The 101269-nt window shown below is 33.6% G+C and overlaps 8 protein-coding genes, 1 non-coding gene and 2 pseudogenes across 12 annotated transcripts; 5 read left to right on the forward strand and 6 right to left on the reverse strand.

The window, feature by feature from the left end:
- Window positions 1–6240: 6240 nt before the first annotated feature.
- Window positions 6241–7701, reverse strand: LOC145568114 (3'-5' exonuclease-like). The gene has a single exon (XM_081627542.1). It carries the CDS (start codon window positions 7645–7647, stop codon window positions 6979–6981), a length of 669 nt encoding a protein of 222 aa, XP_081483668.1. The 5' UTR covers window positions 7648–7701; the 3' UTR covers window positions 6241–6978.
- A 3957-nt stretch (window positions 7702–11658) lies between these two features.
- Window positions 11659–18879, reverse strand: LOC145567070 (KH domain-containing protein At4g18375-like). The gene is made up of 8 exons (XM_081626301.1): window positions 18739–18879; window positions 17546–18144; window positions 16475–16954; window positions 14492–14728; window positions 14143–14418; window positions 13170–13219; window positions 12973–13069; window positions 11659–12150 (listed from the first exon to the last, which is right to left on the reverse strand). The coding sequence occupies exons 2-8, from the start codon at window positions 18128–18130 to the stop codon at window positions 12019–12021; spliced, it is 1857 nt and encodes a 618-aa protein (XP_081482427.1). The 5' UTR covers window positions 18131–18144; window positions 18739–18879; the 3' UTR covers window positions 11659–12018.
- Window positions 18880–21180: 2301 nt separating this feature from the next.
- LOC145568115 (uncharacterized) lies at window positions 21181–24655 on the forward strand. Its single transcript, XM_081627543.1, has 3 exons — window positions 21181–21830; window positions 23261–23623; window positions 24274–24655. The coding sequence occupies exons 1-3, from the start codon at window positions 21279–21281 to the stop codon at window positions 24343–24345; spliced, it is 987 nt and encodes a 328-aa protein (XP_081483669.1). The 5' UTR covers window positions 21181–21278; the 3' UTR covers window positions 24346–24655.
- Window positions 24656–25542: 887 nt separating this feature from the next.
- On the forward strand, window positions 25543–34410 carry LOC145567073 (flowering time control protein FCA-like). Its single transcript, XM_081626303.1, has 15 exons — window positions 25543–25677; window positions 26044–26114; window positions 27017–27095; window positions 28089–28171; window positions 28272–28323; window positions 29769–29813; window positions 29911–29946; window positions 30077–30395; window positions 30998–31077; window positions 31162–31226; window positions 32148–32205; window positions 32713–32993; window positions 33113–33284; window positions 33372–33566; window positions 34186–34410. The coding sequence occupies exons 3-8, from the start codon at window positions 27050–27052 to the stop codon at window positions 30160–30162; spliced, it is 348 nt and encodes a 115-aa protein (XP_081482429.1). The 5' UTR covers window positions 25543–25677; window positions 26044–26114; window positions 27017–27049; the 3' UTR covers window positions 30163–30395; window positions 30998–31077; window positions 31162–31226; window positions 32148–32205; window positions 32713–32993; window positions 33113–33284; window positions 33372–33566; window positions 34186–34410.
- LOC145568023 (uncharacterized) lies at window positions 31030–34251 on the forward strand. The gene is made up of 7 exons (XM_081627468.1): window positions 31030–31077; window positions 31162–31226; window positions 32148–32205; window positions 32713–32846; window positions 33113–33284; window positions 33372–33566; window positions 34186–34251. The coding sequence occupies exons 1-7, from the start codon at window positions 31030–31032 to the stop codon at window positions 34249–34251; spliced, it is 738 nt and encodes a 245-aa protein (XP_081483594.1).
- A 2213-nt stretch (window positions 34411–36623) lies between the features above and the next one.
- LOC145567072 (uncharacterized) lies at window positions 36624–39216 on the reverse strand. Its single transcript, XM_081626302.1, has 3 exons — window positions 38473–39216; window positions 37917–38066; window positions 36624–37410 (listed from the first exon to the last, which is right to left on the reverse strand). The coding sequence occupies exons 1-3, from the start codon at window positions 39045–39047 to the stop codon at window positions 36900–36902; spliced, it is 1236 nt and encodes a 411-aa protein (XP_081482428.1). The 5' UTR covers window positions 39048–39216; the 3' UTR covers window positions 36624–36899.
- A 23388-nt stretch (window positions 39217–62604) lies between these two features.
- On the forward strand, window positions 62605–65972 carry LOC145568024 (stachyose synthase-like; annotated as a pseudogene). Its single transcript, XR_014095764.1, has 4 exons — window positions 62605–64102; window positions 64486–64670; window positions 64860–65227; window positions 65371–65972. The product of XR_014095764.1 is annotated as a stachyose synthase-like (transcript).
- A 2066-nt stretch (window positions 65973–68038) lies between these two features.
- On the reverse strand, window positions 68039–79155 carry LOC145568116 (dihydroorotase, mitochondrial-like). 3 transcript variants are annotated; one of them, XM_081627545.1, is made up of 9 exons: window positions 79034–79155; window positions 78415–78477; window positions 77570–77715; window positions 77294–77475; window positions 70431–70567; window positions 69435–69600; window positions 69183–69299; window positions 68816–68976; window positions 68039–68619 (listed from the first exon to the last, which is right to left on the reverse strand). In XM_081627545.1, exons 2-9 carry the CDS (start codon window positions 78442–78444, stop codon window positions 68428–68430), a joined length of 1131 nt encoding a protein of 376 aa, XP_081483671.1. In that variant the 5' UTR covers window positions 78445–78477; window positions 79034–79155; the 3' UTR covers window positions 68039–68427. The 3 variants fall into 3 exon arrangements, with proteins under 3 accessions (XP_081483671.1, XP_081483670.1, XP_081483672.1); XM_081627544.1 differs by having other exon boundaries at window positions 78415–78488; window positions 79034–79153; XM_081627546.1 differs by lacking the exons at window positions 78415–78477; window positions 79034–79155 and having other exon boundaries at window positions 77294–77413; window positions 77570–77703.
- A 69-nt stretch (window positions 79156–79224) lies between these two features.
- On the reverse strand, window positions 79225–79298 carry TRNAN-GUU (transfer RNA asparagine (anticodon GUU)). Its single transcript has one exon. It is a non-coding gene; the product is annotated as a tRNA-Asn (tRNA).
- A 2365-nt stretch (window positions 79299–81663) lies between these two features.
- LOC145568117 (stachyose synthase-like) lies at window positions 81664–85265 on the reverse strand. The gene is made up of 4 exons (XM_081627547.1): window positions 83448–85265; window positions 83129–83306; window positions 82559–82926; window positions 81664–82370 (listed from the first exon to the last, which is right to left on the reverse strand). Exons 1-4 carry the CDS (start codon window positions 84942–84944, stop codon window positions 81804–81806), a joined length of 2610 nt encoding a protein of 869 aa, XP_081483673.1. The 5' UTR covers window positions 84945–85265; the 3' UTR covers window positions 81664–81803.
- Window positions 85266–97819: 12554 nt separating this feature from the next.
- On the forward strand, window positions 97820–100128 carry LOC145568025 (exportin-2 pseudogene; annotated as a pseudogene).
- Window positions 100129–101269: the final 1141 nt, after the last annotated feature.

Below are 101269 nucleotides of genomic sequence, written 5' to 3' on the forward strand. Positions count from 1 at the left end.
TTAACATAATAAAAATATTTCAAATTAATTATTATATTCATAATTCTAACAATAATTATTATTATTTCAAGTATTATTACTAATAATTTTTACTATTAAACAATAAACACTATTGAATTATTTTTTTTTAAAATAACATAATCCTAAATATTTACAAACTCAAAACCAATGCCAAAACCAAATTTACTACTCCCTAATTAGTAACAACAATTATATATGCATAGAACATAACAATAATTACATTTAGTAATTATTTTTTTTTGTTTTTTACATTTAGTAATTATTATTAACTACTTATTGCTATTACTAAATAAAAATTTTATGACTTATCATATTAAACAAAATTAAATTCGAATTTAAAAAAAAATACGACATTTCAAATTATATTACTAATTTAATCACGAATTCGAAAAATTTGAAATTAAAAATACACAAATTACAACCATAATTCAAAATTTAAATTCAAATTCAAAATTCAATTTCAAATTATATTACTTATTTAATCACGAATTCGAAATTAAAAATACATAAATTACAACCATAATTCAAAATTTAAATTCAAAAAAAAAATTAAAAAAAAAAAACCACAGTCGCGTGCTATATGCGACTCCACCACGGCATAGTCGCGTATAGCATGCGACTACACCGTGGTGGAGTCGCGTATAGCATGCGACTGAGCCGTGGTAGAGTCGCGTGCTATATGCGACTATACCGTGGCTCAGTCGCACGCTATATGCGACTCTACCACGGTGTAGTCGCATGCTATATGCGTTTATGCCGTGGTGGAGTCGCATATAGCACGCGACTATGCATTTTATGCGAAAATAAAAAAAAAAAGCTTACCGACGAATTGGCCGGCGTTTTCCCCACGTTTCCCGGCAAACGAACCCCCTTGCCCCGCCGCGAATCCATTATCGTCAACCCCTTCCTTTTTTCGGTTGATTTGGTATGATAAGTGGTTGATATGGTGTGATAGATAGTGAGAAAATTGGTTGATTCCGGCGACCTTAGGGTGGTAGTGGTGATGGTGTTTAGGGTAATGGTGATTCCGACGACCTTAGGGTGGTGGTGGTGATGGTGTTTAGAGTGATGGTGGTGGAATGAGTATGGTTAGTGAGAAAAATTAAAAGATGTCAAACATGGAATTTATAAGGGTAGATGAGTCATTTAATACCGCGCCCTAAGTAATTCTATTGTGGCATTTAGTAACCCCCTAGGGTAATGGTGATTCCGGCGACCTTAGGGTGGTGGTGGTGATGGTGTTTAGAGTGATGGTGGTGGAATGAGTATGGTTAGTGAGAAAAATTAAAAGATGTCAAACATAGAATTTATAAGGGTAGATGAGTCATTTAATACCGCGCCCTAAGTAATTCTATTGTGGCATTTAGTAACCCCCTAGGGTAATGGTGATTCCGGCGACCTTAGGGTGGTGGTGGTGATGGTGTTTAGAGTGATGGTGGTGGAATGAGTATGGTTAGTGAGAAAAATTAAAAGATGTCAAACATAGAATTTATAAGGGTAGATGAGTCATTTAATACCGCGCCCTAAGTAATTCTATTGTGGCATTTAGTAACCCCCTACAAGTGAATTGATAAGACTTTGGAAATCATAACTTTTCTCTAAGGAAATCTAGTTTCAAAAAAGCACATGAGAAAATGGGTTATCCTAAAGAGGGAACCTGTAATTGCTAATGAACACAATAAAAGGTATGATGACAGATATATCACTGCGAAAAGGCTTGATTTAAACCCAAGAAAAGCGAGCCACTATTAATCTTAGAATATGGTGACAACCCTCACAATTGATAAAACTATTAATTTATTACAGCAAACATAATTTTATCTTTAAAAAGGGAGATAATTGTAACACCCCCAAATTACTCTTCAATAATAATTCTTATAAAACATGATTTAGAGAGTAACTTAGGGATATTACCGCCACGTGATTACGTAAGGCTTTTCAAAACAGAGACTTGCAGCGGAAGAAATATATACTTAACTTTTATATATTAATAATAATAGTAATAATAGCTTTCAAAATTGAACCATATGAGAACTCTTCATACAAAACGTCAACCATGAAACCTAGACTACATGATTATCCCCGTTCATCCCCAATGCCACATTTAGATCACGTCAAGTCATCATCACCTATCTACTTATCATAATGATAAGTAGGGTCAAGCCAAAACAAAAGAGAAATACGTATTAGCAAAAACGCTAAGTATATATCAATGCTAGATACGTAAAACCAAGTTATTTAATTAAACATGCTTTCATAAGATTTAGCATTTGTAAATAATAATTATTCAAACCTTTCATAAATAGAAATTTCACATTTAGAAATGTTTAGAAGCATTCCAAAAATTATCAACATTTCAAAATCAACGACTTACCCAAAATAGATTCCAATAGAAATGGAAGATTAATGCTTTCGTAAACCATTTTTCCACCCAAGTGTGCACACCCCCCAAACTAGTAACTCCTTACATAGTGCTATCAAGGGGAAAGACTAGGTCATACATAGTCCATAGTCTTCAATTTTATCTCCACATAGTGAGAGTCATAAAAATCCAATATATAACTTTGATCAATCAACCTTCCAATTCCCATGTATGGGATCTCAACAATATTTGTTCTTTAAAATGAAATTTGAATTCAAGTATGTGTATAAACAACCTTTTAGAACATTGAAATTATTTCCAAAGATCAAACAATAAAACATTTCACAATATTAATTTCATAAACATCCATAAATCCTTGTTCAACATTCAAACATAATTCAAGCATTCAAAACACAAAACGCATTTATATAAAATCACATATTTAAAGATCTAGCCACGAGTACGTACCTTGATCTTTACAACTATTGCACCTAGATTTACAACCACAAACTATCTCCTAAATAAACATTATATGGATTATTTTAAATAAGCATCAAATATGAAACCTTATCAAAATCATAAATTGAAAATAGATATTAGTTTTGAAAGACTAACCGCAAAACAATATAAAGTAGCAAAGCTCATGGGAAGGTTCACGTTGAAAAGAAGAAGTCAGATCTTGCAGAAGCCATATCTCATAGTATATAACTCCAAATTAGGTGATTCTTGAGCCTAACCTCAAAGATTTTTCGAGAGGAATAATTTTGTCTGAAACAACAAAAGGTTAAAAATGATCAAAAGTGGTTGAAAAATGGCTTGGAACATATACGGGTTGAAGTAGTACGAAAATGGGAGGAAGAAAGAAGAAAAGAAGGATGAAGCTTTAAGAGCAAGAGACTTTTGGATTAAAATGACTGAACTTTGGTTCTATTTATAGAGTTAGAACTTGGGGGTCAAGTATTCAAGCTTATAGAGAAAGTTTATGATGTCATGGTATTGACATCGTGTATGATGTCAACAATTTGGAGGTCAAGTATTCAAGCTTATAAAGGAAGTTTGTGACTTTGGTCATGCTTTAGGAGTAAGAAATGGACTTAGGTCCTTTGGCTTGGAGCAAAGAAATACTCAAAGTAGAAAAATCATATATTCGGCTACTAAATTCCCGGCTTGCATATCATAATCTTTTATAAAAAAAACATAATTTTAACCAAATGATTTTCGTAAATAAAACTAAATAAAATTCTTTTGAGTCACTTTAAAACATAATAATATGCATTATTAATAAACTATGACGTATTCAAGTCAAAACAAAATTAATAGTTCATAAAACGGGTTTAAAAATACGGGGTATTACAATAATAGCATTGGAATTGAGTTTGCTGCCAAAGACCATAGCAAAATATGCTTCTTGTAATGGATTTGAATCCATAAAAGCTGGTATTAGAAGGTTACTGAATTAAATTTAAATCCAAGTAGACATAAAAATTCTGTAAGATTTTTGAATAAAAATCTTCAATGGGAGGTAGATACAAAACATTGAAGGTAGAGATCTAGCTAATGTGTCTAATGGACACTTCTGGAACAAAACACTTTCAAAGTTTCAAGACTACACGATCTCAAATCAAGATTATGACATGGATTAGGCTTACATGAGTAGAGAGGGAACATAAACCTTCCTCACGGAGTCACGGCTATTGAGGACCTATACCTCTTTTTTTTTCTCTTATGTGTTGGCGGATGGTGTTATGTCGACGTTGTAATTTTTCAATTTCATCATAGGGTGCCAAAACACTTGGTGGAAAGGTGACGGAGTAATACAATTCAATTACCACCCTTTGGTGCATTATATTAAAGCCATCGCCAAGGAAACTAGGTTTTTCTGGATTCATAGTAGAAGGTTTCTTGGGGAGTGAATTTGAGTAAATTTAGTAAGTATCTGATTTAAGTTCATATGGATTGTCAGCTTCTGCTTTATAAATCTCAACCAACACTACAACATGAGTGACACGACCCGGACCCCTTCTTAAAGACAACATTTGTTTTGAATTACCGTATTCATCCAACTCTGTATATGGCTTTTCAGCATATTCAAGATAATCACTTTGGACATCAATTACAGCAATGATTGGAATTCGATAAGAAAGTATCTTCCTCACTTCATCCCTATTCACATTTTCACTCTTAAATGTGTTTCATGGATAAGACCACGCAAATAGGGGCATCCTACCTTATCTTCTCTATCTGAATTTTCAAAATTCTCATGCAAAATTTGCTTCAGAAGCTCTATTGGTTGAGGTTTCACAAACTAACATGGTTTGGAAATCTCTCTTTGAGTCTCATTTCCCACTTATCATGATCAAGAAGAGGAACCGGATCAATGACGAATCTAGTATTTTTTATAAGTGGGTTTCAATAATATAAACAAGTTATATAGAAATTATTTATAAATTAACAAATTACATGAAACTATATATATGATTGACACATATATAATAAATAAGTATATTGATATGGAGTAGATAATAAATTACTCATAATTTTCATATTATCTCTCATATTAAACTAATCATCTTTTAAATATTTTACAAAAATTAGGTGGGATCAATTAACCCCATAACTTTGACCTTAGATCTGCCCCTGATCCGGATCAAGTTTAGAAGAAGTTTTGCTTTAGTAATGATATCCTAATTTCTAGTTATGAAATTGTTCGTAGGTCGTATCCTATTGTCTGCTTGTCTTGATTTATAACACAATATTTTGTTTCTATCTGACCGATGTAGGACTTTTTGTCAATTCAGTTAATAACATGATTTTACATTGTTTCATGCCGCCTTTTCTACTTTCTCTATTTCGTTTTAGATGCATAATTTCTAAATGACGAAGTTTCAAATTAGATGCATCACTTTCCATTTTAGTAAATATATTCTCTTTATCTCTCTCCAAAACTTGTCTTAAAGTCCGTGTATTACAAAATACAAGTAATACATCTAATATGAAACGAAGGAAGTATTTAAAATTTGGTCTCTCTTTTAAGTGACACTTTTGTAATGCAAAAGTTTATGCATCATTCGCGCTGAATAGAATGTTTCGTTCAGATTTTGTATTTCATCGTGTTTATGTTCTATGCTTCATACAATAGATAATCTAATATATATAAATAAAGTAGTCATTTTTCGAGAGCATTTTAGCGCGCCACATAAGTAAAGTTATTATTTCGACCAATTAAAAATTAGAATTTTATTTTATTTTAATTAAAAAATTCACTCGAAAACATAAGTAAAAATGATGAATGAGATTTAAGAATTTTATCAAATTGATAAAAACAACGAATAGTGATGATTTTTAGGATTTAAATTTTTTAAAAATCTAAAAATTATCTTTATAAAAAAACTAAAATCATCTTAAATATTATAACTTAAATAATTAAAAAAAACTACTGAATAAATTATATTTTGATTTTACGGTTTAAATTATTAAAAAAATATATATCAATAACAAAAAATTCACATTATTTAAATTTTGGAAAAAAAAAGTATTTTTTGTTGCATGTGTTTATGTGTATCTTTATTAGGGGAAACAAAGTACAAATTAAGCTTCATAGTGAAACAATTTTTTTTGTTAATTACAAATTTTATTAATATAATATTTATGATTTATTTATTAATTATAAATACAAATTTTACATAAGTAACACCAATCTATCTATAAATATTACTAAAGTAACAACCGCTGACGTCATTACTGCTTACGTGTCATTCTCTTATTTATTTTTTTCCCGCCAAAATACAAGGATGATGTCATATTGTTTTTTTTCCCTTTTTGAGCTACCCTATTTAACATTGTTTTGAAAATTAAAAATTGAATTTTAAATTTTAGTTTTCTACGCATATTACGCTATTTTATTATTTACAAGTAGTTGTTAAAAAATAGTTAATAATATAGTTTAATTGATTCTTCTTAATTAAATATGAAAATAATGGATTTTTGGAAATTGTATTTTCATATTTAATTAGAAAGTACTATAGAGAAAGTAGTTGTTTTTTTCTCAACATGTACTAAAGAGTCTATAATTAATTTCTTATTTTAAAACCGTGCATCGCACGGGGCTAACCTAGTAAATAATAAAAACTTTCCTTTTCTAACAACAAATTAATCAAAATATTATACGATTTATTTAAGAATATTATCTTTTCGTGATATGAATAATAAAAACTATCAAAAAAAAAAAAAAAATCCTTTTCTAACAAGCAAATTAATCAAAATATTATATGGCTTAATTAAGAATATTATCTTTTCATGAAATTTAAGTACTCGTAAAAAATAAATGAATAAATAAAAAAAAAAAAAATTAGTGTATCGTACGGGCTTTCATCTAGTATTAGAAATAAAAGTACAAAGAAGCCGTATAACCTCCACACAACTCATAGCCTATATAAAAGAACATAATCGAAGTCATCTGAACTTTGAAGCCTTAGTATAATCAAATGATATCAAATTCAGTTACAATCTTAATAATTCATAATACTTGTAGACAACAATTGACAACTATCTATCATAATAATTACTAGAACTCCGAATAGCTCACCTAATCAGTTTTAAAATGGAGTAGAACCTATGTACCCTCCGAACAAGTCATTGCCTAAATAAAAGCATATGAAAGCATCTGAAGTGGCAGCTTCAATCTGTTTTTGGGATAATGTGGTAACACCCCAGTTACTCAGAGCTGCAGCTGTAAAACTATCCATCAAATGCTTCTTCACATCAGAAAAACACAGCTCTTTCACTAAATCCAGGAGACCATACCCTTTATACACTTCTTTCTCCTTGATAGTCGAGGCCAACTGGCCTAAATCAACAGCGTTCCTACACTTGATCCCGTAATCCCTCTCCAACGCCTCGAGACAGTGCCTGATCCCGACACCCACGAAGGATAATCCTCGGAGTTGGAGAAAGTTGGACAGTGAGCAAGGCGCTGTTTTCAGCTGCAGCAGCTGGATGATCAGACAACTGGTGCCATAACAAAGCTTCAGTATTGCAACTCTTTCTGAAACTTGGTGGCTACCTCCAACGCCATCAGCACTAGAAAACGGCCTAAACTCTTTCTCAACACCCAACCCTACAACACATTTACAACTATTACCGCGTACATTTTGGCTGATGCTAACAAGCAATTCCCTTAGACTTTGATCAAGCTGAGCTATGGTTTTTACTACTGTGGTTTTTACAACTCTGCTTTCTAGTCCAACCTTGCAAGTTATTGACATATTTGTTCCGTGATATTTGTTCCTAGAACCAGTATTTGAGATGGTATCAAAGGAAAAAAGAGATGTAGAAAAAATAGGAGGAGAATGAGAGTAGAAAGTATCAAGTTAACTATAAAGTAACCAACTTTTTCACTCCACTAAGTAAAATACTTTCAATAATTGTACTTTCATGGCCGAAAGATTTGAACATAAAACAAAGTTCTCATAGCCTTACCCCACCACCACCTACAAATTTGATGGCGCTAAGTTTTCTATCACAAGGGTTACTTTGTATTTGTGGGAGGTGTGATAAAATGATAAATTCAACTTGTGTAATAATAAGATCAAGAAATACCATCAGGTAAAACTACTAGTTAGCGAAAATCACATCCAAATCGTAACACATACATTGTAGTATTCGTATATCAAGAGTTCACAACTACTAATCTTAAATTACCTATTACTCCGTAATACATAGATTTTAAGCAAACCATCGGTCTAACCCATATACACCATACAAACAAAGCATAGACGAAAATCACCCTTCCAATCACAGGAAGTATTAGTGCAGCAGAACAGATAAGCTTAGAAGGCACCGAAATTAGCAGCCTTAATATGTTGTTTAGTGCAGCAGCACCCCAGCTACCCCAAGCGTATGTGCTCTATTACACAATACACAAATGATACAGTATCACACATTACTAGCCAAGTCCAGCAGACAAAATGATCTATGTTTATCCTACACTTGATCGTATTCAACGCTTCAAGTCAGTGCTTTACTCTAACATCAACAAAGGACAGCTCTAGGAGTTTGAGAAACTAGGAGACAGAACAAGTAGGTTTTTACACGCAGAGCCGCTTGTGCATTAAAAGAAAATCATGACACAGTTATATGACTGTATCACCACAATTTTTTCACTCTAACCTTGTGTATTAAGATTTTTTCCAGACTTCCAGAAGAGTTTATGCAGGTATCAAGTCACTAAACGCAACCGGTATTTCTAATCTATTAACCTAATTAACTGTCCATTCGAAAGATTTGCTTCAACTCAACGCCCAAAACAAAAAAGATCGCGTAACAACTGTACTGTTATGGTGTTGGGAATCTGGGTTATTGAATTGTAGAAATAATTAGAATCTCGCATTATAGTATGATTCGATATTTCCGTATTTCCTGAAGATTTAATTAAGCTTCTGGAATCCAATGCATCTACTGTAATCAAGACTTGAGTAGCTTAGTTAAACCGTATTTTAAATTTCATTTGTTTCTACCTATGTTCCTTTTTAATCAATTCCGTACCACAACAACTGACAATTTCTGATACCAATTCAATCTAACTCGTCACCTTACTCATTTGTGTACAATTGTACCTTAACATTTGAGGGCCAGATTGAGCACTTGGCAAAGCATCAATAACAGAAATGTGTTAAGAGTAGCAAAGAGTACGCTAGTATGAAGTAAAGAGCTGGGCTATCGCACAAAATTGTTCGCTTTTGTGGAATTCAAAGAGCATTTCATACATAATACAGAGCAACATCAAAAGAATATTCGTCCCACAGAAATGGGGAAAAAAAATCAACAAATATTTGTCTGTAGGTATAACTTTAATGTATCAATATAACAATATTAATAAGCGAAGATCAAAGCTCAGATGCATATTCATTAAGATCATGTCATAAGGCGGTCATGTACACAATAGAATATTCTCCAATAGTCGATATGAAAATTCAACAATACTATCTACTAAGTATTATTACAAGACCTGCAACAATTACTAATCCAAATAAAGCCAACAAAATTAAAGGAGCAAAACAGGCAACCAACAAAATACCTACACAGCTTAAACCACGCCAAAAATGTAAGCCTGTAATAACTGCACAAGCTATGTTAAGTCACAGCAACACTGTAAAACTACCTGGACAGACATCAAGCACCCAGCACAAGCTAGCACATTACAACAAAGTCACCAAGATCAACCGAGGAAACGTTTCAATCAACTCCCCGGAGTTATAATACCTTTAAAAGCAGCCAAACTCACAGGTATGATCAAAATGTAAGCACCCTTTTTATGGTCAGTTTGGGACACAACTATGTCTACCTGGATACCACTAGTTCATCTTCTCTGAATTGCCTTGAAAATGAGAAGTTGAAAAGCTTGTGCTGCATATACATTATAGAAGCACTAGATTCAACCAAGCTAACTATGCCTAGTCTAGAGCACTCAAAGATAGTGTGATAAACTAGAATGAAAGTACAAGTTACCTAAATAAAAGGTCCAGACTCTATGACTGCCTTCAGACTCTAACATCTTCTTAACCAGAAAGCATCAGGTGAGATGTGCTTGCTTTATATAGCCTACAAAATGATATCCTATTTCAGTTTTCAGGCTCATCAACAAAAACTACCTCCCAATGTGAACCCAGCTCACGAAAAAACCACAAGCAAAATATAAGATATAACTAAATCGACACACAGCAGGGGCAAGGATGTAAAGAATGCTAATCAAGAAATCTGAAAAACCCACAATGACAAAAGGGAAGGGAAAAAAAAACATTTTGGGTCTAAATATCTTTTCTTTCATGCTTCTTGTGTTGTCCACTCTTCAAGTAGCTTAAGAGACCTAGTACCAAAAACCAAACCAAGAATAAAAGGAAAAAGATTTCTAAGTTCATCGGGGTTTAACAAGAAGCAACAGATGTTCCACTAATTGGAGGTTAAGCAATCTAACACCATAATTTCTAGAAAACATATATGCTAATAGAAATGGAGCCAGAGATAAACATATTAAGATTAAGAATTCATGACTAGAAAAGGCTCCTCACAAGTTCTTAATACTTTCTTTTACTACCTTTGAATCCAAGCTTATACAAAAAACTTTACAGGAAAGGGCCTACTAGCATAGAATGATAATTTTGGTTTTTAGAGTCCTAAACATCTTCCTCCATTCCTCTGATGAGCTGTTTGGAAAGGAAAAGAAAAGGCAACATCTCTAAGCAGTAAAATTGCTAGCCCGTTGACATAGTTCCACATAAAAACATTATCAATTTCATCCCAATAGCACAGTGAATGTGCATAATTTACTCTCTTTTCTTCGAGAACACACACCAAGTTATGATTCAGGATGGAAAAAAGAAAGGAAACAGAAGGCAGAGAGGAGCTAAAGATAGCAGGAAACCACGAGTAATATACATAGAGGAAAAAAAAAAAAAATCTTTGGACATCATAACATTTCTCTAAGGAAATCCAGCTTCAAAAAAGCACAGAAGAAAATGAGTTACTCCAAAGAGGGGACCTGCAATTGCTAATAAACAAAACAAAAGATATGAAGAGATTAATATTAAAAAAAAAAAAAAAAAAAAAGAGGTTGAGTCAAGATTAGAATCTTAGACTGTGGAGACAACCCTCACAGAATGGGAAATCACTATGAAATGACCAAAGTAACTTCACTACAGCAAACAGAATTTTTTTTTTTTTTTTAAAGGGAACTAGGAGCCTAGGATTTGAGTTTGCTGCCAAAGACTGCAGCAGAATATGCTTCTTGTAATGGATTTTTACCATAAAAGCTGGTATTAGAAGTTAGCCGAGTTGATAAACTCAAATCCAGGTAGATAAAATTCTTTCAGATTTCTGAGTAAAAAACTTCAATGACAGGCAGATACAAAACACTGAATTTCAGAAGCCAAAGAAGGGCAGAGATCAAGCTATTGTGTCTAATGGACAATTCAGGAACATGACACTTTCAAGGCAACATGATCTCAAATCAAGCATTATGACACGGATCAGGCCTACATGAGTAGAAAAGGGAATATAAACATTCCCCACAGCATTTACAAGCTTTAAATTCCAAGAGCTATATCTCAGAATCTCAGATTCTCAGATCTTAAGCTGACAATCTGACATTGACTGACATGGAAGAGCATAAGAGGACATGAAAAGCAGATGCAGTTTCTGAACGAATATTATAGCAAAAAATAAACCTGAGAAGCTATATAGTAGGAGGAATGGAGGAAAAGCATATGAACGCCAGAACATGCAACACTGGTTTGATTATTATGTTCAGTAGAAGAAAAACCTTTCAGTCAGAAACAATATGTTATTTATGGAAACTGCAAGAGTATAGATGGATAGCACAAAGTCAAGAAAGGAATGAAGGATCCTAACTAAAGCAAGGCAGCTCGCAAAAGATGAGTAGACTAAGTAGCCATGAGATCTAAGCTCCATCTAGACAGATCTGTGTGCGAATCCTCTAGCACAACATCTTGATTGCCATTTTTGATGGAGACAAACTGGTGGAATATTCTAAAAAGGAGAACTGATGGAATAGCCTAGGGAAAGTGTATAGAGAATAACACCCTTATAGTCCAGTTTCAACTTTTCTACAAAGAAAACACTTAAGTAGCCATAATGAATGCCTGAATTAAATTTTCAGCTGAACGCTTCTGCTCAGGTGTGCCAGATATATGTGCCACACGGTCTCCACGAGAAGACTTTGGATCAGAAATCTCTATTACTGCTCCAGATATCTAGAAGACCAAAAACAAGTGAAATTCCAAAGAATGTTAGATACTTAAAGCCTCATCATTCGAACCAACACAAAGAGGAAAAGGACTCACAGAAAAGAAAAGGAGCTTAAGAGCAGCAAACACAAATCACAAAAAAAAAACCTTCACTCCATACATTCAGTCCACAAATTCAAAGTTCAGTTTCATGTTGGAAAGTAAATATGTCTAGAGCTGATTAAATCCCTTTAAAAAAGTCTCACTCAAGCTTCAATTTGATGAGTTAGTGGACATAACAAAACCATAGCTCTTCTATAGAAATAAGATAAGCTGAGTTTAATTGATGAGTGGATGAGGTACTCAGGTCCTTAAGCTTATATCTGGCCCTATCAGAAAATAAAGGTACAGCACTACTCAATTACTCATAATTTCAAAAGCTCGTCTTGTAATAAACTAATAACATAATCAAGCCAAGAAAAGAAAAATAAGAGAATATGAAATGGTTGAGTGAGCATGGGCTCAGCAGTGCCAAATCAGTTAAAGCTTCAACTGTCTGAAGTTACGATCATAGACATAAGTTGAGTAGTCAATCTAGTGAATATTAAGCAGAGATCAGTAGTACATAGCTTGACTCAGTCATTAACAGCCATAAAAAAACACATTTTGAGCGCATAGACTAGTAATAAGCAGCTACGTAAAGATAAGGTTATCAATAGGAATGAAACCTCTCAAAGCTCAGCTATCCACCCAAATATGTCAGCATGTGTTTCAACAATGTATACACCAATGACACATGAACAAAACCAAAATGGAAAATCTCACATCAAATCGGAAAACAGAATGTACCTGACGAATATTGGAAAGATTAGCCCCGCTTTTTCCAATAACTTTACTTACTGCACTAGCGGGAATCATTATCTCCAGAGTAGAGGATTGCAGCAATCTGTTCCATGCCATAACCAGAATAGAAAACAATCAACTCAGGCAAAAGGTTTAGCTAGAAATAAAAAATGGTTTTTTAAGCTGATTAATAATAATCATACCCTCCATAAAGCTTGGATGAATACGAGGATCCATATCCATCATCTCCCATCTGGAATGTACAAAATCAAGAATTTTTATTAATATACACAAAGGGAGAACAAAATTACTCGACATAGAAGAATAAAAACAAAAACCTAAATCCAGCCTCCAGCCAACATATATTTTGACTGTTAAGTAAAACTGTAAACTATTGTGTCTATATATATATATATATATATATATTCAACTAAACAACCCAGAATCAAAGGGAAAAAGAAAAAAAAAACCATGGAAAAATTTGTAAGAGCTAAGTGAGGGGAGGAGGTAGTCTTGAGAAAATAACTTAGAAATTAATTCATAAAAGCTAAATCTTCGATTAGATGATTAGATCTGCAAGAGGAACATAATAAACAATATTAAATAAACCTTTAAAATCCTTTGTTTCTGCAACCAAACCCCGGATATCTACAAGAGAATAAAGGGAAGGAGACAAAACAACTCATACAACATCAATATCAAATGATCGGCAAAATGAGGAAGTAGCCAGTGGCGAATTTAGAAATATAATCAAGTGGGGTCAAAATACTTTTGTTTAAAATCTATTAGGATCAAATGATCAAATTTTGATAGAAAATATGACAAATTTCAAAATTTTACACTTGAAAATTTTTATTTAGCAAATTTAAGTGGGGTCAAATTTAGGACAATGTGGCTCCGCCACTGGAAGTAGCTATTGAGCAGCGTGAACACCATACCCCATACTGAGAATTCAAACCAGAATGCCAGAGGGAAGCACGTAATCCAACATAAAGATGGGATTTGTGCTACACCACAGCCATAACAATCATAAATCAACACATTAAAACCCATAAGCTTCAAGCCAACATTATAAGGAGGTTCTCTTTTATACATAGATCAGAATATCAGATCAGTAACAAACCCAGATCATTGCAGCTAAGTGGAAGGTACAGTTAAGGAGTGAATTTAACATACCGACAATGATCCATATTTGTAATGGCTACTAGATGAATACATGCCAAGATTGCCAACCCCACCTCCAGACTCAGTTCTTGGTTCATAACCCAAAGGGTTGACTGGAGGAACAGTTTGTAAAACAGGAGGCAGTGAAAATCCACTGCTACCAGGGTATAAAGAATCAGGAGCAACAGAAGGATTGCTAGCACCAGCCTTATCTTTCAGAGCATCATCACGGAGCCTAAGAATAATTTGTATAAGTGCATCTCTGACATTTTTAACTTCTCCAGACACCTAACATGATATACAAAAATTAACTCAGCTACAAGGAATAGTTTTAAAAACTTAAGAATTAGAGGATTCGTACCTCAACATATTCATCACCTTCATCAGCACACTTGGGATTGTCTACTTTTGAAATCCGGATATCAGCCCTGGTCCTTTTCCTAATCTCATTGATTATTGAGCCGCTCTTCCCTATAATGCACCCAATATTTCTAGATGGAATGAGAAGGCTCATGGTAACATTTTCAGCATCTTCATTGATCTTTTCTTGAAGTAATAGGACAGCTTCAATTGCCTTTGATTGTAGATCATCCAATGACTACCATGAAACAGCAATTTTATCACAAGAGTTCCATAATACAAATTTTAAAAATATATTATAAAAATTTAACCAATACTTAGCAAGAAGTCTTACGGTAATAATTGACAATTCCCGTACATACAAAGAGAATATACAGTCATGTCAGCCAATACAGGATAAATGTAATCTTTAAGAAGGACAACAGCAATGACCAAGCAAGGCTTGGCCTGGTGGAAAGGTTTGAATCTCGCAACCATGAGTTTTGAAATCACACTCACAAGGGGGAACGTTATGTTATAATATTTTTTTACCTTATCTATAGTAATATATAAAGTAAAAGGGGGTTTTGGGTGATAAATTTTTCTTTTCCCAAAATACCCCTCTCATCTTTTATTTTCTTTATAAAATAAAAAATAAAAAATAAAAAAAACTACCTTTATTTTTTAAAAAAAAAAACCTACCATCAATTAAAAAATAAATAAATAAAAATAAAAACTACCATCTTCTATTAAAAAAATTAAAAGCTACCTTAATTAAAAAACAAAAAAAAAAAAAAAAAAAAAAAAAACTATCTCTTTTTTTTTTATTTTTAGAGAAGTCATATCCTTCTATTGCCTCCATAATTTCATCCATTTTTAAACTCACTAATACTTTTTAATTAGAATTTTTTTTCTTTTTGAAAGATTTTTTTAATTAGAATAAGGTAGATAATATTTCATGAAAAAAGAAGGGAGAACTGAGACACATAAATTTCTTATAATGCACACGCAATATGGGTGTGTCTCATACCTTGTACAGATAATTAAAAAGCATATCTACTTTCCAAATTTTAAGTTCGTCTTTCAAGACTAGAATAACAGTTGCAGAGTGGAAAGAGGGAGGGAGGGAGGGAGGGGGGGGACCGTTAAATTATGACAATTTTGTATCAATTCAATGGAGGCCACTGAACTTATATGCACCCAAAAAGAGGGGGGGGGGGGGGGAGAAATCAGCCATTCAACTCTACATTTATATCCTCATACACACTAACGAACTAAAAAAATGATTTGATAAGAAGGAACCTAACAAAGAATCAATGGTAAATATCCACACAATACCAAAGAGCTTTTAGCTTTGCAGGGGAAAAAAACCCACATTCCAAAAATGCAATGATGATGATTCAAAAAGCTTACGAAAAGATATATACCAAATATTATCCATTTCATTCACTCATTACTACTAATCAAACTAATTGATTATTAATTTATTCAAAAAAAAACAAAAACTAATTCATAGGTAATGCAAGGCAAAATAAAAAACACAGTGGGAATCAGCCATTCGACTCTACATTTATATCCTCTTACACACTAACGAACTAAAAAAGTGATTTGATAAGAAGGAACCTAACAAAGCATCAATGGTAAATATCCACACAATACCAAAGAGATTTTAGCTTTGTGGGGGAAAAAACCCCACATTCCAGAAATGCAATGATGAATTGATGATGATTCAAAAAGCTTAAGAAAAGCTATATACCAAATATTATCCCTTTCATTCATTCATTACTACTAATCAAACTAATTGATTGTTAATTTCTTCAAAAAAAAAAAAAAAACTAATTCATAGGTAATAGTTCCTAGATGGCATGTGCTGTCAAGAGTACAACAGAAGGAAGAAACCAAAATGCAGGGAAAAATAAAAATCACAGTGGAAACAAGGTAGTAACAGAGAAGATTAGAGAGAAGACATATGTCAGTTGTAGTAGTAATAAAACAGAAGTCATACCTCAGTTGAAGTTACAGTAATCAAACATTCACTGCACTTATCTCGGGTAGCTTTAGTATCATCAACCTCAATGTGTGTACCACTGGCCTGTCTTACACTTTTGATAGTACACCCTCCTCTCCCAATGACACGCCCAATCTTATCAGAAGGACATAAAACCCGTATTGTCAGCTCCTCAGACCGAGAGGCCCCATTATAACCAGGGACAACAACAGACCACATGCCTCCTGAATCAGCATAGCCTGGAACAGAAAGTTCTGGTGCATGAGCATCCATTACAGAAGCAGACCTAGAAGGAGCTATGGGATCAGTATAAAATCCGCTGGCAGGATAAACAGGCATGTCAGCAGGAATAATGATGCTTGGTGCAACCTCGGGCACACTAGTTTCAAGGGAAATTTCTTCTTTAGGAGCAAACTTATACATGATTGCAGAAACAGCAAACAGCGCACTTTTAACAGCCTCAGAATCTCCTGAAATCTGATTAAAGACAGAGATTTAACAAAAGCAAAAGATTGACATCAAGTTACAGAAGTGTTTTCCAATGTGAAGAAAAAAGTTGAAAACACCTTAGATATCAAAAAGCCAGTAGAAAGAGCAATAAGGATAGTGAGCACTCTGCCCGAGCTATTCAAACTTTAGAGCTGTTAAAAAACAATTCTTGGCATGAAATTTACAACTACAAGTATTAAATCTACATGCCATATTGGCTACTCAAATTACCATTGCTATAGCCAGTTCAACAAACTTTGGACAACCCGCTTATAGCAACACAAGCAACAAGATTACAACATCAATTGATGATAATCACCAATTCAACACTGTAGAGAGGCAAGGTTATCCTTACTGTTCATAAAGATTACAAATACTAAATTCCTTTAATTTACCTTTAAAAAAAACAACTTGCAATAGACGGCAAACTAAGAAGCTGCATAAGAAAATTTGAAAATAATTCACAAGTATACATGCTGCTGCACAATGATAAGATTAATGCAAAGGGATAAAACTCATGCAAGAACTTGTAAGCTAAGAACTACACATAACATAGCCTTATTCCAAAGAGCGACTGACCTGAACAAAATTGTCAAAATCCATAGCACATGAATGACTCGGGTCCGTATCATCCTTACGCGTGACCCTAATATTAGCCCTTGTATTGCTTCTCAATTTCTTTATAGTGGTCCCCGACTTGCCAATTACATTAGCAGATTGACTAGCTGGGACGAGAATGTTGCACTCTTCTATATCTTTTTGCCTCCTCTCAGAATCACCCAAGCTGGACAATGCATTAGCAATGGCAGCATGCATTCTAAGAAGACCATCTTGAGCAGGGCAAAGGGGTGCATTATTGTTATACTCCTCATCAAATTCAATATCTAACTTCTCCTTTACATAACAATAGATAGTAATCACCCTTTCCTTGGCACCAGGAAATGGATCCACCACCTTCACCTTCGCTCTCGTCTCCTGTCTTATCGAATTTATCACCTTTCCAGCTTTACCGATCACACTACCGATAACCGTGTCAGGACACAGAATCCTGTATGCAATCAATTCATCACCGCCCTTCTCCTCCTTATCAGTCCGTCTTCTCTGATTCTTACTATCCCCATAGTTTTCTCTCTGACCTCGATATCGCTTGCCCGTTTCACCCATTTATTGACAATTATCTACAAAGGGAAATTTTGGTTCAAATTTTAATACATCCTTTAACAGAACTATCAACCCTAGAATTTTTGCAGATTTAGTAGCCAATTTACTTCACTACATGCACATTTTACAAGTCAATTTTATTCACAGAAACGATAATTCCATGCAGATAATTTACATTATATCAGGCTCTTTCACAGCATAAAACTTTAATCCATAATTTTAATCTTTTGCCTCGAAACCAACGATTCTTTCAATCAAATCTTATTTCTATCGATAATTCAATCGAAGCCCACATTGTGAAAATTAAGGCCAATGAATAAGTACCCATTTCATGATAATCAACCATTGTTATAGGGATTTTAAAGAATAACAATCAGCAAAAAAAATTGATTAAGAAAAACCGGATTCCACAACATCATTCCCCAAACTTGTAAAATTGAAACATACCTCAAGAAATCCAAAATGAATTTTAAATAAAAAAAAAAAAAAAAAAACTTTTGTTTCTACCCCAGAAATCGAAAAAAATAATTATAAGTAGAATTCTAGAAACCTAACATAGAAGAAAAGCATAAAGAAACAGGAATTCTGGAAAAGGGATAGGAGATACTAACCAGAAAGAGAGGAACTTTGGAGAAGAGAGAACACGAGGGCTTCAACTTGAAGGATATGCAAGGATCCTATGAAATCAAAAATTAAAATCCAAGACCATTAACATTACATACCAACAATACAAGTAGTCTTCACTTCGTCGGACTATGAAATTCTTTTGGTTAAGGCTCTACTTGGCTAGGCCCATATTGACCATATACGGTTTTGTTCGGTTCATAAGAGTTTGGTCTTTTGGTCATGTTCGGCAGAGCGTTTTACTTAGCAGTTAATGTTTTTGATTCGATTAAAATGCTAGTTGGAAAAAATTTATTATAAATGGCTAAATCTTGCTCTAACATAAGAGTATGTGTTGCCTTGTTTTAATTGTTGACAAGCACCTATGTTTACAACTCTTTAATTTTTATGAGAGGGAGAAATTAAATCAGGACTTTTAGTTATTCATTTATAGTTAAACATGTAAAGGTCTAGCACATGATCGAACCAACAATATTAAAGTCCAATTAACCCATAAACAAAACCTAATTTCCCTTCGTTGAGTCCTGAGTTTGATAGATGAGTTTTTGTCTTCCACATATGAACCATAACTAGATTCAATAGTTTCATTTCCTACTAATGTTAGAAACTGGTTGTAACTAGTTTCAATTTTCAATTTTTTTAAACCGAAACTTTTTGACTACCCAGTTATATTCAATCTTTTTAAAAACATTATTTTAAATAAGTTAGGGCCAGTTCTAATTGACTGAATTGAGCTGAACTAAATTGAAGTGAACTTATTAGAGCTGAACTGAAAATAATCTGAAGAGAACATGCCCTTAATGAACCCTAATGACTAGGTTGAATAATTAGTCACTAAAGCCAGATGAAAATCTCATGGCCTAAATCTAAGTGGTCATTTATTTAATAAGGGAAGTAGAAACGCCTATAAAGTTACAATTTATGAGAATTACTGTACAAGATTATACCGGTGCCGATATGGTATTGGAAACTTCGGGCTGGAATTTCCCCCTTAGATCCTATTCTATATCGGTATTCTTACCATATCGGTCTACTCTCGTTAGCCATTTGGAGAGATGCTTCCAATCACATGGATATTCACCGCCCACTTGCTGTGCTAGCTACGTGGACCGACACGTGACACCAGCTTGGTTATCTTCCTATAAACACTCAAGCATAATTCAATTTTAACCTATGTACGATTTTATCTCTCTAAACCCCTCTCTCTCTCTCTCATTTCCTTTCTTACTCATATCTACCAGACTTTAGCATCAAAGCGCTCATTCTCGGATAAACCACTCGGCTTAGTTAATTCACGTTGACTATGCGGATACCCAATTCGATAATAAACTTTTACCGACTCCATACATTAATTAAAGGAGCTCACCTGAAACAATTACATTCCATCATAAAATTCATGAAAACTACTTAAAGTATTTGGTTAGCAATGGTGAAAGTAACTTTTCGTAGAAATTTCTATATGGCTTTTCTGGTAGTACTTGAGATTACAAAGACTCGTACTTCACCTTATGCAAAGATATGTACTTGCATGCTAAGGCACTTGTACTAGCAACATATGCATTAAAAAATTCCCACCTCCTCCAAACATATAGTACTCTCCACATATTACTATAACTCAATCATGTCTAAATATTCTTCATTGGACTCATGAAAGCCATAAACTCTTTCAACTTTCTCTCTCCTCTTCCTCCCTCTCTAACCTCCAATTTTAATCATTTTAACTCCTTAATTCCAGCTTAATCTTATCTTTTGCCCATTTTTATAAAGCTTCTCACTTTATTTTATTCTTTGTTTTATATTCACTTTGTATGTTGTACACTTGTACTACTCATATTATCTCGTAGTACTCCCCTTTTCTTCCTATCAAATGAACGTACATCCACAATATTTACCTCATTCTTAGTTTTTGGCTCTCTAATCAACTGCTCAATGAAGGTGATTTTGATGATTTATTAGCTCTTAAACCAAGATTAATTGGTTAGTTCATCTTCCTCTCTTGCCTTAAATTTGATTTATTCTCTTAGATTATGTGACTTAGGTATAATATATGTTATTTTAATCTATTGTATTTGCTATACAATTCATTTGTCATACTACCATACTTGTATTTTTCCCAATCATATAAACTTTGGAACTAGTTTTAAAACATTGTTTTCATGCTTGGTACTAAGTAGTTCATGTAATTATTTAATAATTATTGTACTTTTTTTTATTAATCATGTCAATTAACCATTTGATATCTTTTCGATTTTAAAATTACAGATAAGAATAATTATTAAATTATAAAAGAAACAGACTTTTTAAAAGTCAAAACAATGATTGTACCTAAAGTATTCAAAACAATCCGTCTCTTTTTTAAGAATCCAAGATTCATGAAAGAATCATGTTTTATGTTAATTGTGGTAGAGTTTTCTTCCAAACTATTTATTATAACACGGTTTAGATGGTTCTGATCCATTTTATTCATTGGTCATCCCTGACCGCAATCATATAAAAGCATCCGATTATTTATGTATTATTTACTTTTATGTCTAACCCTCCTTTTGGAAATCCCCTCTACAATGAGGAAGATGACTTCTCTTTCCCATATCAACCACCAAGTGATGATCCCATTAATTTTCCACCTCTTATTGAAGATCAAACTACTTTGCCTAATACATCACCAATACCCATGTCAGAGTACCAAGATTTAAGCATATTTCTTGGTGAAGATCATTTAGAAGATTATACACTAATAGAACAATATGGTCCCAACATACAGGACCCAATTAATTGGGTTAGTCCAATTGAACAGGTTGGTCTTGAACAACATGTACATCAGGGTGCAACAGCAGAGGGCTCATCTCAGGGGGACCATGAGATGCAATACTACTATCCCACCATGACGACAACGATGATGACAACGACAACGACAATGATGATTGATGATCAAACTGCTGCCGCTGCAGATGAGGGTGTTAGAGAAGGATCATCTAGAAAGAAACTTGATCATAATGCTAAGGAAAAAGTAAGGAGGATGAAGCTTAATGAAACATTTTTGGCACTTCGTTCTTTGCTCCCAGATTCTAGAAGAGCTAAGGTACTTTAAACATTTTTTACATGCTTTATTATTGTTTTTGTTGCTTGTATAAATAACTAAGCAGTTATTATTTGATTGATATATTCAATTAATACAAAGTTAAAGACAAGAATATCTCTGCCTCATGCACTCTTCAAATTTCAAACAGCAAACCATATTTCAGCTAATTTGAAGTGGTCTTGTTTATAATTAAGTGTATTTTGTACATTAATCATCAAAACTTAGGTTTATTAATTCTGCTTGAAGATGGAAAGGATTTTAACCTAAGACACCAAATTAAATCACACCAATAGGACACATATATGATATTATACACCTATATATGGCTGACTTCATTAGGAGATTTTTTATGTTAGATCACTTGATGATTTTGAATTGTCCCTAATTATTGGTCTTCCAGAGATTATTTCTTTGTTATAAGTGTATGCAATGCTCAGTAATTAGGCTATGTTCTCCTTAGCTTATTACAAGTAAGTTTCAGCCAAAAAAAAAAAGCAAGTTATAAGCACCAATAAGTTCAGTTCAGCAGAGATAAGCCGAGGAAAGTAGAGCCCGGAGAAAAGGCACCTAATAAGTACACCCAATTCGATACTACAATACTCTTCTTGATTCACTTGATCTTCTTGCGAATGCCAACGTTGCCAAGTGCCAACACCATCCTCTACCAAAAAGCCTACTTATGTATGTATTCTGATTACATAGATTTGATTGCAACCTAATACATAACCTGCTCCCTTGAAGCTCATTACAGCTAACAAACCGAAATAACTAACCCTATAACAAACCTTAATTGAGGTGAAATATGAAGTATTCCATTTCAACTTGAAAGACAAGGCAAACTTACAAAGACTTGAACAATGCTTTGCTTTCTTTACCAAAAAAAAAAAAAAAAAAAAGGAACAAAGTCCTCATAATTTAAAAGGCAAAAGGTCTGCTTAGGGCTGCCTAAACGTTTTCGATGTGCCCCCTTTCTACACAACAATTTCTTAAACATTGAGCTTGATCCCGGTAACTCATATTCATTAGCAAAGATGGCACAAAGCCACAAAGTGAACTGAACCTTTCAAACATGACTCGCATTAGAGGAGGTGAGCTTAATTTACCACTTTACCTTCTACAATTCTACTATTTAAAGATTAAAATTGAGATTGTTTAGGAATAATTGTAAATTTAAGCCTCTCTAAACCCTGCCAGTACCAAAGGGGTCATACACATATCTCTGAGAATGCGACTTTCTGAAGCACTTACAAGTGTAGATTATAGATTATTGCATCTCATAGGATACTCTGAGAATGATTATATAATTGCATCCTTCTTCCTGATTCTTATATGATGGGCATACTTGCTACTGCAACACACTTGTGTGCAGTGTACAACTCTTGATTAATTAACTGGCATGCACTTACTCTAATAAATGAACAAATTTGCAGAAGAGGTGGAGTGGACCATATATAATTGATAGAGCCCTCGATTATGTCCCTCAGCTTCAAGCTGAGATAGAGAAGCTAACACTCGAAAAGAGCAACATGTTAACAGTGCTTGGGAAGAAGCAGCAACTTGTTGTAGGTAGCAGTGATGTTCGTGATCATGCAAACAAAGATAAAAGGACACTAACAGTCTCAATGAATGAAGTTAAAAGCGGTGAAGTGATAGTCCAAATATGTGAACAGAACAACAAAGTTGGTATCTTGTCCACTTTGATTGAGAAATTAGAAGGTCAAGGCATCCATGTCCTGGGTGCCTCTTCGCAACGTGCTTGTGAAGACAGATCCTGCTTCCATCTTCATGTTCAAGTATGTTTTCTTTGCCAATCACAGACATACATTAAATCTAGTATGTTTACTGAACTTAATAAGTAGAGAAACTGCATGTCTTGGGCTGCAAACTGCATGAAAAACCCAAGAGGTTCCAGTGATTAGAAGTGTGATTCCTTAACTGAGGTTGAGATTAGGGTGCCTTTGTGCCTTCTCGCAGTCCCAGAAGGCCAGAAGCGAGAACAATTTCGTTCTTTTCACCTGAAAATCTCTAATATAAATTTATTTGTCTAACTTGTTAGCCCTTATATTGAACATTTGACCTTAGCTTGGATAGCCCTTATTTAAACTTATTGTTGAGCTTTGGAATTTATGAATTTTAAGGTTGTAACTAACTGATTAAGTATCCATGAAATGCGACTTACTGTGCATTGCACCGGTCACATCTGTACTCAGTTTAGCACACTTCAATGCTAAAGCTAAGGGTGCTGAACTACTCATAATAGTTACAAATTAAAGGGTGAAAGATTAAGGTTTTTGGGAGCCAGTACATACTTTTATTTCTTCATATCTTCTCAACATATATTTTATGCGTGCATTATGTATGATCATGCACAATATGTATGAACTATATGAAGCTACTCTATGTGAAACTATGCATATAATTACTGTGTTCAACTTTTGTGCAGATGGGAGAAAGCCCAGTTGAAGCTGATTATGTTGCAGTCTTACACAAGAAGATAATTTCCTGGTTGTCCTAGTATAGAGAAAGATATGCTTTATATGATGACTGATTAAGATTCACTAATTATGAAATTGAAGCCTGCCTCCTATTTTTCATAAAGGAGAAGAACGATGCAATTTTTTGGAAGACAAACTACAGGACATTTGAAAATCGCATGAAGAATCACATCCTCGTATATATGTGCATGCAATTTTTATGCTTCATTATCATACTTTGTAGTTAATTATGATTTCATTATATGTATACTTTGAAGGATTGTTTCTTATAGGCAACAATTTATCATTATAAATTAGAGTAGGATGATTTTTCCTACAATCTACAGTTCTATGGACTAGTATTGTCTGTTTATGAATTATGGTTATTGTTGAGTATCAATTTCAACTTTCAAACCCTTGAAACGTGGGACTCACAAGAGTCAAACACGACACTTTATAAAGTTATTGCACAAAATGTAGCACCATCCCAACAAAATTATATCCAAAGGCCGTATCATTATTGAGCTTTTAAAACAAAAAATAAAAATTAACTCAGCAACAATACACACTATTACTTTAGATTTTTAGAACATAGCACCATCCCAACAATTAAACAAAATTAAAATTTAATTAAGCAGACAATACACACCATTATTATAAAACGTGACTATAGTAAAAAGATACATTATTTGTTTATTATGTCAGAGGAATTCAATCATTATCTCTTACATATATATCCATCACCTGTCATTGCTTCCCAAATAGTAATTGTGTATAAGAATTTCAATATCATCATCTTTAAGTATCCGTAATTTTTCTAAACGTGATCCGCAACACAAGATTCATACAAGTCTTAAAACACGCGACACTTAGCCCACACCCAACAAATGCACCCTTATGAGTGTCATGAGCTCAAATTCTCAATCAATATCATCTATGACTTCCTTTAGCAAAATCAAGTCACCAAACCCAAAAATTCAATCAAAACAAGTCTTCTACTCACTAAACTTGCTAAAGTAGCACAAACTTTGGTCAACCTCATACTCTCATAGACTCATAGCACCCCACAAGAATACAAACCAACATTCATACTGAATTGATCATCATCAACTGGAGCAGCTTTTCGAAAATGGAGTCACACCCTCCACCTTTCAACCCCAACCCATAGGACCCACTTCCACCACCACCACCACCACCACAACCTCCCAACTTCCAATGGGGGAATCCCGGATTTCCCGGCGACGGTTTTCCTCAAATTCAACCCTTTCACCCTCCTCCCGATCACTCCTTCGCCGCCGCCGGAGGTGGTTTCTGTCAGCCGCCGCCGCCGCAGCCTCAGCCGAAACCCCATTTCCTAAAGAAGCGGAAATTCGGTAATTTCTTCAAATAATTTTTGATGGGTACTAGTAGAACTACTTCAGTTTTTGTTAATTGTTTGATAAGTTCTTGATTTTGTATGTTAATTGAACTGATTACTACTGGTTAGAACTATTTGCTGAGAAAATATCTCAACTTTACTGGGATTAGGATTTTGATGATTTTGTTGTGATAGAAAGCTTGATACTGTCCACTGTGTCCACTGATTGGGATGTAACTTGCTATAATTAGATACACTTGTGAATGATTAGATTTTGGTTGGAAAAGCTCGTTTCTTGATCAGGTAAGGCGGTTCGAGTTTGAAGCTCTTTCTTTGATGGTGCGATATCTGTTAGGTGATGTTATTGCTTTCTTTTTGATAGATAGAGTTGATGATGGCAGTTTTGTGAAGCTTTATGTCGGTGGGATTCCTCGAACTGTGACCCAAGATGAGGTATGCTACTGTGGTTTTATGAGCCTTTTTGTTCATCTGATGCGCTGTGTCAAGTTCCACAATGTGTTTCATTATAAGGAGAATTATTTGATGCTTGTCAAAGTATGAATTCTTGCACATATTAACAAAATTTTTGTTATACAGAAAATTATAGGTCTAGAAGTCCCGATTATTCCTCGCTGTGATAGTTTTCCCTCGTGTTTTTGGTGTCGTTACTGGAAGCATCAACCAAAACCACTACAACAACAAAAATAAATGAATAACAATAGTTAGAAGAAGAAAAAGTAAATCTTAGAGGCTTTTGTCATTTGTGTTTACAGATTTTTGCAGCCGTTTATACAGAGTATGTGTTTTTCTTTCCAATCTTAATCAATCTATAAGTGTTCCTATACCCTGCAATTGCTCCTGAAGTGAGCATGCCTCTATCATATTTAGTGTAAAATTACAACTCCATGCATCTCATGTAAAGGTCACCCTTGTCCTCTTGAGAAAGCCAAAAATGTCACTCCTTGACACCCTCCATCTCTTGGTAACAAAAATATATGTATGGAGGAACAATGCAAACTTTGTAAACAAAACTACAGGTCACAAGGCTGGGTACAAGCATGTTGCTCCCTTTAATTAGCTGAGAAAGTCATTTCTTCCTATGCGAATATGAAATTCATACTTCATAGTGTGCTACTTGAATAGAAATGTTTTGGACTTTTTTGGCTTGCATTACCTGCTTATTTAGATTATTTTGGAAATATATTCACTCACTATGTTCATCCCTTTTTTCTTGCTTACATGTGAGTTTTATGATCTTTTTCTGATGAAGATTACTCTGAGAGTCTTCCCTTTTACAATATACTTGTTCTATCTGAGGTTTCACATAGTGTTCTGGCCTTTGTTCTTATATGTAGATTTTTTGCTTGTTTCAAGAGCATGGAAATGTCATGGAGGTTATTCTTCTTCCTGATAAATGGACTGGTCAACAGCAAGGTATACACTTATGCAAAGAAATTGCTTTATGCTTTAGCATATTTGATGACTATGTAATCCTGTTAACCTATAGAGTTTGTCCCCCTTTCAACTTTTCTACATCACAAAATATGTCCCCTGCTAATTGTAAATGTTATATTCATATAAGCTCTGCAGATTTCCTTAGAATAAATGAATTTGCAATGAATATAATACCTTTTACTCGCACCATTTTATGGAAGCACGTGTCTTAATTGAGTTTAATATTGAGCATTATAAATACGTATTCAACAGCATATTGGCATTTGGGCAGCTCGTCTAATGATGTCTCATTTGTAAAGTTAAGGGACAAAAATTGTTACTTTAGACAGGGTAATTTATAGTGTTTCATCTAACTTCCCAGGAGTGGGAATCATATTATTTTAGTGTACAAGTTTATCTTGTTGTTGGTTGCTATCATTTGTATTGTTTATAGTTAAGGATGTGAATATTTGCTTCTCCCAAACCCGTCTCAAAAGTATTTAGGCTGGGTTGTCTCTATGGTCACTCTTTATTTGTTTATCCTTTCTTGATGATCTAGTAATTGGTCTAATTTCCTTACGATTTTGCTACTACACACTATGGATGTTCAATTAAATGAATTATCCTCATAAAGATTTGTCTTAGCTTCAAGTCTTCTGTTGAATGATTCTCCCTCCATCCCAGAGTAGTAACCCTATTTTATATGTTTGGGGTCAGCTTATAAATAAATGCAAGAGGAATCAGTGGTCAAAGTTGTGCCTTGAAAATCATTTGAAGTCAATTCGGACTGTTAAAATGGGAATACAGGGAATAGTTCTTTCTCTGATTGCTTTCCTCAATAAACCTCCTAAGTTCACTTTATCTTTGGATCTTTTAGAACAGTAAGGGTGTAGGGGTGGGAAGGGGAAGAGAAAAGTGGGAAACGCTAAGGCAGAGTACTGTATCAATTTCCAAATTGCCATGACTGTGATGCTAATGACTCAATGTCTGCAGATTATTGTTTTGTGAAGTATGCATTCACTGAGGAGGCTGACAGAGCAATAATAGCTTTAAACAATCAATTCACTTTTCCTGAAGTAAGTCAATAGAAGTCAGAGAACTTGTTATTGAGTTTTCCTTTATTCCCTTGCTGTATGAACCATGGATGACTCCCATCATAAAACCTCTTATTTACAGGCTATGGCTCCCATTAGAGTAAGATATGCTGATGGAGCCAGACAACGACAAGGTATTTCCTTAATTGTACGAAGTATTGTGTTCTGTTCTCTCTGTAACCTTCTTTTTGTATGAGCATCATATATGAAGCCTGTGTCCTTGGTCTGTCAAACATCGTTTGCTTTTACTTCTTTATTTATATATGTACTTTATTTATTCTTTTTTTTTTTTTTTTTTTTTTTTTTTTTTTTTTTTGTTGCTCCTTTTCATTTTCTATTTTATCTCTTCGATTTGGTCCATTGACCATCTGAAAGCAATTGCTTATTGAAGAATGAGGAACATAAGGTTTCAACCCTGTAAAATTTCTTCAGATTAAAGGTGAAAGTTGTAACTAGTGTGTGGCTTGGTTGATGACCCAATTATTTATTTATTTATAATTTTTTTTAGCATCATATTGTTGTATGTGCTCTGGCTGTCTGGCAGGATAGGCAAGTTTGGGTTTTCTTTCAAATATTATCTTGAAAACCTTTGATATTATCTTGAAAACCTTTGATATTATTTTAACTTAGATTGTGTGTTGCACCTTGCACATTTTTAATTGAAGCTGTTCTTTATCCTTTTTGGGTCGTTTGAATTGGGAGAACCATTCTTAATGTCTTGTATGCTACAATCCAAATATGTTCATCATTTATTGACTATTGAACTGGAAAAATGTTAGTTTTCTGATATATGGGAATAAAAAATGTAATTAATTAAAATCATAAAGTTGTTTCCTGAAAGGAAATTAAAATTGTCATGGAATCATTACCTTGTGGAAATCAACTTTTACTTTCCTCGTTTTCTTTACTTGACCCATAGTTCTTGGCACAATATTTAAGGAGAGGAGAGAGAAAGTGTAATTGGTGCACAGTTACTTTATCTCCCGTTGAGAGTACAAGAATTGTTGTCCCCGCATGCATTTTATAAGGGTAATTTGGTGAATATGACTACTAACTGCTGACCAAATTTAGTATGGATCAAGTAATTTGACATTTTCATTTTAGGAATGTTAGTCAAGTAAATATAAACAGAAGAAGTAATAGAAGAACAATTGAAAAAAGTGCAAAATAAAGTCACCTGATTCAACTTGGATATTATTGAATTAAATAAGGATTTGTTGCTAGATAACTAAGATTAGGACTTCTTATCCAATTTTTGTTGGTCCCAAGTTCGTAAAAGCAATCTTTATTGACACGCTCTTGGATGTATGAATGACATGGCATGTTTTTAGTGTGGGAGGTGGGGTGCCCACATTGCACTTATTTGTGTAGGAAACTAGGAACGCTTTTAATATAATCAATAGTTTTATGTGAGAAAACTTTGTAATAAAACTGCTACATTATTATCTGGGCTTTTGCCTTGTTCTCTAGAGCTGTTTGTCATATTATTTTAATGTGTAATGGAATTGATATGGGTCATCTTTCTATGTGCTTACTTTGTTTTCTTCCCCGACTTGTTTTTGTGGGGCACTTTCTCTAGGTTTGGAGCATCCAGTGCAACATGATTCCTGCCTTGCTAGACCAGGTACTATCTTTAAGAGAAGGTAATGTATTTTGCTAACTACTGATTGGGTGCTCACTTTTTTCTTTCTTTGTTACCTTTTTGTTGAATTGCTCTTTAGGCTTGGTGCAAAATGATTTGGCCTTTTCTGGACCAGGTAACTTCTTCAGAATAGATGAATTTATGTTTGTCTATGACTAATGTTACTTGTTTCTCTCTAAAATTTGAAGGTATTGTCATATATATATTTTTTTGAGAAATTTATCCTTCTGGTTTACATGTCGCAGCAATTGTCGGACAGACTCTGCACAAACTGTATGTAAATGGCTTTAATAGAGAAGCTTCAAAACGGGAGATTGAGGAAAAATGTTAACTCTTTGTAGCCTTGGCCAATCACTTCAGAAATAATCGTTTTCTTTAATGTCATGAATTAAACCTAATTGGAAGACACGTCGTTTGTGGTATCCAAATTAATTTCGATGTTGGCATCTTTGGATAGAATCATAGAATAGCTTTTTAATAACTTTTCCCTTTGTCAGATATTTTCTACATATGGTGTTGTTGCTGATGTTTACCTACTGCGTGATGAATCTAAGCAAAGCCGTGGTTTGTTTTTGTATCCTTAATTTTCCACTCACTCTTTTCATTTCTTTTATACAAGTGTGTGTTGATTATGTAATGGCTTATGTTTGCTATTGCTCTGCTGCCTAATTTGGTAATCCTCAAATCTTACCCTTAAATATTTACCTTGGCCTTGATTATGTTTCGTATGATGTGATTGTGATACATTTTATTTTGGCATGATATCTTTTCTTTATGGTGTGAGCCTTCATAATGTGCAACACCATTGACTCATTTTTCCAAATCCTGTTGTTGCTTCTTGTCACCATCTTAGCTGTAAGTAGTAAGTGCTGAGTGCGGTACTGTTGTTGCTTTTTATCTTTTTTAGTATTATTGATTAACTTTATGTGAACTTGATCAGTATTCATCCACCATGTTTGCTTTCACTTTTTAAAAAAAATTTGTGACATCAATTAGTCTTGTCACTCCTGTGTCTCAGGCTCATCTTCAGGTGATACCTCTTTGGGTGGTGGTGAATTTTTAGTTTTGTTTTTAATGTTCTGTTTCTTTTGCTTCCTTTGGTCACTGTGTAGATTACTTTTTTTTTCCTCTCTTAATACTCAAGTGGTCTTGTTCAAACCATGTAGGATGTGGCTTTGTGGGCTTTACTCAAAGACATATGGCTGAGGCAGCAATCAGCGCGCTAAATGGAACCTATGTGATGAAAGTAAACCTGCTTAACTTTTATTTTCATCTTTCCAAGTCCTCTATGTTGATGATTGAATTTACTTGGTACTCAAATTTTCCTCAGGGGTGTGACTGTCCATTAGCTGTTCGTTTTGCTGAACCTAAGAAGCCAAAGAATGGAGAAGTCAGGTAATTATTCTTCCATCACTTGGTTTGTCTACAAATTCAGAATTCCTATAGGCCCTTTACAATCTGTTAACTTGATGCAATCTTACTGCATAATCTGGGGATGCTTTTAATTTTACTGGCAATGAAGCTAGTATTGAGTAAATCTTCACACTTCAGTTGTGGAGCACACCCAAACAGCAATATAGATGTCAAATATTGGAACCATTTTCATTGATGATGATAACAATTATAATTAACTCCTGATGGTCATATTTTATTCTTTTGAGAAATCATTTCCTGTGTAAACAATTTGCTGTCCTTTAGACTATATTGATGTGTCCTTTTAAAATTCAAATCGGAGTTGCTTTCGTACGGGGATGTTTTTGCTATTATCTTTCATCTGTTTAGAAATGGAGAACCAATTGCTCTCTAAATCTAGCATGGCTGTTTGGATGATACATATTGGGAGATAATAATAATAATGGGTGGTTTAGAAATGGGAAACCAAGTCGCTTCTGGACTCTACAGTTGGAACCTGGGAATATACTTTTCTCCAATATCCCAGAAATAAAGGTAGGTCATTTAATTTAGAAAGATTATCAATAGGGATTCTGTTGGTGGAAGTGTTATTGTTCTGTCTTCTGATGGATCTTGGTTCTGATCTCTTGTTGATTTGTTGTTTCTATTAAATGAGGCTTCTATATAATGTCAAATGTTTTGTATCAGGGTATGTGTTGGCCATGATAAACTAAATCAGTAATTCAACTCTCTTTTCCTTAATGTGGGCTGATTAATGATCTATGTTTTTGCCCTCATGAATGATAGATTGATGCAAAGTAACACACAAAGCCATAAGATATGTCAATATCACTATGGCATCTAAATATATGTATACTTCGTATATGTTTTACTTTGCTACCACTCAGATACTACTTTGTGCAGGCCAATTCCAAATCCTGTGGATATGCGGGGAAGTAGCAAGTCCAATGCTCTACATCTGGTTAGTACATACTTGCCAAGCTGGATAAATTGATATTATGTGTTCTGTTTATTAAAAGAAAGTATGTATGCACATGACTAGAATTGCTTTTTTTTTTCAAAAAAAAAAAAAATAGAACTTTTTTTTGGGGGGAACCTTTAAAATATGTCAAGATCTCTTGGTGAATCTTTTTGCTAAAGTAGGTTTTCTTTCTCAATTGAATCTCAGTTGCTGTCAGCACAACTACTCTTTGCAAATAATGTTCTGACCTTAAATTTGTTATACTGAATTGATATATCTTGAATGTCGTCTTTCTGGATTTACCTATTGAATTGACTTTAATTTTCTTTTCATCATTTTAATTATTATATAGTGATTGAGTTAAATGGGCAAATTCTAATTAGAACTACTCATATGTGGCTATTATTTGGATTGCAGTACTATGCTATTAAATAATTTCTATTTTGTCTGTCGGTTTTTTATTAACCATTTGAGAAATATTAAAGAAATAGTTTGAGCGTTCTGCAGGGTAACTCATCAAATTCCATGCAAGTAAACACCACAGGCATACAAGGTAACAGTTTTCCTACAGTGGGAAACAGGTTGGAGTGTCCTGCTAATGAGATGCAGAAACCACTTCACAAGCCAATTTCACCTTCACGGTTTTCTCAGATGTCATTACAACACTCACAGCCTTTGAAGGGGAGCCCTCAGCCCTCCAGACAAGCTGAATCTCAGCTTTCAACACCATTGCATTCAAATTAAACCAAAAATCAAATAACAGTATAGAGCAGCAAAATGATGATCAGGTTTGCTTCAACATGTGTTTTTACATTATTTGCCGTATATTCATGGACAACTTTCTGTCTCTGAGCTCTTCCCATATGTGTGTATCTAGTTTCTCATTTTTTGTGTCCTTTATTTTCAGTCACCCCAGACCTGCAGAGACTGGATCAAACTCAGTTATGCTGATCTCTGAACCTGCTTTGTGTCCATCCAGAAGTGATTTGTCAGAAAATCCTATGGACTGTGATTGGAGTGAACACATCTGCCCTGATGGATGCAAATACTACTACAATTGTTTGACATGTGAAAGCAGGGTAACATTTCAATGTCTTGCCAGGCTTTAACCTGTTTCCTCGCTTCTGGTTCTTATCTTGTTGGCTCAACTTTTATGAATTTTGTAGTGGGAAAAGCCAGAGGAGTTTGCCCTTTATGAACAGTTAAAAGGGAGGCAGGTGCAAAAACATTCTTGTCAAGAGCCCCGTCTCTCAGCTTTGGAGGCTTCATCTGTTGAAGAAGACTGTCAAATCCAAGCAGCACATGATCAGAAGGAACCATGCGATTTTGAAAAGCCCCAGTTGACAATGTCGTGTTCTGTGGTTAGTCTTCCCTATGCTCCCGTTACTAATTATTTACTCGCTTTTTTAATTTGTTGCATATAATGTTTTTGATGTCTGGAAAAGGTTATTCATTTCTCTAATTAGTAGTACTGTTTTATGGTTGGACTTTCTGATGATGCTCTGACTTAAAATATAGCATTGTTTCTTAATAAATTCATGTGATATCAGGAATTTCATTTTAGCAAGTTACTCAGTCCTCACCCTTCATTTACTCATCTTTTGTGCCAATCCTCTAATATTATGTGCTAGGAATAAATATCAGATTGAACCATTGATTGAAAGTATAACCTGTGTGGCTGTGCCAGAGTTGTTTATATCAATGATCATCGTTATTCAGTATCTTATAAGGGATTTTGACATAGCTTAACATACAGTAACATTACCCCAGTGTTCATTGTCCAACTGAGATTTTGAGAAAAATTAGCATGTCATTGGCAACACATTATATTAATTTTTCCAAGGAATGATTTGGTCCAATTACATATTTTAGGTTTGGAAATATATCTTTTTCATCCAATTGAAGTTATGAGGCCTTTTCAACTTCTATTTTTACTATGAAAGTTGGCTTTGAATCTATTTTGTTTTTGTTATACTGCAGGAACATGGTCATGAGCAAGTACAAGCAGAAACCAGTGCACTTGGTGGGCCGTCTTTTGTTCAATAGGTAGCATCTCAATTTTTTTCACTTTTTTTTTCATAAAAAAATATTATTTACCTTTCCTTTTGCTTGTAACAACTTGGTATAGATCTGTATATTATCTATATAACGACCAGGAAACTGTATCAAAAGGGAAGTTCTTTTTCGTGGGTTTTTCTTCTGCTAGCTCTGCATTTTACTGTAAGTATACCAATGATGTGCTAATTTGGAGTTACGCATTGATCAGTGTTTAATCCACGATAAGTATGGCGTACAACCTTAAAAGGACGTCTCTTAGGTAGAACAAAAAGAAAGTACTGCTGTGGATTGTGGTATAATTTGTTGAAATGCTGATCAATCTATGGTCTTATTTAACTTCCACCAAATCTATCAGGAAGTATAATTATGTTTTTACACAGGAAGCTGAGGTCGAAATCGTGCATGATAGTACATCATTATAAATTTTTGTGAGACCGTCTTACATAAGTTTAGTTCATCTTTAAAATCGGTACATTCTTAACATAATGTTAATTTCATTCCTTTCCTGCTTAGAGATTCGACTCGTCTAATGCATAAAGTAAGATGAACAAGTAGTTTCAGTAATAATACCCCTACTTCCAGATTCTCCTCAACAATGTTCTATGAACTTATATCTCGTATCTTACTTCAAATTATGACATATTATATCTAGTTATTAACCTTGAGAATATTTCATAAACACTAGAACCAAACATAAAAATGTACAAACAATTAAGACAAAAGTAACATAGATGCATTTATATACAAGTCATGGCGTCATGCACACAGTTTATGAACCAAAATACAAAGTAATGGTTAAAAATGAGTGTGTTGAACACATTCAATGAAAGAAAAGGCAGAAGAAGAGGGGCAGGCAGCAGCGAAGCATGCACGAAAGTAGCAAAAAGAATGCACATAAATTCAGCGTGATCAAAGTGGGGTATATTTATATACTTGTATTAACTACTGTTACTATAGTTGTTGTCTTCTCAACCTATTATTATTATTATTATTATTGTTACTTGTTTTGTTTTGTGTTGTCCATCCGTGCGTCCTCTTTTGGATATTTCAATCTACTTCATCAATGACTATGAGATTGCTGCATTGTTTTGTGTTTTTAGAACTCGCATGTTTTCAGTGAAAATTTCTCGAAATCACGGTCTGTTTATTTTAATGTTGACGCTTTAACTAATTATGATATACGAATTGACATTAAGTCCAAAGTTTACTGTTTTGAGTGTCTTGTTATTACTATATTTTTCATCCTAATTTGTCACCACCTCATATCATTAACAAAAACTATGTACTCTATACCAATTTAATCATCTAGTAAAACACATCTTGAAACATAATCTCTCTCATTCTTAGGACCGACATACATATTATAAGAAGTACGGAGTAGCTTATTATTTCTTACTATACGTGTCACTATCAATGATACAAGTATATAGTATACTACGGTGTAGTTTTTTTTTTTTTTTTTTTTAATTCAATTCTTGGTGTGATGAAAAATCATAAAAACTCAATTTTAAAAACAGTAATAAGGCTCCTATTTATCTTGAAACCAAAATAGAAATAGTAGAACTAGATTACTCTATCTTATTGTTATACAATTATGAAAATGATATGCAAATCAAGATTAATTTCAACATACAACCCCAAAAAAAAAAAAAAAAATGATTCTGAAAAGGAGTGTATGAACGTGGCCCTTGCTTTAACTTTAAATATAATCCTGAATATAGTCTAGTCTATATATGAAGCTCAATTCCCCAGATGAACATTGCAAAACCGAAAGTTTTTCTGTCATTACATACCTAACTGTATATCAATATATCATACGCACTTTGTTGCATCTCTGTGTTGTAAACCCTAGCTAAGCTGCTGCTACTCTTCTTTTGCCTAAAACCCCTCTTATTTTCCTCCATTCCCTATCTACTCATTCAATGCTTCTCTTCCTCCTTTTTAACCCAACAAAGATACTTGCCCACTTCTTCTTTTTTACCTTTTTTAGTTTTTTTTTTATTTTTTATTTTTTTATTTTTACTCACACTAATAATTTATCTATAGAGTGGACAAGAGTACAACAGGCAATGAGGTAAGCTTCATTAAATTCTTGTACTATTACATCAAAGGTATTCATCATGAGATCGATGAGAATGGTTATGATCATGATCATCCTTGTATGTGGCAGTGTTTAGAACGCACTGCACACAACACGGTTTAGCTGATACCGTTTCACACTAATTTATAATTTACTGTGGACATCAAACAGTCAGTAATTGTCTATTACATGATCTCGTCATATATGTGCAGTGTGCACTTGCGTATCAAATGAGAATTTTAACTAAAGGAACCATACATAAATGAAAGAGATCGATAGATAAAGGGAACTAACAAGTACTAGCATAGTAGTACTAGTTTTTCCATATCATACTTCAACAACCAAAAGTTGATACAATGACAAATTCCTCATATACGAAGAAGCCAAGTACTCATTTATATGATGATGATTAAGGATCTTTTACACCAAATTACACTAGCTATGATCAGTAGTGAGAGGATAATACTAAAATTACAAACCTAGTCAGCAAAATAAATAAATTTTGAAATTCAGAATACAAAAATACACATAAAAAATACTAATATTATACTATATATTATATGATCAGATCATCTAACTCTTCTTTTTTCATAATAGAAGGAACTATATCTTGTAGAAGCCCATGATCTCTAAGCAAAGCTGCGCTAACTGGAGTAGAATTTGCAGCACCACCACCACAAAAGCGCTTTTCTTGTGAAGCTAATATTGAACAACTATTACCAACATTATTATTATTAATATTATTTGGTAATGTAATAAGATTATTAGTATCACCAAAATGATTAAGTTGAGGTACCAAGCTAGTGACATAATTTATTTGAAGCTGATTGTTAACCATTTGCACTGGCAGGGCAAAGGGGGAGGCTGCACTAGCACCACAACCACCACCAACACCAACACCGAAACCGGAGCCGTAACTTGGGCTAGGCAAAACCCCACGTGGAAGGACAGTACAAGGGTGGGTATGCTGACCTTCATAAGTTGTAACAACAATGGATGGATCAGTGAAAGATCTTTCCACTCTTTTCTTTACATTACATGATGCACTGGTGCAACGGTAGTATCTCCTACAAAAACAAATCCCAAAAAAATCAAAAAAAACACTATCAAATTTTTCAGTGTAACAATAATTATTTATACACTGAATTTGATGAATTTCGATTGGATGGTTTATTATATGGTATAGTGTAGTGTATAATGTATATATACTCCCTCCGTCCCCTTTTGATAGTCCCTTATGGACATTTTTCACGGGAATTAATAAACACAAATAAGAATAATAAAAGTACATTGAAAAAATAAATTGACACTGGATATACAAAAAGTAGAGGGAAAAAGTAATAAAAGTACATGGAAAAACAAAATTTATATGGGAAAGTTAAATTTGCACAAATATTGTTGCAAATTGAAAGGAATTTTGATTAAAAATTAATAGTAATGGTTGTTGGAAAAAGCAAATGGGGTGAACATTTTGGGACTAAAATTTGTCCATAAGGGACTATCAAAAGGGCACGGAGAGAGTAAGAAATAATTTTTTTACACAAAAATGGAGAAAATTAAAGAGAGTATATACCTTGGGAAAGGGCTGTTTTTGACAGCTTTTTGGCCGTACTTTCTCCATCGATAACCATCTTCTAGATGATCAACCTCACTCTTAGTCATGAAAGCAAATCTTGGCTCTCTCTGCCGTTTCTGATTTGTCTTTTTGGCCTTTGTTGTTGATCTTTTTAAAACACCCAAAATACACATACACACAATAAATAATTAAAGTTAGAGAAACTCTAAATGAAATTTATTTTAATTAAGGGGTATTTTATGAATTGATTATTATTCAAACTATATATTATTTGTATATGCTTAGATTAAAATACTATATGCACAAAGCAAAGCGCAATATGAACAGTATCATTACAGATTTGGTACCAACAAATGAGAATTAAAATCAGAGTAAAACACACTAAAAAAAACCTCTTTTTTTTTGCATTTTATCAGAAAAACATTTGATGACCCACAACTTCAAATCCACTAAGAATCACAAAACAAAATGAACCCATTTTCCCATTCACACTACTTTCAAATGGGTTTATCTTATAAATTTTATAAAAAAAAAAAAAAGAACAAAAACTTACTGTTTCTTGGCCTTTTGTTCAAGTTCATCTTCACCATCTTCTTGTTGGTGTTCTTCATTTGATGCAGAAGAAATCGAAGACGAATTGGGAGTCGTCGGAACATTATTACTATTACTATTATTATTGACAACCTCAGAAGATTCTGGATTAACAACAATGGAAGAAGAAGTAGGAGGAGGAGCATTAGTAGTAGCAGTAGTAGTAGTAGAAGGAAGGGTGGGATCAGGTGCAGGAGGATCCACTAAAGTAGAAAAGACTTGATTTTGTGAACTCCCATCATAACCATTGATCATCATCATATCGTACAAAGAAGAAGGGTTTATATTTTGAATCATATCTTGCATACCTAACAATTCCATAAACCCTGTTGTAGTTGATGATGAAGAAGAACAACTAATCTTGTTTTGATGATAATCAAGAGAATCATAGCTTTCAAAACAGCTTGAATTGGCTAATGATGTTGTTGTTGATGAAGATGAATGATGATTTTCACTTAAATAATGGTAATTACTACTACTATTATTGTTGTTGTTGTTCATCAAAGTTTCCATCTTTACTGCTTTCTTCATCTCCATTTTTTTTAGAGAGAAAATTTTCAAAGTTTGTAGCTTTGAATTTTTACCTAATATGATTCTCTCTCTAGCTACCACCTTAAATTAGAGAAGAGAGAGAAAGAGGTGAAAATGAAAGAGGGTTGAGGAAGAGAGAGGGAGAAAAGAGTAGGGAGATTTTGGTTTTAGGGTGGATTGAAAAAAGTGGAAATGGGTACAAAATCAATATCAAATTAAATATGCAAAAAAAATGTTGTACTAGTACTATTACTCTAGTAAGAAGTAGGTTATATATTTATTGGCTATATTTTGGTTCTAGGTTTGAAGGACTACCTAGCTAGCTAAAAATGATTTTTATAATGTATGGCTTAAATATAACCAATTTGAAATTATATTAATTAGCCCATACATTAATTAATACTTCACAACCATTTTCTACATAATAATAACGATTCTCTGCATAATAATATAGACAAAAAAAAAAAATAACGATTCTCTGCATAATAATATAGACATATATATAGTGCTATGTTTATTTTTATAAGTTAAATACCTTCACTTTTGAAATCTGAATGCGGAGTATCTATCCACATATATAATTCAACATTATTTTTTAAAATTTTAAAACTGTAATGGATTTGGATTTTAAGCCATCCAAACAAACTTGTTGTAATTCTTTAGGGAGTTTATTTTTGGTGTATAAAAAACTTAAAGACTTTGATTAATACTTTGGTTTATAAGAGTGATGAATTACAACATATTCACTTGAACTTATTAATGTAATTATAGTATGTATATTAAGGTGAAAATAATATTACTTGTACAATGACGTATTGTGATTAGTGAAAAATCTTGGAGAAAAGATATTTTTTTTAAAAAACGGACACGTGTCGGTCAAGTAGATTACGGACTAAGACGTGGCTTGGTTGCTATTAAATGCAAAGAGAGTTTGGTCGAAGGGATGCTGGCGAAGTCGCCGTTTAAATACTGTTTAAGGTTTGACCATCCTTTGTTTTTTATTTGTTATTTAAAAAATAATGTAATTAATTGATTAAATAAAATAAAGTGTGAATTGGGAGCTTTGTGGGGGATAAAAGGCAAATGGCATGACATGAATAATGGAATTGAGGATACGCCGCTTGAAAGAAAAGAAAGAAGCTTCGTTCGTGTGCATGTGAATGTGAAATTGTGAATCCTCCAATTATGCTATGCTATCCACTTAATTTACTTAGTGTTTGTTTGTTTACTCTTTTCTTTACAAATTTCAAAATTTTAAATACTCAATGCGCTCTTAGATTTGTTTACTTCGTACTAATAACACACATTATTGTTTCTTTGGATTATGTTGAATGGTTCTATGTGTGTTCTTTGGGGCTAGTTAGACCTAACTCACGGTTAGTTTAATTTACTCCATTAGCTATATATCGTACTTGCTTGTTTAAGACAAATTTTACTCGTTTATAGTGTATTGTGATGTCGAGTCATGTCATGTCATTCTATACATTTACTGGCAAATTTTCTTTCTTCATTAACTAAATACATCTCGTGCCAATGTAGGAGTTCACTCTATTATTGTATAACGGAGTATGTGATACGTAACTTTGGAGTGAGAACAAGTACTAGCTTTATAACTTTATTGGCAAGAGGTACACTTTTATGCGCCGATCGAGCACAAAAATGCATCAAAGCACTTTAAAATCCAAAGTATTTTACATAAACCCGTGCAAAAAAAATGAAAAAAAGGCTTTAACTAAGACAAATAGCTAGACAGTATGCATGACATGCATGATCCTCCAAAATCCTTTGCTTTATTTCTCTCCCTTTGCTTTTCTAGAAGGCCAGATTCTTTCTCACCGATCCCTAGAAAGACATTAGGAAAGAATAAAATAGTGGGGGTGGATTTTCATGAATTGATAGCTCAATAAATATGTTATTGGGAATTTCGGCCAATTGCATAACAAAATTATTACTCTGCAAAAAAGTGAGGTTAAAGTATCAATTGTTTAAGGTGTTCCCTCTTATTCAAAATGTAGATGGTTTTAACAATTTATGCACGTCAAGAAATTAATTAAACTACTTCGTAGGTGATTAAGTTAAAATTACATATATAAGCATTATTCTACATAGAGTAACACATGATATTGTACTGATGAAATGATTTTACAACTTATTATATGTCCGATGATGAAGTGTGTATAAAACAAACAATAAGTGCTAGTCATATTATCACAAGATTCACAACATTGACAAGTACATATTGAGTGGTATCGTATTGTTGTTAATTATCATAATTGATTCGAATACTAAGAAAAAAAAAATTTGGTATCGCCTCTATTTTATAATTTCTTCTACTGGAAAGTTGACACGAATGATAATAAAGATAGCATATAAAAACAAACCTAAAAACAGACAAAGAGACGAAATAAAGCGAAATTAATATTTGTTAATTTGGAGAATAGATTGTCTCCAATCAAAATATTAGAAGTGTACATGAAGATCGAAAGTTTTATAATATGGATTGGATCGGGATGAAGTAGTTAAATTAAAAGGCAAGTGTAACAACAAAATGGAGTATCTTTGGTGTATACATTCCAATATCAATTTTAATAAGCTTCAATAACTTATCTTACTGTTTTTAGTTGGAAAAAAAGAAGAGACAAATGGATCAAATTAGATTCCAAGTGGAAAACTAAGGTTTTATACAAAAAATGATGCCATATGCTAAATAGAGACAATAATGATTGGCAAACATTATAAAACTATTTAGTAAAGAATTATAAGGAAATTATAAGGAATAAGAATGAGAAGAAGAAGAAATAATTATGGCAAACAAACATTAAATTTATAATGTTTAATTTTAGGAATAAGGAAATTATAAGGAATAATAAATTATAATGAGAAGAAACAACAAACAAGAGAAAATTGTGTCAAGCCACTCATTCCTAATATTGTAAGGAATATTATAAGGAAATTTCCTTACAATATTGTGTCAAGCCACTCATTCCTAATATTGTAAGGAATAATAATTTCCTTATAATTTCCTTAATCCTAAAATTAGAAGGAAATTATAATTATTTCTTCTTCTTCTCATTCTCATTCTTATTCCTAAAATTAAATTATGGCAAACAAACATTATATTACATAAAAGAGAAATTAAAAAGAAAGGTTAAATTTGCAAATGCATAACAGAAGATGACAATAATGGAGAATAGCTGTGTTTCTTTTGTGGACATCCAACCTTTTTTTACCCAAAAAGAAAATTAAAGTAGAGAAAATAATAATTACAAAGTTTAATTTTCACATATATTTCTTGCAAAGCTTCTGCACGTGTGACATAGTGTAAAAATTTGAGGCCTGATGAAAATGATTACGTGCTGAGGTAATTTACGTGCCTCTTTTAAAGATCTTTCGTTCGTTTGTTCGTTCTCCTCTCTCTCCGCCTATAATTTTGCCTTTTTATTCCATCATCTTATATTCGATCTTGTTTCTTTCGCATGCATCTTCTATATTTATCTATCTATATTCTAATTACGTACTTTATACGTACATTTCTAATTTCGACAAGTGGCAATTTACATAATATATACCGAAATTACTTAAGAACAAGATAATGCAAGTACTATCTAATATATTCTTTAAAAATTATAAGGTCGTCTATTCTCGAGACAGAAATTTTAAAATTTTAATATTATCGTCATATTATTGCTCCTTTAATTATTATTCTATGATTAATTAGTTGACATTTTATTGTAATCGCTCTTATGTGTATATAGTAGATTAATTAGAACAAGATCAATTATTTTAAAAGCTCCTATAAAAAAAAATTAAGTGATTCTATATCTATCTATTTTTTAAATCATCATAATTCGTATAGATAAACTAATTCTTAATAGCCATGCGTATAAATAAACTATACGCATGGTTATATTTTCAAACTTTTTTTTTTCTTTCTATCTGTGAAAGTTAAATGTGATTAAAGATCAACTTTAATTCCAATTACTAGAAAACATTTAACAATCAATGAAAATTAGCCATGACACATAAATATACTTCGTATGTAGAAGCAAGATACATGCATGATGTTGCATTTGATTGCATCATACTTCGTATTATTGTTTGTTCAAATAATTCAACAGCACGATAAAAATCTTTATAAAATACGGTACGAAGTATTATGTTGCGTGTGTAGTGATACTTCTAGTACAAGACCATGCTAGCTAAAATTAATTTATTTCTTTACTTATTTATACTCTTTTGTTTTGGCACAATAAATGCTAGCTAGTGTGTACTCCATGAAACTTTTTGTACACATTATATATTTAGCTTATACTTCATAATTAATTAATTATTACTCTGTATTATGAAATATTATAATGTATTATTTTCTTTTTTATCACCTTATCATTAAAAATTACGGAACATTCTTTCATAAAATTGTTTATTTGTAAATTATAGCGAAAATGGTATATAATTTAAAATTACAAATTAAATTGATTCCCACAAAAAGATTTTATATCAACTCATAAATCATGTGGCAATTATCATGCAATATATTATGCATTTGCATGATCAACCGACGAATGCATGGCATTGGCATGGGGGCCAGGCCAGCCGTGGAGGCTCGCTAGCTTTTTTAATAAAGAATTTCGTATTACTTTAGGTAACATTTTATTAGTTATTGGGATTAGCATCAAATCTATGGTAATTAATGGTAATCTTTTTATCGTTAATATGGATAGGATCAGAATTATTGTATTGATTATTTCCTGTCAATTAAAAGTAATATATTTTATAATATACCACTAAAGTAAAACTAATCAATACTGGTAGTTTTTATGTAATGATAAAGTTTTTTTTTTTTTTTAAGAAAATGATAAAGTTGATTTCATGATGAATTGTATTCATCAAAGCAAATAACACCTTGAGAGCTTTCTTGGTGGATTTTTATCCAATGAAGGCATCATATATATCATGTTGAAGGGACCGATTGATTGTGATTAATGACTAATGAATAGGGTGCAGCTTAAATCTGATTTTTCCGAGCTTATATTATAGTTATGACTTGTAAATTAAAGTTGTGTTAGTTACATATATGAACCTAATAAAGTCCTCTAAAGTGGAATATTATATATCCACTGTAGTATAATTGGTTTTTTATAAAGCAAAAGAGGGTATACTATTCTAATGTTGAGATGTTATATAATTCGTGGACTAGGCTCTAAATTCTAACCTTATTCAGGAAGTGAGCCTGTCACGGCTGGAATAATTTTGTTTAGATCAATAGTAAGTCTTAACTTACTTAATATTGAAAATTTTTTACAATGAAATGCATTCAATGAGCTAAACTTTGGATCATCTACAACTTTTACACAAACCTATCCATCATTATGAAAAAAAACACACACATACATATGAAGAAGTATATGCATCTCATGACATTTGTTACAAGTGTTGGTCAAGTGTTAAATTTTTTTACAGATGGTGTTAAGTTTATGTCATTAGTCATAAACGGTGCAAATTAAAATTACGTGATACATTGTAGTTTTTCATTTGATGGTGTATAGTTCGGAGTACATCAATATAAATTATCACCTTTAGATGTTGAAGTGCTCATCATAGTCATTTAAAGCTATATGACAAAATAAGCTTTTATAATACGAGTAATATATAAATTAATACTATAGCAATTAAATTAAGATTAAGTAGATTATTAAGTGAAGGCGAATAAGGAATGATGCGTTGATGACTTAAGATTATGTGAAACGAAATGGGCCACGCCACCCTTCACCTTCACCTGCACCAACGGGCCGTGTCGCAATCGCATCGCGATTCGATACCAATTCAATAAAAACAGGTCTTGTTTTGTCCCTTCATTATCTCCCACGTCTCTTTTTTACTTCGAGCCCCACAAAGCCATCTTGTCCCTCCACGTGTTTCATCGTACGATTCTTATTCCTCTTTATCATCTCACTGACACGTGCGTATTTCATTGTAAAAAATTTCCAATATTATAAATGGTTGAGTTGACTAATTTAGATGGTTGACTTATAAATTCACTATTATAGTTATTTGGTAAAGTCCAAATTTAATGAGTCCGTTGTGTAGATTTCTAAATAGTTGGAAAATGAGCTACATAACAAGTTGTCAAATTAAAAACTTACATCCATACTACCCCAATTTAGTACCCTAACCTAGTATATATTTTCCATTTTAGATTATCAACTAATTTTATTATCAAACACATGTATATAATTAAATTCATCTAATAAAACTAAGTAGTTAAATCATTCTGGGACAAAAAAGAGTAGTCCGTATAATGAGACATTTAATCCTAACTTCATTGAGTTGTTGATCTTTATTATTTATACACACACAAAATCAAATTAGCTAGAAATGACTTTCATATATTAATCTTAAATTGTCGAATACCATACCAGGCCATGAATTGAATTTTGTGAAATGTCTTGGAATGTGCAATTAATTAATAAACCAAGAGATTATCCAAAAAAATGATTTCTCAACGTGTGTGTATGTATATATATATATATGTTTCATGAAACATAGACAGTGCAAATTTATTCCACTATTGTCAATCACAGAAAAAGGAAAAAAAAAATGTATACTCGTATATATGTTCCTGAAACCTTCTTTTTAATTATAAGGGAGTAGTAGTGGAGTACTATAGACTAAAATGTCAAGTCAACATATATAGATAGCATATTCTTATGATCAGTATGATGAAAAATGTTAGGGCAAGTATTTGCAATTGAATCAATGCCTTTCTCTTTCAATTCATCCCATATAAAATTATTTTAACACTTATAATAAAGCATAGCTTTAACTCGATTGTATGAGATATTAGTATCGGTACATAATATAAACTAGCAATACGGGATAATAGAAGTCTTGCAACAAATTAATTGTGTTTAGATTATCCTAAACATGCTTAAATGCATACTACTAGCTTGACTGGAACACTCTAGTGGATTGATATGCATTTGCTTCTAGTTTACGTTTGGGAGCACCAAATGGGACACAAATTGCACTGCTCACATTAATAAATTTAAAAGCTCTTTTGTTTTCTTCTGAAGAGTCGTCTTCTCTCTATAGTTTTTTTTATTTAAATAATACTTTTCCATCATTATTTTAAAATATTTGAATATATTGATACTGTATCTACAATTCTACATGCACACAACACATGTATGATGTATGAGATATACTCCATATGACGATATTAGTATACTTCATATTACATTAACATTGAAAGTATTAAATTTTTTATATTAAAAAAATAAGTAAAGTTTAGATGATTTAGTATAATTATTATTAATGTCAACAACATTATAGAGTATTAAACATATAAACATGTTATTATAATATTTTAGGTCAATTACATATATAGTCAATAAAATTTTAAAAGATGGTACGTACTTATGGTATAATTAATAATTTGGCTACATCATAGTCTTTAAATACAACTTTCTACACAAAATAATACGCTTCCTACCACGTATATACATATATACATGTATTGTACAATACTTCTGTATATATGAATACTAATTATTGAGACTATTGGCTATTGTCTATGGTCACTGCTTGTCCATCTCGACTGATTTGAGACGCAACAAAAGTAGGTTGCTTGTACCAATCGTCATTTAATGAACCTTGTCTTAGCTCCCGATTATTGATTCTTTTTGGTAGCAAATTGCAAATTGCAAAAGGGTGATAGATAATTAGATAGAATAAAAAAATGAATATTATAACTCAATTTTGAGAATGGATCCAAAATACTAATATCGATTTGACCTATTGGATTATTTAAATAATATATAAGTGCTGCAATACCAATGAAATTGACCTACTTGTATTATTTTAACGCGACAAGAGGAAAAAACAAATAGTTAATACGATAAATGGCTCATCTTAATTATCTTTTTAATTTATGCAACGCGTCTATATTTGAGTACATTCTTTCTTGAACCATGATGTGAAAAGTACAATGCGTACATATTGATCATTCATAAGACTTATGGCATGTTCTCTTCAGTTTAATTTCAGTTCAGTTCAGCTCAAATCAGTCTAGTTCAGTTCAGCTTAGTTCAGCTTCTAATTTCCTTCTCTCATAAACAATTCATTTCAATTCAGTTCAATTCACCTCCAATCAGTTCAGTTCAGTAAATCAAAATAGGCTCTTATTACATTCGAGAGTATACATGCATGTATAACCAAATATTATTATTAAACTGTACATCCGAGATTTTGAGTGCACATAAGAATTTTTCATAAGCTTTGCTTGGACATTTGCATGGAATCGGAGAAGACCCTTGTGATTATATTGCGAGTTGATGGCAAAGATAGAAGGCCTTGTGCAAAGAACCAATTACGAGTGCGTAAATCAATAAGTGGTATATCTAGCTGTAAGATTAGCTTGGATAATAATCAACTTAAAATTAAATAAGGTTGTATTTTATTCACCCGATTTTTACTGATCTGAACTTATCTTAACTTATTTGAACTTACTCGACTTATCTAAATTTATTAGATATTATTAAAACTTATTTTAGTTGTAATTTGTAGTTGGGTAACCCTTATTAGAACTTATTAAACTTGAATTGAACTTATTACACTTAAATTGAACTTATTTGAACATAAGGTGAACAGAACAGACCCTAACTTTGACAAATTGTAAGGACATTTCTTTAACATCCAAGTCGGATGTTATGGGGACATAATTTTAATAATATACTACAAAGAACAAAAAATATATACATAAATAATACTTTTTCTTTTTTTTAGTTGACACCTTTTTATTATTAAGCTTGTCAACGCATATTTTTAACGATTAATATTTCTAATTATCAATATTGTAAAATTATAAAAAGTGGATATTAATAAAATATACATTGAAATGATTCAAATAAGATCCCACATGAATATGTTTTATCGTATCTATAAACCACAAAAGCAAGTCAAAGTGTGTTATTTAAATAGCGTAAAAGTCAAACAGTGTCAACTAAAAAAACGGAGGAAGTAAATAATAATAAAAAAAAAATTAAGCAAAACATGTAAAAACCCATGTACAAGTATATGCCTTTGTCTTTTAGGATGAGACCATGATTATTATTATAAGTTTATAATATTGTGACAAGGTGGATTAAATTAGAAAGTTTTATATACGCATCAATCAATACATATATTAAAACTCAATGGCAAGGATTGTAATCCTGCCATGTGTCACCAATCTCGCCACGTGTCATTATGGCTTGACAAATCATGTGATACACCAATGACATAACTTATGATACTTCGTAATAAATTTGCATTTTAATTTAAATGAGTTATTCATGTTCATAAATTCTAAAATTTTAATTGTCAACTTATATGTGCATATTTTAACAACAATATGATTACAAAGTTAAATTCATTTCTTTCAATTTATATAGGTTATATGTATTTAAAATATGTAATTAAAATGCATAGTAATTTTAAAGGTTTTTTCTTTTAACCACAAGATAGGTTTACTTTGTTCTTAAAAAAATACATATATGTTACTTACTTTAATTGAAGGAATTTTTACAACAAATGAAAAATAATCTAATATTAAGCATAAAATTTAGGTTGCTACATAATGAATAATGAATTTTAATGTATACTAATATTAGCAAAAATAAACAAGTGATCATTTCTATTGCACTTTATTTTATTATAATTTTTTATTTACAAACAATGATCCGGGACATCATCCGGGCCAAAAACTAGTTTGCTTAATTAACGCATTGCACATAACATTGTGACAAATTTAATTAGGGATTCAATGAAAACCCATTACTACGAGTAAATTACTATTTGGAACGTACAATGCTACTGCTTTCTTGTAACACAAGGTCATGATTTAGGGCCCGTAATCTAGGTAGCCACGGTTATTGTTAGGAGACCGTGCTAGGAACCGCAGTCGTATTAAGCAAACGCGCGGATTATAGTGAGGGCTGTAAGATACATCTTAATCAGAGGTAATAACGAACTACTCCGTATTAAGCCTTAAGAAGTGCTAAATTAGGGAGAAGAGAGAATGAATGGCTTGTATTGTCTTCTTATTATTCATCAATAGGTTGAGTATTTATACAAAACCTACTCTCATAGGATAGGAAATAATTTTCCTAAAAGATATACTATCATAATCATAAATTCTAAAGATATATTCTCAAATTAATATCTTAACATTAATATCCTAAATATATTATTCTCTTAATGATATCTACGGAAAATATATCACACATATATTTTCCGATATCTCATATCTCTAACAACAAGATTAGTTAAAAACATCATTTTTGCGAATGTCAACCAATTAAATTTGTTTGGATAAATTCTAGCTTGTGGATTGTACGTAAAAATTGAGATAGATTTATATCCTAAAGTATATATAAATGGCAAAATTACAAATCTAAATCCATCAATACGGCGGTCTAAAGAAGCCATCCATACTGCGGTCCAACACCTAAGTGAACGTATGTAGGCGACTACTGAGTAGGTGTGGTGTATTAAAAACTACAAATCAAAATCAATTTCTTGAGATTAGGGTGTTTATGGATTATATAAACCAATCTTTTCTTCTTAAGTCAATGATGCATCAGTCCATCACTATTGACCAGATTTTCTAAATAACAGAAATGGAGTATGTATATAGATATATACTAACTCCAATTTTTTTTAGTTACAACTTTGGAATATTTTATATCTCTTAAATAATACCCCATAGTCGACTACTGAGTAGGTGTGGTGTATTAAAAACTACAAATCAAAATCAATTTCTTGAGATTAGGATGTTTATGGATTATATAAACCAATCTTTTCTTCTTAAGTCAATGATGCATCAGTCCATCACTATTGACCTGATTTTCTAAATAACAGAAATGGAGTATGTATATAGATATATACTAACTCCAATTTTTTTAGTTACAACTTTGGAATATTTTATATCTCTTAAATAATATCCCAAAGTTATAATTAAAAAAAAATCGGAGATAGTATATATTTTTGGTTTTGTCAATAATAGTGGATCGGATTAGTAGGTAACGCAGACCAAAAGGCCCAATACATTAGCTGCTCAGCATAAATTATCATATTGGGCTATATTGGGCCAGACCAGTATCACTTGAAGAACTTTAGAAGTTTGGTCCGGCCCACCTTTTGATCATGTACAAGACAAACCTACATAGATATGACTAATACTATATTACTATGAGTATATAGTTAACTGCGGGTATATAATATGTTGTGTAAGCCAACGAGCTTCGTAAATTAATCAGGGGTGATAATCAAGACCTGAGATACATCTTTCCCTTGCGACATCAAAAAAATTGATCCATTTGCGGCATAAAAAAAATTGATCCATTTGCGGAATCCTCCTTAATTATGCCATTCCATATATGATATGTATTTAAAAAAAAAAAAAAACTCATTTTATTTAAGTGTATATATACTCGTACAACTGTACTAGATGATTGAGTAGAAGCACGCGTACATATGTTATATGTATGAACTCTAAATCCCATACTAAGTACGCTACTATACAGCGGAGTATGTTTGTATATGTGTTTGTAATATGTAAAAGTTTTGAACGTTCATTTTTAATCTTGGGGTCTCGGATATTTGGTCATAATTTTTTACTACACCCTAGACTATTCGGTAAAATCAGTGGTTATATTACTTGTTGATGGTTGTAAAACTTGCATAGTAATAATAAGCACTTGATCATGATGAGCACTGCCATTTTGTGATGCTTTGCTAGTTGAGCTTAGTAAAGATTACTCCACTTTTATAGGTTAAATTAATCGTCCATAATTTAGTGATTGGCGAAGATTTTTTTTTTTAATCTACAAGCTACATAGTATCTTTTACTCCATATGCTAGCTAGTTGAAAAGTTGTTGTCAAACACGGTAATTAGAAATAAAGTTGTTGCCGAATATGACCTATTAGAGGTTATTAAGGTTATGTAACTTTGTTTAATCTTCATTCACATCCTTCTTATGTACGTAATTGTGTTGTACATTAATTGGTACACGTATTATATATTAATCTTTCGAAGGAGTAAATTTTAAACCCTTTTTCTTACAACATATAGATCGACCTCAACATAGTCTGATCTGTATGCAATTACCAATTATGCATCAACCTGAGAGGCCGAGTTAGCCTAGAATAGTAAGACAAATAAAAACATGCAAAATATGAATCATATCTTTATAAAAATGATTCAGACCAATTCAGTATCAAATTCCAGTAATCAATCATTTACTGGGTCCATCTCTAAAGTCACCTTGCACACAATAGTAATTCCAAAAAATATAATAAAAATAATAATAAGAAGAAGAATAAAAATAAAAACACTGAGATTATGACCTATAATCTCCTAATAATGTCCCTAATTAAGACCTCCTGTTCATGAATACAGAATAATAAACTAAGCTTAATTAAAGCTCTGGCCTTAATTTATCCTACGCCAGATTCTATAACAAGCTAAGGATCGTACGTTTAGGATAAGAAGAAATTAACAAGAGAAAATTATAAGGAATAAGAATGAGAAGAAGAAGAAATAATTAAAATCCAAATTGTAAAGAAGGTGTCAAGCTTTACAAGCAAAAAAGAATTTATAATAATGAAATCTTTTTTTTTTTTTTTTACTACTCATGATGGTCTTGAGAATTTTCCAAAACATCAACCATAACTTGCATGACCCTAACCCTCATTTGCAAGGAAATAATGTACGAAGCTGTATCTCTAAATAATCCATCCAACCCTTGATCGCACGACGACGGCTCGTGGGTTGGAACCAACCTTTGTAGGGTCTGAACCTTTCTTTCGATCCCATTTTCGTCGAAATTGGATCTTCTCTTCATCAATACCCTTCCAAGCTTCCTTGAACGCCTTTGTTTCCTTCGTGTTTGCCTTTGTACATTTGCTCTTTGAGTAGTAGTAGTACACAAAAACCCATCATTATTATTATTATTTGATGAGTTACTATTTCTACTTGTAAGATCTCCTCCCTTATTCTCTAAAACAATGGTTTTCATGTTTAAAGAATCAAAGAAAAGATTTGGAGGAGCTCCCATTATAGATAAAAGTAGTAGCTTGTAATAATAAACTATAGGTTAAGAAAAAATATTGTGTATTATATAAGATTAAGAAATGAGAAGAATGTATTTTTGATGGGTTTCTTGAGAGCAAGCTAATTTATTACAATGTGAGCAAACAAAGGGACCTTTATATAAGTCATGAAATTGAAGGGGTGGAGATGAGTTGTTTGGCAATTAAGGATAAACATGGGATTATATAATTTGATTAACTTAAGCCAAAAAGTATGAGGGGCCTACCAAAATGACAAATTTCATTGGTAAGTCTCCAACACTATAGGATAAATCAATCAAAGTAAGCCATGTGTACATATTTTTTTCATAAATATATTTATTTAATAATTTTTATTTAATAATTTTTATTTATAAGATTTGCTTTTGGGCATGTTCTCCTGCTCTAAAGCACATGGTTCCACATGATATGAATTCAGCACCACCACTATCTTCTTAAGCCTCTAACCATCCTTAAGCCATGCATCACGCCTCCCCCAAATCCTAACCTTTTCTTCCTTTAATGTTTTTTGCAATTACTAATCTCTAATCTCATCAAAACACCCTGTATTATTCCTTTTCCCTTCTCCAAATTCATTGTATTTTGCATTTTAGGACCTTAATAACTTCAAATCTATAAAAACAATTATTATTATTATTATTATTATTATTATTATTATTATTTTAACTCGTGACATTTAAACTTCTACCCCGTTTATTTATAATACATACCCATCAGCAATAATAAACTTTATAAAAACTTTAATATTTTGAAGTATACATTAAGATGAATTTATCGTTAATATCCCATGTAATAATATATTTTTTTCTGTGTGAGTTAAATTAAATTATGTGAATAGCACAAATGTCAAAATGTTACAATTAATAAAGTAAAATAGAATTGGTATTATTTAGATCCGTTATCCAGCTCAACAAGTAATGGCATATAATTAGGCACCATACTTTATGAAATTACATAAAAAAAAAGTGCTATTAGTGATGGGTTGTACCAATTCTCTGCATGTTTCCAATCAGGAAACCTCATAAAACAATTTTTAACTGTCAAAGATTAAACCATTATATATAATATGCATACGTCATACAAATTCTATAATTAAATTATTTAATTTTTGTTGGGTTGTGTTTGGATAAGAGGGATTTGGTGATAGATGATATTCTGACAAAAGTATTGATGAATCTGTTGTACTTAGGTACAATTTTTTTTAAGATGTTTGTTTCTTCGAAAATCCATGCCCAATTATTCGTGTCTTTCTTTAGTTTTTTCTGTCTGGTTCAGAGCATTCCACGCATACATACACCAAAATATTTTTTTTCATAACTATAAATTCGTACCTACTTAAACTGCCTTCGTTGCATTCCATTAGCCACTAATTTTTCTATTTAAACGAAATCAATATATATTAATCGTTAATGTAAACAATGCTTATTGTTATGAATATGATTACCATTATACGATGTAATGAATACTACAGAGTACATACTTCGTACAGTTTTGTTTGATTTATAAAAATAATATCATATATATGTAATTTTGTAATAAATTATACATATTTCAAATTTAATATTGAAAATCGTAAGCTTTAATTTATACGTATATTGAAAAATTAAGAGAGCGTTAAAGACCTATTTAGATGAATGAACCTAGCAAGCTAAGTATTCATAAGAATTGAAGTTTTTATAAAGAAAATGACATGCATGTTTGGTTCATTAGATTTCATATAGCTTGAAAATCCTTATACTTCGTATAATTGTGTAGGAAATTTGTGACAACATAATACTCCTTATTTGTTAAAAAAAAAGCTATTAATTAGATTAATTTACAATCATAATAATGATAGTACGAACTAATAAAGTAGAATTCCATATGCATGTATGTTGATTACAGGAATAATATTAAAACTAAAAAACTCTAGTACAAATAATGGAGAATCTAAATCTTAATTTCAGGCTAAAAATACGTGAAACATTTGGCGGATTCGTGTCAAAACATAGGTGATTATATTGAGTATCCCAACTTTTGTTGAGCCTTGAGCGGCTTGTTTTTTAGTATAAAGATTACTTGTATTTGAATCTTTGTTCCAAAACTATGAACCTATATCAGCTGTATGTTGCTTCAAGTCTCATTCAATCGACCTCCATCTCTGAAGTTTTTGAGCCGAAGAACATGCATTCACATGCACGAATTTAGTAATAATATTCATCTAGATCATATAATTATATACGCATGCATGTAAAACCATTATAATTAGTACGATGGTAATTAATCAGCTAGGTTTCAGGATAATTTTACAATGACTACGATACTTTACTTAGAAAGAGCATATAAATAGCGAATTTAGATATTTATATAGGCCCATTTATATTATTGTTCGTAAAAGTTAAAGAATTTTGTACTGGCATGATTTTGAATTGGACGAGACACTTGTAGTGTTGCTCATTATATATATGATGAATACGACTATTCATATATATGAGCAAACAATAACAAACTTCACAGCTACTCTAATGTATAAAATTTGATGTGCATGGTCCATGTTCTATACTTTCATTAGAAACAAACGGCTATAAGTTTCATATACAGCTAGATTATTCCATAATAAGTTTTGTATTGGCGAATTAGGAGGAAAAAATGTGGGTAGAGCTAGCTACAAATGTGTTATGTACCCTGAGCTGCCTACCATCCTTTGGTTGGTAATTTACCAATATCTTAATTAATTAATTAATTTGAAGTTAATTGGTAGTTTAATTTTAGATATGATATTAATTAGGAAGCTACGAATGAACCAAAACATGATATATATATATATATATGATGACGGCTGTGCACATGGATCCCTCTTTTAAGGTAGGCTTGATTTTGTTATTTATACCATTATTCAATTGCTTTAATTTGCCACATAGTTAGTGCTTTGTGTGTATTAACAATGAAACCCATAATTAAATTCTTTAATTTGATGTCTTATTTATTATAGATTTATAACTAATCACCCTGAAATGTGGGAGTATATACCTTATAATATGACATATACGAATGAAGTATAGATATATATATAGTGTTATACATACATCTTGTTTGTTAGATAGATAATCAAAGTCGATATTAAGGTCGTTACTCTTGTCATCAACCATGGGCTTCATCACTGTGCTATAAGGATCGTTCCTTGATCGAGAGCTATAAATAAAACACTAATAAGGGTTAATTATATTCGGATCAGTATTCTTAAATTATTGAATAAATGAATAATGTTTGAACCTTGTATATTATACTGCTTGTGTGCTTAAATTTAATTAGAAATCTTAATAGTTGTAAATTTATAATGCCAATAAAATCATTAAATATGTATTGATCTATGTAAGTTGAAGTTAAAACACCAACAAACATGAAAATAAAAAGTCTTGCCTCATGTTGTTAGTTTGTTACGTACCATATTTGGAGGAATGTTTTCTTTAGCAACATGGTTTGACTAATGTTGTTATATGCATGCATGGACCTTAATTTTGACTACTAAAGAAATATGATATATTTGTCTCCATCTATCAATTCTATTTTAGATTCTTCACCGTAATTAAAAGATTATGAACTTTTTATTTTTTTTAGAGGGATAAAGATTATGAACTTAATTAGGTAATATAATGTAATGTAATTGTATTGTACTACACTCGATCAGTCACTCACTGTCATTAAGTTCAACATAAATAACTAAATAAAGTATTTAGCTAGTTATCGACGCCTGCAACACTGTTACACTGCCCTAAGCTAGCTTTGTTAACCTTTAAAATTTATACATGCATCTTTTGCTAGCTCGATATTTTGAAAGTATTATTATTCATCATATTCTTTAGTTTTCAATTAAGGTGCCAAAGTGATTAAGTGATAACTAAGCGAAAGGATTACACAACACAACCACCTTTAATTAAAAAATAAAGAATAATGAAACATAGAAATGAACAAAGAGGGCTCCACAAATTATGCGGCAAAAAAGTTAATGTTTTTCAATGGTAGCCGTGTATGGGACAAAATTAAAAGATAATACATTAATACACCAACAAATTAAACAATATTATTGCAAAATTTAAAAGGGGGATTCGATGAAGTTTCTTGAAAGATCAAATCTTTAATTAATAATGTGGACCAAAGAAGAATGATCAAATCATATGTATATCGTTGGAAAGCCATGTTCTTCATGTGATTATTCTCAAACAAGAAGTTGTCACCCATGTTCTTTTTCATCCTTTTTTTTGCAATTTGAAACATGCTCTTCATCTATGGAAAATAACTAATCAATTAATCTCACATTTCACACCTTTTATTTCTTTTTTGTTTTGTTTTATTTTCGACTCAAAAGAGATTTCATAGGTCCAAACATTGTTCCTTATAGAAACTTTAAACCTTTAGCTTTTCACTAGCTATATATACTTTAATCTAACCCCGATCCATCTATCCCACTAGTCATAAACTTATATGTAATTTTAAGTTAATGAACGATTATAAAATTGTATACTGTTTCTTGAATCGGAGAATATAAGACATCTCCTTAAGCATGATAGATTATTATGCAAGGTATCTTTATGAAGCATAGTGGAGTGACGAGGATATCTAAGCTATGAGACGTGGCTAGCACTGTCAAAACGGTTTAACAGTTCGGTTTCAGTTCGGTTTGAAATCAGTTCGGTCTTCAATCGGGTCGGTTTGGAATCGGTTTAATTGTCTCACGGGTCAGTTTTGGTTCGGTTTAAATAGTTATCGGTTCGATTCGGTTTCGGTTTATTCTTAAGCGGTTTTAATTCGGTTCGGGTTGTAAACAGTCCGGGTAGTAAACGGTTCGGTGCAGACGGGTTGCGGTTTGTTAACGGTGCGGTATAAACGGTTTTTATCCCGGTTCAAACAGTTTCGGGTTGGAAACGGTTTCGGGTTAGAAATAGTTCGGTTCTTTTTTGGTTCAGTTTATAACTTGTTCGGTTCTTTTTCGATTCAGTTTTTAACTGGTTCGGTTCTTTTTCGGTTCAGTTTATAACTGATTCGGTTCTTCGATGGTTTAACCACTTTAACGTTATTCATATCGGTTCCATTTCAAGTTTACTAAATTACGGTTCGGGTCGGTTTTCGGTTTCAAAAAATAAATTGTTTATCGAGTTGTTTGGATTCGGGCAGTTAAATGGTTTTGGTTTGAAATTTGATAGTACTTGCTAACCTTTTGTGTTCACAAGTTTTATATAAAGTCGCGGATCATTTCATATTTACTATTTAGGCATCATATTCTAAACAAATTCTCATTGATTTTATAAATACATGTTCTGTTTCAAGTTTAGTCATACTGATCTTACTAGTTTATTACAAAGTAGATTATAAGAGTTAGTGTATTAATGTATTATTGTGTTTACAATTAGGTTATTATATGCTTCTTATTTAATAATTTATATCCATGACTAGAGGCAGTAGTGTTGCTAATAGTTTGAGGCAGGGCCTGAGCCTGAGCCTGCTTGTTTTGCTCTTGTTTGTAAACACTGATTATCCTTAATGAATGATTTGCCTTGCTATTTTAAAAAAAATATTCTAAGATTTCTAATATTTAATCCATTTAATTATATTCCCGTCAAAAAAAAAAATCCATTTAATTATATAAAAAAGTTTGTAAACGGTTCGATTTAAAAGCGGTTTGGTTCATAAACGGTTCGGTTTATAACCAGTTCGGTTTACAAACAATTTGGTTTTTAAATGGTTCGGTGCAAACGGGTAGCAGTTTGCTAACGGTTCGGTGTAAGCGGTTTTTTTGCCAGTTTAAACGGTTTCGGGTTGGAACCGGTTTCGGGTTAGATACAGTTCGGTTCTTTTTCGGTTCGGTTTTCTTTCAGTTCGGTTTATATTTGGTTCGGTTTGTTAACGGGTTCGGTTCTTATACGGTTTAACATTATTCGGGTCGATTCGGTTTCGGGTTTACTAAAATACGGTTCGGGTCGGTTTTCGGTTTCAAAAAATCGGTTTTTAATCGGTTCGGTTCTCATTTGGGTCGGTCGGTTTCGGGCAGTTAAACGGTTTCGGTTTGAAATTTGACAGCACTAGACGTGGCATATGTTTGGTTTATTACTAATTAAGTTGGATTATGGGAGTCTCATGTGTTAATGAGGTGGTCACATGACACTAATGATTTTTGCTAATTAGCATTTTTTAGCATGCTAGGGTTACGTTAATTGCTAATTAGAGCTAGCTAATCAATCCCTTTTTCATGTGCTATTATATAGATCTCATTTCTAACTAATTAACTAGGATAAATATCTTATCCAAAGCATGGCAATTTGCATTTCTTTATATTTTATACTACTTTTAAATAATGTTACATATATATATATATATGCAGCAATTTGCTTATGCTCTCCAACACAAATATGGTGTCAGCAATTATTTTAGATTATTATTGTAACAAAGTAGCAAAATGTGCTCATCTTTCGACATTAACATGTACTTGTAGAGTTGTAGATGATATACTATTAGACTGTCAGTCTGTGTCACTGTGCCTTATTTATATTTGTGAGTTGGAAGCAAATTATATATTGTGCATATTATCGTCTTGAAAATATTTGGAAGAATTGGTGTCATACCATACTGTCATTATGTAATAACGACCTTATTCATACTTTTTCATTCACGATGCAAGAGGTTTTGGAAATATGCATGTAGGTTTAAATAATTGGATGATCGAGTTGAGGGTGTTCACTATTGTTACAATTATTATAAGTTTGAATAAGTTTAATAATTTAAATAATTAAATTGACAAATTTTCTAACGTGCTTGAATTGTTTAGAATGATACTTCAATCCGTAAGATAAAAATTGTATATTAGAAAGGAAATTTTGTTCAAATTCAATCATGAACATGCACGCATTAGTGACACTACGTCAGCACATGCACGATAACTAAAAAAAACACAATACCCTGCATAATTGAAATAGATATGACTCATATGAGGTATTTCTTTCATCGCACTAAACATAATGTAACATCTTTTAATTATTTTTTTCTTTTGTACATCATTAAAAAGGCAATTTGCTTGACAAGTTGCCATCATATTTTGTAAAATTTGGATTATTCATGGCAATTTGGCTTTCCCCATACTTTGTGATCATTATGCATCAACTTTCAACTTCAATAATGTGCTACACATTTGATAGAGTTAATATCTATTTCTTTCTCCTAGTGGGCATCATGGGATTCAAATAAGGAGTTAGGCTTTATCTTTTGACACCAACCATCCTAAAACCCTAATATGCATGGGAACAAAAAGAGTAAGAAAAGAGTAAGTTGCTATGATATCCTATTCTAAACTGTTAGAGGACCATCTCAACCAAAAGGTTAAGCTGATGGTTGAGGTCCAGGAATATGTTTTATACTCTATCACTCCCCCTCACATGAAAGGCCCTTTGGGCTTGAAATGTGGATGCAACACAGGCCCACCCATACCTGGTGCGAATTAATTCCACTTTGAAGGAGGGGTGGATGAGATTCTAACCCGTGACTTTTGTGTCACGTTGGCTCTGATACCATGTTAGAGGACCATCTCAACCAAAAGCTTAAGCTGATGGTTGAGGTCCAGGAATATGTTTTATACTCTATCATAAACTATCTAGCTAAAATAAACCCGTATACACAATTTTTAATAACATGTGCATTAGCTACAACATAGCTTGCAACTCAACCAACTTCAAACTATATGCTAAAACCCTAATTTCACAAAATTGCATAAGATATTTAATGCCATCGGTCAAGGCCTTAAAAGAGTTTACTACAGTTTCCACATATGCAAAGTTTTCTTTCTAAGTTTTTGATTTCATTTTGCGTGTATTTTTTTAAATACAAAAGCTTGTACTTTTTTTAAGGGCCCGTTTTCTTCAGCTTAATTTCAGTTCAGTTCAATTTAGTTCAATTCACTTGTTAATTTCCTTCTCTCATAAACAATTCAGTTCAACTTAATTTAGTTCAGCTCTAATCAGTTCAATTTCGTTCACTTCCAACAATAAATCAAAACATGCCTTAACCTATTTTTGAGGAGGCCCAAAATTGTCGCTCATCAACCGAGGAGATCGGTCCTGACGAATGGAGTAAGTATCATTGATATATACTCCATTCGTCTCTCTTTTTGAACATTGATCCACAGTTAAAAATTAGATTTTGCCGACTTATAAACAATTAAACAGGGAACGTCATAACCGAGAAAAGTCAGAAAATAGGGTTTGTATCGCGCAAGCCGCAAAAAACACAAAATTTTCTCTCTCCTCCCAAATTCCAGAATCATGGTCAGCGTAACAGAGGAATCATATTTCAGGTTTGTCCGTGAATCTGACATTTCAATACCTTCTTCATGCTTCTCATATCAGAGAACTTGATCTCTTTAAGGGTTTTGTTTATTGTTAGATTCACGCACAAACTCGCAATTTGTCTCCTCTTTCTTTTATCTTGTTTAATCTGCCTTTTTCAATTCACCCTCAATTCCTTATATTTTTCCTAAATTTTTAAATACAAAATTGGATCTTTGATTCATTTTGTTTGGTTTTTGTTTTGTTTATTATAATTATGATTTTAATTTTATGGATTTTATATGTTCTTTGTTATTAATATGGTTACTGATTATTTGCTTAGGAAAAGATGGTAGGATGCTTCTTGTTTACGAGCAACTAGAGAACAATAGATTTTAGAGTAGAGTGTGACTTTTTTTAAGACTATTGTTGATATTATTGATGATGTAGATTGAATTTTGGGAGTGTTGTGTTTTCCTATGTTCAAGTTGAGATTGATCTTAATTTTCTTTTTCCCTAAAATTATGGCAATTTAAGAGGTTGGTCTTGATGACGTACGTTATATGATACTCCGTACTATCGTACTTAAGGGGTATTTTTTTGCTCATTTGGAGAGCTTAAATTGACCAAAAAAATATTTTTGGATAAACCTGATTTGCTGCAAAGGTGTGATCTTGCTTCATGAACTCTCACTTATGTCATTATGTTAAGAATATGTGTTTATCCGAATGTTGGAAAGATTCTGGGTTTTATAAGGATGTTAAGGGTAAAGCCTTTTGTTTCTGTTTTACATTTCGAATTGGCTCATTGTTTGTATCATTTCTTCCTTGTACTATTGATTTCATGTGATGCATGTTTGGGGGCTTTAAATCTAGGAACTTTAGAAAATGTTGCCAAAGTCATGGTCTTTAAGTTCATTGTCCTTTAACTTTTGGGAGTCATGGTGTGTGTTGTGATCGAGCTTGATGATGCGCCAAATTTACTTTTGGATTTTGGGGTGAGGATTGCATTTAGATATAGGTGTGAGTGTATGGTCCTAGTGTGTGTTATGCATGCTTAGAATATTGAGATTATATGTGGAATTTGTGCTGTGCATGCTTAAAAAACTGAGATTGTGGTTATTGTGATATGCATGCTTAGCAAATTCAGATTATATGTGGCTATTGTGTTATGCATTCTTAACATATTGAGATTATGGACTTCTTATGATGCATTTTTTGCAAATTGAGATTGCGCCTGATCATGTATATGTTACTATCTTACATGAACTTGTGGTTGAAGATTATGGGTGTCATTGTGTGATTCAATTGTCAGGAACTCTTCTGTCTAGTTTTTACCTCCCTTTGATGTTTGCACCATGGACCTACTTTTTGGGTCAAATGGTGCATAATGTAAGGGATGTAGGGAGTATTAGAGAAACTGTTAATGAGGAAATTTTTTAAAGCCTACAGGAGGAGCCATTACTCCAGTTTAATAGGTCTCCTCTCGGAAGTGGCCAAGCTTACATATCATGCTTCATTAAGAAATTAAATTATTAATAGTATTGGATGCCTTTTGCCCTTTTATAGTTAACTTTTATAACGTTGCATATTTAATTACATGCCTTACATGGAGATGAGTATATTCTGGGGATATACAAGTATTTTCTTCATGATTTTCACGTTTTATGTCAACAACAGTTGATTTGTCAGAGTAGTTAGACAGTTAGACCTTCAAGCTTCAAGTCTCTTCAACCATGTCTTTTACGACAACGGGGGAAATGTATTATTCCCACGAAATTTTAGATGTTTAGTTGAGTAGGACTTGTCATTTTAAAATTTGTTTATGCTGCCAAGATTTCTAACTCTCTCCCCTCATCTTCTATAAATTATATTCAAAGTACACAGTAAATTTTATCATATGTAGTAATATTGCATCACCTCAACCAGCTAGCTACCAGATTTACACTGTAAGTTTCAAATGATTCATTGCATTCTGTAATACTTTTGTGTTCTAAGAGGTTTTGTTACTGGTTATAATAGTTTGCAGTCTTTGTTCTAATTAACTTTGGCGCTATTGTTTAGTCCTAGATTCTTGCTTCTGTCTGAGTAAAAAAAGTGGACATAATTAAAATTTTGCTTCTACATTTTTGAGCTGTGCTTTTTAGTTTTTTCTTCTAATGATGAACCAGCCAGATGATCATGACCTGCTACATCCTGATGTCCTTACACCCTACTATTCAGAAAATATTTTTGATTTATCAGATGATAGGAAATTTCGAGTGAAAGGTGTGAGTTTGCTTTCAGACATCCCAACCAATGTTTTTTTCACTGAATACTCAGCTCTCTGTAAACCCTCTGATTCTGATGCACCTCCTGCCTTACTTCAGTTTTTCGAGTCCATATCCTACAGGGGAGGCTTCTTGGGCTTTCAAGTGAAGGAGCCTTCTGATAGTGTGATGAACTCAATAGGTAGTTTTACTGATAGGAATTCTCTTAGCATATTTAGGTTCAAAGCATGGTCGTGTTCCCAATGGGTGGGAACTAATGAATCAGATTTAGAAATGGAGACTCAATGGATTCTCTTCGAAGTTCCTGAGATTAAGTCATATGTTGTCATTGTGCCCTTAATCGAGGGTAGCTTTAGATCTGTCCTTCACCCAGGGGATCATGGGCATGTCATGATCTGTGCTGAGAGTGTTTCTACCCTAGTGAAATCATCTTCTTTCAAGGCCATAGCTTATATTCATGTTAGTGACAACCCGTACAACATAATGAGAGAGGCCTATAGTGCTATTAGGGTTCACCTTAACACATTTAGGCTCCTAGAACTCTAGAAGAGAAATCTACCCCTTCAATTATAGATAGATTTGGTTGGTGCACTTGGGATGCTTTTTACTTGACTGTGGATCCTCAAGGTGTGTGGTGTGGAGTAAAATATTTTACTGATGGTGTTGTTCCTCTTAAGTTTTTGATCATCGATGATGGGTGGCAAAGTATCACTTTTGATAGCGATGTACCTCCTCAAGACTGTAAGAGCATTGTCCTTGGCCGGGAACAGATGACAGCAAGAATTTACAGACTTGAGGAGGGAGAGAAGTTCAGAAAATACAAGGCCGGATCTTTAGTTTCTACCAATGCTTTTGCATCCTTTGATCCCATGAGACCAAAGTTGATAATCGCTAAAAACATTGAGATCAGGGAGACTGAGATAGCTAGGAAGAAGGCTTTTGAGTCTAAGATGCTTGCAGATTTACCACGGTTGAATATAAAGTAGAGAAACTGAAGCAGGAATTGCAGGAGATGCTCAAAGATAATGCTGAGGAAGATAATACTAGCATATATGATGGATATAATGGTATGAAGGCTTTTACTGAAGATCTTAGGAATACGTTTAAGGAATTGGATGACATTTGGGTATGGCATGCACTTTGTGGTGCATGGGGCGGTGTTAGGCCAGCAGTTACCCATCTTGACTCCAAGGTAATGCAAATTAGGATCTCCCCTGGGCTTGATGGGGTGATGGAGGATGCTGCTTCAGTAAAGATAGCCAAAGGAGGAATTGGACTTGTCCATCCTGATCAAGCTACCACCTTCTATGATTCTATGCACACATACTTAGCCAGTGCAGGAATATCAGGTGTTAAAGTGGATGTTATTAATGTAAGTACAAATCTTTCCATGTTTCCCTTTAGTATATACTTTAAATTCTATCAGTGCGAATTGTTTTTTTAACTGCTTTTTAAATTAGATATTCAAATTTTATGTGATCTGAATTTTTTTACTTTATCTTTTTTTGTTTCCTGAAAATTTGATATCATATAGATCATTTTTTTTTTATTTGAAAAATTTGTTAAATTTATCGTGCTTGGGCATAAGAACTATAAATAAAGGCGATGTCTAACAACATTATAATTTCTGAAATATGATGAACTGATTTAATATGACCTGATGTGATGAGAAATCAGCTCTCAACTTTGTAATTTAGTTGAATCGAATATAGCCTAACTCAATACTAATCATTTATACTCATGTATGGGAGACAGACCCTCGAATATTTGTGTGAGGATTATGGAGGTCGGGTTGAGCTCGCTAAGTGTTACTATAAAGGGCTAACAAAATCAATGAAGAAGAACTTCAGTGGCATCAACATACTACATACTCTCAAGCATGCAGCGATGCAATGACTTCTTTTTCCTTGGGACTAAACAGATAGCAATGGGTAGAGTTTGTAAGCTTTCATCAGAAAAGTAACTTGTACTTATAACTATTGTTTTTGTAGATTAAAATCAATCTGGCCTATCTTTTCGTGGCACATCCTGATTTCGGATATTTAATTTTAAGCAACGGCATGGTGGTCCGGTCTGATACTTGTATTAAGAACTTGATCGACTTACAAAATCACAAAATGTTTTTTCAGCTGATGACTTTTGTGGAAAAGATCCATCCGGCGACCCAGAGGGAGAGCTATGGTTACAGGGGTTACATATGGTCCATTGTTCCTACAACAGCTTATGGATGGGTCAGATTATTCGTCCTGATTGGGATATGTTTACCAGTGATCACGTTTGTGCTAGTTTCCATGCTGTCTCACGGACCATTTGCGGAGGACCCATATATGTGAGCGATACTCTTGGATGCCATGACTTTGATCTCTTAAAGAAACTTCCTCACCTTGATAGTACTATCCCTATATGCCAGCACTTTGCCCTTCCCACCAGAGATTGCTTGTTCAAGAGTCCTCTTTTTGACGACAATACTATCCTCAAAATTTGGAACTTCAATAAGGTAATCAAGACTATTCCATTCCATTATGTTTATTACCTTATTATGCCACACACCATATGCACCCGGGTGTACAGTACAACAGAAGCAGTCCTTATATATTTGTTTCCTTGTATACTTTCTAATCATAATTTGCTCTTGGACAGTATGGAGGGGTGATTGGAGCATTCAATTGCCTAGGATCGGGTTGAGATCGGAAAGAGCGAAGGTTCAAGGGCTACAAGCAACATTACAAGGCTATAAAAGGTTCAGTTCATGTTAGTGACATAGAATGGAATCAAAAGTTGGAAGCACTAGAAATGGGCTATGCTAAAGAATATGCAGTCTATAAACCAAGGAAACTCTATAATTTTAATGAGCCATGACTCTGATTCCATTCATCTTGACCTAAAACCATCTACTTTTGAGCTTTATAGTTTTGTACCAATCAAGAACATCATCGGAAATATCAAATTTGCCCCTTTTGGTCTGACTAATATGTACAACAGTGGAGGGACAATTCAGGAATTGGAATACAAAGAAGAGGGTATTGTTTGGATGAAGATAAAAGGAAGAGGACTTTTCTTGGCCTATACAAATAAGTCTCCAAATAAATGTATGGTGAATGGTGATGAAGTGAAATTCATGTGGACTGACCAATATCAAGATCGAATTTGATGTGCCTTGGGTTCATGAAACTGGGGGTGCGGACTCATATGCAATTGTTATTCAAAAGCTAATTAAGATGGACTTTGGATCGAATCATTAATGATATAACGAATATAACATTGCAACAAGACTCCACAGTAGAAAATCATCGTGCTTACTCGAAAAAAAACATCCTATACATATTGCATTTAAGATCTAATTTGCTTTTGTCAAAAAAGAAAAAGATCTAATTTGCTAATATTATTACGAAATACGATCCTAACCAAGACGTCCATCAGTATCATCATCGTGCAACCAATGCATAATCAAGCCATTAGTCTTCGACAATGCACGTTTAAACAACACACCCATAGACGCTTCACCTTTGATCATCTTTTGCTGTGAAGACGAAGCCTGCGATTCCTGTGAAACTACCCTTTCGACCTTATAAACAAGATGTTTAAAGTACGAACCATTACCTTCAAATGCTTGAATCATCTCAAAGAACAAATCAGTTTTCATTTGAGACTCACTCAAATTCCCTTTCAGCTTCAAATTCATCGAGATTGCATGAGAGTATTTCCGAAAATACCCTTTTACGAAATCCTCGAACCCTTTAGGAGGTGACCTAAGGATGCTAAGCATGTTCTTGTGAGTTAACACGAAATCTTTCTCGTCTTCTTTGTCATAAATCTTGGTGAACCTCAACTCACACCCTTGAATATACTCTAGTATATGGCATATATTCGACGTTTCCGGGTCCCACCAAAGCCTCGAACCAATGTTTTTGGTGTTATTGTTCGACAACAAAAGAGGGTTCCAATCGAGAAGGTTTGGATTATGGTGTTGAAAGATTTGCGGAGGTTTCGAAGGGTAATCTTTAGGGAAGTAAATATCGAAGATGAACAAGCTGTAGGCGTAAGGACTACTCGGTAAGCCGACGATAACTGCCCTCATCAAATCCAATCTACTCTCATAAGACCTTACAAAGATCGACTTGGAGAGGTTTCTTTCGAGCACGTCTCGCTCTTGCTTAATCCTACGCATTAGTTGGACGTGTTCCTTGACTACTCTTCTTGAAGCATACATGAATTGTCGGTCCAAAGGCGGGCGAGAGTTTAAGATGAAGTGGTGATCAATGGGAGGGACGGAAGTGATGTCGAAATTCTTGAAGCTGTTGAACTTTAGATCAACGGAGTCCAGGATTTCTTCAATCTCTGATGTTTTGTGAAACATTGTTGTTGTTGTTTCTTCTTCCATCTTGTTTGTGTTTCTTGGAAGTTTGATTGTGTGTTAGATTCTGAGCTTTGTTATGAATCTTATGATCAGATGAAAAACTCTAAACTCTTGTCCAAGAGTTGAAGAATTGTACGGAGTTGGTTATTTATTTTTCAAGGTTTGAGTGTAATTATGATTTGGATAAATATGTATTTTGTATGTATTTATTATGATAAATATGTTATTAATTTATTTTATTTTGATTTTTTCTTTAGAGGGTTGTTGAGAATCCCATTAAATCACAGATACTATCTCAGTTTTCGAATCAAAGTATAACTAACTTTTTTCCAATCCAAAAAAAAAAAAAAAAAAAAAAACAGAGACCCATTATGATGAGCATGGTGTCTTTTAATTGAGATTAGTGTAACCACTTGAATTGTTGAAAGGTTATAATTACGAAATTAAAAGACGGGATCGAATTGAGTTGGGTAATGTATTTGATAGGCGTGAAACATAGACAACAAAATATAATTTTGACCATAAGAAAAATAAATGCGGAGTATAGAGAAAATGAACACAGGATATTCATGGGCTTTTAGGGCTTAAGCTAATATGATTTGCTAACTTCGTCTGTTTGAAATGTTTTTAGAGAAGAAAATGGAAATTAAAAGAAAAAGTTTTTTTTTTTTTTTTTTAAACAAAGAAAAAAAAAGTTCTGAGTAAGCGGTTAATTGTACTACTTGATCACAGAACAATAATGGAGTACTTATTGAGTCAATTTACTCATTGAGTCGAATTAATAATGATTGAGCAACCCGATCGGATACAATCATATACAAGTAGAAAGTCTTTCATTGTAACCTCTCCAGGTAAATGCATCAAGATGAATACAACCACAAATGGGAGAGTTCACGCAAAAACCGAAACAATTACTATAAGTTTGATCTGTACAAGAACAACAAATAAAGCTAACAATAAAAGTGTCAAGTGGGAAAGAATGATGAAAATCACCCTTCTCAAATGAATGTAGCTTTAAGAAATCAGGTTACACTGTTCTCAGATTACAGATATGATTCAAAATTTAAAGTTCTTTGTAATCTTTGTCCTAAGATGGACTAAAACAGAAGCCTCTATTGTGTGCCATTTTTTATTTCTCATGTAAGGGGCAAGGGAGCTCTTACAAGACTGCCCATACATATCAGATGTCAGCAGCCATAGTATTTCTCATGAATGTGAAGCAAACACATTCAGAAGCCTGAAGTTTCGAAGGACTAAGCTAACAGATATTATGACTGGGAAAATTGAAACAGAGAGTATTACTCAGTTGAAGTTCAAGATAGATGAGGGATCATACTGTATCAAAAAGATGGCTTCCAGTCCAGCATTTGTCCGGCAAACATAGGGATAATTTCTCCGGAAGAGAAAGGTATGTGGTCTGGGACTTTCCATGGTTCTTTTTTCAACTTGATCTTCGATGTATTCCTTGGAAGACCGTAGAAATCAGGTCCATTGAAGCTTGTAAATGCCTCTAATTTGTCAAGGGCACCTGCCTGAAAAGATAAATGAAGCAGCAAATTTAACTTCCAGCAAGTGCTAATCAAACTACATACAAAAAAAGTAAACAATTTCCACATTATTGTGCTTCTAGTTCGAGATGACCCCAGAATGGACATGCATTCTTTCCTTTGCATTCTTTGCAAGAGGAAGATTCCAGCACATAAATTACGGGTGTTATATGAGCTATACCTCTTCAAAAACTTTGGCATATAGCGATAGAGCAACAGGGGAATTAAAGATTCCAGCACACCCACAGGAGCTCTCTTTCCTTTGCCTCTCATGAGGAGCACTATCAGTCCCAAGAAAATATTGCTTACTCCCACTGGTTACTGCTGAAAGAATTGTCTGCCCTACAAAAAGCAATTAAAAGGTACAATCAGAGCACGCAGATAGCAAAAAAATGGACAAAAACTTGTGTCAAGACATAACTGACAGAATTTCACAGTATCTCTTCTATAGTTGGAGCTATTAAGGTGAATTAATCAGCCTAAATTCTTTCACATACACATAATATACAAAATATGGATGTTTATAATGCATATGAAACAATACATACTATGGATTTCTCTTTTGAGCACTGGAAGACAATAGTTATGTGGTTGCAACCCTCCTTGGAATAGGGAGTTTCTATTCAGAAGGATGTGCTGTGGAGTCACGGTAGCTGCTACATTTCCTGATTAGCATAATGGAGCAAGATAATGGCAAATCAAATTGCAGACTGAAAGGAAATTAAATCATATTAAATAGAATAACTGAAAAAAATACCTAAGAGATAGACATTGTTAAAATAACAAAACCATAATCCTACCTGTATTGCATGATTCAATAAACTTCACAGCGTCTGCTGTAGTGATATGCTCCATTACAACTTTTAATTGTGGTAGTTTCTGAATTAAAGGTCTTAAAACCGTGTCGATAAAAACTTTTTCACGATCAAATATATCTATGTCAGGATCTGTAACCTCTCCATGGACCTAATACAAATTGCCATAGTTAATAAAGGACAGCTTCTACCTTTTCACATGTGCGGAGTTAAAGAGATGATAAACTGTCATTCATTGTTGTACCCTTAAAGCATAATTCCGTTAACCAAGTAGCATCAGAAAGTTCCAGGATTTTTAATGGTCTGGTTTTCATGTATTATGGGCTATAGGCCATACAGAAAATCATTGAAAGTTCTCTTAAACTGGACAGTAACAACCCTATTCAGATAGTGTCTTAAGTAGACTTATACTGTCCAGAATTCCCAATCCCACAATTGTTGTTCCCTGAATAATTTCGCTTTAAAGTTTGACAGTTTCCCTAAATTCACTTTGATTTTATAAATCAACAACTATTGTATATAATCTTTCAGGAAAACTTTTGTTAGCTCCCAACCTAAAACCTAAATCAATAATTTAACATTTACAATGAATTTCTTCATTTGCTTACTAAGCCAACCACCTACGATTCAAGGTTTGCCCCAAAAAATGATATGCCAGGGTCTTCTTTCATCCATACCCAAAATAAGAAATCAGGAAAAGGAAAGGAAGAATAATAGAATATGAACTGAGCACTGCCCAATGGAATCTAGAGCATGATGTTGCAGTTGGGCCCTAATGTTTGTCATTATGGACTCCATAGCATGATGTGGCATTATGAAGAGAGAGGAAACAAATAAAAGGTTTTATTAAGCTTTAACATTAATTCTTTTATCTTACCAGTTCATTAAGTGGAAATTAGAAATTTCAGAATGGAATGGAAATTTTTGTTTCTCTCCACCAATTCATTTTAGTAGATTTTGTATTTTATAAAGACAACTTACCAATAGAGGCATATTTTGCTCAGCCATCGCTTGGAGCACTGGCAAACACTTTCCAAACAGATCAGTGACACCATCCTGTGAATTAGTTGTTGCGCCAGCAGGGTACAGCTTTACAGCATAAACCACCTCACTTTCTCCTGTTAAAAGAATCAGCCACTGCTAATCAAAAAACAGAATTGCATTCAACAATCTGAGTATCCTGTCAAAGACTCTAGCTAAGGATAGTAACAGTAATTGCAAAAACACAATCCTAGACTACCATGACTCTACACCAAGAACCCAATCTGATAAATAAGCAATGCTCCATCATGAAATGAGAACAGTGAAAATATGGGCATGTGTTAGAATCCAACCAACACTTGGACCGTGAAAATATGGAAAGGGAATGAAAATCCATAGGGAATTAGGGAGTACTGAGTGAACAAGAAATTTCATGTAATGCATGATGCAACAGCATGGCGGTCAGTAATGAACGGGTGGCTTTGGATTTGGTAACCCAATTAAGGAAACCCAACAACCAGATAAGACCCCAGATGCCAAATTAATCTTTCACCACTCTTGACTACGATGTAACTAAATTATAAAATAGCCATATAATTGAAGCAATGTCATTTTTGGGACTTTGACATTATAAACCTATCAGTAGGCCTTTTATGGTTCCAAACAACCTTTTATAACCTTAGGAGACACCCTATACATTCCCTCCAATTTTGGAGAAAAAAAAAAACAAAAAAAAACAAAAGACATCGATTATAGCCTTCAATTTAGAAGATGTTTTGACTTTTCTAGACCCCAAAAGGAATGAGGTTGGTTGCTTTCCATGGACCCCATAAGACCCTAAGTGGTCATTTGGGCCGTTGGAATCATCCACTTTGCCTTCATTAACTCAATTGTTGTTATACATTTCAAACAACATTATACATCCCATATGCCTTCTCAACCATTAATTGATTTTCTGACACTTGGTTCCGAAATCTTCAAAAATGATCCAACTTCGTGTATAACAATTAAAATTGGTCTCCGAAGAACATTTTAAGACCGACAAGTTTATACATCATGGTGCATCCTAGGATTCCCAAAGATTCCCGAGAGACCTACTTGGAGCCCATAACCATTTCATCAAGCCTTGTCGTCATGCTCCTACCCCTTGCTTAGGCCATTGTATGCCTTGAATGGTAACAATGCCCTAGCCCCCATGCCTTAGGGTGGCAACTGCGCGTACTCGCTTAGGTCTTGGCTGAGAGCACATGTGCAAGGCAGCGACAAAGATACCAAACAAGGGAAAAAAAACATATTATGCCAAACTAGAATAAGACTATGCAAAAAAAAAAAAAAAAAAAAAAAAAAAAAAACATTTCTTTAATTAAATCAGCAACGTAATAATAAGAAATGGATGGGTGACATTGGGTTTGTTAACCTAATGAATAATTCCTGTCAAGATATCATGTTGGTGATTGGAACCATCTCTTACAAGTTTTGACTTCCAACACAACAAAATTTCAAAATAGCCATAGAGTTGTAATAAATTCTTTTCAGGGACTTAAAAGACCTATTGGTAGGATTTTTATGGTTTCAAACCAACTTATACAACCTTAGGGGACACCCCGCACATTCTGTTTAATTTTGGAAAATATCTCAAAATTGGTCCAAAAGCGTAGATTATAGCCTTCATTTTTGAACAATTTTCAACTTTTTTGGACCCAAGTTGGACAAAGGTTGGGGTGCTTCCCATAAACCCTACGATATCCTAAGAGGCTATATGAATGCTTGGAACCATCCACTTTGCTTTTAAACAGTTAATTTAGCTAATAATGTACACCCCTCTCTTCATTTAATTAAGGTAACCACGTACGTGCCTTTTTGTGACCGATTAATGGCTTATATGGTTCCAAATAACATAACATTACCCCATATGCCTCCCTTGCCATTAATTGTGTTTTCGACACTATGTTCCATAATCTATGATCCATTTTTCAGTATTATATCCTTTACATTTGGCCACCTAAGAAAAAATTTGCATCCAACAAGGTTATGCATCGAGTCACTTCCTGGGGCTCCAAAGGACCTTACGGGGTCTACTTGGTGCCCGTAACCATCTCTTCATGCCTTGGCCACCCCTCGTTAATCGATATCATGTCTTAAGATGCATTGTATTGCCATGATTGCCCTTGGCCTTGTGTGGTCTTGCCTTTGGCCTAAGGAAAGCCAAGACGCTACCCTCTACTGCCACAAATATAGGAGTGCCATTGCCCTTGCCTAGGCCATGGTGTGCCATGACTTGGGCAGCAACCCGTCATGCCTTGGCTAGGGAAGTAGCAATAGCGCCTAGGCCTTGGTGCCTTCGCTGGCAGTGCCTACAACATCAAGGGCATTTAGGAGAACTATATGAGCCTATGAGGGGGGAAAAACATTTATGTCGAACTAGAAAAAGACTCTGCTAAAAGACTTGGATTAAATTCATAGCTGGTGTTTCTCTAAATGTAACAAATTTAAAATAACTATATAATCAAAGCAAACTTTTTTTCGGGACTATAAACCTATTAATACACCCTAATGGTTTCAAACCAACTTTTATGACCTTGGAGACAACAAATTCACCTCTTATACCTTTAGTTTTTGACAATCTTCAACTTATCTGAAAGGAAAGAGGTTCGATTGCTTTCCAAATACCCCACAAGACCTCGGAAGGCCATTTGGGTGGGTGGAACCATCCACTTTGCCTTTAAATTGTTAATTAGGCCAATTACATGCATGCTTCCCTCCATTAACTTAAGGCCACCGCGAGTCTTTATGTGACCAACTAGTGACAACATATGGTTTTAAACAACATTATATAACATCAGATGTCTTTTACTCTCCCATAACATCACTTTAGTTTTTGAGTTGAGGAAACCTGAAAACCCTAAACATTTCCCGTTTTCTTGTATTGCTCCAAACAGCATCTTTCGACCCAACAAGCTTATGCATCAAGATGCCAAAGAGCCTCAAGAGGCCCACTTGGTGTGCAAAACAATCTCATTATTATTGGTTCACCCCTCATCATTATGTCTTAAGATGTCTTGTCTTGCTTACGTTTGACCTTCGCCCTAAGTCAAACTTAGACACTATCTTTAAGTGCTAAAAATGGTGGTTTTTTTTAAGGATTAGGTAATTTTATGCCTTGTCGTCATGCTGGTACCCCTTGCTTAGGCCATGGTATGCCTTGACTATTGGCAACGCCCTAGCCCCCATGCCTTAGCGTGGCAGCTACGCCTACTCGCTTAGGTCTTGGGTGGTAGCACATGTACAAAGCAACGACGAAGATACTTAACAAGGGAAAAAACATATTATGCCAAACCAGAATAAGGCTATGCAAAAAATAAATAAAAAATAAAAAACAAACAAAATACTTCTTTAATTGAATCAACAACGTAATAATAAGTAATGAATGGGTGACATTGGATTTGTAAACCTAATGAATAATTCTTGACAACTCACCAGGACCCTCGAGGCCTCAAGATATCATGTTGGTGATTGGAACTATTTCCTACAAGTTTTGACTACAAACACAACAAAATTTCAAAATAGCCATATAATTGGAGCAAATTCTTTATAGGGACTTTAAAGACTGATTGGTAGGATTTTTATGGTTTCAAACCAACTTTTACAACCTTAGGAAAAACCCCGTGCATTATGTTTAATTTTGGAAATTACCTCAAAATTGGTCCAAAAGCGTGGATTATAGCCTTAATTTTTGGACAATTTTTATCTTTTTTGGACCCAAATTGGAAAGAGGTTGGGGTGCTTCCCATAAACCCCACAATACCCCGTAAGGCCATATGAATGCTTGGAACCATCCACTTTGCATTTAAACTCTTAATTTAGCTAATAATGTACACACCTCTCTTCATTAACTTAATGTAACCACATATGTGCCTTTATGTGACCAATTAGTGGCTTTATATGGTTCCAAATAACATAACATGACCCCAGATGCCTCCCCTACCATTAATTGTGTTTTTGACACTAGGTTCCATAATCTTCAATCCATTTTTCGGCATTATATCCTTTAAATTCGGCCACCTAAGAATAATTGTGCATTCAACAAGGTTTTGCATCGAGTCACTTCCTGGTTTCAACGGGCCTTACAAGGTCTACTTGGTGCCCGGAACCATCTCTTTATCTCTTGGCCCACCCCTCATTAATCGATATCATGTCTTAAGACGCCTTGTGTTGCCATGATTTGGCTTTGCGTTGCTTGCCTTGCCCTTGGCCTTGTGTAGTCTTGCCTTTCGCCTAAGGCAAGCTAAGATGCTACCCTCAACTGCCATTAATAGGAGTGTCATTGCCCTTGCTTAGGCCCCTAATTGCCATTAATAGGAGTGTCATTGCCCTTGCTTAGGCTATGAAATGCCATGACTTGGATGAAACCCTCATGGCCTTGGCGTGCCTTGCCTTGGAAAGTAGCAACAGCGCCTAGGCCTGGGTGCCTTGGCTGGTAGTGACTACAACATCAGACCTAGCATGACAGTGAGGAGAAATATACGTGGGGGGAAAAACATTTATGTCGAACTAGAAAAAGACTCTGCTAAAAGACTATGATTAAATTCGTAGCCGATGTTTCTCAAAATTTCACAAAATTTCAAAATAGCTATAAATAGAAGCAAACTTTTTTTTTTCTGGACTATAAACCTATTAATAGACCCTAATGGTTTCAAACCAACTTTTATGACTTCGGGGGACAACAAATTCACCTCTTATACCTTTAGTTTTGGACAATTTTCAACTTAGCTGAAAGGAAAGAGGTCCGGTTGCTTTCCACATACCCCACGAGACCTCGAGAGGCCATTTGAGTGGGTGGAATTATCCACTTTGCCTTTGAATTGCTAATTCGGCCAATTACATACCTGCTTCCCTACATTAACTCAAGGCCACCACGAGTTTTTATGTGACAAACCTGTGGTTGTATATAGTTTCAAACAACATTATATAACCTCGGATGTCTCCTACTCTCCCATACCATCACTTAAGTTTTTGAGGAAACCTGAAATCCTTAAACATTTCCCGTTTTCTTGTATTGCTCCAAATAGCATCTTTCGACCCAACAAGCTTATGCATCAATATGCCAAATAGCCTAAAGAGGCCCACTTGGTGCGTGGAACAATCTCATTATGTATTAGTCCACCCCTCATCATCATGTCTTAAGATGTCTTGTCTTGCCTTCGTTTGGCCTTCGCCCTAAGGCAGACCTAGACACTACCTTTAAGTGCTACAAAATGGTGGTTTTTTTTTAAGAATTAGGTATTTTAATGCCTTGTCGTCATGCTCGTACCCCTTGCTTAATCCATGGTATGCCTTGACTTGCAGCAACACCCTAGCCCCCGTGCCTTAACAAGGAAGCTGCACATACTCACTTAGGTCTTCGGTGGGAGCACATGTGCAAGGCAGCGACGAAGATACTTAACAAGGGAAAAACATATTATGCCAAACTAGAATAAGGCTATACCAAAAAAAAAAAAAAAAAAAGTAAATACTTCTTTGATTAAATCAACAATGTAATAATAAGTAATGAATGGGTGACATTGGGTTTGTAAACCTTATGAATAATTCTTGACAACTCACCACACCCTCAAGATATCATGTTGGTGATCGGAACCATTTCTTACAAGTTTTGACTACAAACACAACAAAATTTCAAAATAGCCATATAGTGGAGCAAATTCTTTTTAGGGACTTTAAAGACCTATTAGTAGGATTTTATGGTTTCAAACCAACTTTTACAACTTTAGGGAACACCCCACACATTCTGTTTAATTTTGGAAAAAATTATCAAAATTGATCCAAAAGCGTGGATTATAGCCTTTTATTTTTAGACAATTTTCAACTTTTTTGGACCTAAGTTGGAAAGAGGTTGGGGTGCTACCCATAAACCCTACAATACCCCTAGAGACCATATGAATGCTTGGAATCATCCACTTTGCTTTTAAACTATTAATTTAGCTAATAACGTACACGCCTCTCTTCATTAAATTAAGGTAACCATGTACGTGCCTTTATGTGATCGATTAGTGGCTTTATATGGTTCCAAATAACATAACATGACCCCAGATGCCTCCCCTACCATTAATTGTATTTTCGACACTAGGTTCCATAATCTCTGATCCATTTTTCAGTATCATATCCTTTAAATTTAGCCACCTAAGAATTATTATGCATTCAACAAGGTTATGCATCAAGTCACTATTTGGGGTTCCAAAGGGCCTTACGAGGTCTACTTGGTGCCCGGAACCATTTCTTCGTGCCTTGGCCCACCCCTTGTTAATCAATATCATGTCTTAAGATGCCTTGTGTTTCCTTGATTTGGCTTTGTGTTGCTTGCCTTGCCCTTGGCCTTGCATAGTCTTGCCTTTGGCCTAAGGCAAGCCAAACGCTACCCTCAATTGCCAGAAATAGGAGTGTCATTGCCCTTGCTTAGGCCATGACTTGCCATGACTTGGGCAGCAGCCCTCATGCCTTGGCTTGGGAAGTAGCAGCAGCGCCTAGGCCTTGGTGCCATGTCTGGGCAGTGCCTGCAGCATCAGACTTGGCATGGACAGTGAGGAGAATTATATGTGGAGGGAAAAACATTTATGCCAAACTAGAAAAAGACTCTGCTAAAAGACTTGGATTAAATTCATAGCTGGTTTTTCTCTTCCATTCCTCCCCCGGTCCCCCACCCACCAAAAAAAAAAAATATGGAAAAGAAAAGAAGAAGTAAAGCAAGTACACAAACAGGCATATTCTGACATAAGTTTCTTTTGCACTACACTGATTACAAATCGCTAATAGCTATAGGATTTAGGAAGTTGCAATTTGAACAACATTTTAAAGCTCAAAGTACTTACTGGCAAGCTTTATCTCATTAGGGCTGGTTTTATCAGTTAAATAGAGTGTCATGAGAGGATTGAAGTCGCTATCAGCAGGAAGTACATCCATAATAGACTCTCGATATGCAACAGCAGCAACTGTAGTGGTAATAGGAGGCCTTAGATTAGGCATAACAATTGCCCTTCCAAAATTTTTTGCACTGAATTACAAAAGGATACAGCACACTTTACAACAATTCTCAGAAGTACGATACATACAAAAAAAAAAAAGCATACGTTTGTCTTAAGCCTTACCTATATGGAGCAACCGCGGCAAGGAGATCTCCATCACGGAGATGAAGATGCCAATCATCAGGGCGTGTCAGAGTCAGTTCCATCTTTACTGCTTTAACATTTATATTGTTAAACCTTTTAATCCTTGGAATAGGCAAAATTGATACCTAAATAGAACAAAGATTCATAAGTTTTGTTAGCAAAAAAATTTGAAACACAATGAGGACAAGAATTTCAAGATCAATAATAAGATGCTGGATGGGTTAAGTCTCAATGATTAAGAACATTCATCTTTGACAGATTTAAGACAAGCATTGACATGTTACCACATATGAAGGCATGAAGCAGCAAATCATAAGCTATTGACATTATAGCACAAGAAATAGAACACAAGTTCAAGACTTCAAAGGTTTACTCAGCTGGCCTGCCAAATAAATTACTTTGTGAACACTGTCTAATTACTAGTTTTGAAATGCTAAGATGATTTCTTTAACTTTCACAAAATTTACAACACTTTGACACAGGAGTAACAAATAATGTAAGTTATCTGTTCCTCTGGATTCCACATCGTTGAACAGTAGTTAGACAATACTAAGGTTCCAGAAGACAGACGTGTAGTATAATCGTCTACTTTAATACACAATACAGTATAGGGAGATTGATAACATAATATTGAATGGAAAACAATCTAGCTCCTTAAAAACCAAACAAAAGCACAATTGTTTTAAAAATTGATCAAAACACTTCAGTTATGTACACAATATCCTTCTCAAGAATACTGATTCATTTATGTACACAATATCCTTCTCAAGAACACTGACTACACAATAAGCACAACATGGGAACTCAATAACAATAAAGCTTACATTGTATGATAAGAGTGATGTGTTTATCATCTGGACAAGCCTGCAAAGAGCACTGCATACAACCTAACAACCCCCTAACACCAGAAAGAGTAGATTAGCTAAACAAGTTCAATATCTTTACTGTAAGAAATTTCATTACATTCTAAATAAAACCTAAAGGTCAAATGAACTTATCAAGCAAAATTAACTAGCAATTCGTATAAAATAATCCAATGTAAATGCCATTTGTAAATTCAAGACTGATATAACAAAAACTTCCATTATCTCAAATTCTTGTCATTTACTTTCATCTCAAAAACAATTAAACATAACCGAGTAATCCCTACTAATTACATCCGGATTTAGTTGCCACATTTCTAGTTCAAATTACGCATTCAACGTGATTTGTATACAGAATACAGACCAATCTACAAAGAATAATAAATTAAAATTAAATAAAAATCAGTGAAGCTGACATTTTTATTCAGAAATTATATTATGCAATCTCCAATTCCAAAAACCCAATACCCTAACTTAGACAACTGAGGTTTCTACTACTAATAATCAACAAATACACAAACTTTATTCATTTGTAAATGAAATTAAACCAGAAATAAAAAGGGGGAGTTAAAAATTTAACCTCTTAGTTGCTGAATCTGTGTTCTGTAACAGGGGAATCTCCAAAATGAGTTAAGCTTGAAGAATGTAACAAGTGTAGGTTGAGAGAGAAGAACCAGAGAGAACACTAGTACTGGTCTATTCGTAGTATAGACGATGATATTTGCTAAAATTAAGGGTTTAATGTGGTTGAGGGGAACAAAAATGTGAAAACGCTAGAAGGAGGGGTCGAACCTCCGACCTTGTGGTTAACAGCCACACGCTCTAACCAACTGAGCTATTCCAGCTTTCTGATATGTTAATAAACTGATAATTATTTGGATTATAACAATAGTTGGATTGATGACTTCCACATATTCGACCTTTTATGGACTTAGGCCTTGTTCTTTTGAGTTTATGAACAGAGCAGAGGAGATTTCAATTGAGCAAAGCATATTTCAGTAGAGTAGAGCAGAATAATACAGCTCAAAGAGAACAGGGCTTAAAAAGCTAAAGAATCAACAACAACAAAGTCTCAGTCCCAAAATGACTTGGGATCGGCTAACTTGAATCGTACTAAGGAACTGTATGTCGTACAATATAAAAATAATTAGTGTAGTTTATCAGTGAAAAAAACTGAAATTTTATTTCTACAAGATGAAGTGTGTTCTATTAGTTTAATACTCTGTACTTGTCATTGTATTACTCTGTATATGTACGAAGTATAAGGCAACCTAAAATACTCTATACAATATACATATGGGCTTATAGGGCGTACATGTGTAATATAATGGTGTCTTATGTTATATTTCAATTAATTTGCGTCATTATGATCACTAATTAACTATTTAACTACTTCGAAGAATATGCATGTGCATGCATAGATGGACAAAGACTATTGACAATTTGAGTATTTGACACTAGCTATCACACTAATTGATAATTTTAGTCAAAAACATAACAATATATTTCAAAGTTTTTAGGTTTAGTTAGTTAAGATACTGCTTCTAGTGAAGCGGTTAAGTTAGTTAGAAGTTGTGGATAAATATGGTCGGTCCAAGACCATAATATTACTTTGTTCATTTCTTCACGTCTTTTAGCAAGAGTAGTAGGCCATATTAAACCGACCATTATCATGTGATAAGTCAAATTAGTATAAGCTTCATAGAGACCATAGCTTGCAAATTGAAAATTAACACGTTATAATTATTCTTCATGTAATTGACCACTTCTTAAAAGCCAATGTGTTGGATTGATCTACTATTTGACAACTATGCCTAAAGTCCTTTTAGCTAGGAATCCAGGGTACTTATTTAGTTAATTAGATGTTGAAATGGTAGTTGCAAGGTTTATCCACATCCACATCCACATCCACATGTTATCTTCTAATAAGCCTTAAAGAGAGGATGCAAGAAAGGGGTATGTCTTATGTATAATTATGTATTATTAGTTTGTTAGGTCGCTTTCATCATCAGGACTTGATGAGAAGTTGAGAGTAAGTCGGTTAGCATATTTGGAATTTGAAATTATGCTTTATGGCGTTGTGGGTTGGGATAAGTGAGTTCCAAAAAACAACATTGTATAATCTAATCCGAGTAAGTGTGCAAAAAATAATTAAATCATAGAATAGAGATAAACATAACATAATATCGTAATCTTTGAATTTTTGTGATATGTCGGTTAATATTACTTAAGGTCTAAAGACAGGATGCTACAACTTGCATATATAATAATAATAATATAGTATTTGTAAATTTATTTTATTTTATTTTATTTTTTTTTGACAACCAATAAGAAAACAACCGAATATATTAACCCATTCTAGCTCTTGAGGCCAGGTTGTGGGCTCTAATGTTTAAAAAGACTTGTATATAGTTTATGACCATACTTTTATGATTTTATCAAAGTTAGTTGGCTCAAAAGATCATGGGAAACGGCTAATGGTTGTAAGCTAGCAATCTCTAGAGTCTTCATCTGTTAGCATAGGACCCTCCATTCTACATTTCTATATGCTCTTTCTATCATGGATCTTCCTTTATCACAAAGACATTATACGTAGTACATTAATTGCAGTATGGTTCAATGACATCCTAAAGTTAAGGCTTTGACTCTTTGAGTGCTTAGTTTATTTATATTTTAAAAGATTGTTGGTCTCTGAACATTCTAGCTATAAATCCCCTCAGAACATACAAGCAAGTATTTTTTGACAAAAACTATTAAACTATTATCTTTTCATAAATAATTTGGATTATAATTTCACATTTTATGTCAGTGTCACATTACTAGTTCAAATTACATTATTGATGTGACTTGACACTTAATTCCGGACATAAGAAGTAGAGCACTTTAACATCTAAGAACTACGATAAACGACATTTTCATTGCAACTTCTACTCCTAGTTAAGACTATTATTTGATGAATATTGCTATTTGTATCCATTTGGAGATTCAAGCATCATAAGGAAAACACTTTGGCCTGAAAGATTTACTTGTATTTCTCGCAGCTTTTTGATATTGACATTTACGAGTTTGGATTGATACAAACTGAAATCGGATGTAAAGTTTCAAACTAAAATCAAAACTTCAAATTTAGATCAATCAATAGGTAATTAATTCTTTGTCAAAAAAAAAAAAAAAGGTAATTAATTAATAACTTATGCAATGTCAAAAATATATGATACAATAAATATTCCCTTTTCATATATATTTTTTTCGTTACAATCTTCACTCATGAACACATGAACAAAACCAAATTACAAAAGCTAAAAAGAACCAAAACATAAAGAATTATTATTAATTAATACAGTTTTTCATCAATATTGAACAATGACTTCAGAAACACCATCAGCCTCTTCAATCCAAGACAAATCAAACACCAACTTGTTTTGATCATTAGACCATTCAAATGCCACTTCTTCACCATTCACAATGCACTTCTTTGGCTCCTTATTTGAATAGGCCAACAAACACCCTTCTCCTTTGATCTTCATCTTAGCGCTCGAGTCCATGAACTCAAGTTCTTGGATCGTACCTCCACTATTGAACATGTTGGTTAGACCAATTGGCGCGAATTTGACATCTTGTCCTAGCACCTTGACCGGGACAAAGCTGAAAATTTCGAAAGATGATGGGTCCAACACGACATGGATTGGGTCAGATTCGAGTGTCATCAAGTGGAGTGAGTCTTCTTGGTTAAGGTACACAACATATTCTTCAGCAAAACCCATTTCTAGACCTTCCAATGTTTGGTCCCATTCTATATCCTTCACATGTATTGCACCTTCCATAGTTTTGTAACATTCCTTGTACCCCTTTATCCTTCTTTCCTGCCTGTCCCACCCTGCTCCTTGGCAGTTAAATGCTCCAATAACAGCTCCATACTTCATAAAAATTACACCCGAGTTAGCCCAAAATCTTTAGGTTAATAGTACAAAAAATTATGTAACCTTTAATATGAAACTGATAAGATTTTATATGACTAGACCTGATAAAACGGACTCATACCTAATTACACGGTACAACAGTATACCTCAGATTACCCAATTATGAAGAAAAAAAAATGTTATACCTTGTTGAAGTTCCATATCTTAAGAATAGATTCTTGATCAAAGAGAGGGTTCTTGAACAGAACATCCCTAGTTGGCAGAGCAAAGTTTTGACATTTGGGGATGGTTCCATTAGGATGAACCAACTTCTTGAGGAGATCAAAGTCATGACCTCCTAGTGAGTCGCTAACATAGATCGGTCCACCACAGATGGCGCGAGAGCCACCATGAAACTTAGCACAGACGTGATCACTTTGAAACATGTCCCAATCAGGGTGGAATATCTGACCCATCCATAGGCTGTTATATGAGCAATGGATCATATGCACACCTTGTAGCCAAAACACCCCATTTGGGTCTCCATTTGGATCTTGGAACCAAAAATCATCACCTATTTTCGATGTATTCAACATCATACATCATCAAGACCAACCAAGTTAGTACAAGTAAAAGAATAACTAGGATATGTTTCAAGAAATATAATTTTTACATGATAATAAGAATCAATAAGTTCAAATAAATTAAAATAATAAGTTCTTATGAGGTCAGATAAGGGAAATTAATTAGATGAAAAGACGAAGCCATGTTCATACCAACTCTTCCCATGGATATTTGTTTGGTTCCAAGCAATAGGAAGTCATTGCATTGTTCCATGCTAGATAAAAGGTTGGTACCATTGAAGTTCTTCTCCAAAGATTTAGACAATCCATCATAATATTTCTTTGCAAGCTCTACTCTACCTCCAAATTGCTCAGATACATATTCAAGTGTCTACAAATTTATCAAAGCAAATTAACACACGTTAAAAAGTGAAATGTCAAGAACATTATGAAACGGAAGGTCGGAGTATATGTTGTATAGCTCTATGTTTGGAAAAAAAATCGAGAAAAATACAATTAGTAAGATACTTACCTGTATAACATCAACTTTAACACCAGTAATTCCAGCACTAGCAAGGTAGGAATGCATAGAATCATATAATTCAGCAGCTTGATCAGGATGAACAAGTCCAATTCCACCTTCAACAATTTTATCAACAGCAAGATCATCCATTGTTCCAGCCAAACTAGGTGACAATTTACAAGGTATTACACTTGCATTAAGATGTGTTGTTTCAGGTCGAACACCGCCCCAAGCGCCACAAAGAGCGTGCCATACCCAAATATCATCCAAGCCCTTTAACTTTTTCCTAAGATCCTTAGTAAATGCCTTCATACCATACTCCTCAACTTCATCACTACTACTATTATGATCACTTGCTCCATTTTCGTGTTCGTTTTCGTTTTCTCCTCCCATCAACTCATCTAGCTCTTGCTTCAACATTTGAATCTTGTCATCAAGGCTAGACAAATCGGTGTCGCCTGATTGAATAGCCCTCTTACGATCCTTCTCAGCATGCTCGATTTCAATAGCTTTCGAGATGATCATTTTAGGCTTCATAGGATTGTAAGGTAGAGAATTAGGCCCTAACAACAAACCACCTTTGTATTTCCTAAACTTTTCTCCTTCTTCAAACCTATGAAGTCTTGCTGTCATTTGCTCCCCACCAAGAACAAGACTCTTCCTATCTTCATGTAAGTCATCATCCTCATCACAATTAACACTTTGCCAACCATCATCAATGATCAAAAACCGGACCGAAAGACCAGCTTTAGAAAACTCTTCCACTCCATGAAACACACCCTTTGGCTCAACAGACAAGTAAAAAGCATCCCAAGTACACCAACCAAACTTGTCTAAAATACTAGGGGTACCCTTCTCTTCTAAGACCCTAAATGTGTTAAGATGTACCCTTATAGCACTAAAAGCCTCTTTCATTATATTATAAGGGTTGTCACAAACATGAACATAAGCTATGGCCTTAAAGGTTGATTCCCTAACCTTACTCGAACCGCTTTCGACACAAAGCATTACATGACCATCATCCCCAGGATTAAGGGCAGCCCTAAAACCACCCTCAATCAAAGGCACAATGAGAGCATATGCCTTAACCTCGGGTATTTCGAGTAACACCCATTGAGTCTCCATTTGTAAATCAGACCCACATTTTCCTACCCATTGAGTAGACCACCATGTTTTGAACCTAAATATGCTTAAAAAACTCCTGTCATGAAATTTTCCTATGGAGTTTATCACCCTATCAGCGGGTTCTACGACTTCAAACCCGAAGAACCCGCCACGATGAGAGGTGGATTGTACACGTTGAAGGAGAGGAAAAGGAGCATCTGATTCAGAGTAGTTACAGATTGTGTTGAACTCAGTGAAGGAGACATTGCTAGGGATTTCAGACAGCAAGGTTACACCTTTTACACTGAATTTTCCATCATCAGATAAGCTGAAATATTGGTCTAAAGATTCAGCTCTAGTTAGGCTGAGTTTTGGTACTGTTGGGTTATTTGGGGGAGCCATAAATGATGAGAAAAACAGAGGAAAACAGGGAAAAACAGAGGAATAAAAAAAAAATTGTGGGAAGTATGTATTATCCGTTCTTTTATAATCAACGTTTTGAAATTTTAAAAGCCCAAAGAAATAATAAGATTGAAAATGGGTTAATTTAAGAATATAATTGTATTTCTATACAATTACTATATAATTTGAGCTGGTAAGCAAGAATTTGTGAAGTAACAAAGAGTGAAAATTGGAGGAGACAGAAATAATGAAATTGAAATTCTGTGCTGATTAAGTGGGAAGCTAATGCAACGTATAAATAGATGATATTGTGTAGTACCCATTTCTGGACAATAATGGGATATTTAACTCGATTTAATTGGATTCAAATAATAAGTATTTTCTAGATCGTATTTATTTATTCAGAGAAATTGGTTCAATACTTTAGTTTTTTATTGGTTCTTTTTTGTAGGAAAATTCTATAGATGTGACATGATTCAAATGAAGGAGCATGGTACTGTGGCATCATCACAATTCATATTTATATTTACTCGTAGTACTACTATGATGTTTTATGTATTTTAGTATTTGGACTGATATATATACGGAGTATATAAGATTGTACGTTTTATTTCTTTGAATTGCACTAATTTGACGTATGTATTATGTATAAAAGAAGTATATACTGATATAAAGAATGTAACACCCTAATATGCATTATTTCTTTTTATTTTTAGTGTAAGATATGTAATATAAGTATGTTATTTTTTTGAGGAAAATATAAGTATGTAATTTAATTATCCTCAAATTATATTTTCATACTAACAACTCTTATTAATTTTATTAATAGATATAACATACATTATAGATGTTAATGAAAATGGTCAAAGTATACCTATGTCAATTTAACATAAACATTAAATTGTTGCAATTTTAAGAAATCGGAGAAAGTATGTCTATGTCAATGATCGTGTCCATGCATAAATAGATGTTTACAAGATAGGGGGTATAAGGCAAAAAAACGAGAATATGAGGAAGACTAAATCTTTTGATGTGAAAGAAAAACACTTGTCAATTGACATGCATGAATGAAAAGATTACAAAATAATTATATTATATAAAATATTAAAAGAGATTAACAAGTAATTAAATTACCTTCCCAAGATTCAAATACGTTGGGATAATTAACTTCCTTGCATGAGAAGACAAAAAACTATTCATGCCACCAAGAGTTAGATAGTTTTCGATAATGCTAATATTGGCTAGTTAATTAGTGATTTTGTACACGTTTTCTTTTTAATGTACGATGTAGACAAGTTTTCATAATATAAATGGCAATAGTAATATGATTTATGTTTATCCATTATTGTTGTGAGTTTTGAGTTTTCAATCTTTCCTTTAAGTCTAATAACGAAAATTGAAAGCTACATCGTTCAATTTATGATAAAATTAGGAGCTAACTACGTATGTTGACAATTTATGATCAAATTAGTATCTAACTACATTGACTAATAATTTATGTTCATCTGATTAGTTGATCATGCAAAGGTAACTAAGAGGAGTATTTTCGATCATTCAAAGTTTCTTACTAATTGAGGTTAACAAGTGATTTGTCTCCAAAACCAAAATCTTTTTGTAAGGTTTTCAAAGAAGTGAACAAAGTTTTATAGTCCCATCTCTAATTGTAAAGATTTGTATTTATATATAGACAAAGGTTAATAAGCTCGATTCTAATACTGGTATATATATTTAATTTCCAGCATCCTCTTGATATTTTTAATATCTTGACACTATTTTCACATGCACTTTTCTTCAACAACTACATATTCAATTCTGATTATAATTATGTGGAGTCTCGTTAGATTTATCTTGGTATGTATGGTTATACTTCATAATTAATTTTAACTATTTTATAAGTTGTACTCTTGTACATTATATTTTTAAAAGTTTAAGGTTGAAATAAAATATGCATTAAGATGCATGAAGTAATAACAAATACTTTGTATAAATTAGAAAAATGAAGGAAATATATAAAGTGGATAATGATGGATACTTAAGAATTAATGTCAAAGCAATTGATGATGACATCTTCAAGATAATGTATGTTTTCATGTGTTGTAGAGATCAGAGTTGAGTTAAGTTTTTTTTTTGAACGGAGGGCGGGAGCGACTATATATAATTTATTTATAATTATAAACCTAAGCAAATGTAAATATTTAATACGTAGTACATAAAAATACTTAATTACTACTTAGCTTGTTCTACAATGTTTGGAAATATTAATTTAAATAACATTATATTCAATCAAATATTATATACTAGAATGTTCTTCTCACTAGAATTACAAGACACGTACTGTATGTTTCAATATATTTAAGCATCTAATCTAATCTTTATTAGGACGGCAAGAAAACAACATAAAACAAAAACAAGATAGTAAAATTAAAGGAGGTTTATTCTTCTTATGAAAAAAAGTAGTTAAAATGAGACAAAAAGAAATGTTCTTTCATCAATAATTATCGTAACAAATATTTTGGCAAATTTGGTCAATAATTTACCTACCAAACTAAACATTTTCAGTTAGCCCCTCTGAATTTATAGGTTTTCCCTTACCCCTCATCTTGATAGAAGCCGCATGCACGTTAAGTAGTAGGATAACTTCTAAGTAGAAATATTTAGTGCTCATATAGTAAACAGATTTGATAATATCAATTAACTCAAAGTATCTAAATTCATCATATCATTCTAAAAGTAAATGTTACTCGTAATTACTTTTGTTATATATCGTGCTCATATTATTAAGGAAACGTATATTACAATTTACAACGATATTCATAAGTTGTTACTATATGGAGTATAAAATTAGTCCACAATTAGTACAAATTGACTAGTTTATGTACAATAACTTATACTCCTTTAGTCCTTTTAAGACATTTGTATATGTACGTAGTATAATACTACGTATAAGAATTTTCATATTCTTTAATTAAGTAGTAATGGCAGGCCACAAACATTCTAGATATGCAAGTTGAGTTAAAAGTATAGCATACATGATGTATATGGATGTGCCACCATATAAATCTGTCTCTCGTAGCTTTTGCATTCCAAACATTTTCATCTTTAGGATATAATTAATTAATTTTAATTAAGTATTAAGCGAAGTTTAATTTTGATATTGGAGGTTGGAAGGAAGTAGATCATATAGATTTATCTGGAACATTTTAGTTGGCCAATGAAAATGCTAGAATATATTTGTTTCTCTTATTATTTTATTTTTATAATTTATAGTTTCTTTTCTCTTTTCCATGATGCAAAAGTTACTCCAACTTATGTTTGATTATGGAAAGTGTTTTAACAACTTATTTAGGTGATGAGTAATAATACTTTGACTAAGAATTAAGATCTGATCTGAGTTTAATTACACTATCTTTGCAAATAATAATTTGTATATCACTAATCATAGTTTTAAAAAAATACAATATGATAAAACTATGGAAATGCTTAAGGTGATGGGTAGTACTTTTGAAAAGGAAATAAGGGTTTTATTTGCATGCTTATACTTATGCTTATGATAAAATCTTGTAAATCCATTGTGGGGGTCATTTTATCCCCTTCGTTAAAATTGAAATAAATAATCTCGACCAATTGATTTCTAGAAGGACTGAAGGAGCCCCCATAAATCAGACGGATTTACAAACTTTTCATTTTTTTTGGATGAACTGATCCTGATACCTCTGATTTACGAAATTTGTAAATCAGACTTATAAACTTGAATTTCCTTTGATTTCTTTTAGTTTTCGATTCTGTTATTGTTTCTAGTAGTATTTTCTAAAACATTTTATTTATAGCTTGTTGAGATGGCTAGAAGGTAGTCCCTGGGTTAGCAGGTTTGAAACCAAAAATTTGGTCCAACCTAAAATAAGAATTGATCAAAATCATCACAAAGGCCCAATTGTGCAGATAAGTGGTATACTTTCAGATCTTTAGTGTCATTAGCTCAATAATTTTTCAGTAATGCCACGTCAGCAATTATACTCACTCGTGATCCCCTTTTACCTTTTATCAATACTTTCTTGATTTATTCTTTTTACGTAGTTAGCGTTATTATACTAAATAGCAGTAAGTGTGAAAATACAAACAAACGTTATAACTAAATATGTACGGAGGAAGTATTTGGATTAGAGTAACATTATAATTGCCATAGACCGGCCAGTAGGTGATATGTTAAATACAGTATAACATAACAATGTTATTATGGATTTGTGGATTGCAAGATGAGACACAATTAGGACTTATGGTCTAAACCCAAAATAATATATAATCTGTAAGATAAAATGCATTAATAAAACTTTCATCACAATAAATAGAAATTTATAAAGTACTCGTATTAATTATTTTACTCACTGTATTTATTCAATTACAGTGAAATTTCTATTAGTTAACATGCATGAAATTAAAACAACAAAGTATTTCATATTTCTCTGGACTTATATTGTCATTTTACAGAGAATGAGAGAAACAATAATCATCTGCCAACTCTTGATTAAAATTAGGTGTAGCATTTTCTGAGTTGCTAGCAGTAAACTTGCAACTTTAATTTAATGGGGAACCTAGGGATTATTGTAGTACCTCAATTGCTAACATTTTAAGTACGAGTACATACTTAGCTTATTTAATCATCATTGCAAACTCTCTAGCCATTATCAAATAGAATACCTAAATTATAGCGAATGCAATACCTCAGTTTAATTAGTACGTCATTATTGCAATCTCTCGTGCCAATAACAATAATTTAGCAACTCATTAGTTTGAATATCTAGTGTTTAGAGTAGTCTTAATTTTATTATTATGGTTTGAATATATGAATGTCGTAATTAAAATAATGTACCTCCTTGCAAATTTATGAAAAATCGAAAGCTTATAAGACAATAATGAGAAAGTACATGCAACAGCATGAGCTTAGGATACATGAACATAATGCATGCTTGGTACATTATGAAGTGATAAAGGCTAAATGTAAATCTCATTTCCTCAAAAGCAAACATACCTTTATGGTAGAATAAGTTACCACATATCTTATTTTCATACCTAAGTTTTAGCTAGCCTTACTTAGATAAATTTACGAACTAATAATTCATCTGCATGCATATGTGCATGCATGATAGCTTACTTTTACAATACCACCGACCTAACTAGTTACTATGATTGATCCAATAATAAATGGATGATTTCATGTTGCAACATTTCTCATAAGAACAACGCCTCATGAAGTGGTACCTTAGTAACCACCACCTCCATATCCTCCACCATGGCCTCCACCAGCACCGCCTCCATAGCCTCCTCCAGCTCCACCTCCACCTCCACCTCCATAGCCACCTCCATGGCCCCCTCCAATGCCACCACCGGCACCTCCTCCAATACCGCCTCCGTAGCCACCACCGATACCACCTCCATGGCCTCCGCCAATACCGCCGCCATGGCCGCCTCCATAACCACCACCAACACCTCCTCCATGACCACCTCCTACACCTCCACCAACTCCTCCTCCTTGGCTTCCTCCGTAGCCACCTCCGACACCTCCACCCTTGCCTCCTCCTCCTCCGTATTCGCCACCAACACCACCTTCATGACCGCCTCCTACTCCACCTCCAACTCCTCCTCCCTTGCCTCCTCCATAACCACCACCAACTCCACCTCCATGACCACCTCCGACACCACCTCCAATGCCTCCACCTTTACCTCCTCCTGATCCATATCCACCACCAACACCGCCTTCGTGGCCGCCTCCTACTCCACCTCCAACACCTCCTCCATAACCACCGCCAACTCCACCTCCATGACCACCTCCAATGCCTCCACCTTTACCTCCTCCTGAACCGTATCCACCACCGGCACCACCTCCTACACCACCTTCGTGGTCGCCTCCTACTCCACCTCCAACACCTCCTCCTTTGCCTCCTCCATAACCACCACCAACTCCACCTCCATGACCACCTCCTACACCACCTCCAATGCCTCCACCCTTGCCTCCTCCCGATCCATACCCACCTCCTACACCACCTCCAATGCCTCCACCCTTGCCTCCTCCTGATCCATACCCACCTCCCGTACCACCTTCATGGCCGCCTCCAACACCTCCTCCATAACCACCACCAACTCCACCACCATGACCACCACCAACTCCAACCCCTCCACCTTTGCCCCCTCCATAACCACCACCAGCTCCACCACCAGAGCCACCACCAACACCGCCTCCTACACCTCCTTCATGGCCTCCTCCATAACCACCGCCAACACCACCTCCATGACCTCCTCCATAACCACCTCCAAAGCCACCACCTCCAAAGCCACCACCTCCAAAGCCACCACCTCCATGGGCGCCTCCAAAGCCACCACCAGCTCCATGACCTCCTCCAACACCACCTCCATATCCACCACCAATGCCGCCACCTTTACCTCCTCCATATCCACCACCAATGCCGCCTCCTTTACCACCCCCATAACCCAAACCATTTTCCTCTCCTACAAAATCCTCCTTACCCACATTGTTTTTCTCCTCTAATTGTCTTCCCTCCGCTAACCCTACAAACACCACCACAAGTGATAACACTAAAACCGACAATCCTAAAACTCTCAAAAACTTCCCCATGGTTTTAACTCTTTTACTCAATAATTTGTCTTTGCTAAATGATTATTGCAATGTAAGTTGTGAAGTTGCATGGCCTATTTATAGGAAAATAAGGCTAAGAAAAACGACACAATTTCCCCACTTAGTTGTAGTATAGTACGAATAGTAAAGACTATATGCAGAAGATAGTGTAGTACACTATGCTAAGTGCATACGTGGTATTGTGTGCGGCAAACATGCAATGTTGTTTTTTCAAAGTTGCTTGACCTTGGGTTATCAAAACATTAAATGACGGTGCTTATTTTAATTGAATTTTGATTAAGAAATTTAACCAACCACCAACTTTCTACCCACTAATACATACATGCATATGAGTATTAGAGTGAAGCAATCTGCCATCAACTACTACTATGTTACGTACGATCATTCATAATGCATGATTTTTTTTTAAATGTTAACATCTTAATAGATTTTATGATCAAATTCGTTTTTACGAAAACAAATGGACATGAATAAATGAGTTGTTTTCCAATTTCATGTGATTCTTTTATTATATCTTTGAAAAAAATGGGAAAACTTTGATCTTGATTTTGATTTCACTTGTCTTCTTCCGTCGGTCTTGATATATAGCGATTGTGATGAAAAGGTAGTGGTAATTCTTGTTTTTGATACTTTGTTGTCAACAAATTAGAAGTTCTAATATTTGTCGTACTTTTTTTTTTTTTTTTTTTTTTTTAATTGAAGTTACTCATATGACAATTTATGTATCGGTATGATTGTATGAACGCAACTTTTTTTTAACCGAGATATATAAGCAAAAAAAACTATGAATCAAGATGGAATAAGTGATGAATAACTTGTTTGATAACTTTGAACCACCAACAAAATCCTTTAAACGTTTAAGTCATCAAGATAATAATGATGCTTTAAAGATAATGTAGAATTATAGACAATAATGTTCATTAACAAGAATTGTGTCCCATAGTTTCTTTTAATTATTAGTTGCCCACATTCGATGAAAGACTAGAGTAACTACTACATCCGTTACATATTATTTGCAACGCTTTGACATAAAGTAGAAAGGGAAAATGTCTAATCGTTGCAAATAATACGTAACGGAGGTAGTATTAGATTTGAGAAAATCCAAGATGAGCTACATATCCAAGAAAGAGAAGTACTTGGACCATGCGTGTGTCTATATACACAGCTTGTCAAAAATAATTACATCTTAAAATCAATTGTCAAAAACTAATCGTAAATTAATACATAGACATTAATGTTACAACATACTTATTTTAGTTGCAAATAAACTTGGATACCACATGTTAATTTTATCATCAACTTTATTTGATTTTTAATTTTTCCTGATCTTATTCTATCTAATTTTATTTGATCATAATTTAATCTTATTCCAATTTTTTGCTAATCGATTGTATTTAATCTTACTTTGTTTGAGTTTAGGTAATTGTTTTTCTTCCTTTTTCTTTACTTGATGGCTAGATAATTAACATGTTTACATTATAGATTTATAGCTAGCGTTATAGTAGTATAATTTAATTTTATCATACAAAGAAATTGGCTTATTTTAAATCAAGATAACTATTTCCATGTTATCATTAAAATAATATGGTACTCCGCTGTAAAATCATCTGAAAATAAAAGGTACAACTTGCTACAATATATCTAACATTAACCGACATTAAAGACAGGATGACTTTTGAATGGCTACAATATAATTGTGGCCATTATATTATATCAAATTTCAGCTTTTTATCTATTTTGACTAATATAAACCGTTGATTTAGATGACTATTTAGAATTTTTTTTTAGATATTCAGTTTCTCCTCAATAATTTGATCCATAATCCTCTCTCTTTTGGAATCTTTCTTTCTTCGTTTAGAATTTAGATATTAAAGGATTATGCTAAATTAATATACAATGGAGATAAACGTTGCGGCAATTTTTTACGGAATTAAAAACTTGAATATGTTACTGAATATCTGAATTGGAATAACAACTTCGATGGCGTATATTATATTGTAAGCTTTGCCCCATAAAAGCAAAATGAGGAGGATAGGGATCGAATGAACACTCTAATATCATCTAGAAACTTGCAAGTTGCGGTATTAATAAGAGATCGAAAAGATTGCAGATGAAATAGTAGAAAGAACCTTTTTTTTTTAATCAGTTTTTTAAAAAATCAACTTAAATCCGCAACCAATGGTTTGTATTAATTAAAATAAAAAAAGGGTTGAGATTTAATCTAATATAATGACTACAATATTATTATAGCCATTTGAAAACTGTCCTTAAAAACAACTAAATAATTAAAAGGAAAAGGGAAGACGCGTAGAGAATAAAGATTAACTTCATAATTAAGAGTGACAGGTTTTGCGGTAGAGAAATCTAAACTTTCAACTGCCTCCACTCTCAAATTTTCAAACTTAGATTATTTTAATGCAACCTAACCTTTTCCCTTATATTTCATATATATACGTAATATTTGGTACGATATACGAACAAACTTCATATTGGCATGCCACGCAAATTATTTTTAGTAGTAGTTCAATTTTTGTCAATTTTGTCGATTTCTAATTAATTGAAATTGTCCCTATTAGATATTAATCATACTCTTAATTAGTAGCTTGGTCCCTAATATTACTGCATTATTAATTTCCACTTTCTTGTATTTGCGTAAATTAACAATGCCATTAACTATCGAGGTCAAGTCTTTGCTAATTAAGGGGGCAGTAATTTAATTATTTACTACATACTTGCATGTACAAGTAGAAAATTTCTCAATATCCTTTAATTAATTGATTTGATTGACCTAAAGCTCACCTTCTTTAATTGGTTAGTTAATTGTTCAACTTCGTCAGAAATGAAACTTAATAGTGATTGAGCATGTGCAATTAGGCAAATTGACATTGTTAAACTTAAATAGCTTCCTAATTAAAGTGATATTATCATTGTTATATGATTTCTATTTGTAGATGTAACTTGATTTTTTGGATGTTGATATGTCACCCTATTAAGGTCTGTTCACTTTAGCTTGATTTCAGTTCAGTTCAGCTTCAATCAGTTCAGTTCAGCTCCTAATTTCCTTCCCTCATAAAATATTTATTTCAGCTCTATTCGGTTCAGTTCAGTTCAGCTCCAATCAATTCAGTTTAGTTCAGCTTCAATCAGTTCAGTTTAGTTCAGTTCAGCTTCAATCAGTTCAGTTTAGTTCAGTTCAGCTCCAATCAGTTCAGTTTAGTTCAGTTCAGCTCCAATCAGTTCAGTTCAACTCAATTCAGTAAATGTGAACAGGCTCTAAGTGTATTGATGGTGTTGTGTATATATATATATATATATATATATATATATATATATATATATATATATATATATATATATATATATATATATATTTCTGATGCAAATAAATACAATGTTACTCAAGCTGCGCTAGCCGAATTTTGTTTTGTTAATTATTGTAGATTGTAGTTAAAGTTCACAAATTTTCATTAATATATATAACTTTTATCGGTATAAAGTTTTTTTACTAACTGGAAACTTAGCTTTAAACTTTAAATTGACAAAAGCAACTCTAATGGCTAGCTCAGATTAGCTTATTATGTCACATAAGCTTTTAAGCTAAATGTTATTTTTAGCCATTTTGAGGTTAAATGATTAGCTATTAACTTATTATTTAAAAGAACCTCTTTCTTAGAGCAACTTCAATGGCAAAGTTTGTGATTATCAATGAATTAAAGCCTCGATTTTATTTTGTTTTAGTGTTGCAAAGAGTCGATCATTGTCATTGTTGGCATTTTGAACCTTGCCTCTGCATTGTAAGACAAGGCACAATCAAGGCTGATTGTTTGTGAAGAATATATCTAAGATTAATGTTGATGGTGACAATTCTTCTAGGCACAATTCAAGACTGGTTCGTTACTTGTAAAGAATATATCAACGCTAATTTTTGTGATTCAAAAGACCCTTGTGGCATGATTATTAGTTACTACAGACTACAGATTAATAGATAGAGCATTTTTTTTATATAAAAATTATGATCATAAGATAGAAATAATATATGTAAAAATGTATTACCATAACCTAGATCCTAAAAATTATATTATTATGCTATTAATTATTCTCCTAATAATAACAGTAAAAAATATTTCACAAATCCATTTTTTCATACGGATTATTATTTATATCTCATATCTTTAACTGTAACTAACGGCGTAACTCATCATAATTCATATCATAAAAATGAGTGTCTTTCCTTTTATTATAGAGAAAACAAAAACAAAACACGTGTCACCTCAAATTTCCGAACAAATTATTCAAAATGGGCTGGGCCGTGGGCGGACAGTAGAAATCATTTTGGGCTTAAAAGTTAAAACAACCGTTTAAAGAAGTTTGTCTTGCATTTCATAAACATAAAATACTACTCGTACGTAAAAAGTATTGAGAGTCAAAATTGTTGGAAGTTCTTGATATAAAACAAGAGTGTTGGGAAAAAATAAGAGAGAGAGAGAAAAACAATGAAAGGGGAAAAGTCCCACATTGATTGGGGAGGAAAGTTTTTCCTTGTTTTTATAATGTAGTGCTTTAGCACTACTTAGTTGAGTGAGTTGGAGGTGTGTGTTACTCCACACACACACTCGCGCGCGCCGAGCCGGGTCGGCCTCGGGCCTCGGGTCTTGGGGAATGCAATGCGCGGGCGTGGGTCCTTGTTATCTTTTTGGAGAAATTTTATTTCTTTTTTTCTTGTTAACAGAATATTCCCAAGTATCCGTTTTTGACTGTTGGGATTTTCTGACTGTTGTGGGAATTAATCAGCCATTAATCCCTTGATTTTAGCTGATTAATTCACTCCCTTGTTTCTTGCCTCGTTTGTTGACTGACTAGATTAATCTGGTCATTTTCTTGGCCAGATTCTTCCCACCTTTTATGCTTCCCGTTTTTCCTCTTCACCCTATAAATATTCGGTGGTTTTCTCAGCCAAAACACAACACAATCAGTCCTCTCTCTTCTCTAAAATTATCTAAACACATGTTCTTCCTGTTCTGTTTTCTGGGCAAGTATTCTGAGTTCCAGTCGGGTTTGTGAGTGCACATAAACTCCGGCGCCGTGCTTATCCTGAGGGCGACCGCAATTGTATACTGCACCGGGAGGTAGCGCGGAATCGTCTTTTAGGTAAGTGGTTCTCCACGACGCGGCTATTGTCAGTTTGGTTCACGCATCAAGAGATAAGTTAATCTGTTTTATTGCTTATTAGTATAACAAAAATTACGGAAACGAACGTTTTCTCTTCATCGTGTTCCTTGAATTCAGCATACTGTCGGAGCGGTTTGTGTTGTGAGCTTTTTCCCGCCATTGAAGCAGTTTCGAGGTAAGATTTCTTTTTTTTTTTTTCAATAATCGACTATCAATTTCATTAATCGTTGATTATATTTCAATTCATATGCATTAATAAAAAATGCGCGAAGAATTTGAATCAAATTTGGTTGATAATGTGTTGCGTAACCCTTTCATTAATCAATGTTAGGAGGAAATTAGGGTTTTATTTAGGGCTTTGCAGTTTTTTGTGTACGTTCAAAGGTGGATGAATGAGTGAATTTTGGTAAGTTGTAAACTCACTTTTTGAAATTTGAGTGATTGAAGGGTTTTGTGGGATTGCCCAATTGTTTATTTTAATCTGATTTTTGAATTTCTTTCTTTATGTAAATTATTGTTGTCACTTGATCTTTAGTATGATGGAAATATATCTTTATAGTTTATACTACTTCCTCCATTACAATCACAAAAGTGTGCATTATTGTAATTTATGATCACAATTAGATCGTGTTCGAGGTTTTGTGCTGTCAATTAGTCTGTTTATTTGATACATTGTCTAAATTAGCCGAAAACAGGAGAAAATAAGAAGAATTTAGGCAAAATTGGTATAAATCACTTTTTTTGTCCAACTTTTTTGAAAAAAACACCTTTTATGTTTTTTTATTTACTAAACCACCTTTTAAGTACCAAAATTCTTGATTGCACTACCCCTATTTCAAATTTTGACGAAAAATTTAACTGAGACGTCAAAGGGGCCCACGTGTCTTTCGCTCTTAAATCATGTATTTTTTCACCCCAAAAATATTTGACCTTTCCCTCTATATAACTGCATGACTAAATTGAGTAAAGCTCTAAAAAAACCAAACCTAATTTTGCTACAAAAATTAAATTGTAGTATTTGTTTATTCTCAAACCCTAAATTGAGGTAACTGAAGTGATGGTTGAGATGGAAGGGAAGGTTTTGCTTTGGTAGATGATTTGGAAGTGGATGATTGAGATGCAATCTGTTAGATTTGAAATAGGGGTGGTGCAATAAAAAATTTAGGTACTTAAAAGGTGGTTTAGTAAATAAAAAACATAAAAGGTGGTTTTTTCAAAAAAGTTGGACAAAAAAGGTGGTTTATATACCAATTTTACCAAGAATTTAGAGTAAGTGTTGTGAAAACCTTGAGCTGAAAAGCTGGAACCATTTTTGTTGATTTTGGTTACAGATGGCAATCAGCCTAGAAACTCTGGAGTTTTTGTCAAATTGCTTTTTGAACTCTCTCTCTCCTAACCGTGAGCCTCGACTGGTAGCTGAGGCAAGTCGAGAGGACTGAGGAGCCTTTTGAAAGATATGTGGGTGAATTTGAGAAAGCTGTGTGAGGCCTCTTTATCACTGATTCACTGTGTCTAGATCTACAGGACGTGATCATCTTGCAATAACTGCTATCAATGGTCAGCACAATGGCACACCACTACAAGCTCTTTGATGATGCTTCTTTAGATCAGATATGTCGAAGCATTGTCATCCCAAATGTGATGCTGCAGGAAGAAGATGAAGAGCTCTTTGAGTTTAACTATATTGAGTTTATAAGACGAGATATGGGAGTGATGTTGACACTAAGACTCTAAGAGGAGAGCTGCATGTGAGCTTCTCAAAGGAATTGCAACTCACTACAGAGAGAAGGTTGCTTCCTTGGTGAACAATGTCATACAGACAATGTTGGCCACGGCCACATGTGAGAAATCTGAGAATCTAGCTTTGAATTGGATTACAAGGACTCTGCTATTTATCTGGTTACATCACTAAGTATTGTAAAAGCTACAGGTCCTAATGTGTTGGCAGGCTGTTTCGATCTGCAATCATTCTTTACATTGGAGAACCAATATGTTATGAAGTGTATCATGCGGGTGCTTGGTGTTGCGGATGTTTCTGGTGATGTTGCTGCTACTTGCATGTCTGGGATGGCTTTTCCATTCTCAACGAAGTGTGCAAGAACCCTAAAGATCCTATTTTCAATCACTATTTATTTGAGGCTTTTTCTGTGCTTATTAGACGGGTGTGTGACGAGGACCCCTCTGTCATATCACTGTTTGAAACCAGCCTCTTTTCAAGCCTTCAGACAATTCTAGCAAACCATGTCATTGAGTTCTTCCCATATGCATTCCAGCTCCTGGCACAGGTTGTTGAATTGAACAGGCCCCCCTTGTCAAAAAGCTATATGGATATCTTTGAGCTTCTTTTCTTTCCTGATATGCGGAAAAAATCTGCTGATGTCCCAGCTCCAGTGCGTTTGCTTCAGGCTTTCCTTCGGGTGGCTCCTAATGAACTTTATCAATGAGGAGAGCTAGATGAGGTGCTTAATATATGCACGGAGCTTCTTCCTTACTCCAGAACAGAGGAGCAAGCTTTTTTTGTGCTCAACACAGTTGTTGAGAACCTTGGGTACGAAGTAATTGCTGGGTATCTTCCACAGTTTCTGTCTTTGTTGTTTAACCGTCTCCAGAATAACCAGACCCCAAAGTTTGTTAGGTGCTTTATCATATTTATGTCTCTCGTTATAGTCAAGCATGGTTGGAATAATCTTGTTGATGCCTTTGAGGGCTTTGACCGTGTACAACCTGGTATTCTTCTTACAATTTTGGAGCTGTTCTGGGTTCCAAATCTTAAGCAGATCACAGGTGCCATTGAGACTAAGCTAACTGCAGTGGCTTCAACAAAACTCCTGTGTGAATGTCCTGCCCTTTTAAAACCTGAATCTTCTAAAGTTTGGGGTAAAATGTTAGATAGCATTGTTACTCTTGTTACCTGGCCAGAAGAAGAAAGAGTGGAGGAGGAATCAGAAGTTCCAGATTTTGCTGAGATAGGAAGCTATTCTGCTACATTTATTCGCCTTTATAATGTCAATAAAAGAGATGATGATCCACTCCAGGAAGTCAAAGATCCAAAGCAGTTTTTGTTAGCTTCTTTAAGCAATCTTTCATATTTTTCTACTGGGAGTTATGGACAAGTTATAAGTGAGTATGTTGATCCTGCCAATCAAGTAGCACTATCTCAGCTTTACAGCTCTTTGACCACTGCCTAATATGAGCAAGTAATATTTCCAAACCCCCTACCTTTTTCCCGGGGGTTCAAAGGAGTTTATGAATGATTATGTCTCTTCTATTGCTTGCTGAAATTGAGTTTGCTACTCTTGTTGATTTCGTTGTATCATGACTGTTCTGGTAACCTGTGAGATTTTTCTTTATATCTTCTTATATGACTTCTAGGCTCTATGGAAAGGCTTTTATTTGCTATTGGTATATAAATAATTCCTTCTTTTTTTTTTTCCTGCAATGTCTGTAAATGATTGTGTGTGTGTGTGTTTTTAATATAACCTCCGATAGTTTGTATATCAGCGATCATGTAAACAGGCTGTATTCACTTTTATAACCTCCTCATTTCTTTGAATTCTGCTTATTTAGCAATCAGCTACTTGGGTTCCAAGGCATATTGTTGTCTGTTGATATTTTTTGTTTACTTTGATGTGCTGTCTTATTCTTATATGCTCAAGTGATTTGCTGCTTCAGTGTGAGCAATGAATTTTGAGTAATTTTTTCATGGTGGATCTTAGGGAAACATTGGATCATAGGGTTAACAAGTGATGTTTGCCTTTGAGTATGTTTGTTAATTACTTGTGTTCATATATTGAATCTAGTTTTCTCGTGGCTTCATGGCTTTGGTTTAGCTACTGATTATGGCTGAGCCATTATATGTTTATATGATTTGTCCAGTCTGATTGATTAAAATTTCAAATTATTTGCTGTTCAGGGAGCATTTTGCAAATGTCACCTTGCTCCTTTTGTAATTTGTAACTTAGAATTCAATGTTTATGTTTAAATGTTCATGTAATGTTCTCATATATAACAGGAGCTTAATTTTCTCATATGTTTATTCTCGTTGCTACATGTTTGATAAATTATTTCGTGTGCTTTTATAGAATAAGAGCATGAGATGTACTTCGTATTAAATTTTGAAAAAAGGAAGAATGCAACCATTATGTGTATATTTATATTCTTATAACTCAAGTGAATGGTGATTATCAGTAGGTACTTTTTGTTGATGGCTACTTCTTCTATCAGTTGAATTAGGTCTTTCATTGTTGCGATGTTGGCTTCTACCTTGCATAAATAAAAACTTAATTTGATTTGTTGCTGTGTGTTCTGCAGTTGCTTTATTCATAACCTGTACTTGAGCATATTGTTTGTATGGCATTTCGTTTATATAAAATGCATGTTCAATTGTTGAATTGTTTCACTACGTTTTTCTTTGCAAAATCTAACCAGGGTAAAATTATGCTCCAGCCAACAACATGCAAGATCTGTACTGATTTTCTTTGTTTCATGCAGGACTGTGATCCATGAT

Source organism: Chenopodium album, chromosome 11, assembly GCF_948465745.1.
Source record: "Chenopodium album chromosome 11, dcCheAlbu1.1, whole genome shotgun sequence".
NCBI classification, from domain to species: Eukaryota; Viridiplantae; Streptophyta; class Magnoliopsida; order Caryophyllales; family Amaranthaceae; genus Chenopodium; species Chenopodium album.

What these genes read in the sequence shown, in the direction of transcription:
- LOC145568114 (XM_081627542.1), bottom strand. Translation starts at nt 7,647, where the DNA reads ATGTCAATAACTTGCAAGGTTGGACTAGAAAGCAGAGTTGTAAAAACC.
- LOC145567070 (XM_081626301.1), bottom strand. Translation starts at nt 18,130, where the DNA reads ATGGGTGAAACGGGCAAGCGATATCGAGGTCAGAGAGAAAACTATGGG. An exon ending in ATTTTGACAATTTTGTTCAG is followed by an intron (nt 16,955 to 17,545) that starts GTCAGTCGCTCT and finishes GTCTTTAATCAG; the next exon opens with ATTTCAGGAGATTCTGAGGC. An exon ending in AAGGTGATGAATATGTTGAG is followed by an intron (nt 14,419 to 14,491) that starts GTACGAATCCTC and finishes ATATCATGTTAG; the next exon opens with GTGTCTGGAGAAGTTAAAAA.
- LOC145568115 (XM_081627543.1), top strand. Translation starts at nt 21,279, where the DNA reads ATGTCTAACCCTCCTTTTGGAAATCCCCTCTACAATGAGGAAGATGAC. An exon ending in CAGATTCTAGAAGAGCTAAG is followed by an intron (nt 21,831 to 23,260) that starts GTACTTTAAACA and finishes ACAAATTTGCAG; the next exon opens with AAGAGGTGGAGTGGACCATA. An exon ending in GCTTCCATCTTCATGTTCAA is followed by an intron (nt 23,624 to 24,273) that starts GTATGTTTTCTT and finishes ACTTTTGTGCAG; the next exon opens with ATGGGAGAAAGCCCAGTTGA.
- LOC145567073 (XM_081626303.1), top strand. Translation starts at nt 27,050, where the DNA reads ATGGAGGTTATTCTTCTTCCTGATAAATGGACTGGTCAACAGCAAG. An exon ending in ATGGACTGGTCAACAGCAAG is followed by an intron (nt 27,096 to 28,088) that starts GTATACACTTAT and finishes CAATGTCTGCAG; the next exon opens with ATTATTGTTTTGTGAAGTAT. An exon ending in TTTGGCCTTTTCTGGACCAG is followed by an intron (nt 29,947 to 30,076) that starts GTAACTTCTTCA and finishes TACATGTCGCAG; the next exon opens with CAATTGTCGGACAGACTCTG.
- LOC145568023 (XM_081627468.1), top strand. Translation starts at nt 31,030, where the DNA reads ATGGCTGAGGCAGCAATCAGCGCGCTAAATGGAACCTATGTGATGAAA. An exon ending in AGTCCAATGCTCTACATCTG is followed by an intron (nt 32,206 to 32,712) that starts GTTAGTACATAC and finishes AGCGTTCTGCAG; the next exon opens with GGTAACTCATCAAATTCCAT. An exon ending in AAGCCAATTTCACCTTCACG is followed by an intron (nt 32,847 to 33,112) that starts GTTTTCTCAGAT and finishes CTTTATTTTCAG; the next exon opens with TCACCCCAGACCTGCAGAGA.
- LOC145567072 (XM_081626302.1), bottom strand. Translation starts at nt 39,047, where the DNA reads ATGGAGATGAAGAAAGCAGTAAAGATGGAAACTTTGATGAACAACAAC. An exon ending in GAACAAAAGGCCAAGAAACA is followed by an intron (nt 38,067 to 38,472) that starts GTAAGTTTTTGT and finishes TGTTTTAAAAAG; the next exon opens with ATCAACAACAAAGGCCAAAA. An exon ending in AAAAACAGCCCTTTCCCAAG is followed by an intron (nt 37,411 to 37,916) that starts GTATATACTCTC and finishes TTGTTTTTGTAG; the next exon opens with GAGATACTACCGTTGCACCA.
- LOC145568116 (XM_081627545.1), bottom strand. Translation starts at nt 78,444, where the DNA reads ATGATAAACACATCACTCTTATCATACAAT. An exon ending in CATCACTCTTATCATACAAT is followed by an intron (nt 77,716 to 78,414) that starts GTAAGCTTTATT and finishes TGTTCTATTTAG; the next exon opens with GTATCAATTTTGCCTATTCC. An exon ending in TATTGAATCATGCAATACAG is followed by an intron (nt 69,300 to 69,434) that starts GTAGGATTATGG and finishes TATGCTAATCAG; the next exon opens with GAAATGTAGCAGCTACCGTG.
- LOC145568117 (XM_081627547.1), bottom strand. Translation starts at nt 84,944, where the DNA reads ATGGCTCCCCCAAATAACCCAACAGTACCAAAACTCAGCCTAACTAGA. An exon ending in AATATCCATGGGAAGAGTTG is followed by an intron (nt 82,927 to 83,128) that starts GTATGAACATGG and finishes CATCGAAAATAG; the next exon opens with GTGATGATTTTTGGTTCCAA. An exon ending in AGATATGGAACTTCAACAAG is followed by an intron (nt 82,371 to 82,558) that starts GTATAACATTTT and finishes ATTTTTATGAAG; the next exon opens with TATGGAGCTGTTATTGGAGC.